At 41.8% G+C, this 108531-nt stretch overlaps 3 protein-coding genes and 2 long non-coding RNA genes across 15 annotated transcripts; 4 read left to right on the forward strand and 1 right to left on the reverse strand.

Annotated features, from left to right (window-relative positions):
• The first annotated feature begins 27302 nt into the window (after nucleotides 1-27302).
• On the forward strand, nucleotides 27303-33410 carry LOC128795010 (uncharacterized). The gene is made up of 6 exons (XR_008433355.1): nucleotides 27303-27388; nucleotides 29756-29895; nucleotides 30709-30753; nucleotides 30865-30952; nucleotides 31492-31645; nucleotides 32403-33410. It is a non-coding gene; the product is annotated as an uncharacterized LOC128795010 (long non-coding RNA).
• Nucleotides 33411-34127: 717 nt separating this feature from the next.
• On the forward strand, nucleotides 34128-78754 carry LOC128787124 (ubiquitin-conjugating enzyme E2 E1). Of its 7 annotated transcripts, none has more exons than XM_053941063.1 (8): nucleotides 34128-34322; nucleotides 34445-34485; nucleotides 34954-35050; nucleotides 36394-36482; nucleotides 38568-38618; nucleotides 70654-70786; nucleotides 77725-77872; nucleotides 78640-78754. In XM_053941063.1, the coding sequence occupies exons 1-8, from the start codon at nucleotides 34143-34145 to the stop codon at nucleotides 78735-78737; spliced, it is 837 nt and encodes a 278-aa protein (XP_053797038.1). In that variant the 5' UTR covers nucleotides 34128-34142; the 3' UTR covers nucleotides 78738-78754. The 7 variants fall into 7 exon arrangements, with proteins under 7 accessions (XP_053797038.1, XP_053797031.1, XP_053797045.1 ...); XM_053941056.1 differs by having other exon boundaries at nucleotides 34449-34485; nucleotides 34986-35050; nucleotides 36304-36482; XM_053941070.1 differs by having other exon boundaries at nucleotides 34449-34485; nucleotides 34986-35050.
• Nucleotides 78755-79177: 423 nt separating this feature from the next.
• NKIRAS1 (NFKB inhibitor interacting Ras like 1) lies at nucleotides 79178-96343 on the reverse strand. 5 transcript variants are annotated; one of them, XM_053941135.1, is made up of 5 exons: nucleotides 95162-95251; nucleotides 94344-94468; nucleotides 86499-86740; nucleotides 86323-86408; nucleotides 83500-83679 (listed from the first exon to the last, which is right to left on the reverse strand). In XM_053941135.1, exons 2-5 carry the CDS (start codon nucleotides 94435-94437, stop codon nucleotides 83583-83585), a joined length of 519 nt encoding a protein of 172 aa, XP_053797110.1. In that variant the 5' UTR covers nucleotides 94438-94468; nucleotides 95162-95251; the 3' UTR covers nucleotides 83500-83582. The 5 variants fall into 5 exon arrangements, 4 of the variants coding, with proteins under 4 accessions (XP_053797094.1, XP_053797085.1, XP_053797103.1 ...); XR_008430596.1 differs by lacking the exon at nucleotides 86323-86408 and adding an exon at nucleotides 84585-84943 and having other exon boundaries at nucleotides 83612-83679; XM_053941119.1 differs by lacking the exons at nucleotides 86323-86408; nucleotides 94344-94468 and adding an exon at nucleotides 96306-96343 and having other exon boundaries at nucleotides 79178-83679; nucleotides 95162-95255.
• On the forward strand, nucleotides 86885-90768 carry LOC128787175 (uncharacterized). Its single transcript, XR_008430597.1, has 3 exons — nucleotides 86885-86961; nucleotides 90357-90441; nucleotides 90524-90768. It is a non-coding gene; the product is annotated as an uncharacterized LOC128787175 (long non-coding RNA).
• A 1690-nt stretch (nucleotides 96344-98033) lies between the features above and the next one.
• Nucleotides 98034-101953, forward strand: RPL15 (ribosomal protein L15). The gene is made up of 3 exons (XM_053951992.1): nucleotides 98034-98215; nucleotides 99483-99619; nucleotides 101597-101953. Exons 1-3 carry the CDS (start codon nucleotides 98044-98046, stop codon nucleotides 101900-101902), a joined length of 615 nt encoding a protein of 204 aa, XP_053807967.1. The 5' UTR covers nucleotides 98034-98043; the 3' UTR covers nucleotides 101903-101953.
• The last annotated feature ends 6578 nt before the right edge of the window (nucleotides 101954-108531 follow it).

The following is a 108531-nucleotide window of genomic DNA, read 5'->3' on the forward strand; positions in this document are numbered from 1 at the left end:
AGCCCTGGCATGAAGCCTGGCTCCAATTGTGTCATCCTGGTCTTGTGTCACAAGCTGCTGGGGCCGCGGCGAGGTCAGGGGCTTTGTGGTGGAACAGGAAAGGTTTCTCCAAAAGGAAAGCTGAACCCAAGGAAAGGAGATCCTTCCATGTTCAGACAGATTTTGAGCTCCCTGCCTCCTTGTGTGGGACAGTTAGCAATTTCCTCCCCTCTCAGCTGCTGCTGACACATGGCTGGATGGCTTCCAGCACCCTCTGTGCACATTGTTCTGTGAGTGCTTGTCTTAGCACTAAGTGCAGAGCCAGCCACACCTTGCAATTAATAAATATGTGTCAACACTTGGTGCAAGCCCGATTATTATCATTACCCCAGAATTAGAGGGATGGCACAGCCACTGAGCCACCAGAGGATCTGATCCTGCCAGGTGCTCAGCACTCTTCCTTTCCTCTGGCAGCAAGCAGAAGTGGAGGCCAGGAGGGAATTACAGGATTCAGCTATCCAAGGAGTGATTTTTTATTTAGTCTCAAATTCTAAAAGAAATTATTCCTGTCGAGAGAGAGGAGAAAGGCAAAATTAATAGCCAGGGGCCATCCTCTCAGCAGCTATAAAATAATGCCACTCAACGGCAATGGATCACTGCTGATCTACATCAGCTCAGAATCTGATGCCTCTATACATGAAATGGAGATTATGAAAGGAAATTAATTACAGTGAAAGCTAATCTAAAAGGTGAATATGTATGCAGGGATTCCCATACTGGTTACAGTGAAGCTGTGTGGGGCTTGAATTGAATTTCTAATCCATCTTGACCTCAGAGAACTCCCCATTTTATTCTTGGAGCAGTGCCCCCACATGGAGCCAGGGTCACAATGATGTACCTGGAGGGAGGATTTGAATCCTCAGGCCTGATTATGATTTGCACTAATGCCTCTTCTCACTGGTAGTGCTGTGACATTTGCCTAACACCCTGAGCACTGCTAGCATGAAAAAGCAACCATGGAGGATGCTCTTGAAAGGAGGATATTTTCCTGAAAATGCAGATGGGACATGTTTTTAAGATATATGCGCTCTAAAGATGTCTCTTCAGGTTTAGTCCTCAGCTCTTCTTGGTTTCAAGAGTTCAGCATTGCTCCTGCACCAATACTTCACAGAATTTGTGGAAGTGCCAAACTGGTCTTCGGGTACCTTCCTAACTTGAGAAATCCTGCCACCCCAGCATGCAGGGGATCAGGCTGTCCATCAGGATTTGACTGCATCTGAAGGAACAGTGGTTCTCATCCAAGCTGCTGTGTCAGAGGGGTTGCGGGTTGGGCTATAAGCTTTGAAATGAGATCGTTTACAGAGACCAGTAGCCTGGAGTACGGTCAGGTGTAGTGACGCTTCCACAAGTACCCAGGGAAAGGTGCTCACGGCCATTTACTCTTTCCCAGATGTGTTGGTCTGAGCATTCTCACATCACTTAAAGCAAGAGAAGGGCTGGAGTGGGCACTGGATTTAAATGGGGAGCAATCTATGAAGTATGCAAGGATTTCTAAACTAGCTGCCTTGAAGGAGACCTGCTGCCAAAGCCCAGCACAGCCCTATGCCTGGCAACTTGAATAAAACAGAAGTGTCAGCTCCTCCAAGAACTGCCATTACTCAAGCCGTGGTTACCCCAGCTCCCTCTGCCCCTTCTAATGTATCCTGCAGACACTGCTATGGTAGCAAGGCCCTTTGCAACCTGATAAACCAAAGCAGGTGAACTGTGCCCTGTACTGAAGGGTTGCAGTGAAGCATCTTCAGGTGCAGCAGGCAACGCTGAAGGGTCATGCTGTGGTTAGATAGAAGGACTCTTTGTTGCCTCATGAAATGCTGCAATCCTTATAAAACAGTTTCTGCACCGCAGTCCTGCCTGAGGAACAGAGGGAAACAGCAGACCTCTCTGCCAGATGTGGAGCTAATTCTTTGCTTCTGTTCATATCTCCAGCTCATTCAAGGTTTCTTTGAGAAAGTAAATCCAGGAGTTGACTCACCAGGGATAACTATTACTGTGAACTGTTACTATCACCTCTCTTGATTATTGTGGAAATCAGCTCCTGCATTAGATTTTGTTAAATTACCTCTTCATTTTCCAAGGTCACACACATAACTTAGTACCAGTGTACCCTTCTACGTAACAATACCAAGAAATGGCTTTTCCTAGATGAACTCACAGTGAAAATTGTTATCATGGTGCAGGACTATTTTAAATCATGGACCCATGGTTTCCCAGCCTGATATGACTGTTAGAAAAGGCTCCTGAGACCCGTCAGCCAATCCAGAGGCAGTGAAGTGTTGAATAATATAAAATAATATAAAAGTTTGATTTCTTATATGATCAAAGCCAAGATCCTCTGTGAAAGGCATAGAGGACTAGCTCGTATTTTTATAACACCTGTTTGTGTTTCAGCAAAGCAACCCAAGTATGAACCATGTGTGTATGGTTGTGTCAGACCTCCTGAGCAAGGTAGCAGATAAGTGGCTTCCTGGAGAGGCTGGGTGCTGCCGTGCATGTCTGTGCCCTTGTGCTCAGCTGCCATCTACTCAGGAGAGCAGAGTCCTCACTGAGTCTTGGGGTTGGCACTGCCACAGTTCATAGCATAGCACTATTTAGCTCTTATCATCTACATTTTCATTCCCACAGGCTGCCCATAAACTGCCGAAAAAGCAATCTTGTTTTCCTACTAAAATTTCTCCCCGTCTCTTCTTATGACACTTCACCAAAACCCACAGCCCAGACTTGTTTATATTTGAGAGGCTGCAGCAGCAATACTGCCTCTTGTTGCTTATAGCACCATCTATTCTTCTTTTAAACTTCTCCAGCCAAAAGGCACCTTTTTTCCTCTTTTTAGTTTTGTTTTCTGTTCATAGAGTACCTGGCTGAGTTATATTCTGTAGTGGAGTGGGTTTAGTGTGCAAGCTCTGTGGTAATGAGAATAGCACTATTATTTTTAAGAAGGAGCTTCTTTTCCATTCTGTGGTAAGGCAGCAAGAGCAGCCACAGCTGTGAGTTCCTTTGAGTCCCTACACTAAGTTGCTTGTGGCTGATGTTGATTTGTTATTTGTGTCCTTTAACGGGAAGAAGGATTTTCCCAAAACTGTGTTGGCACAGCTGAAATTCTCCATGGTGCCTTCCTGCTTCTGGATCACCTGCTCTTCAGCAAGAAATCAGGTTCCTTCTGAAGACAGAAGCAGGAGGGGCTGCCTTGCAGGGAATGCAGAAAGCAGGTCTGCTGCAGATACTGCTCTTTTTTGATTGTTACCGCGTCACCCAGCGCAGATACAGTGTTTCTGCTTTGGAAGTGGGATACCTGCATCCATCTCAGTGCTACTTTTTGAGACTTTCCCTGACCCTTTGCCTTGGTGTCTGGATTTAGGGAGCCTGTTCTGGACTGGGTCTCAGAGCCACTGGCTTTTTGACCTTGTTTGTGCATTTTGACTACAGGAGCTCATTAAATGAGCTGATTAATGCCTAGATCCTCAGAGGTATTTAGAGACCTAAATCAGGTTAAGCCTATTTGATCTCAGTGGGGTTAGGTACCCCTGTGTTTTTAAGGAGCTGGGTGTAGTGCTCTGGCTTTGGAGAAGGAGAAAGAGGGGGCAAGGAGCAAGAGGTATTTTTCTGCAAAATATGCATAAAAGAACTGAATACTGGAAATGAAGGAGCTAAACCCCTTAGTTACAGGTCTTAAGGCTATAGAACTAGGGAACAATAAATAGTGACAAGAAAATTATCATTTTCTTCCAGTTTCTCAAAATATACTGGGGCAAGCCACACACTTTCCAACACTGACATGCCTTTTTCATCTTAATTGCACTTTTCCCTTTACTGTTAGTCTGCCAATGACCATTATCCCCTTCAGGCAATGAGTGTGCTCTCCTTTCTGTCCACAAAGCATTTGGAAGATCCTGGGCAATAAGAAAGTGCCTTTCAGAACCAGCCAGGTAGTGCAAGGACTTGCACTTCTCTGAAGCCCCACATAATAGGAAGCACACAGTATCTTGACTCTTTGATATTTTTTATTGGCCTGATGTGCTGGTGCACTGGTCTCAGCTCCTTTTCCTGATGACTGCTGGCCTCCAGCTTCAGTTGTGATAGGCCCTGATGAATATCTGAATGTCAGGAGGGTTACTGTGGCTGTGCCTGAGCATGAATCCTGCCACAGGGTTCATTTTTTCATGTGGGAACCAGGCTACTTCCCAGGCACAACCACATGTTGAGAAAGCACTTTTGCTGTCAGGAGGGAGCTGAACCACAACTGGTGGTGGATTGTGCCAGTGACCCTGTCACTGCAGCTCAGAGGGCTGGGGGTGCTGGCTGCTGAGGAGTTGCCCTCTCATACCTGTGCAACCACTCTGTCAAAGCTCAGTGGTTAAGAGGGTGAGTATTATTTACCCCTGGCAGACATAAACATGTGTCAGTGCTTATCTTTTCTGAAAACAAATTAACAGAAACGTCTGTTGCTGGAGTCTTTGAGTGTGCATGGACACAAAGTCTGCAGGAAGAAACAACAGCTCCCCAACAGCTCCCAGCTTTATGCAAACACATTTCCTTCTTTTGCCAGGCCATGTCCAACAAGAAATGGCCTCTCACCATTCAGTGGGAGAAGGAAAGGCAGTGCCCATGGAGCCCATTGAAGTGGAGCTGAAGGAAGGGATGATTAAGACATGAGAGAAGAAGCTCTGCTGGCAAGGTATTCCCGGCAAGGGCTCCAGTGGGACATCTGCTCATGAACCCTGCAGCAGCAGCAACCGCCTTTGCTGGACCTCCAGAGACACTGGGAGAATTTCCTCTTCAGCTATTTTCAGGCAGCATCTGCGTCTCTCACCAGCCATGGATGCCACAAGGCATGGTGCCAAAAAATCAGCAGCTTGGCAGCATCTCTACATGGACTCAAGACATATATTTTGGATTAGCTGTACCATCTGCCTCTCACAGGTGTTCTTCTGGGAGGATGGGGGAGGATGGGGGAGGAGGAGGGCACCTGAGGGCACCAGGATCCAACAAAAAGTGTTTTATAGGGCAATACACATTGTAGCAGCTGGTGCTGATGGAGAAGGAATAAGAAGGAAGAACAGATACTAATTCTTACCTTGGAAAAATTACTAGTTAACTTTGTAGCCCAGTTTCACGGAATCTGGGCAAATCTGAGTCCTTACCCCTTGATCTGCTGCAGGGGGGTAGGGGAGGTTTGAGATAAGAATCCCCAGGGTTATGTACTGAGGGATGAAAGAAATTTTCTGGATAAATTTGGAGAGTAACAATATGACATGTGCTTTGATTTTGGGTAAGTGGAAGTTTGAACTAAACATTCACAGGCCAAAGGTTTGGGATTTTTGTCAGCTATGACAAAATAACTGCTATCTCTCAGCAGATACCACAAAGGTCTCATCCTTCTTTACTCATTTATGGTTAATCATTAATATTTTCCTGGAAGTGAAACTCTACTGGTTCTCACAGAACTACAAAGCCACATTTCTAAACAAAGATCTTATTTGAGAGAAGATGAAACCCTGACAGCAGTGAATGGTTTGCTTTCTGCTGCACTACAGAAACACCGTTTCCTGTCCCTCCCATGAAAGGAATTTGTGGCAGCCGTCCCTGCACAGGCTGCACACCTACAGAAACCGTGGGCTGCCCACGCCAGCAGAACCAGCACCTGCTGCCTGCCTCACCTCTGGGGACAGATTCAGGTCAGCAGGAGCTGCACTTCTCATGCCTGTGAGGTTTCATGTACCACCCATCAAAGGAGGGTGACTAACCTGCCTTAAAACTTTTTTTTTAATCTGTTGCAAAGAATTGATTCCCACAGATGCAGAGAAAGAGAGGCAGGAGGGCATTTCTGCTGTTTGGAGACAACCTGTATTAGGACCAACACTAGATAGATCTAGTCCACATTTTGCCTGGTAGATATTCCTGCTGCTGTCCTTGCTGTGAGTTGGACAAGTCACAAAAGAACTGGAGAAGGCCATCACCACTCATTTCTCTGCCCTCTGAACTGTTGGTGCAACATCTCCTTTAAAACCTGCAGAAGGTTCAGGGATGCTGCTTCCCACAGTGTCACCTCCATTGCCTTCAGAACTGTTCATGGGAACGGACCAACTTTGCAGGAGCTTCTTTTCAAGACATAAAGCTGCACAAGTCATGAAAGAATTGCACAGAGGGAAAGAAAAATAACCCCACTCTCAGCTCCTCATTTGCAAGCCATTTTTGCACAAGAAGGCAGCAAAGAGATGGTGTGAGGAAAGATTGTTGTTTCATGTGTTTCCAGATAAACACCGATAACATATTGCATTGCGGCTGACCTTGCAATACCATATTGCTGCTTCTATTTTCTTTAAAAGTACAAAAAGCTGTGTTGCCTAATGCAAACAATACTGGCAATGGAGAAATAAGCCCACAGCACATCACCTTCATCATCAGACACATGGTTTCCTAATCCCCTGGACTGAACCACTGGGGTTTCTTTTCCTTCATCTGTGGAGCTACATGTAGTATTTTGCAACAGTCCTTCTACCACACGTGTCCTCGGGAGGTGTTCCATGTGCACATTTTTGGTGTCTTCTTACCACTACACTTCAGGCCTAATTTCATGTTAGGTCTGCTCTCCCAGTGGCACTGCAAACAAATGATCCAAATCCTGATCCAGGCAATTTTAATTGGATACTCATGTTGAATAAATATAAGTAATAAGGAAAAAAAAAGCAAGCTTTGCTCTATCCAGCTAAACCAGGAAAACCTTGACTGAGCTCAGGGAAGCTCATGATATACTCTTGGTACATCAGCTATCTATACTTGTTGGGTTCCAACAAGTTCTGATTTTATTCAGAATACTAAATAGCATTAGTGTGTGTTTTCTAGTGGGGATTTTCTATTTTTATCACTATTTTTTTTTGTTCTCGAGCACAGAGTAAAAATACACCAGGTGCTAATGGCTGTACAAACAGGGGAAATTCAGATTCAGAACTGCAATGACTTGTAGATAGGACAGAACAAAAGATACCATCAGTTGTCTTATGAGTACTGCTTATATGTCTTATAATGTATATACAGTTTAATAAAGCATTAATGTCTTCAGGCACCTTATTATTTTTTATGCTAATTTTTGGTGTCATTTATTTTTGGGGTGAATGCGAGAGAGAGAGCAATCACATTAGCCCTCGTGAAAAGTGCCAGCAAGTACTTAATAGACATCTGTGTCAAGCAGTACAGAGGCAGAAAAACCCATCCAAACATGTACTGAGAGGAGCTGCAGAAAGGTTCTTATCATTGGGAAGAAAGAGCTACCTGAATGCTCTCAAGGTCCTGCCTGCTTCAGATGCTGGAAGGGGTCCTGGTGTGATGCAGGACAGTCTGTCCCAGTTTTGCAGCTTGGGCCTGTGCTGGCAACTCCAAGCATCTCAAGACCACACAAACCACAGTCCTGGCTGGCTCCCCAGAAGTTTGTAACTATACCTTGTGTCCTCAGGTATTATATGGTGAGCCATGCCTGATCTTCAGGAGCACCTGTGAGTTCAATTGCTACAAAGAAGTTTTATGAATATAGTTTATATATGAGATTTGCCCTGTATTAGGTTTGCATATATATCAGACAATAAATTGCATAGCTGTTGTGTTGGTCATCAGCAGATGTCACCCCAAGGTTCCAGGGTCATCACATGATATACAGACTGGTTGGGCTGATTTCAATCACAGGGGAAAAAAAAAAAGAAAAAAAAAAGAAAAAAAATATGTTGCAAGGCTCAATTAATAATGAATTGGAGGGCCAAAATATAAAAATCACCAACCAGGAGATGTTGTGGGAAAAAGGTCAGGCAAACTGAATGTGTTATAGCTATGTAGTTATTTTTACCAGCTGATATGTTTGACACAGTGCTTTGTGCCATTTTGTTTAAATTTATCATTATTCAATTTCCACAGAGATAGCCTACAGTGGACTGGGAAACACACTACTAAGAGTTCAAAAAGCAATAATAACTGTATAACATGGTATTGAGGGGCTTCCCTCAGGTTTTTGTAAGCATCAGCATTAGGATCAAGGGCATTCAACATCCCTAAATTAATGCCCTGGAAATGAATATAAAATAACTGCAAATAAAATTTGCAGATAACATAAAGACAATTATTAGTACAGACCACTCATGACAAACTGACCAAGAGCTTAGCAATCCTGGATCTTTCTGACAGAATGTGGGTTTATCCAGTGAAATGTAAAGCAATTAATTTAGCAGTATGGAATCAAGCCAAAGTCATAGACTTCATCTTGTAGAAGAATGGATCTGAAAATGATTATAGCAGAAAAGCAATTCAGCATGGACTCCAAAGGCAATTGTGTGATAAAACATGAGCAGTCTTATTCTAAGACTTCTAAACTGATGATTACTGTGTAGGACTAAGGAAGTGATTTTCTGGGTAGAACACTGGGGCAAATTATATTGGAATACAACATCTGGTTTTGGTGTCCTCGGGTTTAAAGGGTATTTGAAACAAATCCGAAAGGAGAGAAATATTTGCAGCAAGAGATGCAAGGGCTTAGTGTTTTAGCTTGTTGTAAAACATATTGAAGGCACTGAACTATAGCGCGAAATACCTTTGTTGTAGGCAGAAAATAGAAGTGCTCCCCAGCCTAGTGGAGAAGATTGTAGTAAGGACTAATGGCTGGAAACTAATGCCAGGCAAGTTCAAATCAAATAAGTAAGGGTTTTGTTTGTTTGTTTGTATGTTTTTGTAGCAAAGGTGATCAACCATTGGAGCACATGACCAAAGGAACAAGTCATTCTCTGTCTCATGGCATCTCCAAATCAGGCTGTGCCTTTGCCAAATGCAAATTATTAGCTTCATTACAGACATAACTGCAAGGAATTTAATGGTCTGTGATGCACAGGAGGCTATGCCAAATATCTAATGATCCCTTTTCACCTTAAGTTCTGTGCATCAGTAAATTAAAGGAATGGATTCTGGCACTACAGGATATTGCCAACTGGGAAAGGATGAACTGGTGCTTTTGGCATCTGGCAAGGAGTGGAGGATGCTTCTAAAATCCAAAAGATTGATTCTTTAGTTATAACTTTACTCTTTAGTAATAATATTAGAAGGCAAGAAATTAATTTATTTTTGGGGGGAGAGAATTTAATTGTTAAATTCTTTCTTACCAACAGGCTTGAAAAACAGATTTTCTTTATTTTCTTAACCCAAAATTTATGCTTTCAATTTTTGCTTAAACAGATGTCTTAATTTGCTTAGCAAATGAAACAAATATTCTGGGGATTCCCATTATTATCTGTGACCAATAGTTAATACTAAGCCCAGTTCAAAGACTACTGAAATTAAAGGGAGTTTCCATGGACGTTTTGAATAGAAGTTTTATCAGATTCACTGACATTCAGTCAGTCGTTATGCAGTTGTCTGATATCCACATCTGTTCAATAGAACAGACTTCAGCTACTTTGGCATAGATCTGGATGCACATCAGGGATGCCTATCTATATTGGTTCAAACTCTGCATTCTGTAGGGTTGTTTTTTTTTTTTAATTAATTAACCATCCAGTAAGTTATATTTAGCCAAGATTTGGATTATTCTCTAGATACAGTATCTTTTCCACCACTAGGAAACTGTCAACTTCCACCAGTTTCACCTTACCAGTACCAAATAATTTTGGTTTTCAACTTTCTTATTTCTCCCAAAAGCAAGAGACAATATTCTAGAACATCTGAATGGAATTCATCCCAATTGTTTTTGTTTAGCTCCTATAATAAAAATGCCCTTTTCTAATATGATTTTTGTCTGTCTTATCTGCCTCTGTTTCACTGAACCTCTTGAAAACTTGCCCTTTAGGACTACCTGAAAAAAATGTGTTTAAGCAAAGTAAAGATCTTAGATGTAGACCATTAGAGCCAACTCTACTTCTGCTGATTTCACTGGAACTGTAAGTCACATTTTCTCACTATTAATATCAGTAAGATTTTTTTTTGTGTAAGTGGCATTAACACCGAATACTGTACACTAAATGAATTAGAAAACATACAATAAGGCCCCTATTCATCTACTGGCATTTCCTATCAATCCTCTGTTTTTATAATAATGTTCTTTCCCACGGCTGATGTGAAAAAAAATAGATGTACATACTGTTCCATGTACATTACTCCAGTATATTGCCTCTGCTAGCCAGCACAGTAAGCAGCATAAGTAATAATAATAGCAATAGTAATAATAATTTATATATATATATATATATATATATATATATATATATATATATATATACTCCAAAGTCAGAAGAATATGTGCCAGTAGTAAGATGAAGAAGGAATTTACCTAACAGGAGGTTAACTGGGTGAAAAGAGAATAAGATGGATAAGATGGGTGGATCCAGGATACTTGCAGATTGTATATTATTATATGTGTCTATATAAAAATATTTTATTTATTTAGATGGTTTACAAAATTACACATACCTTTATATACATTTCATACATATGGAAACTTTTCCCAATCAGTAAACCTGACATTACTTATTTTCTTCTGTGATTAAGAACACCCAGCAATATTGCTATGTTCAGATCTACTATTCTGTGTAGACCAACTATGCTACTATTCTCTCTAAAAAAAAAAAAAAAAAAAATCTATAAAAATGCTTCACTGATGTACTAACACATACTGGGAATATTTTCCCAGCTGGGAATGGTAAACTGTCAGTGGACAGTAGATACCTTGGGGGGAGGGGAAGATGCAGTAGAAAAGAAGGAGAATCCTCTAAGTGGGAAGCTCACTGTGAAACAGAAAAGTTGTGATGAGTTCTTCCCTAGCCTGCCGCTGAGTTCTTCCCTAGCCTGCCGCTGATACCTCGAGGCCATGCAGATAATGTCTCTTTAGTGTCTCTGGTCCTTCTCCAGTAGTCCTTCACCACACAGACGTGTTGAGAGTCTCTTAGATGTGATTGTAATGAGGAACCACATCGAGAGCGAGCTGAGTTAGATACAAGAGACAGCAGGATAATATCTGCTTTTATTAGGGGACAGATACTGCCTTGAAAAGCCAGGACATGGATCCCTGCTGTTAGGATATGAACAGAAGGATTATTAAATGAATGGGTGTCATAACAGAAATAATAACACTGACCTCTAGTTTTCATCAGTCTTAATGTTGTTCCCTCATTATAACAAACTATTTACCCTTTGGCCTCATTTTATGCACGTGGGAATCAGATTATTGCCTCATAAAACAAAGGAGCAGTGAGATTATCACTTAAGTAATGGTCCCAAGCATGCTGTTAGCACAGTGTCACGGACTGTTGCTATATGGCAGGGCAGCAAAACCCCTTTCATTAGGGCACAGTCCCAGTAACACGAGCAGTGGAGCAAGTAGGAATGTCATGGGGTGACTGAGCACAGCTTCCCGTTCACCCTCAGAGCAGTCAATCCCCAGAATTTTATCCCTGCAACTTGCTAAACCTCGGAAAGCCCATAGCTATTTAAAAGTGATAGCTGCTGTGTCGGTGCCAAATTGCTTTATCAGTTCTAGATAGCCGATTTTTCACACACACAAACACACCCCACCCCACCCCCTTGGTATTTGCTGATAAAATGTTTGCACACTGTTACATGGGGAAATACAGAGCTCTTGGGGGGAAAAAAGGAAAGAAAAGAGGCCTTGATAATTTAAGAGCTGGCATTTCAGAACGAGAATGTCAAGTAGTTTAGATCTTGTTGATGTTGAACCCTGGGGCTCTTCCTCCCTCCTTTTAATTCATGTTTAAAGCCGGCAGAGTGATCCTATGTTAAGGGCGTGTAGTCAGATACCTCTGCTGGGGATTCTTCTGACCACCTTCAAGCACACAGCGGTGACTGAAGTCCATGGAGACAAGGATCTGTGGATATAATACTGGCATTGTCTACACTTTCATTTCTGCCATACGCTGGCCCCTCTCCTCCTCTGCATTCATTGTCACTACTACATTTATCTGGGGAGAGAGGCTATCGTAGGCTGAATATTTATTAATCATTCTTACCTGTTTCTCCTTTTATTCTTTGCTCTTGTTCTTTTCTGCACATGGAGACAGAAAGGCAGCAGCATTTCATTGCAGAAGTACTTTCACAGCGCTTTTTTTATCCACAGATCTCCAAGTGCTCTACGAAGGTAAGTGCTAATGCAACAATTGTCATTCCTGGTTTTGTCAAACCAGAGGAGTGATGCTAAGAGAGAAACCAAAGGGCACACAGCGGGCCAGTGATAGAACATGGGAGAGACCTTAGGGTTTCCTCAGTTTTATGCTATGTGCTTCTTAAGCCAAGAAGCCTGGTGGAAAGGCCTCTCTTGTCCATAACCGGAGAACTTTTGACCAGCAGAAGATAGCCTTGTTTTAATGGACAAGCCAGCACAGCACAAATATTGTCTTCACTGTAGCTAAAGGGTTACTTTCTTCTCAGCACTCTGCAAAACTCTTCCCAATCACTGCTTTCTGTAGAAATTGCTAGGCTGATAGGGTAAGCAGGCTGCAAAGAGTGCACAGGGATTAGGAAATGAATATATGCATCAGGAGATTTAGAAGAGGTCACTAAACCCCTGACTATTAGCAACTACCTCTAAAGAGCCCTGCCTTCCAAAGCTCAGGGACGACCACCCTGGGTAGGCAGAGCTTTCCCCAATTACACAGACACAACAGCAAAATTTTGATTTGCCTGAAAGTAGTGGTGTCTGTATAATATCATACTGCTCATTTCTTGATTTTCATTTCAGCTTTGTTTATCTTCTGAGAACAGTTATAAAAATAAAGTCCAGATTTTTTTTTTTTAAGTGCTGATGAGGATGAGAGTCTGGATGTCTCAGGGATTAGGTAATGGGAGAGACAGCCTTTGGCTTGAAGTTGCCCATTCAGCTTTGGTCAGGTCAGCCTTGTGTTAGCATTTATATTGTCTGCTATCCCAAGTACTGAGAAGTTGGTGGTCCTCTTCTGATGTGCAGCTCAAAAGGAACATTTCACTTTGAATGCAAAGAGCATTCATCAGCAACAAGAGCATTTATCAGCAACAAGGTTGAGGACTATATGAGCATTGAAAATTAAGCAGACCTGAAACTTCTGGGCTGTGCCAGGATTTCATTTCACAGGAAGAAGCTGTGGATAATGCTGCACATCTCTTGCAGGTAATAGATTTAGGGGAAAGTCTTCAGTGCAATCAATCTAACATTTTCTCAAAGGTGGTATCGTCACTTTAAAAGAGGCTGAACATGAGTATTGCTTTTCTTCAGTAGATTCAAGATTTAACCAATCCCTTTTTGGCTCATACCAGCATATGAACTTCATGTAATTTTGTATATTATTATCTCCACTGAAAATATTCTGTAGTTTCTTTTTCCCTCCTGGCATAAGTACAATATCTATAACACAGCACTTGCAGCCACTGCCAGTGCCTTGGACAGTTGTGAGGGGAAATGTGAATTAGAGTGGATTCGAAAAAAAAAAATCCTCTCCTTAATGGTACCTTTGTAACTGATTAGATTTGGTAATGGACTTGCAAATGAAGTTTAAACATTAATCTAAGAGCTCAATTAGGTAGGGTATTATGGTGCAGCAGAGATTTTCTCCATTCCCCAAGCAAGTGAAAAAAACCTTAGAAATTAAGACAAAATCAGCTTCTCTTCTTTCTTGTCTTTTGAGAGGTTTAACAGAGGTTGTTACTGAATTAATGAAATATTATTGATTCATATATCCTTTGTACTAAATGAAATGAAAAGGGATATCACTTATAGTTCCTGAGCAGCTTCATACTGCAAATGGCAGCACCACTGCAGCTCCACAGGCCTGAAAATACCCGAACAATATTGACCTCTCTGGAGGTCACATCAGCGAACCATCTGCCTTCTCTGAATAAACTCTTCAGATTTAACTTTGCTCTGGGAGTCATGAAGTACACCTTTCAGTATGACCAAGTTACTGGACCCCATAATGTTTGCTCACAAAGGTGCAAACTCAAAAGTTGTTCTTCGCTGCGTATTTAAATGGGAATTAAGCATATCATTAAAGTTAAGGGTGTGTTTAAGTACTGCTCTAAATAGAACTTCTTTTCTGAATCCAGAATAGCGGCAAAGAGTAATTCCATCCACTGCAGGCTTTGTGGGGTGGAATGGCATAACCTACATTATGTGGGAGGTCAGATGGGATGGTTGGCTGTAGTCATCCAGCATGGATCTCCAGCCTGTGAATAGGAGACATCATTGAACAAATACCAACTTTCCAACTGGACTACATCCAGCACAAGCAAACAGTGTTTAGAATTATACAAAGGAAATAAAGACAGGCTGGGGTAATTAAACACAGGGGAGATTTTTTTTCCATTCACAAGCCCTAGCCATCAGTGTTTTGAATAACTTGTTCTATTAAAAAGCTATCTTGCTACAATATATTTGAACAATCCTTTATTCTGCTCATTCTATTAAGGTTGCTCTAAAATTATTCCACTGAGTATTGCCAGCAGCTTTGAGAACTTTAAAACACAACATTAAGTAGAAAAGAATAAAGACTTGGCTAAAATAACACATAGCAACTTTCTTTAAAGGCACTGTCAAGGCATTTTATACACCTTTGTTTTCACTCTGCTTTGTTTATAATATTCCTCTGAGAAGCCGGAAAATTCTTGGCTCTTCCTACTGGCATTTGATCCCTTACACTGTGAAAATCAACATTGTCTTTGGTGGCAGTGGGAGTGAGCTCTTTCCTCTTAAGAGTCTCAGCTCGCACAGTCTGCTGCTGGACTGGATCAGCAGTAAAGGTGTCCCAATAGTAGCTCCTTTGCAGCTGCATGATGAAAGGAGCATCTGAATTGGCAGCTCATATAAACCAAGTGGCTGTGAGACCTTAAAATATAAACTCCTGCAAAGTAACACCTACTATCTGCATGCAGGCATAAAAATGTCTTCTTTGTACACAAACCCAGGAGACATTGAGTTGGTTAAAGAACAAGGCTGTCCACTGCAGGTTCCACCAAGATCCATCTCCAGTGGGAGACTCGCTCCTCATGTGCCTAGTGATGCCTGGCAGCAAAAGACATTCCACAGCTGCTGCAAGTGGGATGACCCGAGTGGGAGGACCGTTCTGCCAGCTGGGACCCTTTGGCAGCAGACTGACAGCACTGGCAGTGACACAGGTGTACAAGCCTCACAGCATCAGCTGTCCTCTGTAGTGGAGTGAACACTGAACAACTCAGTGGAGCCATCCAAACCATCTCCATCAGATGTGGGCTAACAGGCTTAGCTGCACCACTGAGTTAGAAGTCTTTGCTGGGTGGTGCTTTGAAGCAGGGAATTGCTTGCCTCTTCCCCCATCTTCTTGCACTCTAGTGCTTTTTGCAGCTCCTCCATCTCACTGTCATTTGGCAGCCTGAAGAACAGCAGGAACTTGGACCAAAGTGACTATGTACTGATTCAGTTCTCTCTGAGGTAGCACCAACACTCTGCCAGCTTTAATTACATGAAAAATACTAGTTTAGTAATGTGGGGGCTTTTTATAAGCCCTAAGGACTGGTTCTCTTCTCATTTATACTGGTGTCAATCAGGAGGATGTCAACAAGAGCTAGTGAGACCGTGTTCAAAGTGCAATCTTAATTCCTTTCCAAATCTCCTAACAGAGTGTAGATGTCACTACAGAAGTTGCCTTACAGCAGTGAAACAAAAGCATGCTGAAGTAGTACCTAGGACTAGCTATTAAAAAAACCTGCTTTGATTAGTTAAATGACCATCATCTTCTCTCCCACCATCCTCTTTCCTGTTTCTCCACTGCCTCCTCACCCAGACCTGGAACCATTCAAAGTGACAGTTGCTGGTGACAGAGCCCTGCAAGAAACTCCATTCCAACCCAGGAATGCACCAGGGAACAAAATGGAATTTCTTAAATTCAGAAAAAAAAACCAGGGCAATTAAGATTTCACAGCATGGAGAAGGGGTCAGAGGTATTTCCATCCCATTTCACAGATCTCCTGAAAGCAAGGCTCTCTACCAGCATTACATCACCCATCTTTAAGAAGAACAGCAACAGCTGTTCAATAGCACTGTGTAACACTTCCTAACAGCTTATGACAAAATGGGAAGTGGAAATTGAACCTTTCTTTTTCAAAGATCATTGCTACTATTTTACCCACCAATTGTCTCTAATGAATTGTGTGATTCAGCCCCAAGAGAACTTGCTTGAAAAACTGTTCTCCCCAAGAGAGCTACTGTGAAAGCCCTTTTTGATAGTTTTTTCTGGATTTGACAATTTCCTTGACATTAAATCCCCTCCCTCCCCCTCTCATGAACCTGTGCAAGAGTGTTGCTCACTCTCTGCTTTCCTTCCCTTCCATCTTTCCATGAGAAGGATTAAAAGCCTCTGTGCAAAGATATCAATGAAAGTTTTGTACCTTGAACACAGTTCAAGTAAGATGACTATGTGAGGGAAGCCTGAAGTACTTTTTCAATCGTTGCCTATCAATTGTGTTTTGAAATGCTGATTGAGTCTGACCTGTAAGAGATAACAGATATCTAATAGAAACGAAGCCCTGTTTCATTAAGGCTCTCGGTTTTCAAAGTACATCAGTCCTTGTCTTGAGGTGATGCAAATTTCCACTTTGATACATTTACAGTGTTTTGGTCACACCAAGGTCTTGTCCCTTATGTTTTCTTTGAATTAGCCTTGTGTAATCTCTTTCCCTCAGAAACAGAGCTCAGATTCTTGCCTTCAATACAAGGCCCAGCAAATAGCCTCCCATGAGATGGGAGATTTTGCCCATCCCCTTGGCCCGCTGTACAAGGCAGGCAGCATGACTGATGAGTCAGATACTTCAATCAAGTGAGGCATTACAGAGCAGCAGAAGCATGGTACCCTGCTAGCAGGGTCAAACATGTCTGAGCACCTTTCTGTTTATGGGATGCTTGTGAGACAATGTGGTTGAGATTTATTTTAATATATTTTATTCAGGACACACGTACGGAGTTGAAGTTTTGTCTCCATACTGTATCTGTACCTGTACCTGTACTGTTTCTGCATGTGTGCATTTTTATGTGTGTATATGTATTTATTGTAGGTATGTTGCTTTGGTTGGTTGCTCTTCAGATTCAGGATACAAAAATTCAACAGTTTCATAATTCACTACTCACATTCCCAGACCTTTTCAGCCTCCTAAACCATAAGCACTCTCTACGTTTCGTAAGATCAGATGACAAGGACCACTGACTCATAATGGTGCCTCATAACACTGAGTATTGAAGTTGGACATCATATTAGAGTGCAAAATTGCAGACAATAATCATGGCTCAAAGCATATCTCTGACATAAGCATAAATATTGCTCATTAAATATTATGGGAGAGGAATATAAAAATCTTATTTGGTCTCTCGTTGAAGCAGTAAACAGCACAGTCAAAGCACTTGCTACGAACTGCTCTGTAAATCTTTATATAACATATGGCATCCAGGAATGAAGAATTAGTCTTCCTGTTCATCTACATTTTAAGGAAAGATATAAGTTCCTGGGAAACCAAATCTAAACCTTTCCAGAGGTGCTCAGCCATGGGAACCTCAGCATCCTGTTTGAAACCTCAGTGATTCTCCCTGTGACTGGAAAGCACAGCTGCTTCCATTAGCCAACACAGTGATATAAAACATGACACCTCCATCCTTTCTAAAGCAGATCCTGTGCTAAAGTCAGTGAGAACTCAGTATCTATATCAGCAGTCAAAATAAGGTCTCTGTATGCAGTTTTCAAGTCAGATGCCAGCGGGAATTTTCTTCCCTGGGATATGTCCCTGGATTTACAAAACATTAAAAAGTTTTAAAAATCATGTTAGCACTTGTGTTAGTTACATCAGTACAAAACCTCTATATAGGCCAAGTCAAAGGCTTAGGATTAAAAACATTCATTTTGGATAGTGTTAGTTCACTGGAAGCAAAAGAATACATTCAAAACCCTAGTCCAGGCAAGATAAACCACGCCGTAGCACTCACTGAACTGATGAATCTGAAGCCTTGCAGGCAAAGCCAGGCTTCAGACCAGCAATCATCTCCATGAAAGCAGGCAGGCAGTCATGTGCTGCTCTGCCTGCACTCTGAGCCAGCCAGATGTGAAGCAGCCAAGAAGTCCTAGGGAAGCATGTGTGTTGGATCCAGTGTGTCATATGTGGTCTTGATTAGTTTTCCATGTCTAGTCTTGGAAGACATCCTTGTCCATATGTGGATTAATTATGTGTCACATGCTCCTCTTGCAATCAAGAAGCAATATCAGCATTTTCCTGCAGCTACAGAAACACCTTCACATTGAAAATCTTATAGGTCGGCATCTTTTCCTAGAGCAGAAGGGGGAAAAGGAAAGAAGAAATAAGCTTACTAAAAAGGTTTCTTAGATTTAATTTTCTTACTGGGAGCTATGGTCTTACAGGTAAATAATTAAACCACAAGTATCACACAGGTAGCTGACATAGGGCTCCTAAATTTATACTGACCACATAAAAATTACCAGGTAGTGAGGGATGCAAAATATTTACTATAGCTTCAGTAGTCAGCACTTTTAAAAATCAGGCGACTTGACATAGGCAGCTAAACAGGCACATTGGAAATGGTTTGCCTTAATTAGTTCCCCAAAGTTACATAGATTATTAGAAAAATAACTAAAGTAGCATTTTTATTCAGGAGGCAAAATTTAATGCAGCGTTAAACTATTAAGCGTAATTTGCATGAATCGTGGTGTGCACACACAACTCCCTCTGTTTGAACTTTACAGCCTTTCTATATAATATGCTAGTAATAATTTTCCTCTTGTAATACTCGTTACATTTCTCTTGCTTTGGGGGATATTAAGTGAACTCTTTTGTAGGTAAAATGACAATGGCAAATGAATGGTAAGATTGTGTAGCTGAGTGGATAAAATACTTTAAAATATGGCAGTATGATAAAGACACCTCTGCAAAGGTTGCAAATCATTTTTCATTTTAAGGTCACTGTGTTCATGATTCTACTAACATTTTTAGATGGGTTTAAGAATGAGGTTCATTCTGTTTAAATGTATCACAGGGCTGTATCTGTAGAAAGCTTTCTGTGCCTGCCGAGAACCTACTCCTTTTCCACAGCAAGGGATGATGCAACCCTCTATCTGTGAGAGCTCATCAGGAAATTATTTAATTTGGCACTACATATTTTGATCTCTGTAGATCCTTTCTCCTCTAGGTCAAAAGGTAAGCTCTTTTTTACTACTCATAGGCTCAGCTTGCTCTAATAATGAGGGTCATGAGCTTATAGATAGGGAGGGGGATATTTTACCTTAGAAAGCTATCTCATGGCAGATTGCTGGATATCAACTTTGGGAATTTTCATGGATTTTATACAGAAGAATTATGCAGACACTTGGGGAGGGGGGGACATAACATAAAAGAAATCTCTCTGCAATTTATCACTACAGTATTAGGAGATTAACTTTCTACAGGGCTGTCTGCACCAGGAAAACAACTGCCCACTTTAGAGATGAGCTCCTTTGCAGCAGTGCACCAGTAGGCTGTGCATGAGGGCAGGTAGGGTTTGGTCCTACCACCATGAAAACCTGCTCTTCACTTCTGCTGTGAAACCAACAGGTTTTCCTTGTGGCGTAGATCCATAACAATTGGTGTTAGGTTTGTCTGGACAAATGCATTCTGAAAGCTGCAATTTTCTCTGCATTTTTGGGGTGAAATGTCTTCAGGAAGGTGTTTTGACAGGTTAGGAATTTTTCCCAGATTCTGCCTTCAGTTGATTTCTCAGAGAAGAGAGTAAAAATAGCAAAAGCAAAAGAAGTAAACTGTGGTGCACCCAAGTTTGAGAGGAATTTTACAGAAAAACAACCTAGCTTTGAGAAGCTTGATGATAACTCAGGCTGATCCTGGGGTCAGGCCAAAAGGTGTGTTAGGAAGTTTGTGCATGAACCCAAATTCTGCCCCTATTATTCCAGGTAACAGCACAGACTTGAGCACCCCTTTCTTGAATTCATAGTCCAGAGGAGAGCTTGATGAGTCTTGTGATTTTATGTTGAGACTGGTAGCTCATGCTTTTCTGTCTCACTTCTGGAAACAAAGACTTTTCCACTGGCATGGGTTTTGCTCTCCTCACAGGTCTTGTAGCACATACACAACTAAATTCAGTGCTAGTATAAGTGGGCACAACCCTTGATGGCTCAGCTGAACTGAGGAGCCCACACCAGCTGTGAACCTGTCCCAGTCTACCTGAGGAGAGGTGTTATTGACTGCTAGGAGCACCTTACTCATCACTGCAAGCACCATAAATATATATTAAGATCCACCCTCTCCATCACTTCCTGGCAGCTGCATTGCCTCTGAACCCCCCGTTGAATTTAGTTTGATTCTCCATCCTAACCTGAACCCCCCCCAAAAAAAACCCATTATTCCTTTTTTTTTTTTTTTCCTGTTTGTTTTTGTGGGGGATGGGGGAGGAGGTGTGGAGAAAGGCCCTATGGACATCTCAGCCGCAGTGATTTTGCAGCGTTGCTAAATTAATTCACCGATTAAAGCCGGCGCGCTGCGAGCTCCCCCTCCTGTCGCCGAGACGGTGCCGTCCCGCCCGGCTCCGCTCGGGGCGGCTCCAGCTCGGCGCCCGTGGTACCTACGGCAGAGCAGAAGGATGCTGAACGGGGGCTAATTTTGAAGGAAAACTCCTTGGAGCAGCCAAGTGAGGTCTGGCACTGAAAAAAAACTGGCATGTTGGAAAGCAAAGCAGCTTTATGCTGTACACTAGAGCCTTCATGGGCTAGGGTGATAAAATTGTCTGGCACAGCATAACACTAGCCTTTGCCAGGACATCACTTATTTTATACTGCTGCATCTTTAAGAAGGAAATAAATGCTGAAATTACAAGAAAATCCCTTGTTCCTTTGCAATCTCTGTATCTTCCTTTGTCATGGTTTAACTCAAAGGGCTTGGGATATAAGAAAGAGAAAACAGAATTTTTCAGAGACTGTAAGCCTGCCCCTGAGTCACAGAGGAAGAGTGAATGCAGATTAGTGTTGAGAGAGGGCACCACATGCATTGTAGTCAGAAACATTTCATGCAGGCTCTCCCCATCTATGCATTCTAGATGCAGTGTGTCTGTACAGCAGGAAGAAGAGCAGAACTTTGCATGAGGCATGAGGGCTGGGAGAGCCAGATCCAGAAGTGCATCTGCTGTGGATGCTGCTGAAGCTCATCTTCACAGAGTGTGGTGAGAGCATTTTAAGAAGGAATTAAGTTTTCCAAGAGAAAGCTGCGCTGAGAAATCATCACCAGTCAGTGTTGCCAGACAACAGGCAATCGCTGCGGATCTACCCTTGGGTCTGATGTGGTTTAGAGCCTAACTACACAGTGAAGCTGAATAGAACAAGTCCAAGAGCTTCCTCTCACTTTTTCAGAGGTAGGGTATATTCTGAAGAAACTGTGAACAAGATACTTGAGGGGTATAGCTGTTGTCTTGTTTACAAACCAGAGCCAACAATCATTGGGGGGTGGGGAGGAGTAAGGGAGAAATTGAATTCAGGCCCCTCTTGAATATGAGCTGAGAGCTGTAGGCAAATAGGGAACAAGAGGAGCACCATTTGAGGTGAAAATGAACCCCAGGCACAGGACAATTTCACCTGTGTCCCTTTGCAACTTCCTGGCACGCCCTGGAAATGAATGGAAGATGGTTTCAGCCATTGTCTAGGGTGGGGAGGACACAGGGGTGTAAACACACAGGGAAGCAGGCTGGGGAGAGAGGCTCACCCCTGGAACTGAAGTGATTCATTAAAAATCTGCATAGAGTACAACGAGTCAAGCAGCTATTCATTTAACACTGGAGGTGGGAGTAAAGAATGCAGTACTTCATTTGTGGGCTTGCATGAAAGCCTAAGCAAAGGTTTGAGACAGTAATGTGTGTTTGCACAGTTTGCAACCCAGCCAGGGAAATCTGGCACAGCTCAAGTACCACTGGCTAGAGGTTTTCCAAAAAATCCAACTTCTGGCCTTCCCACTCCCATCTCTAAAATCCATCAAGACAATTCATAGGGCCCTATAAACTGTGGAGCACAGTTATACCTTGGGACAAAACACATCTGTACTTGTGGGCAGAGACTGTGCTTGTATTGTGGGCTGCAGCTGTGAGCTGAGAGGTGCATCTATGAAGCAGGGCAGAAGGAGACCACCATACAGGCAGAGAAGAATGGAGCTTTACACCTTATATAAAGGCTTTAGCCCTTCCCAAACGAGGGGACCAGGTGGATTTAGAACAGCCATAACCTCCATTGGGCAGTTGGGGCGAGTGAAGATGCTTGTGAATACCCCATAAGTGTTTTCCCCTCCTCCTTCCCAATATTTTCATGCATGCTGGAAATACATCCCATATGCCAGGAGCCAGGAGGGATGGACAGATTAAATTCTCATCCCCGTGAGCTGCTTCAAAGCACCTTTAAACCACAAGGCTAATGAGAAATATTCTTAGTGAGAGACAGACCCTTCCTCTTAGTCAGAACTTTACATGAGGCAAGTTTGCTGGTTTCAGTTGGACACTAATGTTACTTATTTTGGTTTCTAAAAGTAAATCAGAGTTTTAATCTTAGAAACAGGCCATGAGGAAACCTTCCAGCCATCAAAGTGAGGCTTGACTCAAAAAGGAAGAAAGAAGGCGGTTGTTCATAGGCAGCTTCAGAAATCAAAGAAGCCAGAACCTCTACTTCCCCAGCCACCACCTTGCCAGCACTGCCTTGGCACCAGGCTCCTCTTCTGAAAATGTGAGTGGGTGGAGTTGTATTTGCAGGCTGGAGGGAGTTCCTGAGCTGACACGCTGCCAGATTTGGGCCTCGTTAACTGCTGCTTTGGCTGTCAGGTGCTGAGATTATAACAGGAATATTTTTAACAACGAGAGGTCGGTGGGGGGGGGAGGAGGCAAAATTAAAAAGAGGGTATTAGATTAAACAGCAACCCTGAAACAATCTGTAAGTCACAGTTAAGAGAGAGAGATCTGGAAGATTTGCCAAGTTCAAAGGTCTTCATTATTCATGTTCCAATAGCTGTCTTGATGGATTGTCTCTAGTCTGTATCCCTTTATTCCTTCCATCTCTCCCAAAGACAAATGCTTAAGACAAATCTCTAGATGGAGGGATAGGCTCTGTAATAGATTATTTCTTATTACTTAGAAATTGGTTAATAATTTACTAATTCAATTTCACTGCTCCATCCCCCACTTCAATTAATCTTTAGAATATAGAGTAAATGCTGTTCTTTGTTCTTCCAGTACTAATGAAGAAAGAAACTAATGAGGAGACCTGGCCTTGATACCTTCCTAAAGATGATTTAGCTGCATAGTAGTCACATTCTTTTTATCTGCTTTTATTTACTTCTACTTCTTAAACACAAAATCCATCCATAAACCTGAAAGATATACAAGCTGGTTATGAACCCAATTTCAAGCATGCTACACAAGCCTTAGTCTAGGAAAATTCTATTTCTTGTCAGAGTGTTACAAAAATCATGCACACCTATACTCTTCCATCCTGTAGATAAATATTTTATACAGATACTTTATACATACTCAAATAAAACAAGATATAACAACTTTTGTACAGCAACTCAAACTCCTGTCTAGCACTCTGGGAAGGTGCTTTAAGATTTAGCAGATGTAGAGAGTAATTTGTATCTAACAAATTTTATCTGTGGCTCTGTGGCCATAATGCATTTCCAAGAGATTATTTTTAATCTCATCTGTCAGGAATTACACCAGCATTGTCAATTCAGCCCCCTGATATCCTTCGCAGTCCTGTTTCCTTTAAATCTTTTACCTTTGCTTTCTTCCTTTTCTTCTATTGTTTTTTTTTTTTCTTACCCAATCCCTCCCATCAGCACTCAGAAATGTTTCCAGCCCTGCCCATAACAGCGTACCCAGGATATGCAACAGTCTGTGATTGATGGCTGCTTGTCTGCCAATGCACAGGTGTGAATTAGGAAACCAGTTCAGACTCCAGCCAAAAGACTTTTGTTCTTGCAGCATGTTGTGTCATCAGTGGCAGGGGTTTGGACATAAACATTTAGGTCACCAAATGACACATTCTAGTGTCCAGACACTTTTTGCCAAGTGGCAATTCACAACTTGGGGAGGACAAAAAAAACCAAACCAAACCAAACCAAAACAAACAAACAAAAACCAACAAACAAACAAACAAACAAAACCAAAATCTGTCAGAAAAACTCCAAACAGCAACATATATAACCTTACTTCATGTAGCTGCCACTGACACAGAAAGCAAACAGCCTTTTTGCCCACATCTCCAAGTTTGCTTAAGCCTGTTCAATTACAGAACAAATGTAGTATATTAAGCTATTTAATAGACAAATGAAAATACTGTCCATCCAATAAAGGGGAGAAAAGCTGCAGCTGAGGGTGGGAGAAATCCTATCAGTAGGACAGGGCTCCTCACAGCAGGCTCTTGGCATCCTTTTCCCCATGAACAACAGCACTCAGACCTGTCTGAGTTTGCTTCTGAGGGCTGTGTAAGCAAGCAGTGGCTAGAAGGCCACATCCAGGTCTGCTACAGGCCAGCAGCACTCATTAGTCTTTTGCCTTCCTACAGGGGTGGGAAATTCCCTGTGCATCTTATTTTCTACTTTGCCTCTGAGCATAAGAGAGGGAAGGGCTTGCTGCATGAAATTTGTTTAACAGATTCCTAATTCTACTAAGCAAACACATCTACACACCACAGAGCAGACCTACAAATATATTAGAATTGTGAATTGTCCCAGATCTTTGGCAGTAGGGGAGTAAGATTTTCCAAGTAACTGAGTAAATTGATGCCTCCAAAAGCACTGTAAACTGATCTATTGGGCTTGACTCTGAGCTCCTTTTATTCCAGTGTACATCTGGAGTAAGCCTGCTGAACTCAATAGAGTTATGCCAAGGCAAAGTTAGAAACTCTCTCTTCACTTTTGTTCCTTTACTGCGCTGCCTAATCCCATAGCTGTAACGAAACTGAAAATCTCTATATACAAACTCCATTGGCCAGCATATCTTACTGTGAAACCACAGTATATCCCAACCTTATAAAAAATCATTCAAGTGTGACACTGTCCCCTCTCTTGCTTTTTTGATAAGCACAGAGGAAGAGCTGCCAAAAGCACAGAAACTGGAAGACAGGAAAATAATATTTCACAGCAGTGGAAAAAACAAAACTTAATGGATATTAAGGCAGGTAAATTAGAGAGACCCACAATACCTGTGTAACACATCCAAAACACACGGCTACAGCACAGATGTTAAGGCTGTAACTAAAGGATTCCCCCAATGGCAACCTTCGAGTTGCAGAAAGCAGCAGCATTTACACTAATGAGTTGCTTCTAAAAATCTGCTCCTATCCAATGGCTTGATTTGAAACAGATTAAACTAATGAAAAGAATCTTGTTGACTTCATCAGTCAGTACATGAGGCTTGATGAACTTAAATAAAATCCAAACTGGTGAAATAGTGTCATTTTAAATAAAACCACCAACCAGTTTCTCAGGTTGCAGATGACTGTGCTGCATTGTTTGTCCTGTGTGACACTGTATATTTAGTAGGGTGAATGTTGTCTTTCTGTGGTATGGACAAAAAAAAAAAAAATGGGCATCTTCTGAGATTAGCAGATGTTTAAAGCAAAAATAATGGCAGAATTTAGAAGTGGCATTGGAAAGGTGTTAGTCCTGTCTATGCTATTTGGAAAATCTCCAAGTTCTTTGCCAACAAATTCCTAGAAAAAATGGTAATATGCCATTTCCTTATTAGCTGTTTTTTAAAAATCATGTTAATATGCCTTTCATATCAGCCTATGCTGTAAAGACCGCCTGTAGTTTCAATACATAAATTCTGAGATATGAAATGCAAATTTCATTTTTGAGGACACGACAATTTATGTGGAAACCTTCAAAGAGCAACTCTCCTTATGACTATACCTAGCAGAGGAAGTACTCTTGACATCTGTTGTTCAGTGTCTTTTATATGTTTTTTTTCAACCTCAGTTTTGGAAACAAACCCTTTTAGGGTGTGGTACAATTGCCACCCAAAGTGCCACAGAGCTGTGCAGTTTCACTGACACCTCAAACATTGTATTCTCTATAGGAGGCATGTTCTGCTTTGTTCTAAGCTTACACATCACTGGAGCCTTACCAGACATGTCTCTGGGCTAGGAGACATCTTACTCCAATATATTTATTTCCATAAAAATATCTATTGACTTGGGGTATGGTTAAAAAAAATAAAGGAGTTAAATCCCTTGAAATAGGACTTAAAATTCTGCAATTAGATTATTATGGCCTGTTCATATTGCGGTAAAGCCTAGAGCCCAATTATGGTGTAGGAATGAAAAGTTCATGTCCAGAGGGCTCCTATTTGTATCAAATCAACTGATGCAAGAGGTGGTGGTTCTCAAACTGCAGGCCTCTGTGGACCTGAGAGTCTGTAGAGCATTTGCTGTGTTACTGATCAACCCAGAGAAAGCTGCTTCCATGGACCTTTGCAAGGCCCTTCAAGGTAGCAGCCTGGAAGCCTGGAAGAAAAAGGAAATGTGGAGAAGGACCTCGTGTAGTGGCATTTACTAGGGAAGGAATGGAGGAAAGGAACTAATTGACCATTTTGTATGCTTGGAGACGATGGGAGAAAAAAATCTGGCTGACTGGATATACGGCCAAAATTCGGGGAATCACTTGCAGAGAGTTAAGTAAAGAGAAAAGGAAGAAAAAATTGAAAAGATGAGAAACAATCAGAGAATCATGGTCATACAAATATGAAGACAGTGCTTCAGGTTATTGGGAGAGGTAAAGAAAAGAAAAAGTCAGAGGGGTAGAAAAGCTACAATAAATTCTTTGAGAAGGAGTTGCAAACACAGCATTAAAGGAAGCTCATCCTGCTCCAGTTCTAATTCAACAGAAATGCTGAATGAAGAGATTGGCAAAGAAACTTCATTACACCATGAATAAGGTTTTCCAAAGCGTGTCTGTGCAACCAAAGAGGTTGTTATATTATATAATGTTATATAATGATACAGTACCTTGTGTGAACACTCTAGAAGTGAACCTATTCCCAATTTGGACTTAATATTACTCTGGAAAGGCTATTAATTGAACCAGAGACAGCATTTTTATGGTAGGACAGGAGTTCACAGTTAGGGTTATGCTTGTTTAACTGTATCTGTATGGTTGCATCGATGTGAAGAGAAACGCGTCTGTATGGATAAAGTCTGAAATATCTAGCTGCCCTTCAGGCCATAAATGATGACATGACATCATAGACACAATGTTCTTTGGCTTAGCAAGAAGCCACATTTCAAATACACCTTTTATTGTGGTATGGGAACAGAAAAAAACAGCACAAGGTTATTTAACAACAACATAAAAGGTATTTTACAGTTACTCAAAAATTTTTAGGTTTCCTAAGCTTATACTTCTATGTCAGTAATTGCTGAATATGCTATGTGGAACTTTCATGAACATGAATAAGAGAAGGGATAATGAAAAAGTGTTATGTGTGAAGTTTTAGTCCATGCTGTGAACACTTCTATAACCTTTGGCATAATCTATGAGTTACCATGGTCTATATCAGGAAGAAAAAAAGTAGACAATAACTTCTAAGAAATTTTGAAACAAAGGACTCTCTAAAGCTGGAGTTTTTAACAACTTACACTTTTTGTTTCAATTATTTACATGGGAAAAGAATATACAAGAATACTTACATACAAGAATACTTAATCACTAAATAAAGATTAAAAACTATATGATTCAGGTGTTAAATATAAATACTGGTTAACAATCAGATGCATGTTCTATTCTTTGCTTTCGTGTACTGGTCAGACAAAAAGAGAAGAAAAGAATTGCAATACACTGGTTTCTCAAGAATGCAGCATCAGGGATCTGTAAAAGTCTGAGTGATTCTATTGCTTCCTTTTGAAGGCTCTGATAATAAGAAGGCCTAGGGAGAAAAATTGCAGTTGAAGACCATTGAAGTCTTGAACTGTAGTCAAGCCACAGAGTGAAATTACTGAGCCCTGAACACCTCTCCTGATCCTTCTCTGTTGAGAAGAACCTTTGTTAGATGAGGAGCCAGAGGTTGAAAGACTCAATTGAAATCCCCACTAAATACATTTTCTAAGAAGTTAGGACATGTAGATTTTTTTTTTTCTCACATGGATTTAGAAATCCACAGAATTGTAGCAGATGGGAAATCTCTCGTTTTTAATAGAAAGAATAAACTAGAATATTACCAATTCAGTGCATGAGCAAGCAAAGCAGAATTTCTTGTACTAACCCATCTGAGCCAGAGAGACATTTACTGTGACACTGAGAAATATTTGAAGGTGCAGGAAGAAAGGACTATAGGTCTTTTTTACTTAAAATAGAAATATTATTTATAAAGCAAGAAACCCTTTTATCTCAAATACTAGGAAAATTACTTTGTCCACTTATTACTGAGTCCTTAAATAGCCTATTCAGTACAACTGACTGACATTCTATAAGTCTTACTGCAGATCTGCATCTCCACAATGAGTGATTTTCCAGGGTATGTATTCCATGATTATTCTAACATTCTGGTGACCATATGATAAATACTGTCCTTTTCCATCTGATTTTATCAAAGTGATAAAATCAAAGGCAGAAGTATAAACTGTGAGCCTACACTATTAATAAGCCATCTACAGTCGTTCTCCTATCTGACTATTTTGTTTCAAGACAGAAGCACTCTGAGGTTAAGCTTACACCAGAAAAAGATCTCTTGGATAGCTGTACAGTCAATACAGTTGTACAGACAAAATGCAGCATCAGGAGGTGCACTCTGTGCTGGCAAACCAGTCTTTTAGACTGGCTTTTACTGGCTATACCTGCTGTTATCCCAGAATAGGCAAGTTATAACCTAAGCATACGTCAGCTGCGGATTTGCTCCAGCAGTGGACATTGCCATTGACCATTTAGTGGTGACAAACAAAAAGCAAACACAAGTTTAAATGACAAGTTTTACTTTCCTGCATGCTAGCAAGAGAAGAGAAGCAAAAGCAGTGTATTTGATGCAGTTTGACCCTGATCACTTCCAGGAGTCCATTTGCCTGGGTCATGTTGGCCCACATCTTTCATCTCTTCCAGAGCACTTGACAACAGGAATGCCTGGGATCTTTCCTGTGGCACTACTGTTTGATGATAGTCCATTTACCGCTTAGTCTAGTATAATCCCTCCACTATTCTGAGTTTCTTCAGAACCTGAGTACTGCTGCCAAGGAAAAGGGGTATGTAGAAATGGAAAGCTGATGATGATCAATAAAGTAACAGTTCCTGTAAACTGAAAAATAGGCTGAAACAGGAGAGAAAACATCTGAACTAGGGGAGCATGCACTGCCAGAACAGAAAAGTCAAAGAGTCTAGAATAAAGCAATCCAGAGAACCCAGATGGGGCTTTGAGCAACCTGGTCTAGTGGAAGGTGTCTCTGCCCATATCAAGGGAGCTGAAACTAGGTGATCTTTAAGGTGCCTTCTAACTATACATTTTATGATTCCATGAAGAAAAGCAGAGCCAGATACTCCAAAGCCCAAAGGAAGCACAGAGACCACTGGAAGCACAGAGAGGCAGCATTCTGCAGAAAAGGAGATCAATTCATCAAGCACAAAAAAGGAAGTGACAAAAAAGTCTAATGAGTGGCTATGAGTGAAGTCTGAATGTGCACCTCTATTTATACTTTTAGTCTAATTCTAGATAAATATAATTCTCTTTTTTGTACAGGATGGAAAGTGAAGATCAGAAATATGGAGTCAATGCCAGAAACACAGACAAGGGAAGCACCACATATCTCAGTCTTGATTGCTAAGTAATAGCTATAGATTGGGCATACTGAGAAAGCAGTGAATCATTGTATCTTCAAGGTAAAGCAATTCTAAGACTCAATCTTATCACCTGGAAGTGAGGCAGAATCCCCTGGAAATATATCTTGTGAAACTTCTTATGAGGCTGTGAAATTGAATTGATCTAAGCATCTCCAGTTTTTCAATTACCAAAACGAACCAGATCATATACCAGGAGATTCACAAAAGGAGCACAGTAGAGGCAGAAGATATGTGTAGTTATAGGCAGCTATACTTCTCTGCTTAAGGTTTTGGAATTAATTGCCAGCCAGTCTCTATATCTATAGGGATTCAGCCAGGACTTTAACACAGCAAAAACATGTTAACAGATCCCAGGTATTTCTGTTCACACTGAGAATCTCCCAGACAGGCCTTCAGGTCCCAGGACTAACCTCAAACAGAACCAAAACCAAGTAGTAAATAGCAAGAGTCTGACAATGAGACCTAAACTTTTCCGTCACAACTAAGTCCTCTTTTGTACTGGAATAAAAGGAGAGGAAACAAGTCTTTTTCTGCTTGTGGACCCTTTCATTCTTCTGTAAGGAACTGCAAAAATATAATTCTAAGGACTAAGAGCTGTATTGTGTAAGAAAATTACAGCAAGGGAAGTTGGACAGCTTTATTAAGTTATGGCAAGATAGTTGTGAACAGGAAACCAGTGGGTAAATTCACTATCTTATGTCACATACATAAGCCATTTGTATTTTCTCTGTTATGTTTTGTCTCATTTCAATGAAGTTCCTTCCTCTTTTGGAGGAAGCTTTATTCAAATAGTTGTATCATAAGTCCTGAGCTTATTGTAACTTTTCTTTGCCACCTCACTTTGTATCACAGGGTCACAGAGGAAGGACAAAGTGTGTCATCACAGGACTGTGTGAGGTATCAGCATGTTTCTCACTTTGCCACTGTCACTTGCAAGCATGACATTACCACCAAGCTGATATTAGGAGAGCCAAAGAAATGATAATTTCTTTCTGCTCCCCACAAAAGGTCTGACGCAGAACTCACTGGAATTGCTGGAAATATAAGGCGCTTTGGCTCAGACCCAAACAGACCAGCCAGAAATAATGCTGAAAAGGTATTTGGAACTGAGATGGTACAAAAGGACTAATCTGAGTCACCTTCCCTTAGCAGAAGACTCAGAGTGATTTGAACTGGCTACCTTCTGTTGTGAATTAAGCTCAAAGGCCCAAAAGCAACTCGATTCCAGTCATCTATCTTTTCAGCCTCCTCCAAACTCAATCCAGAGGGAAAAGTGACTAATCCTATTCAGTTGCTGCACTGAACTAGTGCCATCGATTAAAAAAGCTTGGGGCATAGGGAAAATGAATAATCTGGGTCAGTTTTCCTCTGCAAATCCTTTGCACAACTTAGCCAAGAAAATAAAAACCAAAACAAAACAAAACTAAGGAAACAGGAAGAGGAAGCACTGATAAGAAGGAAAGCTCACCCAATAAAGTGCACACACTTTACAGGAAAGAAATAGAAGCAGATCAGTGACATTTTGTCAAAATTCCCAAGGTGGAATGAGATTTATTGGAGGAGGTAGTTCTTCCATTTGGTGGGGAAAAAAAATCATGTCCTACACTCTCTTCCCTTTTTTCCGTGTCTGTGCAGAGCTGAGAGGCTAAGCATGGAAGAAGGGCAAGCTGCAAAAACATTTCTGGGCATAGAAGTCGGCTTCTTGGCTCCCTCTCTCTCCAGTGCTCTGAGTATGGCATGGCTAACACAGGAGAACAGCCCATTGCTGATCCTAGCCATGACCTAGGAGGTGAGTCATAAAATGGGAGTTGCCACTGTAACAGCTGCTCAAGCGCTGACATTAGTAGGTGCTTTCAGCAAAAGCATTTTTTGTGTAGGCTTCAAAGTAAATAACCGCTGCTGCTGGTTATCATATTATTACTTTGAACAGGGTTACCAAGGATTGTGTGCTAAAGAAAAGGTTAAGCTACAGATAACCCCCCACCAAGATTTTTAACATAATATAGCAAAAGTGCCTGTGTGATTTTGTAGCAATATTTACATTTTCCTTGTCCCTTATTATACAAATGGATGGCTTTCATTATTAATATCAGTTGTCTCACTTGACTTCGCTGAAGGTTGCCTGTGACAACAGGAAAGGGCTGGAGTTTTTTGGAGGGGTTTTTGTTTGCTTTTTGTTTCTTGTTGTGGGTTGGGTTTGGTTTTTTTTTGGTTTTTTTTTTTTTTTTTTTTTTTTTTTTTTTTTTTTTTTTTTTTTGTGAAAACGAAGATATTCTGTTTTAAAAGAGCCATGCCATATAAGCAGTGGAATTTGTTAAGCCTGTTCACTTTGCTCTGTGTCCTCACATATTTTGCATTTGTCACCTGACACAACACCATACTGCCAGCCCCATCCTCCACAGCCCCCTGGATCTGTTAGGAAAATGCTGGCAGAGGAGCTCATCGCAGTTTTCTGACCCCGTTTGTTCAATGAGGAGAATGAAGTAGTCAGATTGTCCACCTTTATCTAAATGCCAGTTTTTATGACATTTGTTATATGTCTTCAGGGCCATGGTCAATGGTGGAGATGCCACAGCTCTACAGTTCCTAGAAGGTAGGATGACCACAGCTTCCCAGGCGTCATTCCCATAGGTCAAACTGGACAGGCTGTCTCTGCTAGCAAACTGGTTTTGGAAGAAAGTTCACTGAAGCTTAATACAAGGTACTACAGGTAATAAAGATTGAAGAGCATGGTTAGCAGAAAAAAAAGCCCTAAAATTAAAACCCACACACAAAGACCATTTAAGCGTGACACTGCAGTGAAATTCCTTCTGTTGTCAGTGTGACACTCACAGTGTCACTGGGGTGTACATATCTAGCACACTCCATGGCTCAAACAGGAGACTAGGCAGCAAGTTTGAGGAGTGTAGGTAGATTAGGGATTGGCCCAGGGCAAACGAGGTGCTGCTGAGATGTGTGCAGAAGAAAATGGGTGTGAGAGGAGAGAGAGGGTAAGGAGTGAAAAACAGCAGATGCAGAAGTCCAAGGAAGCAGAGGAGAGAGTGACAGAGGAAAAGACTGTCCCTGCAAGAATATTCTCTCTAGGGGTACCTCTGGATCAAAAATTACAGGATATAAATGGTGAAAGGTGAGTGCCATGAGCAGATCCTTGTGTTGAGTCACGAAGTGTGAAGCTGCTGTCCCATGGAGGAAGGGCTCAGCATGCCCAGGCCGCCTGGCTGACAGCTGATCCCAAAAGAAGCCACGGGCACCCGCTACCCGATCCCAGCCTGAAGGGTTTCATCCCCACTCAAGCCTCCGCCCTAGCAAAGGGGCAGGCTCTTCCCGGGGGGAAGCTTCTCACCACCGGTGCCACGGGCGGGCAGGCCGCCGGGTCCCAGGGGAGCAGCAGCTGGGCACGGCCGCTCGCCGCGGGGAATGGGGCGCCGGACCCGCGCCCGCCGCTGGGGCCATGTTGGCAGCCCGGGAACGGGCAGCGCCTGGCAGCGTCAGACGGGAAGCCCGGGCTTCAGGAGGAGCCAGTTTCGGCTGCCCCCGCTCCCCCCCGCGGTCGCTGCGACGCGGAGATGCCCAGTCTTGGGATGTCCCCCCGCCCCCGTCCCCCGCCGCTTCTGCGGCTTCGGTTTTGTAATTGACCCCTCGGGACTCCCCAGGTGTCATGTTGTAACAGCGCCCTGTGGAGCCAGCAGTCCTGTGTGCCTGCGGATCACCTCGAGGTCCTCCCGTGGGAGAAAGGATGACATACAAACTCCGATCCATTATCGTGTGCGTGGTGGAGACGGTCCAGTGTATTTTCGGCCACTGAAGACACCAAGTAACTCGATAGGCGATCCCTCGATAGGCTGTGGAAACTGGCGGCAGCGAGCCAAATGTGCCCCGGGTGAGGTCGGTGGGAATGCTGGTCCCCATTGTCCCTTCACGAGTGGGTCCGGCACCTCCAGGAAGAGCCGCAGCTGCCCACCGGGGCTGCTGCCCGCGCCTGGGCCGGGGGCAGTGGGTCGCTGCAGCCAAATCACTTTTCTCCGTTGGGTGGACAGAGAGCGAGAGATGGACAGCAGAGGTTTTGGAGAAATTAGTAAATCCCCTCGCAATTACAACACGCTAGCGAATACAACACGCCTTTTTCCGCAGACGGGCTCCCCATCAGGGGACTGGGAAAAAAAAAAAATCCCTAATACTTTTACCTTTGGAAAATTGAAAGGTCTGTGTGTGTATCTGTGTGCGTCTGTGTGTTAGTGCTGTCGCTGCCAAGCCCAGAATTTTGTTTTCTCTCCCAGCATGCGTTGATGACATCACGAAGTGCCCCTTCTTTGTGTGTCAGTGATGTCACCAAATGCAGTGTGGGGGACAATGGAATCCTGAACTCCGGGCGAAGGCGAGTGGGAAGCGGCTGCTCCTGCTGCTGGTTCAGGGCTGAGCCGGGGGAGGGAAGGGAGGACACAGCTGCTGCTTTAGGGCTGAAACAGGTGAGAGATGGGAAAGCTGCCGGGGATTCCTTTTGCCTGGATTGGTGGGGGCGAGTGGGCTTTGGGCTAGGCTCTTTTTTTTTTCTTTCTTTCTTTTTTCCCCTTATTTCTTTCAAACTGAGACAGGTGAGAAGTTGCTGCTGCCGCCGGAGGGACAAAGCAGGTGAGGCAGGGGAGAAGCTTTGGGGTTGAAACAGTTGTGAGAATAGGAGGAAAGCAAGCAGCCCCCGCGTCGAGCCTAATACCCCCTCTGAGCCTTAAAAAAAACAGCCCCGGGAACTGCCCCTCTCCCAGCCACCTGCTTCCACCGCGCTCCCGCGGGGCTCTCGCACGGAAGCAGCAGCGGAGCCGGGGGAGGTCGCCTGTCTCTCTGCCCCCCGGCACCCTGCAGGTTACTTTTCAGAGGGTCTCCATTAAAAACTCACGTCCCCCTCCGTGTGCCCCTTTCTTCCCTCCCCGGGGGAAAAGGAAAGGGAGGGGGCCGTGGCGGCCGGGATCCCCCTCCATCCCCGGAGCTGGGGCTCCGCCGCCCGCCCCCCGCTCCGCACCGGGTGGCGCCCCGGCTCCACCGCCCCCCAGCCCCGCTCGGCGGTGGGGGAGGCAGCCAGGGAAGCCATTGCCTGTTTAATAGTTGCTGTTGCAGCACTTCCGCTTCTCTCCCAGCGAGAGAGACACGAGTGGCCAGGCCCAGCCGCACCGAGGAGGAGCAGCCAGACACAAAGGGAGAGGTAGGGGGACGGGGCACCCCCCGCCGCCCTCCCCGGGGCAGGGGCGAGGGGCAGGGCCGGCTGCAGCCCGGCGATGGGGCGGCAGCCGGCGGGGCAGGGGGGTCGCGCCCGGGGCTGTCAGGTACCGCTGTCCCCCGGCCCTGCGGGCCCGCGGCCGGGGCAGCTCGGCCGGGCCCCCTCCGGCTCTCGGCCGGCGGGGGCAGGGGAGCTCCCCGGGGAGGGTGGCGGCTGTGTGTCGCCCCCCCCGCCCCCCACCCCCTCGGGGCCCGCGGCTGCATCCCGAGCCCTTCCCCCGAACTCTCCCGGGGTGTCATGCCACCCCCCCCCATCCCTCCCGACGGCTTCTCGCCCCTCTTGGGTGCGGACCTGCCCTCGGTAGCCCGCCGTGCTCGCCTTCCTCCCCCGTGCCCCCGGGGTGCCCGCATAGACCCGGGCTGCCTCCCCCTGGCGCTCGCTGCCCCCCTCCCTGACACGGGCCTCCCCGAGCCCTCCACTCTCGCCCCTTGTAGGCCCTGGCCCTCCTTCCCCCCACGTCCCCCCCGGCGCAGACCCTCTGCTCCCTTCCCCCTCCGCTGGCATATGCCCATCGGTGCAGTGGGCCTCGGTGGGTGCCACCAGTGCACCCCACTCCCTGCTTAGCCCTTCCCTTTGGTTTGCTCTCTTCCTGCCCACCTTCCCTCACGGCTTCCAACACCCGATCCCACAGGCAGGGGTTTCCCCACCACAGGTCACACATCTGCCAGGGTCTTCCCTGTGTTGTCAGTGATGCCCCACTTCCATTTTAGAACTGGCGACGGGCACCCCCCTGGCCCATCCCTTCCTGCCTCCCCCACGTGCCTCCCGGGAACCCAAGGGACCGGAGCTGTTCCATTTTTATCTCCTACACCCCTAGGCTCGATAGTGGTGGGTGGTGATGGCTCCTCTTGTGTGTGCAGTTTGGGGGAGATTAGAAAGAATTGCTCTGAGCTTCCCTGATCCTCGCAGTTGTCCCCGTTTCAGTCTCCTCTCATTCCACACTTACCTTCTGAGAGGAAGCTTTTAAAGTCCCTTTCCCCCTGCTCCTCAGTGTTACTAATGCAGGGGAAGCTACTGCTCCTCCTGCTATGGTTGTAGGGCCTAGAGAGGAGAGGGAGACACGAGGATCCTTTAAAAGGAGCATGACCCGAACACAGAGCAAGATTGTTAGCAGCCTTTCTCTGTGTGTGTTTGTGTTCACTGTTTGTTCCCCACGCCCCATGGTGTCTCCTCTCCAGGTTGGGGTGTGTGGTGGGGGGGTCGCTATGTCGGATGACGATTCGAGGGCCAGCACCAGCTCCTCCTCATCTTCATCCTCCAACCAACAGACAGAGAAAGAGACAAGCACGCCTAAGAAGAAGGAAAGCAAAGTCAGCATGAGTAAAAACTCTAAACTGCTATCTACCAGTGCCAAGAGGTAAGGCTGCAGTCAGTTTTCTCACTGATTTGTTTAATCTTCTCTTCTTCCTCATTTTATTTTGCACTGTTCCCCACTCCTCCCATTCCTCATCTCTAGCCCTTGTGCTCAGCCTTTCTACGTGAAGCTGCTATTGTTTCACTTTTTTCAGTGTTGCTGCAGTGAGTGTCTGCCCAACTTCACTGCTTTCTAGTCCCTCTTCCTGCTTTTTCCAAATATTTTCCTGGCTTTTCTTCTTCTGGGCTGTTATTCGGACCCTCAATTACTTCTGCTCTCTTTTCCTTTCTCCTTACTAGCATTTGTTATGGGAATGGTGTAGGATTGACATTTAGACCTTATTTTTTTCTCTGCTACTGGAAACTGTATGGTCCCAAGTAAGGCATTGCATTTCAACATCTGTTTCACTCTCTTGTGGGTTGGAGTCTAGAGTGTCTTTTTTTCTTTTTAGAACTGATTTGGAGATTAATTAATGTTTGTGAAGTTTTGAGTTTGCTTGCTTTGGAGGAGTGCACTGCTGTGCAAGGGGTGTAATATAGCCCCAGATCTTTACCAACAAATACATTACTGTTATTTTTGTCTGTTCATCACCTATATTGAATTTTCTGTGTATGGTTGGATGCTGACTGGAATAAATAATCCACAGCAGGCCCACTTGTGGACATTCTGCTCTAAAATAGTCTTTGCTCAAAGCACAGAGTCGGTTTGGGCTTTTTTTGAGAATAAAGTAATTTTTATTCCAGAATAATGTATAGGGAGAGATACCTGCATAGAATAGGAATTCCAGAACAGCTATGTCAGTCAGTTTTGTTCACTTGGACAGACTTTTTGAGCTACTAATTAAAAAAAAAAAGTTACCCTTTCTTATTTGTTCTGTGTGTCACCTGAATTCAGCACCATCCTGCTTCAGGGAGCTAAGCTGACAAATGGAGGTTTTCAAGCGAACTTGCAGTACTTCAGTAAGAGTAATAAACCATCTCACTGAACAGCTTTGCCAAGCAGCAGAGAGGTTGTATCAGTAGGTGTCTAAAGTGACTGGGGTTTTATGCAAATGATCTGTCGTAGCAACTAAGTTCTCTGTGGCTTTGTAGAATTTAGGCAGTTTGGTTATTCCAGATCTTCACTCAGCAGGTTTCCATGGCAAACTGACATAGATAGTGGCAAGCAGTATTTACGTGTTGTGCCCTTCACTCTTTTAAGGAGAAGATTTTAAACTGCCTCCTGTGGAAAGGCTGCGGTTCTTGTGTGTGACAAGTGGCAGGAGATGCTGGCTGAGTTTAAAGGAGAAGGGAGGCAGGCTGAGTGCTGGGTGGGGAAATCTGGAAGGGAAGCCTGAGTGACAGTAATGGGACTCTAGGGAAGAGGATGATAGCTGGTTGGGCATTTTGTGGCAAAAGCAGCGTAAGCCCAGAATAGTCTGGGCTGAGAGGACAGGGTGTTGGCTGAGCACAGTGGAGAGAGGGAGCGTCTGGAGTCCTAGGGAGGGGACCTGGGGGTGTTATGTGGCTCTTGAGGGTGAAGAGAAGGGAGAATTGAAGGTGGTAGGAAGTGCAGGAGTCTCGGAAATAGATATTCACCTTCCTTAAAGTGTCCTTGAGGATGGCGCAGTTATTGACTCCCTCAGGGCTGTGGATTTTTTTTCTCAGGATGGTGATGAGAAGCTGGGGGAGAGAAGAGGGAACCAATTTGGCAATGACTGTTTCTCTCAATCCCGTAAGACAAAATTCCTTTTCAGACTGCAGTTTCTTCTTGGTGCATCACATTTGCAGAGTTTTACCCTCATTTACAGGCTGTTTGGCAAAGAGGACAGTCTTTTCCACTATGTGATTGGCATCTTTGTGGGAGCACAGAGCAGTGCACCTGTCTGGGTTCAGTGCACGATGCCTGTCTGCTTTTCTGCCTGTCTCTTTAACAGGGCAAGGTGCCTGTCCTGCTTAGGGGGTTTGGACTGGTGGGAGGCCACAGCTGAGAGTGCCTCTCTTATGTACTGTGGCAAGCTCACAGTGACAGTATGTCTGCAAGGATAATGTGTTAACTGCTATCCCACACAGTGTCTTACCTTTGTTCCTTCTTGCTTTATTGCCACAGGATTCAGAAGGAATTGGCTGACATCACCTTAGATCCACCTCCCAACTGCAGGTTGGTGTCGATTCCTTACCTGAGGAGGGTGGGGGAAGGTGAGGGGCTGAAGAGGCTCTGGATGGAGCAGAGGAACAGCTGTTTTGGTGGTCAACAGTACTTTTGTGAATGCTTGCCTGACTTTAAATGGTTTCCAGGTGGGGATACCTCCAGAGATTGTATGTATTTTGACCAGTTTTCTGCTTGTTTTGGGGGTTGTTTTGTTTTTTTAACAATTGCATTTCAATATGTTATACTGTTTTGTGTGTGTATGTTTCAGAAACTGGTCTATAAAGAAGAGTGTGAAAACTTTCTCCTTGTTTGTTTTTGGTTTTGGTTTATAAATCTAATGCCTGACTGCACTAATCTTATATAAATAAGAGTCCTGCCAAGGAAGCAAAGAATGCTCTGAGGTTTTTAGCTCAGAGTTCTGTTGTGAACAGCAGCTGACAGTGGAAGTGCAAATTTGTCACTCAGTGGGTGCCCCACTGGAACATATATCTTACCTGATGAAACAGAAAGTAGGGATATTCTGTTGCCCTTTATAAAGCAGCTTGTTTTTAAGTATGTTTTAGAAACTTATATATTTTTTTTAAACATCTGGCAGGTTGATTTGTTTCATTGCATGATGTTGCTGAACATCTTTGCATTTGGAGAGGAGGCAGTAGTAGTGTAACATCTTTGGTTATACTTGCCTCATCCAAGAGGAAAGAGGCTTTCAGTCTGGTCTGTGTTTGCTATAGTTTCCAGTGCATAACTCTGTTCCCATCTTCTTGCTGTAGCTTAGGTTTGATGTCTTTTGATGTTGGTAATAGCACAAATCAGAGAAAATTATAAATAACTGTTTAAATTGGTCTTTTTTATATTGAGTTTCCACCCACAAATGTACATGAACCTTTTTATTGAAGATTTTTGCCACTGTTATTCTGTGGGGAGGCATTAGCACAAGAGTTAGCCTGACAGGTCCAGAGCCACCCTTTCAGTACCAGTCCCTAGGATCATAATTAATTGAAGGAGAGATTGAATGTGATGTGTGACATCTAATCTGATACTAAGAAGATTTTTGTGCTGTTGGGATGATAACCAATAAGTTTTGAAATCTTTACTTGTGACAATATTGTTTAGGGACAGTAATGACTTGCCTGAACATTACATTTCCAGTTCTTGAGCTGGAGATGTTCCGTGTGCATCCCAGCTCTGTGTCAGGACAAAGTCCACATGCTTTTCCCTCCTCTTCCCACTTTAACCTGATTTTCATGAGAAAGAAACACAGAAGCACATCTCAGGCACTATTGCTTGCTCTCTAGAAAACTGAGTGTGTTGGCTTTAGTTTGAAACTAGGCAGAAACACTAATTTCCTGGATGGTCAAGGTGCTGGGATTTCAGACTGAACTTTGCAAGTCTATCCAAAAGCTGTGGTAGTATATGAGTACGTTAGATTGCGTGTTTCTTCTGAAGATTTGTGTAAATGATATTAGAACCCTGATTTGTCCTTGTTTCAATTGGATTCATTCACAGGTAAAGATGAACTAACAGACTGCTTCTCAAAATACAGTATAGTTTTGGTTTTTCTTTTTTAATTACATAGACCATTGAAGATAATGTGCTTCAAGGCTCACATAGTAAGTTTGTGTTATTTCAACCTTTACAAATATTTCTAATGGTAAAAATTAGTTTGTAGTACAAATAGTGATGATTAATCTTCATCCATAGTGGAGTTATAAGTATTCTGCATTCCTTTTGACTTTCAGATGAGTGACAGTGAAGGCTGTCAACTCTTGCAAGTAATGCATGAAACTGGTGTAGTTGATATTGCCTTTTAATATGTTGATAGGTAGGAAAACGTGAGTGGAGGGGTTTGTTGTGTGTGTATGTGTGACCAAAGGAGTTTTGGTATTGCTCATCTTGGGGTGAAGTCATCCTACTTCTGTAGACACAATGCTGAGAGCCAAGAAGAGCATCTCTGCTTATGGCTAACAAGGCTCCAGTTGTGCAGTCAAGCACTGGGAGTTTGCCCCTGTAGTGGCTGGTTTGTAAAAAGGCAGGCAGGTGCCGATTGCCACAACAGTGAGATGAGTTTCAACTATTGCAGTTGTGGGGAAAGTTCAACTCTTGTGGAAAAAAAAAAACAAAAAAACAAAAAACCAAAAACCCAGAAATAGTCAATTTATGACTGTGAGGAGATTAAGCAAATGAGAGACTCTGGTTGCTGCATGATATTTAAGGTTGCCAGAATTTGTTCTTGGGAAGCCTGCTAACAGTGTCACTGCTTTCCTTTATATTTTTCCTTTCATATGAATATTACTGCATGCTGTGAAGGAGGTATTAAATATATAGTTTGAGAACTTAGTTTCAATTTCCTGCCTTTATGACTTTGCTTATTCTAACCTTTCCACTGACCTCCTGCCCCTCATATCTCTGTTGCCTTTGTGCCTCTACAGACTTTCTTCAGGTGTCACTGGAGGAGAGGCCAGTCCTCTCCTTTTAGGCATCTTGCTCATTCCTGCAAGTTTAATCTTAGAACTTATATATGCAGAGCATTATGCATGATGCAACATACTACCTGTTGTACTGTCAATTTTAGGGGTTGCCAAAGCCTCATTTGCCAAGTCACATTTGAAAATATTTGTCCAAAATTGTATCCTGTGTTATGTTGGAAACATCATAATCTTTTTTCTTTTTCTGGACATCTGTTCTTACATCCCCCACCACCATATTTGTATTTTCCCCTGTTCTATGTCTGGTGTTTGATTTAAGTTCATGGTTGGCTGTGTTTTAATTTTTGGCCTCACTGCAAAATACTTCTTTCAGTCTTATTGCAGTAATGGGAATTAAAGATATTTAACACATCCCAGAGCAGCTCTGCATATTGAAAGATAAAGGTTCAGGTTGTAAATGATTTTTAGTAAGAACTGTTTTACCATATCTTACATGAGGTATTTTTCTTCTTATAAAATATGACATACAAATGACAACCATTTGACATTTCAAACAAAATAGCTTAAAAATAAATGTTTCATTTTTATTTTTGTATCTTTTAGTGTCTGTATTTTCATGTATGTAACCCACAGATCATCTGTTTAAAAAACAAAAACCAAAAAACCCAAACCCCAAGCACACTCAACACCCTGTGATTGAGCAGCTGTGTGGTTTTTACACATATGTGGGTAATATGAGGGAAAGCTTATTCCAAAACTTCCTCTTTCCTCAGCACTTTCCTTGCTTCTGGTTTTTCCATAGTTTGCCTTTGTCCCCCAGAAGTTTACCTGGGCTTGTGTGTCATTGGCTGGTTCATTTCTCATACTCCCTGTGCACTTGTGTCTCCTTCCTCAGGCTGTGATTTTGATTTTCACAGGCTAGTGTAGTTAGTTGTGCAGCGGTGCAGAATATGTGCATGGAGACAGTCTCTGTTTGACCTGCTTTCAAAATGTAGATTTTTGGACTTGAAAACATTTTCTAAAAAGATGCATTTAATACATGTCGCAAATTTGTGGGTTCCTGCTGGGAGCAATGCTGTCCTCATAAGTGTCCTACTGTAATGTATGTTTGGCAACTACATCAGAATGGATTTTAGTCCTCTTCATTATTTTCAGTAGGCCAGTGCTCTGGAGGTCTTTAATTTCTGCAAGGTGATTTGACTCCCAATATTAATACTGAGTTATGAAAGTTAAATATGACTTTCAAGTTCAAAAGGTGGTTAGTGGTTAATATGAATTGGTGAATGACTCTTTGGACCTAAAGTGTTTAAAATCTTTTGAGAGTGTATCTGATGATCTCCTACTTGGTTTTATAACAGAGAGTTTAACTCCTGTTCTAGAGCTCAAAGAAGGTAACTAGAAACTTCTTACTTTTGGTCTTTAGTATGTGCTGGTGACAGAGGAGGTGTCATGCCTTTGCTTTGACATGCAAAGTCTGCACATGTCAAATATGCCTCCATCTTGCTATGTAGGCAGTCCTGACTTTTGTTTGCTGGTAACACTTACGAGTGTTGTGCAAAAGCTTTCCTTCTGTCTCTGTGATGAAATGTCCAAAGCTTCAAGAGAAATTAATTCAAACTTTAAGTACTCTTTATTCGCTTTGTGTAATTTATTCAACCTCTGCATCTAAGCATCTCCTGATGGTAGATCTGCTTATTGATGTGAGGTTATGGAACAAGTGGTTTTCCCCATTTTTTGGGGTGGGGAGTTACAGCACACAAAAAACAAATGACATGTCTAAGGTCATGCAGAAAGTCTCTGGCAAAGTGGAGAAATGAATGTAAATCTCTTTTGTTTCAAGCTAACTTGCAACTGAGTTGTTCTGCTGGAGCTGTGTGCATCAGTTGCATTATGAGCAGGGCTTTGAATTTATGCTTTATTGGGTGTCTGGTATTGACTGTATGTAAGCATGGTAATTTAATGTTATTTTTCCCATCTGTATAGAGGGACCAAAATGGATATTAACTAGAATTAATGTTTTTTAATCTATCTTAGCCAAACTGAAACAAGTTTGTCTCCACATGGCTCATTTAAGTCCATATAGGCAAGACCAGCTGTTATTTAAACAAAAATAATTTTCAAACCTTTGTTGAAGGAGGCATTTCCCTGCAGGGCTTTCCATTGCTTCAGAATAAAATGCTATCACAAATTCATTATTTAAATAATAATAAAATACAGTTGTGCTTTTTGGCACCTTCAGCCCAGTTTTTGTAAATTTGCAGAATAAGGACCAGATCTCCTTGAGAATCTCGTGAAAGTTAACTGTCAGCACTTAATAAATATATGTCTCAGTAAAGATGGTGGGGAGAAGTGCTCTCCGTTATAACATATGGAATATTAATAGTTTTCAAAACTTTGCAGTGTGGAATTAATATTTCTTGGCTTGAGAGAAGTCTGCATAAAACGTGTGGCTCAAAGGCAGTTTTGAACTCAACAGTTTCATATTATAATTAATATATTTTGTCTACATACCATGCAGGTCTGGCATTTGTCTTGCTTACTTTTGTTTTTTATGGTGCTTGTAATTTTTTGCAAATGTATTTTTTCAATACTTTCAACTCCAATAATGCTTTAAGTGCTTTTGCTTTTAAATCTAGCATATTATTTAAGGATGGATTGTCACTGTTAAACTCTAATATCAGTGTTGTTTTTGTTATTTTCATGTGTGAAATAGTACTTCCTGAGCACTCTCGTATTCTATAGCATACACTTTCCTGTTTTCTAAGTAACAAGCTTGATTTCATTGACTTTTTTCCTTAGTATGCCCAGTCAAATTATTAGGTCAAGAATGACACAAATGCCAGCTTTTGCTTCCTTGTAGAAATAAAAAAATATTATCACCTTTAAGGAAGGTGAAATTATCAGCTTAGAAAAGTGGTTTTAGAAGTCTTTTTTTTTCTTTTTTCACCTCGTATTGTGTTGAAAATGTGAGTGTTTTCTGTGAGAAGTTTCCAGATGTAGGATAGGAAGGACCTACATAATTAGCGCTGTGTGTAGTTGAAAAATATCTTTTGTCATATAAACTACCAGTGGTTCACCGTTCCCTCCTTGCTTTGTTTGGCACATGATCCCTGGAGAAATAACTCTTCCTTTTGAAATGGTGTATTAACTAATTTAGAGATCCTCTGCAGCTGTGTATGGTCTAGCTTGCAAACCATAAAAATAATACATTTCTACACTGGCTGAATTTAAGTATGTGGAGGTAGCAGCTCCTTCAGGCAAAGTCCTCTGCCCGATGTACTCAGACAAAGGCTGCACAGGAGCAGTTTCTTTGCTGAGGATTGATTAGTTAATATTACAGGAATTAACTTTTCTGAAGCCACTTCTGTTTTTATTTTAACTGTCAGAAATGTTTTGATGGCCAGGCTGTTCAGACACTGTGGCAGGAGCTGGCTGATGCTGTGGTAGATTTTGCTTTGCACGTCCTGGCTCGGTAATTCCCAAATGAACTGCATTCTGTGCTCTTGCATGCCAAACATGGAAACGATGAATCTTGAGAGCGGCTGTGAAATTGTATCATGGCTAAGAACAAAGAGGACTGAAATCCCTTCTGTGCACATTCCCTTGTATTCCACATAATTTTATTATTTGACTTTCAGTTTTGCTGCCCTTGGAGGGCACTGTGCAACTGTGTTTATGATGCTGCATGTATGTTTTATCTGACAAATTCTTATATTTCCTCTTGGTTACATATTCTTGTTTGGCTTTTCAGTTGTATTCCAGTGCTACTGGTCTAGATTTTTAGACTGGATATGTGTATAGCACCAGTTTATATGTCTGGTTTTGTTTTAAGAAACATACACTATATGTGTATGATATTTCATAGAGGTAAATGGGAAACAATATATGTGCGCTGTTTATACTGCAGGGCTTGAATCTATCTTGCCTTTTTATATGAGGACAAAATTACCCATGGATAACTGGCTTGTCTAGGGGATCAAGGAGGATGGGTTTGTGTTTGAAGATTTCAACAAGAGCAGGTTGCCAGAGCCTTGTGGTTTCTGAAAAAATGGGTTGGTTTTGAGAGCCGGTGTTATTGTGTCTGGCAGATGTTTGCTTTGGTCCTGCTGTTGGAGGGGGTTGTGTTGGGATGGAAACAGAGTTCACTGTGCCGGTACATGAGAGAATTAAGGTTATCAGTGAGTTTGTGCGTAGTGAAACTTCTGCAGCCTCTGCCTGTGCACTTCTGTAATTGTATATGATAAACCAGCCTTCCATGCAGACCTTTTCAGAAGCATTTATTGTACTAAAAAATAGGATACCATTTTATGTGAATGGGTTAAGATTGCACACCTGTGCAGACACACACCATTCTCAAAGTTAAGGGCTATGCTTTTTCCACAAAACAAAGTGCTTCAAACTAAGTTAAATGATGCAATTTAGTCATTACAAGTAAAATCTTGCCAATCTGTACATTTATTTGAATGAAATAAATTTATACTTATTTTTCCCTCTGAGGCTTAACAGTGGAGGTTTAAGTGCTCACTTCATTATATTACAAAACTGAGGAGAGAACATGTATTGTCAAGTACTATAAATAAGCTACAACTGTCAAAATAAGCACTGTGCGCTCAAGAATTCAGAGGGGTTTTCTTATTTCTCTTGCTAATTTGCAAATTTCTGCAACATGCAATTAAAATTCCAAGGCATTTGGGGAAAGTGTAATGGTTGCAACCATGCATTTAATACATATTTTCTGTGTGTAAGGGGCTAATTGACATTACAAGGAGATGTTGCAGAGCTGTATGCTTAACTTCAATATCCAATTTTCAGTGCTCTTTATTAACCTGGACTCTGGGGGAAGGAAGCTGGGGGAGAAAAGGAGAGTGGGGCATGCAGATTGTAGCTCAGGGCAGATGTGGTGTTTGAACCTCCTCACTCCCTCCAGTCTCTTCCATAGTTTCACAAATGGAAATATGGGTCAGGTAAGATGAAATTGAGCTGTTTTGAGAACTGGGTCCAGGCCAAGTTTTGGCAGTTCATCTGTTTAAGAGAAAATACAAAGTAATTGGATTAAAGAGGCTGTAGGATTAATGATATAGTGTCCTGTTAGATTTCTTTGCTTCTGTGTTTCTGTGAATCAGTGTGGAATTTAGGTCTCAATTCCTTCAGGAGCTTCAACTTTTAGAGTCAAAAGTGGACCTAATCAGATAAGCATGTTAGTAGATGTGTTTTGTATGTACACTTTGTATCAGTGTAAATGACTGTTTAAAAAGATTGCTCATCTCTCCCTCTGGAGCTGCTGGACTTGCTGGAAACACAGAGAATTTTGATCTGGTACTGAGAACTGTAAAGGCAAAATGGGGAGGAGCTTTCTGGAGCAGGTGGCCTGCTAATATTTAATGTTTTTTCTGCTGTGGGTATCTGAGCAATATTTTAGTCAGCATGCTAATCCCAGTGTTTTGCTGGGAGAAATCAGGAGAGGGGTCTTCGTGTGTTTTCTTTTGATGCCTAGGATCATACAGCAGTTGCACACAGGAGTGAAAAGGGCCCCAGACATTAAATTTAATTCTGAAATCAAAAGTGTCTTTTCACAATTGGTGAATTGATAAAAAAAAAAACTACTTCTGATACAGTCTAAGAACTTTGTCAGATTTGTTTAAGGCAGTGATTGTTCTACAAGGAAAGCTGCCAGGGTAATTGTCTCAAAGGTTTTAGATGCAGCTTGAATATCTTCACTAATGTTTTAAGGTGCTAATTTAGGTTATGACTGTTACAGATTTCATATGTTTGCAGTTCTCAAATGGGCAACTTCTAGAAAGTTTCAGTGTTATATTTATATTATTTATATTTAATTCACTGTTATTTTATATTCTGAACAAGTGTAGCAGCTCTGAGAAGTGGCCTATAAATGGTGGAGAAAGTGCAATTTATTTCATTAAAGCAGTGTTTAGCTGCTGCAGAAGGTTTTGAAAGATGGCTAAAATGGACGCAGTTGTAATAGTACCGGTATAAGGTAATTAGATCAATACTGTAGTATACCACAAAAGGTCATTTTATCAGAAGTTTCTGGTCAGTCAGATTGTTGTAATACTGTATTTGCACAGTGTTTTCTATATGTCTTTGTAACATTTTTAAAGGAAGTAAATTAGGTGATGCATACAAGCCTTTGTAGTTAGTGTCCTCCTTGTCTTCCTTATAAGTTATTTATCAACGAGAATTGTCTTGCTTTCTTTCTGATGGGATAATTCTTAATTTGAGATTCCCATTGTATTTTGTAGTGCTTTGAGTTCTGGTAAAAGTATTTATGCCTCCTTATACTTGGGTGACTGTGGGAGAGAGAAAAGACTGAAGGCTTTAAATAGCTATGCTAAGTCTCAAAATATCATGAATCTCACTGAGTTCTCCATTGCATTAAAGTCGTGGCAATGCTTTCCTTCCTACTTTAAATTTAATTACAGCAGCACCCTTGTAACCTAGGAAATCAGGCAGAAAGATGTACAGTAGTGACAAGAGTGACCTAGGAGAGCTAAGTTTTGAATGTAACTAGTGCCAGGCTTTCAGCTGCCCTGCTGCTTGTCTTTCAGCTGCATCCCAGGGTTGAAATCTCTAGTGAAATCTTAATGTTTTCTTTTGAATAGCATCCTTCCAATTTTTCCATCCCCTCACTCCTCTTGTGAGGTTAATCAGATTGCAAGCATTGGTAAGACTGGGAGATGAATGAGTTGCAGATGAGGAACAGAAAAGGACATAAAACCATTCATGGCAACAAGATTGTACAAGGCATTAATGGAGACTATAAGGGACAGCAGAGAGAGGTGGCCCATCAGGGTGACTGAGGTGATTTTGCACTGGTTGCTGGAATAGTTGCAGCAAAGGTGGAAGTAGAGACAAGACTGATACTTTTTCTGGTCCAGCAGTTTAGCTCCACTTTCTGCTCCTTGCACTGTAAGGAACAGAAGACACAGGGTGTCTTCCTCTTGGTGGATGGGGAGGACCATGCATTGGCCACCCTCTTCTTGGGCATGAGTATTTTTGAAACAGTAAAGCATACAAGCTGCAACAATAGTTTTGCTATGGTTATTGTTTGGCACCCCCACTTGGGAGATAAAATATTAATTTAGTAATAAAGTGAATGCACTTATATGACCTTATCACGGGAACAACATACTATACTTTGAAGAATATATGTAATAGGTGCCCCAGTGTATCTTTGCAGACCTCCTTGAACTGCTACTTGAGTCACTTGTGACTCTTCAGCCATGTCCTCCTACAAGCACATCAGTGAGGTGTGAGGAGTGGGGGGAAAAAACTGGGGGAGTGGTAGCAAGCAGAGGGAGTGAAAGGCAGGCAGAGAAATGGAGGAAGAGGGCAGAAAATGGAGAGAGGGAGAGAGAAACAAACGACTCAGTCAATCCCAATCAAATAGACTAGTATTAAAGACAGGAAGTTGCAAATTAATTTTGTTGAAGGCCCTGTGAATCTGAATCTCCCAAAGGAGCACACCTGGTTTTTTTAGCAACTGGAAGAGAAGTGTGGCAAAAGCTGTTATTCAGTAAATTCCATAATACAGGAAACACATATTCACAGAAACTGTTAAAAGGTCATTTTAGAACAGTTAAAGTCCTTCTACCCAGTAGGTAGTGAGGTTCTGGAAACGCTTCTGCAGGAGGTTGTGAAGGTAGATAGTATCAGCATGTTCAAATGTGGGTTGAACAAATTAATGAGCAACAAGTCCATAAACAGCAAAGAGAAAAGTCAGGCATGTACCCTTTAACACCCCTAATCCAGTGGCTGTGGATTCTGAGGGAGTACATAGGGAGTGGACTACAGTGTCACCTATTCTGAGGAGTAGGCTCTTACCACTGCCAGGAGTAGGGTGCCGAGTTAAATGATCCCAAATGGTCTTTTATGTTCTATGTGGAATACTCAAAAAATTACCTCCTTCCCCCACCCCATTGTCCCTCATTCCAGTCCACTAACTTCAGGCTCTTTTCTATTTCCTTGTTCCAATTGACATGGTTTTTAGCCACAGAAAATGTTCAACTTCTGCCCTTCTTGCCTTTCTTCTTTTTATGTTTTGCCATTTAAAGCAAGCTCTTTTTTCCTGTCACTTAGCCACTTCTTCTTGCTTTTGTGAAGGATTAACCTTCATGCGTTTGTGTTGCTGAATTTAGACTGTAAACTTTTCAGAGTAAAGCACTTCCTTAATTTTTGTTGGTGTTGGCAACGTGGTATGTAAATTTCCATTTATGTTTAAATGTTCTTTATTAATGAAGTAGGTTTAGTCTTTGGGCTTGTAGGTATCACCCTATCCTCTCTTCCCCAAAAAAGTTCTGCTTATATTGCAGAATTGCCTTTTTTTCCCTTATCTGATAGAGGTAAATAAGTGAGTTGTTTTATTCAACAGCTATTGTATTATCTTGAATATGTGATTTGATTATTTTCTGCTTTTATGCACACTAAGGTTATCACAGCTATTACTTCGTGATACTACTACTTTGTAATAGGATAGTGTATTTTGAGATATATTAGTGTTGGGGGCTTTTTTCTTCCTGGATAGTGGCGGAGAAATAATGAAGCTGTCCAACAGCTAATCTCCTTTTTTGGTGTCTTTGTGCTCCTACTTCACCTTCCACCTCGATATCTAGGAGGACTATAACTATTTGTTAGGGAAATACGAGTTAAAATGCATAGCTATTACATGTGTTGAGACATTCCAGTTTCAAGTACTTACTATTCAGTGACTTAATGACTATAAATACTATGTTATGTACAAAGTTCTGTAATGCATTAGCTATGACTTATACATTGTTTTTCCCACAGAAAATGCAAATTTTCTAACCCCATAGACTGTGCAGTCTCTAGTTTCTGCATTGCATTTCAAGGATTTTGCCTTGTATTTCATAGAAGAGTCTTACTTATGAGGAAATGTCAAGTCCAGACAAATAATTTAGCATTGGGATTGTTCAGGTGCACATTTCACTGCATGCTGAGTAGCACAGAACTAGCCATTTAGGACGTGTTTATTAACTAGTGCTGGATTTTGTCAGGAAAGACTGAAAAGTAGGGATTGGGTAGTAGATGCTTGTGTGGTAACACTTTGCAGTGGGGATACAAAAAGGTGGCAGGGTCCAGCTGTAAGTCGTAGCAGCAGAGTGAAGGTTTGTGGGTAAGTGGAGATGTGCCGTGACCTCTTTTGTGGCTGGCTGAACAGCTGTGTGAGATTTGTTAGTGATTCACTGCTTGATTTAGAGAGGTAAGGTTGGAGTGCTGATTTAGATTTGGATCTGGAAAGGAGAGCTATCTCTTGCCTACTGAAGTCTGTTCTGTTTGCAACAGTCTTCAATGATTCAGAGCAAATGAGAAAAAAAAAGATGGAGCTAGAGTTGATGGCTGAACTATGACATACTAGGAAAGAACGAAAATACAGGGTGAGATTAGATGTAACTTTTAAAATCAGAAAACCAGAGAAGAAAAGTATATTACCAGATCCCTTTCCTGTAGTAAATCTTACCGTCTCTTGCAGAGACTCCGAGCAATCTCTATCCTTCTCTTCTAGGTTTTCCTTTCCTTCATCACAATCCAGTGTGTTACAAGTCACCAGTGTGGTGTAAGTTGTGGAAGACAGAGGCAGAGTGCCTGTTCTGGCCCCTGGAGTTGGGCCTCTTTCTGCAAGCCATCTCAGCCTTGTAAAGAACGATGCTAGTGTTTCCTGCCTCGTTATCCTTCTGAGCTGAGCATGTTCTGGTGCCTTCTCTTTCCTGATGGCTCACTGATCCTTCAGCACTAAGCCATTGCATCTGTCAAAGTCTGACGCCCATGCCTACAGAGAACTGAAGAGGCAAGGTTGTCCTGTTGACAGAAAGAAAATGTATATTAGGAATTAAAAAATAAGCAGACATAACCATTCCTGTTTTATTAATTTACTTGCAAGTGAAGTAGCAGTGATCAGCTAAACTACTGAATGTGTATATAGTTTGGTTGTTTTTTTAAAGATTGCTAAAGTATCTGGGTCATGAATCAGAGTAGCTTGATGGAAGGGAAAGTGTTTTCAAAGCAGTTAAATGGGCAAATGGGATAATCCTGAGTGCAAGTTAACATAGATATTGAAATTTGTTATCTTTCTTTATGTATTATTCCTTGGTCATTGGAGAAGTATTTTATTAGCTTGAAAGGTTTCTAGTCAAGAGGATACATCTAAACTTCACTTCGGAGCTATGAGGACATTTGACTGTGCAGTAGGTGAGCCTGCAACATAGACAACTATATGCCAGGCAAATGAAAGATTCTTTGCTCAGTATTTTTACTAACCCTCCTCTCATGTACACATTAAATGTTACACCTGGAAAGTCATTTTGTTGCTGTTTTAGCAAATTATTTATTTTCAGAGGGAGAATCTAAATTTTTTTTAGGTATTAAAGTAATAGAAATATAATGTTTGCTTAGATTGGCTTTCCTGAAAGATAATGTGTCATATCCTAATGACACACAAGGTCCAGTGTTAAATTTCAGTACTTGCTGGAGATAGTGAATGAACTGTGTCCAGAAATAAGTGTGTTTGCATGTCCCTGCTTATGTTACTAGAATTCAAGGTCACTAAAACAGTTCTGTAAAGTTTAATGTACAATTTGTATTATTTACCCATTTTTTTCTTTAAAGTGCAAGACCGTTTACTGAACTGTGTGAGCACTTCACTGTTTTATATATAGGCAATGATTTTCTCAGCTGGTTATGCAAAGAGGCTAAGCATTTTTTGTCCTTATTTATTTATTAATTATGCTGAGACAACTGGATGGGAGAAAGCATTCTTGCTTTTGGCATTTGAAGGAAAGATCGCTATTTTTGTTTAGTGTGCTAAACAGGGTTGTTTTCTAGTAAGAGTTATATAATATGATTAAGAAGTTATCCTCTCTTCCAGAGGGTTATAAGAGTGATCTCTGGGCAGTACAGAGAAACTCAAACTTTTGACCTTTCTGTCTCTTTGGACCCATTACTTGTTGGACATAATGGTCCTATTAAAATTGCTTAATTGTTCCAAAGAGATCATTTGTGCTTACTCCGTTATTGCTATTTGATGCTGCCTCTCTACACACTGCCAAAACTCCATGGTATATTACATTTTTATTGTTATGTAAAGCAGCTGTAAAACAAACTGTGGTTGTGTAAATGTATTTGAAATCTTTGCTATTGGCTACTTTATTTTTTCCCTTTATGTCTCTAACTCTAACATTTATAGTTTTGCCACCACAGAGAGCTAATGAAAAGCAAACATATAGATTATTAAAAAAAAAAAAGGTGATGCTATGCACAGATTTACATTGCTTCCTTACTCATTTATTATTCTGTTTCTCAGTATAAGAAAAGATAGGAAGCACATGCGGTGCTAGGGTGTTTTTGGTGGGAGGATTGGGGATTTTGTCTTTTCTTTGGATTGCTTTTAGTGTTAAAGTCCTCTGATTTTAGGAGACTTCAGGAGCTGTAGACCTAGTGGGCATACAGCAGACAAAGGAAGAAGATAAATTTATGTGCAGTTAGACATTGATCTGGATGAGGGAAGGTCTGTTTAACTCCTTTTCTTTAGTACTTGCATGCCTGTGGGCAGTCAGGCCCATGTGCATCCTTAGCACACTCACAGGGTTATGAAAGGTGATTTCTCTTATGTGTTCAGGTTTCTCTTTACAAGTAGTACTGAAGAAAACAAGGGGTTAAATTATCCTATATTTTTGATTCTTTCTGTATGTGTTTAAGTATGTAGTAGAACACTATGTCTCATAAAATTATGACATGGATACATTTAAGGGTCTGGCTTTGCACAAAAACTGTTTCCACTAAGAGTATTCACTGGGATGGTGAGTCTGTTAATCATTCTTTGCCCTAGTGGGAAAAGTGTGTGAAACAGCACAACAGCCACTGGGCAACCTCTCTCACCATTTCTCATCCATGCTGGCCACAGCTGCTGAGACATTTTTAATAGGTAGACTTTTTTCTTAGTTTAAGCTGTTTTTCCGCTTTAATTGGAGCTTGCACAGCTTAGATCTTGCTTTCTAGTCTTTTCAGAAATACACCTGAACTCAGTCGACACTGAACCAGAGCTGCCTTCCCTCTATAACCTGGCCTGGGGAGACATATCTACTTGGTGGGGGTCTGTTCTACGTGGATTAAAGGAACAGAAACTATAAAGATTAGAAGATGCTCAGGAGGGGAACATGTACTTGGATTTTGCCAGCAGTTAAAAGTAAATCCCTTACAGTAAGGAAGACTCTAAATGCTGCCTCTCAATATGTGTTTTGCAGTAGTTGAATTGTTCAAGAAGACTGAACCACTACCAGACTTCAACTTTGAAATTATGAAGTAGATTTTAGCTTGATTTTTATTTTGCCTGCCATTTCATTTTGCAAATTATGAGGTAATTCATAGTAATTTGCACATTTTAAAACGGTTTGATGCTATCTGGGACAACAGCTCTAGGGAACATTGTTGAATCAGATCTGCTTTTTGTCAGCAGTGTATTTAAAGCATGTATGTGTGTGCGAACACATATTTTCCGTTCACTTACCACAGTGCAGTGGAAGTTTTGAGAAAGTAAAGAGGTTTGGTTTTTTCTTTACTTTTTCCCTCCTAAATGTGCAGAAGTAGCTATGTGGAAAAGAATCACTATAAGATCAAGTTTCCTTTTCTTCAGCATTTAATTTGACTTGTAGAAGTTGACAGAGTATGTGTTCTCATAAAAACTGCAAACATTGCATCACCCAGGAGAAGAAGCACACATAGGAAAGTCTCTTAGGGGTGTGCAAAACAGACTCCAAGGGTAACACTGACTTGCCAGTTAATACCAGTGGTATAAAGAAGGGTAAAGTCAAACTGTTTTTCATGACTGAGAGGGGATCAGTGCTGCCATAATGTATATTCTTGTTCTTATTTTGTAGCAAAAATGATAATACAATTCTAGATTCGCTGTAATGGCATACCCTATGGGAGTGTGTGTGATCACGTCACTGAACAGTGTGAGTACAGCTATGGGGATGTAGAGGTTTTGTGTACTCCAATTTTATACATTAAATACTTGTCTGTATGATCAAAGCTAGATATAACAGGACTATTATCACACAAGTTTGTTAAAAGATGTATGACATTTTTAGAAAACTCAATCTGAATGTTGTTGCACCCAATCAGGGCACCTCATTTTGTGTATCACCCACTTGGGTTTCCTTTTTGTATCTGATCCTATCATCAAGTAACAACTAATTGTGCTCTTCTACCCTTGGCTAATCATAGCAGACTAGTGGCTTTCTTTTAGTATTTGCAGTGTTTTAACTTGGAACAATGAACTTCCTATCTGTATGGGAACACTTTATTTATTATCTGTTTCATTGTTGAAAATACACTTTTTAAAAAAAATCTGACCCGAATGATACATATTGTCAACAAGCGTTTCTCTGCTCCAGAAATTTGTTCTCAAGTCCTCAAAGCTGGGCAGTATAGGTGAGGCTTTTTCATGTGTATCAAATGTATGCTAATAAATCTAGTGTAAAGAACAAGGATCCCATCATCCTGAAGAAGGAAGCATCAAAGCGTGTATTTTTCCTTAATTGCCATGTTGTTTCCATTAAAATAAATGAGGAAAGTTGGAATTTGGTATAGTAAGACGCAGTGCAGGCTGGTAGTGGATCTAAGGGCAGGCAACCTTTGTATTTAGGGATCAATCCTATAGCTGAAGTAACATAAAAGCTCTGTCATTTCTCTGAATTGTCCTTTCCTGTCCTACAATAACTAAATGCAAGGTTTCCATTGAAATTTTAACACCAACGTCATCAGTCTGCAATCTGGTATGTTCCCTCTGAAATCTACTTCCACTTGCTTTTACAAATTCCTTGCCTCTACATGGACATACCTATTTAATGAAGTGTTTTGGTTGAAGTCATGCTTTTGTTTGATGCAGCTTACACCCAGATAATGGTAGTTACACGCAAATACAGGTGTACACCTTTCCTGCAAGTGCCCAGAAATGTCATTGCAAAATGGTGGCATCGAACCCTTGTTAAGCTGCTCGTCCATGACCATGATGATGGCATCTGAGAACTTGTTTATGCTCACAGAGGAAGCTGCAACTGTTGACTAATTGCTTCTACAATGAGATTTAAAATAGCATGCTGAGTATGTGTGATACCAGAGGTTTGGGTGACATTACATATAAAGTTCTGCTCTTTTGCTTTTTTAATTGTCCTTCTCCCTCACTAGCATCGTCAGCCATACACACTGTATTTCATTTGGTTAGTCTGTGTTTTGTTGGGGTGGTTTGTTTGGTTTGTTTTTTTCCCAAATATAGACATACCAGCATTGAGTAGGGGAGCATTTTTAAAACTTTTGGTATTTGGTTTCTCATTTTCTGTCATAAACCTTAGGCCTAAAGTTCATAGGTTTGAATTTCTTTATTCCTTGCTCATCTTTCTCTGATTCTTCTAGCAGGTAGGTAAGTTTACTCTGGAAGAACAGACATTTACTCTGTCTGGAAGACCACAATCAGGATGAAATACTTCAGTCATTTAACTGCTAACTTCATGCTGCACTGAATTCTAGTATAAGAAAAAATAAATTAGAAACATCTGTTTTCTTTTTCTCATAATAGAAGAACCAAGAGAGATGTTCTATTCAAATCAAAGATGGCAAATAGAAGAGCAATAAAAGGAAGGTATTATATGTGTATTTCACACATATAATTAGTCTCTGGAATGTACTGTCATAGGAGATTATTGAGGCCAAGAACATAACAGAATTTGAAATAGATTTGGGCAGGCATGTGGCAATCATCAATGTTCAAAGTCAGTGTTATTAATTATGGTGATTTGCGAGCAATATTAAACTCATGCTCCTAGGTTTAAGCAAGATACCTTGAGATATTGTACCAGAAGAGCATGGTGGAGGGGTTTTTGGAGCTGGAGGGGAGTTGGGGGGGAGTTGTTTGTTTCTTCCAATTAAACTTGCCTATAGACTAAAATCTGCTTTAATTCTGAGCATTACATTAAAATCTTTGTTCATTCCCAGCTTGCACAAAGAGTGTTTTTCCCTCCTTCCACATACACATGTGCACACCTATCTTGTATCTCTTTGGGACCAGAAATCCTCCTCCCATACTGACTTTGTCCCTTTTCATATCAGGTCCTACTTTTCCACATCCCTTTCCATATCAGGTCATCCCAGAAATTGATTTTATGCATCATGTCTGATCAGGTTGCAAGGGAATGCCTACGGAAATGACCTACAAAGTGAGCAATAGAATCCAAAGACTTATAAATGATTAATACCTACACAGAGCAGATGCCAGAGTGTTGATTAAACTTGAGTGTGCTGTAATGAGTGAAATCACTATATTTCTGTAAAGGAAGTGATGATGGTAGCAAGCTCTTTACCATGGCTTGCCTTTTTAATAAGTGGCACTTCAGGTTACAGAATTAATTCCACAGAGTGTAAAAATATCAGGAGTGAAGGAGGAAATATGTTAAAAGGCTAGACTATTGTAGTTGACATTTATACCTGCAAATCTCATTAGGACTTTAAACTACACAGTTACTACATACTACATGTTGGGGCTAGGGAGGAGAAATATCTTGACAGGCTAAAGACTAAAAAAAAAAACCTCAAAAAAAACAAACCAAAACCAAAAAACAACACACCAAACCCACATAATAGAAAAACCCAACACAAACCCACATCTGTAGATTCAGAGAGAAAAGAAAAAGGTTGTTGAGCAAAAACTAATAGAAACAAAAATTAGAAATACCTAGGTTTTAGTCAAAATATTCCTGGCCTCCAAATTCTCATATTGGAAGTGTAGGAAAGGTAACTTGAATAAATCATGTGGCTTTAAACAAATGAACCTTAAAATTTCTCCTTTAGAGGAGTTCAGTTCTCTGTAAAGCTCTGTGCATTCCTTATAAGGTTCTGCTCTTCTGTAATTATCTATAAACTATTGTCAGTTTAATGACAGAAGCAAAGCTTGTTTCTTGTTTTGAAGATGCTCGGCAGCAGCATTGATTGATAACAAACTTTTAGACTTTACTCTTCCATAAAAAATACAGTATTTTGTCTTTTCATGGGATGCAGATGAAACAAGGATGCTTTCAAAAGTGTTCTTTGCTGACAGTAGGAATTAGGAATGCCATAATTACTGACTGGGCTAACTGTGATGAAGCAACCTCCCAATCTAAGTGCTCTGCAGTGGTCTGCCTTTTGGAGTTGCTGCTGGTATTGTTTGAGGGGTTTTGCTGGATTCCCAAGAGATTTCTGTGCCCTGCATTGCATATGAATTATTTCTGTTGAACTTGATGGAATTTTGTCATTGACTTCAACTAGTCCAGACTGATAGAGAAGTACTTGCTTTTAGAAGTATACAAATGTATGTTTACAGGATAGACCTTTAACAATGAGTGGTTTGCCACAAACTTTGAAGTAGGGAGAGAAACTTACTCTTTACTGGCCTTGTGCTCACTAGGGGCATTATCACCTATGGTGATAAGTTTTCCCATTTTAAAAGAAGGATCGTGTGAATAAGAAAAAGGCTTAATTCAAATACATACAAAGTAATGGCTCATCTATCAGCTTCTGTGGAATGCTGTCCACTTTATCTAAAAGAGTGTATTGGAGAAGTAAACAGATTTTGGAGAGGAGAGATGGAACTTATTTTAAAAAGGAGCTGGAGGACTTCTCACGTGAAGACACAGGGATTGTTTCCTTAAAAAAAAACCCTGAAAAACCAAACCAGCAAATGTAGTATTTACAGAATCACAGAATATGCTGGTTTGGAGGGGACCTACAAGGATCATCAAGTCCAACTCCTGGCCCTCCAAAGCCCCATCCTCAGGGATTGACACCATGTGTCCAACAGTATTGTCCAAACACTTCTTGAACTCTATCAGGCTTGGTGCTGTGACCCCTGCACTGGGGAGCCTGAGACTTTTCCTTAGTTTTTTAACTTCGAGAAAAAATAGAGAGGAAAGTTTTTTTCCTCTTCTAAGACAAGAACAAAGGCATATGGAATGAGATTAAAAGATACTGAAATTTAATTTGTTCACTTTTTACAGAACAAAATGGGGTACAGGGGTTCCATGCTGTATTTACATTAATGAAAGCAGGAATTAAGCAAGCCTCAAAAAGTCTTAGGCTTCTATGGAGGGCAAATTCAGACAGAATTACTGCAGCTGATTCATAATACTGATTTTAGAAGGAAAACATGGATGCCTGGTGTTGAGGCTCAAGCAGTTACCACTGAGGGTGTTGTTACGATAGAGGAAAACAGAAAACTGGGCAGAAACCTTCTGATGCCCATCTCTGACCCATCTGACACTGGAAGCCAGTGAGATACGAAGTGTTAAACTAGGTGGACTTCAGATCCAGCCTGGTAGATCTATATTTCATTTGATAAGCTAGTAGATAAAATTTGCACTTGACCTGTGATCAAAATCTTTGGAGTAATACTATCTCTAGTATACTAATGTGTGAACTGAACTTTATTTTAACATTGTTCTATAGGAGAAAAATACGTTTAGAAAAAAAATCTTTGTAAGTTATATTGTAAAAAGGTTTGTGCTGTGTGAAACACACTCATATATATGTGTGTGTGTGTGTGTGTATTTATACAAAAAAATCACTATTAAGAGTGATTCCTAAAAGTATTTTCTGTTACATTTTTGTCAGATTAGTATGTCTCTTAGAGAATTGAGTCTTAAAGCACAAAACAAGGACTCACTTTGGTGTTTCTCTTCAGTACTTAAGGTTGACTTTACCTCATCAGATTTCAAGTTTGTAGTATCATTAACTCATGGCTTGAAAGTTGCATGTGTTTTGTGTATATTTATGTAGAGTGAATTAAAAAAACATATTAATATTGGTTAGTTTGCTAATCTGTTAATGATACTGTCATTGGGATGATTTTTTGTGAGTGATGTGTTCTACTCTTCTAACGCTTACAAACTCAGCAGAAGAGTGTTAGTTTCAGCTATTTTACTTTAATTGGAAAAAAGTTGGCTCATCATAACCTGTAACTATCTTTGATTAAAAAACAAATATATGTTTCTTTAATGATAGGTTAAGTCACTTTTAATGATGGGAATGTCAGCTGCCTTTGGAAATTGTCTATTCTTACTAAATTGTTCAGAAGGCTGTTTGTGTGTACTCTAAGAGTTTTATTTACTGGCCTTTCTGAACTGAGGTCTTGACATAGAAACTTAAATAAAGAAATACTTGCTTATTATTTTATCTTGAAAGCTCAGGTGGGTTGTCTAGACCGGATGAGAAATTTTACAACATAGTGTAAATAGTGTAAATATATTTACATTGTAAAAATATTGCTGTTTGAAAATCTTTATTTCACTACAAGAAATACTTAAAATGCCTTTTAGTAAGAAAAATCAAAATGAATGAATCTGGAGTGACTGGAAACAAATCACTTTTCTTTGTGCTTAGAGAGATTTTTCCCTATATTCATATCTGAAAACCCTGTGATTTGTAGCTAGTGAGAGATTTATTTCTCTTATGTTGTTATGTATGGAAAATTGCATCAAGCATGGGTATTAAGGCTGGCAGTTCTTCCAGGTGTTTTGCCATACCACTGTGTGCTATTTTGCTGTTTTCATATTTGTGGGTAATTAGAAGCAACGTTTTCAATTTGTGTTCAGAAACTTAATAGTCTAATATTAGGTGCAAACTACTCATCTATGTCAGTTCTGCAGTTTCCTCAGCATTTATGGAAATGGTTAGAGCATAAAAAAAGCAAGGCTCAGCTCTCAAAACATACGCCTAATCCTGTCACTCTTGCTTCAAAGTATAACTTGTAGCAATGCTGAGGTTAAAAGGTTAGAAAATGTGTGCTGTTCTCTGTCTCTAAGACACGTATTCCTGTGAGGTGTGCTCTCCTCCTTCTGCCTCTACAATAGAAAACCACTCGCTAGAACTACTACCAATTCAAGTGTTACCACCGTCCAGTGAAGAAATGTGTATTTTAGACCCTTTTTTGTACATTTCTTAGATTGCACCAGAAGGTTGTGAGGATAGTGTCTTTCTTTTTTAATGACTAGAAAAGCCTCCATGGCAACATACATGAGGTATTATTTAACGTGAGTGACTTCAGGTAATTAAAGTGTAAGTTTAGCATGATTTTTTTTTCTTCATGGCACCGAAAAGTTTAAATTTATTTTAAACTAAGGATATCAGTGATCAGCTGAAGAAGCAAATTCCTAAGACATGTGGGACCAGGAGTGATGTTGAGGAAGATGCCTGAATTTCTTGTGCTCCCTAGCAATTCCCTGTTCCCTGCCTGCCATTGTTCTTTGTCAGCAGAACTTAACTGCCGCACATGGGAATTGTCTTTCAGCTTATTAAATTGTTGCTAGGTCATCTCTCTTTGGTGGAAATCAGGGAGGAGAAGACACCAAGTGTTGGCTTGTGTGAATGTAAGATGTTTTTCATAAAAGGTGTGACATAATGCCCTTATTTGAAACTATTATTGCTTGTCACTTCATTACTTCATTGTCATTGATGTTTCCTTACATTTGGGACATTTGGACATTTCCAAATAAAAGGGTCACGAAGTAAAGGTATTGGGAAGTTTGAAATTCATCTATGAGTTTTTCTGCATTGCACGGGGAAGTTGCTTAACATCAATTGCCAAGTAGGGTTCTGAGGAAAAAAAGATAATTTGTGAAGACTGTATGTGTTCTTCAAGTTAAGGCATGCAAGTTGGCCACAAAACTGTATACATTATTTAAGAGCATTGCTTAGTCCTCTTGTGGCTCCTAATGAGGATTAAATTTCATGTTCCTAATACTTTGAAAACAAAAAAATAAACAAAAGTTTGGAAAGTCACTGCAAGCACCTGCTTAGGCTATCCTTTATGCATATGAATCTGCTGTAGAAAAATCAAAGTTCTATTTTTCTTATTAAATTTCTTGATAGATTTTTGTGGTGGTTTTGAAGGTTTTTCCCTCTAACCAGCTTAGAAATATTTGTATCTACTATAGTAAATGTTGTCTAGCTATTGTGACTGGCTCGTGTTATTAATGGGAACAAGTTGCAGTGGTATATAAACAATTTTTAGTGGCTGCTATGTAGTTGGCTGGCAGCCGTGCTGTATTACAGTGTAGGTAATCTTGTTTTACTTAAAGCAAACTTTTATCTTAGATTTCTGTTTCTAGTCTGTGCATGCCAGCGTTTCAAAACTCAAAGGCAGTGTTTTCAAATTACTTTACTTTTCTGCCAGGTAATTTTGATAATTTAGAACTATGAAAATCAGGAAATATTTTCTCTCTGGGTAGTACAGCATAATTTAGAATATTTTGTTGTTGTTTTGAGAAGAGTAACCAAATTTTGAGCTGTTACCGGCTGGTTTGTGTAGTTTTGCTGTTAGCACCCACAGTGAAATAGGTTCATTCAAATGCAGTGATCTTCATTTATTTAGTGAGTGGCAAGGAAAGGAAGTTTAATGTAGGTAAAGGAGAAGGGGAAGACATCGAGATTAGACTCTTTTTTTCTTTCTTTCTATCTTTCATGTATCTTTAAGATATGTCCTTCAAGACATACTGTATTTTGTTCAGCAACATAATGTTATCAGTATCAGCACTGGCATGCTGATGAGAAGCAATATAAAGATGTGAAGCCAAGATAATGGAATGTTTCTTTGGTTAAGTGATGTTGACTCTACCTATCATACATCTAATGGGAAAGGGACTCTCTTTGTTGATTGGCTGATGGATTATTCTAGTTTGTAACATATTTTTAAGGGCGAGTTGGTTGGTAGGTAGGTAGATGATGGGACAGGTAAATCAGTTTAGAAGCCTGTGGTACAGGAGCAGTTTTTTCCCCCTTGGGTTATGTTCTCTTGAAAATTTAGAAGTTGCATATAAACTAGTAATCTTAAAATACTATTTCATCTTTTCCTAGTACAGACTTTAAGCAGAATTCCTCCATTCAGTGCAAGAGAGATGGTAGTGTGTCTCTAGTCTGGAAATGTATTGACTCTTCTCTTTCAAATACCCCTTTTCCTCCCCATGGAAGTAAGAAAGTTAGCTCAAGGAGGTAGTTGGGTAAAGCCTCAAGAACCTTGTCCTCATTAGTGTGAGGAAGCTCGACAGTCTTGTTTGCTTTCAATTTTCAGCATAGCAGAGGTATCTTGGCAATTTTTACATAGCATTTTTAACTTTCTGGGTCTGTTTTTTTCAAGTTGGTTTGTAGCTGCTGGTGCCCTTTCAATTTAATTTATTTAGGGTATGTATTTCTTGATCTACAGAATTATAATGAAATCAATAGGATAAATGGATGATAAAGTCCAAAATAAACAGTCCACTATGTTACCTCGGTGCTGGATAGGTAGGCTTATGAAATAGGTGGGATTCTCTGTTGGTTTTTTTTTTTTTTTTTGGTTTTTTTTTGGTTTTTTTTTTGGTTTTTTTTTGACAGGGCAAGCAACTTGTGAAGAGACAGAAGTGTCCAGATCATGTGGGTTCAAATTTATTACTTTTACAATTGATGTACTACAGGGTTCCTAAATATTTATGATGTACTGGGGAGTTTTATCTGCTTAGTGGGATCACCTTCCATATTCTCACACTGGTGAGAGCAGGACAGGAGATGGGCATGATAGACAGAAACACAGATGTAGGTTCCAGCTTGATTCTGGAATGGCAGGTAATTGTGGTAGATTTCTATTTTCCTTAATGGATAAAGCACAGTATTTAGGAAAGAGCCCTGTTATCATTCAGTGTAGCACCTCTAGAGCTTATGGAGGGGGAGGGGATATTATTGAACTGTTTAGTTAAGGGGTAGTTTCCTTTCATGTATGAAGAACCTACCATATCCCAGTAAGTTCCAGGAGGAAGTAGATTTGCTTTCTTTTCAGGAATACACCACATTTGAGATTAGTGAAACAAGAACTTTCATATTTATCGGTAGTATTGATTGTCTTTTATTTGTCTTTAATTATAGGTCTGTCAATTTGATTCTAGGCAACCAGTTTAGGGTATGCTTGCTTTATGCAACCATTAAAGTTACAGAAATAAATAGGTTCACTAGTTAAATTTCTACATCAATTTCCAAAAGCCTGTTGGAATATGAAGAGGCCCCCTAAAAATGGTGTAGTTGCAGAAATAGTGCATTTGTGAAACTGCCTGGTTTTGCTTACCAACTGTAAATTACACATCTGTGCTATAAATACATAAATAATTTGGACGTGAGGTCTGATGATGTGTAATAATTTCTGTCTCCATGTTGGTAGTTGATAGTCAGCAGACAAATGGCAGGAAGGAAACTGATATAAAAATAACATAAGGTTATGTTGGCAGACCTCAGACTCTACCATCACATCTTCTTGTCATTTTAAATGAGAAATTGCTTATTGTTAGGTGGGTCAGATTCTGTGCTACTCTTTCCCAATTTGTTTTATTGTTTCTTGTACAGAGCGTTATTTAATGGGACGTGTAAGGTCACATAATAAGATGGGACATTTTAATTTATTTAATTTTTGTTTGCAGCCTCAAACTAAATATATGAGGAGAAAAGAAAAATATTTGCATACAATGAAAATAATTTCATTCATTAGTTAGTCTAGCATTTTCTGTATTTCTGTACTGTACATACTAAAGTCTCAGACTTACAGAAACAGCCTTTCTGCAGTCATGTATGACACTGAAAATCTTCCTACATGTATGTAGCAGGACAAACTTCCGGTACTTTGCAGTAGAGAGGGCTACAAAGAAGCCACTGGAAAGAAAAACGGAAACCCTTGAGAACTGAGCAGGCTGGATTTATTTTCAATTTTGGAACCAATGCTAAATGGATTAATTTCTCTTGAACCTTTTTATAAGGACTTGCTCCTAAATTGGAGTGATTATTGTTAAACTAAATAGAGCTGCAGTACACTCCTGAGAATATCATAAGTCTCCTCCTGACCTCCCTGAGGTCAAAACTGAGATTTTATTTTGAATCTTTGAAGCCTGGTTTAAAAATCAGACTCTGCAATGGAATTGTGTAAGACGGTTGGCCTTTTCACCAGGTAGCTTAGTAGTAACTTCACAGTTATATTTTATAGAGACTGAAATATTTCATGTGAAAGTCCTAAATTTGCAAGCACCGCATAGCATTTCTGTTCCTATTGTAATAGAAAAAAAAAAAAAGAGACCTTGGCTGTGGTAACTCTTGGTTGTTGTGTGATCTTATTGCCAAGTATTCTTTATATAAATTGGAAAACATAGTCTTTTTTTTTCATTCCCACAAAGAAATCCCCCTGATCAGTTTTACTTAAAGTCCCATAAATCCCTGCATTACACCTTATCAGCTCCATTATCAGAGCTATTTAGTTACTTAGTTCCTTTTTTAACCTAGTAAGAAAGTAATTCACTGCACCATTTATCCTCCAGTTTAAGCTTTGTGCAATTGTTCAAACCTTCTCAATTTTACATTAGGCTGATACTTAAGGGAAAAGCCTTCCCAGATGTTAAAACAGAAATTTTGTGCATGAAAATGCAGAGAAAAATGATATTATCTCTAACTCTGTTGGAAATGTGGTGGGATTTGTAAGGCACTTATGCTTGTGCAATAATATTGTGACTGCATTTTAAATTGAAGACAGAAAACACAACTTTCAATGACTTACAATAAAAATAATAATATTTATAGCTTTGTACTTCAGAATCGTATCCCTGAACATGAACTAAAAGGAGAATTAAGTTCTATTTTCAAAATTTTATGTTTGGGTTGCTGTTAGAGTATTAAGTTCCATCTTTGCTCACTTACCTCTCTACCTCCTTTGCTCCCTTCTTATGTTTTAAGTAAAGCTGGCTGCAACTTTTTCTCTTGCTGTCTTTTCCCTCTATCTCTCATTGAGCCTGCAGGAATGTCACCTGATATCAATCCATCATTTTTATGTTAACACAGAGGAGCAGTTTGGGTGTGTGTAATGACAGTGGGCAAAAATTACCGCTGATTCACGTAGGCACGTGGTAATTCAGTATGTTACCTTTAATTTGCCACCGTTGCCCAGGAGTGGTTTTCTTGTGTTGTGATTATGTTTTTTTCCTTTATTTTCCTTTAATTTCCATTCTTTGACTTAAAAATGAGAGGCATCTCACTTTTAAACTACTTTGCCAAAAAAATGGCAATTAAATGGATGGCCCCGGGTGTCCTTTTAATTGCTTCTGTTTTGTCTATTTGGATTTCTTCCTAATAACTGTGTAATGTTTTAATGCTTATTTTATAATTGAAAAACCTTTGTAAATTGTGTACACAGGTCTTTGGATTGTATTGTAGCAGGCTTAGCATAGTGGGATCCTGCCTGTGAATGAAGTGATAGCTGAAGCATTTGCAGAAGGTGACAATGTATTTCTAAAATTACAACTGTGCATTAATATGAAGGTTTTGAAATAATGTTTGGGACAAAGGATTAGCTGCATTTTGTTTTGTGGGTTTTCACTCTGTCGTTCAACAGTCCCATTTTAAGACAGCTTGCTTAAGGATCTGTAGAGCAAAATTTCTCTAAATGGGGGATTTGGTGTGTGTTTTCAGTGGCTAAGATGGACAAGCTGTCCTGCTTCTTTGTAAAGGTGGCACCTGCCTCCCTCAGTGATCCAGTATTTCTGGGATGCTTTGCCAATCTCTCCACCAGATTCAGCTTAACAACATAAGTGAGCGAGTTCAGGGGTGGACCCACACGTTGGGCTATGAGAAAAGAAAGTGTAATTTACCCTGAGGTCAGGAGTGGGGTGAGTTCGTCAGAAAAATGGAAGTGCAGCAGAACTTCATGTGAGAATGATACACTACCTACCTGCTTGGCAGCCAAAACTTCTAATGTGTTTTGAGCTTACATCTTTGGAGAAGAAAATAGGGGAAAAAAAAAAAAAAAAGGGGGTGGGGAAAGAAAAGGGACCTTCTAACAGTCAGCTGTTTCCTAAAGCTGCCTAGTAAGTCCATAACTAAGATGCACTTCCATGTTCAGCGATTAACTGTTTCTTACTAGAAAAGAAAGCAACAGCAAAAAAAAAATTATGTTGCTGTCAGTTTGTAATGGTGAAGTTTTACTTTGGAGATCATTAGATTCTCTGCCACCTTGAAATTCCCATGTGGTGTTAGTATGTTGTTTGCTTTCTGATTTGAGCTATGTCTCTTGGAAAAGGTCATTTCTGCAGTGTTTTTAGAATTTATGTTTATTTTCCCCAAGTGTGCAACTTCAAAACAGCTTAGCTACTAGCATCAGACTCTTCATGTTTAGGGCAAAATAGCCTCAAAAATAGCACCTAGGGATATGGAGTAGCTGGTGTATGAGTTCATGGGTTTGTTACTTGCAGTTTTAACTGAAATATATTGTAGGTTTTCATTAGGTGTTATTTCGTTCATCATACCATGGAATCACCCTTCTTCTCATCACGCTGAGAAGATAGCACAGATAGCAGTCTGTGGCACTTCTAAACTACTCTGCTAAATTAGTTAGCTTTTAAAAGGAATATGTGCTGCTTTGGTATATCAGGGTATTGACCTAATGTCTGTAGCATCAACTATTTTGATTTATCACTGCAGTGATCTGCTATTGTGTCTTCTGTATCTCAAAGAAGAGAAATTAAACTATTTGCTAGTCTGAATTTTCACAAAAGGGAGCACTTACATTATCATTTGGTCAATGCCTAGAAAGGACCAGGTAGTTTCTAAATGAATAGCATGTTTACATAAACTATGGACTCTTACTGAGTCATTCTCCTGGAAAGTACCATCACTGTATTCCCAGGGATTTTCATGCACTAGCTATATGTGGTGAACACCAAAAAGTCCTGCCTTCCCTTGTGGCATAGGCATATTTTGAGTGATTTGCCTGGGATGCCAGGGCAGAGGAAGAAGCAGAGTTTGTGTGTGCAAAATATCAGGGTGGTATCATGTATTGCAGACCTGTGGTGGAGGTTATATCTGGCAGGCTTAATAAAAAAAGCCACAGGCTGGGTGTTCTTGTAGATTGTCTGTCATTTCAGCTTTTTCCATTTGTGAAAGGGTGTGGTGGGAGGGGGGTGTGTGTGTGTCTTCTCCATGAGACAGAGTTTTGTGTTTACAGTTGCTCAGTACTGCAAGGCATCTGCAGCTAATTTGCCTAGGCATCGTTCTTCTCCCCAGCCTCTGCTCCAGGCATTTCTAATTTACCTGTTGGATTTTTAAGTTGGGAAAGAATATGGCTCCTGCCAGCAAAGAGAGGTAGAGCAAGATTAGGTTTTTCCAAAGCAGCACAACGCTGCTTAGGACTTGGCCTGTGCAGGACTTTGAGCTTGGTCTCACGTGTGCCGACACTTTCTCTCTGCCTTATGTTTACCAAGAGGTAATGCCTTGCATTTTCCTGCTTCTAGACGTGGAAAATTAGATACTTCTTGAACAATACCTTGGCTCTGGGAGATTTCCCAAGGAGTGTTTCTGTCATAACATCAGTCTGGGGGATAAGCTAGCATCATTGGGAACAATCAGGATCAGTTGTTACAGTGAGTGCAGTGCATCTTCACTAAATATATCACTCTTTTTCCAAGAGAGATCTCAGCTGCATTGCAGTGTAACACATGCTGCTTGATAGGATAATAATGGGTTGGGATCTTTTCAGTTTTCTTTCGGAGTCATTTTTCACTCTGAATTGCTGGTCTTTTATTCATTTCTTCCTTTGGAAGGGAAGAGGCTGTAGGCTGCTGAGTTAATACAGAAAGTTATTGCTCACATACTCTCTTCTTGGAGTAGAAACAATTTCTATTTAATTGGTTAAAATTGTCTTTCTAGCGGTCATATGTTGGACAGCTTTGAAGTGTTGTATTAGTAGATCTAGACACTTAATTTGAGCAGTGGTGACACATATCAGGCAAGGTGACAGCTGTGCCAGTGAGTCTTGTGTCCATGCATCAGTGAATTTCTTTTTTAAGCAGATAATGGCAAGGGTTTTAAACAAACAATGTAGTCTTTAGCCTTTGACAGTTTCCATATCTCCACCAAAAGTTAATGCCACTGTTCTTACACTGTGGTCAAGTATTGTCACTTTTCTATTATGCACTAGGTCTTTGTGAGCTGTTTGATACTACTAATCCTAAGTTGAATCTAAGCAGTATCGTACTTGAAGCTGACTTGCATCATCCTCATTCAGTCTTTCTTTTATAAGAAATCAATGTTAATGTGTAAAAGTTGGACATGCACAGCTATTTTACTCTGTTAATTGAATTATGAAAAGCTTAAAAGGAAAGCTTAGCACGTCATTGTTAAAGCCTACTGATGTCTTACAAAGATGTTGCACTCTTAATATGGCAGTATATTACTGTGTGCAGTGATAGCTCTAATTGGAAACCTAATAGGATACAAGAGATTTCTAAGACTATTACTAATGATAATATATTTTTTAAGTCTGTGGGAGTTTTTTATTGACAGTTTCTTGGGCTGAAGCTGGAAATAAAATGCAAAATGTTGAAATATTTCTCACTGGCTCAGAGGGCTGTATTCAGTGCTAATCGCACATCACATTTCTTGAGTGCTGAAGTGCTCTCTGTTGGCAGTTCTGGTGATATAAATTCCAACAGTAAATCGGTGCTAACGAAGTTCAAGTACCTGTTCCCGTTCAGTAGCTCCACCTTTAGGGGAGGGAGGGAGGGGAGGATGATTGCCAGCACAACTTGCAGTAATGACAGTGTGTCAGTAGGTTGCTAATAGGTACGTAAAGAGGTGATTCCTTGGAGCGGTGGCTAAGGGTGCCCCAGAGAGTCCTTTTCAGTAAGTTTGCACAGTTAAGCTGGTGTCTTTCCAGAGCCAGAGCTTCCCTCAAAATACAACACTTTTCCAGTCTAAAGCACAAGTGGTAGCTGGAGAGTACTGAGTGCCCAAATATATGGACCTGCATAGGACAGGGACAAGTCATTAAGGTGGAGTGGGATACCAGGAGTGTTTAGGATGGAATGGCTTTTACTTTAATTTAATACTGATCTTGAGCTGTGCAGGGTTTTGTGTTCTGGAGAGAAAAATCTTTCCCTTGTGGCTGGTGCATCATTTGCAGAGAATCTGTCTACTGCTTTCTTAGATGCTTTCCTTTCCCTAGAAGCATGCTTTTTATCCTAACTTTACCATTGTTGAATTATCTAGCACCAACATATTGTGAAATTTTATTAGGTTAATCTGGAAAAAAATGGTAGCTTTGATAACAGAATTAATTCCCTTTCTCTCTCCTGATTCCCCCTGCTGTCAAGAACATGTTCACCAGTACTGAGAAGAGCAGGGGAAAAAAATGTCTCTGATCACTGTTTACAATTTATGTTCTTACAATTGTATTTCTGTTTGTAACATTGTTATTAACACTTAGTGATTACTCTGGTTCCCTGCATGTTAATCAAATGCACATTGTCATATGTATATTGAATTTATTGTATTGCCTTCCCTCTCAAGTGATACTACTCTGTGATTATTATAATATGAAAAGAGCCTGGTTTTTGCCTTCTGTCTTAGAGGAGCCTTGTTAAAAGAAGCAGGAAAGAATAGAAAGGCTAGTTTTCATTGTATTAGGAATGTTAAGATCCATCCACTTCAGAACAAGGGGAGAAGAGATTTCTGAAACATTTCTGAATCATGGTACATCCATTATTGAAAAAGCTGTGTCAGCACCTCCCATTATGCAAATATTTTTCCAGATCTGGCATCTTACAAACAAAATACTACCATAGCAGTACAGAAGGGAAGAGCCGGCAAAGGAGTCCTGCACCATTAATGGCTTTATAGGTTGAGCTGTGCTTAGGAATACTCAGTGACATATGGCACACTACTGAGTACAAGTGTCTGAGGATATCAGTAGAACTAATTTTACCAAGCAGACATTTGATCTCTGCAACACCTTTAGTTTGTACTGCTTGTAGTGAGCTGCTAGCAGGTTAGGCAGAATCTCAAATAAGGAGAGCTAATTTGAGAAAGTGCTGTTTTAATTTGGCACAATGATTTTAATTCCCCCTAAAAAACACAGTTCCACAATGCAAGCAATATCAACAGGGTAAGATCATGTGGCCTCATCTTAGAAATCAGTGCAGTAGAATGATAAAAGTGTAGAAAATTTTGACATTTAAGAGCATCATCATTAATTTGGCTTCCTTCAATTATACTATGAGCTTTTGTTAAACAATAATGCAGGATATATTTTAATTTTAAAGAACACACAAGATGAATAAAATAAATTAATAAAATCCTTAATTTGTTTTGTATGGTCTTTAATGTGGTACAGTTTTATTAAGACTGAGATGGAAGAGCCATTTCTGAAATATAGTAGGAAATTGTTCTTTGAAACTTAGCTCTTACATTGTATTGATAGTGTAGTATGTTTAGAAGTAGTTCTGGGCAATGCTGCTCTTGTAACTGTCAAGGGAGAGAAAATGGAAACCATACCCCACCTCTAGTTTCTCAACTTTGCTAAACAATCTGGAGCACTGCTAAGTTCAGGTAAGATGTCTGAGTGTTTGAAAGCATTCAGTCTTCTTTTAATCCCTGTCTCTACTTCAGGTGATGTATGAATAGTAACACTGAAATATTTCTTCCATATCATACTTGACAAATGTAAGAAGTCATATTTATTTCAGCTGTGGTAGTATTTCTAAATGATTTTGTTTTTTATCTCTTAGTGCTGGCCCCAAAGGTGATAACATCTATGAATGGAGATCAACCATTCTAGGACCTCCAGGTTCAGTCTATGAGGGAGGTGTTTTCTTCCTTGACATCACATTTACCCCAGAATATCCCTTCAAGCCTCCAAAGGTAAGAGACCTGTAGCTAACATCTTAAGTCATGAGTGCTAAACATGGATAGCATGCAGTGTTAATGGAGCACAGCCCATTTGAAGTCCACTCTTCTAAAGAAAAAACTTAAGCTCATTTTAGACATTACAGGACTTTCTATTAGCTAATGTTAACAGCTTTTCCAGTCCTCTTGATAATTATCCTAGAGCTTGTTTTCTTTCTTCCTGCTTCTGTTTATAAGAAGTCTTAAGCATTTAGTGCAAGCATTGGGACAGGACTGAGAAACTGAAAAGTAAATAAACTTGAGAAGATGAGAAATGCTACAAATACTTATTTCTCAAGGAACTCGGGTACTGTAAGCATAAGTTACATGTGTTTTGGCCACGAAAGTAGTATTTAATTTTCTAGTTTTGTTGGACACTTGTGTTGTTCACCTATTTGTACAGTAATAAACTTTCTGTAGATGTGTTATATTTGTGAAGCTCTTACATTCCAGTGTTGTTGTGTTCCAGTGCTCTAAGGCAAATACCAGTGCAAGTGAACATTATCCAGTGGTTCCAATATGTGGCCACAGGAAAAGTGTTGGGTTACAAGAGGAGCTTGTGTATACACTTGGTGTTTGTCTTGTATCTGAAAGCATTTATGTGCATGTTTAACTTTCTACTTAAAAGTTGTTTGATTGTTGAGATAAATGCCAGTGACTGCGCCATCATTCAGACTTTGGTCTAGTCTGTAGCAGAAAGGACTTCTTCAGGCCACCAGTCCATCTCAACAGAGCAATGCTAATTGCTTACACAAGACAAACTAATACAAGCTTGCCAAATTAAGGAAACTGTTTGCCTGTTCTTGCTCACATAACTTCAGGGCTTCTGGTAGTACCAACAGGTCCTTAAATTCTACCTCTAAGATAGGGCTCTGATTCACAAACAGCATGATCTACCTTGGGACATCTCTAGTGCTTTTCTGCTGACATCTGTCCATCTCTTTTTGGAGATTCTCTGGCAACACAGATGGTTCTTATGTCAGAATTTACTTCACTTTAGAGTAGTTTGTTTGTTTTTTTGTTTTGTGGGTTTTTTTTTTAATTTGCTGAATATTTTGTTGTCCAACCAACTGTATGCAATTTATTATGTTGTGAGCCCAGTAAGCATTTAAAGAGGGATCTTTTGCTTTTCCATGTGTGCTTTGTTACACCTTTGCTTTCTATGCTACAGGTCAGAAGCATTTATCAGCCCAGGCTTGTTCAGACTCATCATAGAATCCTGGAATGGTTTGGGTTGGAAGGGGCCTTAAAGATCATCTAGTTCCAACCTCCTTACTGTGGGAAGATATACCTTCCACTAGACTACGTTGCTGAAAGCTCTATCTAACATGGCCTTGAACATTTCCAGGGATTGAGCATTCACAACTCTTCTGAGCAACCTGTTCCACTGCCTCACCATTCTCACAATAAGGGATTTCCTTCTAATACCTAATCTAAATTAACTCCTTTTCATTTTAAGGCCATGACTCCTTGTCCATTCCCTTGTAAAAAGTCCCTCTCTAGCTCTCCTGTGGGCCCCTTTAGGTATTGGAAGGCTGCTCTAAAGTCTCCCTAGAACCTTCTCTTCTCCAGGCTGAACAAGCCCAACTCTCTCAATCTCTCTTCATAGGAGAGGTGCTCCAGCCTTTTGATTATCTTGATGGCCCTCTTCTGACCTCACTCTAACAGGTCCATGTCTTTCTCATGTTGGGGGCCCCAGAGCTGGATTCTGTGCTTCAGGTGGGGTCTCACAAGTTCTTGTGATTGCCAGACACAGGTGCAAGGACCTTGCACATGGGCTCATTGAACTTCATGAGTTCACAGGCCCACCTCTCTCTATTCCTCCTAGGCTGCCTGTCCTTGATTCCACTTTCTGTACAGTTCCTTTGTACAGTTTGAGTTTGTCCAGGAGCTCCTTGTTCATCCATGCAAGCCTGTTCCCCTTCTCTGACAGATGGATCCCATCAGTGCCCAGCAGACCAGGTTTCCCAAAGCAAGTCCCATGGTCTAAGTAGCCAAACCCCTGTCTGTGGCACCAGTCCCATAACCATTTGTTGGTTTGCTAGGTTTGACTAGCCCTTTTGAACCCTTTCCCTTTGACCAGGAGGATTGATGAAAAAACTGCCCATGCTCCAGAGTTGCTCCCAGAACTGCCTATTTGGCTTTAGCGTTTTTTCTGATACAGTGGGTGTTTCCAGTCTCAGAGCAGCAAAGTGGTTCTGTGGGGACACCTCAGTCTTTGAGGGGAAATCTCTTCCTGCAGATCCTTGCCATGGCAAGCTTCCATTCTTCTGCATTATTGGCCCCTTCCCTTCCATATGTGCTGGTGGGAGTTTCTGGCTTTTTGGCCATAGGATGTGGGTCCAGTGCAGTTTAGAACCAGCTGTCTAACTCCTTCTCAGCAGCCCTGATGCCACACATGTTCTCACTGCCTCCTACAGCTCAGCCAGCTGCTGTAGGAGGTTTTCCATCTGGGCAACACCTTTTGCAGGCAGGCCTGCTGGCTGTCCTGCCCAGGAGAAATACACTGCCTGCAGTCTGAGATCCACTCTGCAGCCTCTCCCTTCAGCAGCTCCATCTGGGTAGAAGTATCTGCCACGGGCAGGGTAGATGGTGCAAATGCCCCAGCCAGAGTTGCAGCCTTTCCTCTTAGATGTGTTCCCACCATGCTGCTTCGAGGCTCAAGTAGGATGCCTTGCAAGACCAGCCTGTAACTGCCAGAGCTACTGAGACAGCCCTGCATGCAGAAACAAATAAACAGTTATGTCATTCCAGCTCAGCCCTGCTTTCTCCTCGTTGCTTCTGAGATCGCTTTGCCTGTATCTTTGCATCTAAACCCTCACCCAGATGAAAAGAAGGGTGGGATTAAAGCACCAAACAGATAGACACCACTTACTGAGGCCTTAAACGATGAGTTTAGTGGCGATTCACTGTATTGGAGCAGTTTCATTTAAACGGAGTCTTTTATCTAGCAAAGTCCAAGTCGGTTTACAAACCACATGTAGGCATGGAAGTAAAATCCAGGTGACTTCAGTCTCATTGAGATGATATATAGGAGAAAGCATGGTGGTGCTATAATAGAACACACTTTTTCTACTTGGACACTTCAGGTTGAAATGAAGAACCACCCTTTGAGAACCAAAGCTGCTCCTGTATTAAAATCTAGTGTTAATCAGTGGTAATGTGGAAAATATGATTATAATATCGCTCCTGCTTTATTCCTGCTGTTTTGTTGATTTCAGACTGTCCAACTACTTGAAGTAGAGAGTAAATACTGTCTGTGGATCATGTTTAAGTGGTAGGCTAATGTAATTACAGTAGCCTTCCTGTAAGTGCCTTTTAGGGCAAGAAATAAAGAAACAGCTAGTTGAAACAAAATCCAGCATATATCACTTTGATGATAAGCACTCACAGAACAGTAGAGTCATTTTTAAATAGAGTAGAATGTAATTTTAAAAGCCTTGATTTCTGAAAAGATGAAGCTCTGTAAGGAAAAAGGACTAGCAATCCTTGAATAAGCCCAGTAAGACCAGTGGAAGAAAACCTCTGTGAGTCTTTGGTAACTCCTGTGAGGACAGTTCCTGCCGTGGTGGGCTTCCCAATGTGAAGTGCCTGTAGCTGAACACATTTCATAACCTGAAACTGAAATTTCATTAAAGGATTTACTTTCTTAAATAAAATTAGGTGAAAATGGTCATCCTGGCAAGCTTCCAAGCCCTAAGAAATATGTGTGAGAGAAGGTGTTGAGGCATAAACACTGACAAATGCTGTGTGATTGATGAGCATCTTAGAGATGTGTGATGAAGGATATATAGGTGTAGCCTTTGAGGACTGGGTCTAGCTCCAGCTGAGGGCTTGATTCAGTATGTTGAAGCAGATGTTTTTGGAGAGGATGTTCCTGTAGGAGAGCCAAAAGATTGTGCTAGAAGTGATATTTAGCTTCCTGTGAGGGTAATAAGAGGGACTGTGCTTGGAGAAATGAAAGATCTTAAAATTTGACTTGGAAATGCATTGCATGGTACAAGGAACTTCAGTGGGAGAAATCTGATACAGGGACAGATACTCTCTTTCATGTCCTAAATATGTATAGTGGAGTTCTTTTGCATTTAATTGAGCATTCTATACAACACCTTGAAAATGTTAGTGTTAATCTGTTCTACTTTTTATGTTTTCTCATTTTGTGTTGTATTCTGGTTTTGTCTGTGTTTCAGAGAGCAAATGAGTCAGGAACGTGCTGGGTGTGCCTGGATTTAGGAGAATCCAGTAAACAAGTATAATTAGAATTTAAGAGTTCAGTATTTGTACCATTACAATGCACATTTTCCCAAGAGTCACATTATAGTTGGGTTAGATTTCATTTACTGAGGTGAAAACAGTAACTTGTGTTGACCTGGTGTGTGTGCTTTGATCATTTGTATTAATAACCTCTAACCACTTCCTTCCACCCACTCCTATTCTGCTGCTTGTGTAAATTAACCTCTGCTATCACTTCAGGGTAAGGTTGAGATTAGATTCTTTTATGTCTTTTCAAAAGCTGTGCTTTACTCCATGTAGTTACTGCATTAATGTAATCTCAGGTGGGACATTTCCAAAGGATTGTTCAGTTGCACTATATTTTTCTGCTATTCCACATGCTGTTCTCTTCACTACCTTCCAAGTAACTCAGTTTTTGATTTTGGTCTGAATGTACTAGGTTGATGTGAGATTTTTTTCCTCTTTAGGGTGTAATAGCATTTACTTTAAATATTTTTGTTTGTTTTCAAGTGGGCTTCCAGTTGCTCCCTCTTCCAGCTCCATTTGGTTTCCCTGCGCTGCTGGCTTTTGTACCATCAGTTAAAATCATAAATGGCAAACAGCTGGACTGTTAAGTGTCTGATACCATCCTAGTTCTGAGTTGCTGCTAAAGTGAAAACAAATTTAGATTTTTTTCCAGAGTGCTTGGTAGAGTTCCTCTAACTGGAGAAAACTGCTCTTAGTGCCATGGATATATCCCTTAAGGATTGTATCTTAAGGTGTGTTAAGGAACCAGGCTGTTCTGCAAGTATTTGGGAGTCTTCTTTCATTTTCACTTTCCCTTCCTTCATGAAAAATAATTTAAAAATAAATCTTACTCTTAAAGGCAAACAGCATTCATGCTTCGTTATCAGTTATTAGTCAACTGGACTGAGAAACTGTCTATAGAGTATTTAGCTTTTGTGCTGAGAATCAGGATTAACTACTTTCTGTCTTTACAAATTAGAACTGTTGACCTATGTTAATTTGGTCCTTATTGTATCAACTTGGAAATACTCCATGCTTTCCCTTCTGGAAGTGTTTATACTGTCAAAATGGTTACCTTGCTTACAGTTAGAAACCTTCTTGGAAGGAGACCAAAGGTGCAGGTCAAACACAGAAATACTGAGCAGGGCTGGGCTGAGGGAGAGCCTGGAACCCGAGGCAGAGCCATTGCCAGCAACTGCAAATGCCACGAATGTGTTTTGCCCTGAACAGTGTGGGTTGGGGCAGGTACAGCAGAGGAAGATCCGCCCTCTGCTCAGGCTGCTGCACGTGGACTTCCACATGACTGCAGGGAGTAATTGCTGCCTTTCCTCTGAAGATTAGATGATCTGGGAAGCAAAGGTCATTTATGCTTCTTGTCTGCTGTACCTCTAAGGCTCCCTAGGTAGAAAGCATCAGGAGTTCTTGGTTTTGGAGTGGCAGCTTTTTGCAGAAGGTGTGGGAGGGTAACACATCTTTGCTCTCTTGCAGTCATTTTGCTATTTCCCCCATAATGTGCAGGAATTTGGAGTTTCCTTTGTTTGCTTCCTGTTTTAATCCAAAATCCAAGCAGCTCACAAGAAATAAAGCGTAAAATCTCCCTAAGCATGCAGTGTGGGTGTCTCCTGTGTGACAAGTAACCGCTTTTGGAAGTCCAAAAATAGCCTGTGTGCTCTGTGCATTGGGAGCATTCCTGGAAACACTGCATGGACTCAGTACATGGGGACATGCCAGTCACCAGAGTTTCGTAGCTGTCACCCCACCCCCGTGCCTGCTCCCCAAGCCTGTAAGAGCGAGGGTCACAGGCTATTTTTTGCATCAGAAAGGCAGTAGAAAAGATGAGGATTGACTGGCAAGTTTTATGTGTGGGCTGGTCCCATCTCAAGAGAAAGCACTGATGTTTTCTTATCATACCACACACTTACCAAGTGTGTTTTGCAAATATTTCTGTGACCTATAAACAGACAATAAAATTTCTAGGTGTGGATAGCTGACAAATTTTGAGGATTTAGGACATGAACCCACCAGCCTTTATTCATGCTCATAATCCTAATCCATGCAAATTGCACCAAATTAGTTGTTGCTGTTCACTCAATGAGTCGGGGTAAGGCCTCTGTGTGGGTCCCATGGTGTTCTGAGCACGGCTCCTGGTGCTTGTGTTTCCCTTTTGGATAACTTCTGTGGCAAGCTGCCTAGCTCAGTCACATCATGAAAATAAGTAAATTTAACTTCCCCCATTGCTGAGCCTCTTAGAAGTGATGGAAGCTGTGATTCCAAGTGTCTTGCCCTGTCTGGAGGATTTTATAAATTGTTGTGAGTCTAGAAGGAGAAAAATGCTGGTGTTAAGGCCTTGGGCCCTTTTGTCACTGGGAACAAAAAGACAAAAATTAATTAAAAAAAAAAAAAAAGTGGGAAATAGAAATTAAACCCACCACGACCTGGGTTTTGCGTTGACCGTGGAAGTTGGCTCCTGAGGCTGTTGCTCATTTTTGTTCTAAATCCGGCTGTTTCTTGTTTCCGCCGCGAGAGGGCGGCGGCGGCCCGGGGAGCCCGGCGTGGGCCAGCCCGGGACCCGGCGCGCCCGGGCGCTGCTTCGCTCCCTCGCTTGGTACTGCTGCCCTGTCCCTCCCCACAGCCTGCGGCACCCCGGCACACCCGCTCACACCCTTCTCTTGCAGGTAACGTTCCGGACAAGGATCTACCACTGTAACATTAACAGCCAAGGCGTCATTTGCCTGGACATTTTAAAAGACAACTGGAGTCCAGCGTTAACCATTTCTAAAGTTCTCCTCTCCATCTGCTCCCTCCTCACAGACTGTAACCCCGGTAAGTCCACCTGCCGCCTTAAATTCCTCCCAGCAATTAAATAACGTGGCCCTCTTCATTCCATTGGTATGGCCAGCTCAGCTCAAGCCTCCAGTGGAGTACATTTCCCTCTCCAGGGCAGTCAGAGGTGGTCGAGGGAGATACATCTTCCCAGCCTGAAAACAGGGGGGTTGACCTTTTACTTTCCATCATCCGTTTAAAAGAAGTGGCCAACTATGCCACAAGTGGTCATCACTACTGCTCTAACCCACCCTCTGTCCACACAAGTTCAGAGGAATATGTTTTCGTTTCCAAAATAATTTTGCAGGTTGCATTTTTATATGTCTAAAGAGGAGAGAAAGGCCAGATCTCACAGTGTACTAAACTTGTTGTACTAAACCCCTTCTTGAGATTTTATCTTTCCTAGAAGGCAGTTTTACATTGTTACAAGCACACTTAGCATGAGTATCTCAGGCACCCTTGGAAGGAATAAAATAAACCTGAAATGCATGAATTGGTGAAAACCCTCAGTAATGCAAAATATGATTGATTGTTGTGTCTTAAACTTCTTAAAACTTTATTGGCATTTCACACTATTAAATTATAGATTAGTACATCACCATAAATACACAAAATCAGAGAAGATACAGATCATTAATTCAGTATGTTTAGAATGTTACAGTGTACCTTAGCCATGTGTTTGCTTTGTATGAAATTCAGATTTCAGCTTTATTTAAAAGCTTTTATTGGGTAACTTGTCTGAAATAAGTGGTGTGTTTCCTTTTCAGCTGACCCCCTGGTTGGAAGCATTGCCACTCAGTATATGACTAACAGAGCAGAGCATGACAGAATGGCCAGACAATGGACCAAAAGATATGCTACATAAATTGGATTTTCGTCAAACTCTTACATTATTTGTCTGTGATGGAAAGAGCTGCTTATGATTTTGAAGGGGTGGGGGGTGGGAGGGAGCTGGTAAAGAGTAGGGTATTTCTATAACAGATTTTATTCAGTCTTTTATTTCCTAAGATTTTGTTGTTGTAACTTAAGGTATCTTGCTACAGTAGACAGCTAGGATTTGGAATAGCATACTTTAAGACTGTAATTAGTTCAGCAATATTAGCTCACATATAGTACCGAGAAGAATGTAAACTTCTTAGACTTCTTTGGTTTTCAGTTTGCTTGCAATATGTAAAAGATTAAAACAGCTTAATTTTGTACAGGTACATAGGTTGACATTTATGTAAAAGTCCTTTCAAGACTCTACACACTGTTTTTGCTTTTTGTTTGTTTGGGTTTGAGGGATTTATTTTGTTCTGGGTTGAGTTGTGTTTTTTTTTTCTTTTTTTTTTCCTTTTTTTTTTTTTTTTTTTTTTTTTTGTAAAAAGATGTTGGGATTGTTTTTCCCGATGGAGGGCACATTGGTATTTAACAAATCCTTTTTAAAGACTGTCATCTCATGATCTGTGATATGGAGAGGTGGATATATGGCCTCATATATTAAATGAGAAGTAGTTAATGTATTATTTTATAAGCCAATCTATCTTTGTGAAAAGAATAAAGGGTTTAATCAGGACTTATGGTAACCTGTAGTGAAATACCTTAAGCTGTTAACTGTAAGGTGTGGAATAGGAGTCACTCAGTGGATTGGTTGTATGTTGTGGGCTACTTAAGTCTGCATTTGTTACTGTGCTAATAAAAAGATGTTTAAAAAAAAATGAAGAAGAAAATATTTCTACTTAGTCCCTTCCTTTGTCATTTTCCCAGAATATTGTCTCTGTGTGCTTTGAAGGATTTGTGCTGTGGTTAAGGACAAGGGAGATCTGCACTGACTGCTGCTACTTTAGGAAGACAGTTCTAGACAAACATACAATGAATGACAGCATTAAGACCTTCAGAACTATTCACTAAGTGTTGTGCAGGGACCTGGCCATGAGGGGGTAACTTGCCACAGCATCCATGATGGTTACTTTTTAACTTAAGTTTTCACAGCCTTGCCTCTGCAGGACTGGCATGTTGTTTTAAAGTACAACCAGAAAAGTGTAAGCCATCTGGAAGGGAAGGAGGCAGTAAGTAAAAGGAAGAAAAGAATGTCTTGATGCTTTTCTGGTGGAGTGGTCTATTCACACTTGGAAGAGAAGGAATCGTGTCATGGTAAGGTAGCAGACAACACTGTAAAGGAGTATCTATACATCCTTTAACTACCTATAAAGATTATCTCCTAGAGACATAGTGTTTGCATTCAGGTGTGTAGCAACAGGGCAGTTAATTGTGGATATGGCATTTCTGACCACTCCCTTAAGGTAAAGGCTGGAAGCACAGATTCATTTTTCATGGCGAGTGCTTCACCTTGCAACATTCTTGTGAGTGCTGGGTGGTCATCTGCGCTCTCAGACTTGGCTTGGTACTTTAAAATAAATTCTGGATGTATTTTATTTACATACTTCTCTTCCTATCTAGATACAGAGCAAATCTAAATTGGTTCAAAGTAATCTGTTAATTAGAGGTGTCCTTTCCTTCAGTGGGTGGGTAGTAGCACTGTACCCTCATCGGCTGAACTGCCGTCATGTGACACAGTGCATGTTTGGTGTATGAGCTCCCTCAGCTGTTTACCTGTTTGGTGCATAGCTACATCACACTAGGAGCATCTCTGGTAATCTTTCCTTCTCCTCTACTGAGTAAAGAGGTAAATGGCTTAATCTCAGTAGTTTTTTTGCCAGCTTCTTCCTTTATGCCACCAGGACATGTCAAATTAACTGTTGTAACTGGTGAGGGCGACTGATTTGTACAGTGTTTATTCAGCAGGGTAGAGGCTTTAGAGGAAAAGAAAGATTAATTTACTAATTTGTTTTTCTTCTTTATAATAATTTTTCTCCATTATCTTGTAAAGGGACTCTGGTTTTGCAGAAGGTAAGTGATCCCAGTGACCTAGAACAGGGTTTGAGTCAGTGGAACAGGAAGAACAAAGTAAATATTCTGCCCATTCACTACTACATTATACTCTGTACTTTGCTTATTTGCCCTGGGTAAAACTCTACTACAGCAAGTTTCATTTTTACTCAGTACCAGCCACCGTGTGCATATCATTTGCAGAGGAGACACTAGATTTTGCATCACTTCTCAGTAAACACTATAATATTTAGAAAAACATCAGAATAAGTTTATGAAAGAAAACAGTGGGTGGTGATTTTTTAATCTGAATGCCTCAAATTATCTAAACTGCAAATTTAGCCAAATCAAAGAAAATGTGTTTGCCTTTATGTAGCCTATTTGGAAAAATGGCCTTAGTTATTTAGAAGATACTGTTTCTTTTGCCTGTCTTAAAACACTGTCAAGTCCTGGGAGTCCAGTGGAGCGCAAAGCTACACTTGCACTGCACAGCTCTGGCAGCCTACAGGTGACATCAGTCTTGGCAGAAGAATTGGCACCAAGTCTGCAGCATGCAGAGCTGGACAGGAACCAGTCATCCCCATTCTTCCCATCTCCAGGCATTTTAAGTTCATTTTGACTTGTCAACCTGCACTCCCTTGACTCAAGGGTAAGCTTTAGTGCTGTGCTGTTAGTAGACATCTTCACTTATTTTGATTGATCCAAGGCTGATGCAAGTCCCTTCCAGAAGGGTTCTGCAGAGCTGAAGAAGAGGAACATAACCCATTCCTTGGTAAGAGGTTGCAGTGAGGAGGTGAACCACTGCTGCTCAGAAGTGAAGCAACGTGCAGGCAGGGAGAGTCTTCTGGGTAGGGAGAAGCCTGGAGTACACGTGTATTCAGTAGGAAATGAGTGAGGAGGGAGTGTCATCCTGCAGCATCGCTGGGGACAATGACTCTTACTGGCCAGGTGCAGGGAAGTCGTGCTATTGTGCTTACTCAGCTGCAGTGTGGAAACAATTGTATGTTCCTAGCAGGGCATTACAAGAGCTTGCTCATTCATAATTGCTCTCTTATCTTACTCCTTGGCCACAGCAATTCAAACTGTATTGAGCAAAGCACATAAACAGTTTCGTCTACCTGCATTATAATGGTAGGGATTCCTGTTTAATTTTTAGTGAAGTGTACTGCTGCTCTGACATTAATAATGTTGACAGACTTTAGTAATGCTGACAGGCTTTATTCATCAGTATTCAAGAAGAGCAATACTATGAGCTTAATTGTGATCACTAAGCACAGTCTTTAGCAGTTATGCTATGACAGTGCAAATATTGCTTGTGGTTTTGCTGATTCACAGTGAAATTCTCAGTATTTGTTAAAAAGAGGATTAATTTAGTGGAAAATGCAGAAACCGGGTACTTCACTCCCTCTCCCTGCTCTTGCCTTCAAATATAAAGAAAAGCTAGTATCAATTAGTACAGGAGGTTGTTAGATGCCAAATCTGGCCCCTGTCTCTGGGAAAATTGCTCATTCTGTCACTCTATATATCCCCTTTTGTCCAGTTTACTGCCAGGCTGGCCTGGGACAGCAGATTCCTGCAGCACACAGGTTTGCCAGCGTTGAGTCAAACACAGCACATGCAGCTGTGCTCCTGCAGCCAGACCATGTGCAGCATGTTAAGACCAGGGCCATTTGTACAGGTGTTTCTGGGTGTTTGCCCAGGGATGTCTCCAAAAAAACAGCCTCCTACCCTCCTTAGCCCCCACCTGCAGAGTCATACAGCACTTTGTACCAGCTGCTACCTGGCCTAGGGAGGGTGGATTGCTGCAGCTTGCCTGAGCAGCCAGGTAAGTGTGCCCTAAGCAGAGCCCAGCAATACCTCCTGCATACAAAATCGATCCATATAATTCTCAGTAAAATTACCACTTGTGGGAATGTGACTGATTTGTAGTGGACGTGCTGGAACAATCCCACAGCTATCTTATCCTTAGGTTGTTGTTCAATCAATGAGTGCTTTGAGAGCTGTTCTGGTTTCTACAAATGAATTCCTGACCTGAAAGCACTGCTTACTAGACTTTGTTGACAAGGTTCATGTTGGGGTATTTCCCAGAAGATGTGGGGGGTGTTTTTTTAATGATTTTGTTGGGTTTTTTTATTCTTCCAGACACTAGCGAAACATAGGTGGCTAAATCTGGTAATTGTTCCTCCTGCTCTATATCCTTCTCCTACAGCAAGACACTGATCTCACCCTCTTGCAGCATCAAAAAGCCCTGTGGCCCTGTTTAAGGTCAAGGTAAAAGAGCTGTTGCCATTTCAAATATATCACCTTTCCAAATTGAATGCTTTATTGCAGCTAATACTTTTTGTGACTACAGGCTATAGATCTGCAGGGGGATTATATACTGGTAAGCTTGTTGGTTTGTCCCTCAACATGGCTGTATCCAGGCAAAGTAAAAGCCCCTGCTAGAGAGGTATCCATCTATCCCTTCCTCCTCCATAACCCTGGCTATAGAATAACTGCTCTTATAAAGTGCTTTTGAGGCTTTTACCACCAGCAGCTTTTGCAAGCCAAGTCTATGAGAAAGAAGGATACCTCTTAGCTATAAGCTTGCTGATTTTATTGCTGAATGATATTATTGCTTTAAGTGAAACTGCAAGGAGCAAATGGCACAAAAAGGACTTAGACTGTGACCTGGCAGCAGGAGACAATGCTAAGCTAGTCTAGTTTTCACAGTTATTCCCTTTGCTCTTCCTTCCAGGTAAGGGAAATGTTGATTTGTTCTGGGACTGGGACAGTTTGCTAGCTAAGAAGGTAAAGGGTTCAAGCAGTGTTTTCCGATCTGTCACAGTCACTTCCCACAGTCTCACTTTCTCGGCCCTTGCCCATTGCTGTGCTGCTTCTGTTTCCACTTGCCTTTGGTCCAGGAGGTCAGTTTTGTTTCCCAAGACAATAACTGCAACCTACAAACCAAACAAGAGGGTGAGCTTTATACCAAAACTATCCACCAGTCACCATCCTTTTATCAGTGGGCAAGGAGCAACACAGTTCAGTCTTATTCTGTAACTTAGCACTGGCACAGGGTAAGTTGCATGTAGATTGGAATATCAGGGTCTGGGATTTGAATTAGCCTCATCTACTTAAGGGTTGGAAGCTTGTTTTAATCATAGGATATGGAGGATTTCCCCTTCTCACCACTCCACTCCCCGCCCTCAGTGATTGCTTGAAGGGAAACAATAGCCAAGAGATCCAAAGTTAAACAGCCCTGTTCTCCACTTACTTGGCAATTGAGCTGCCCTAGACAAATGATAAGAGCATGGCATCTGAGTAGGTCACAGCAGCAGATGCTCAAAAGATGAAAAAATGCACAGCAGCAGAGAAAGCCTGGATCCCACACTGGTGGATTTCGCCCTGTTTGTTTCTTTCCCAAGCCCCATCCCGCAATATAAAGGCAACCGTGGCAGCAGTCCGGGCCGGCTGGGCTATGGGGCCCCTCTCCCAGCTCAGTCCTGCTGGCTGCCCAGCCCCAGGCACCAAGAGCCACCTGAAGGGCTGAAGGGGACAGTCTGCTGAGAGGGGCAGATAAGCACCAGCAGCGTCCTCTGGGGAGCAGTTTCAAGAGCAGCACAGCTGTATCAACTCAGATCTGCAGTTGTAAGGATCCATCTTGTGACTTGTGTCACTATCACCCAGGCAGTCCAGCGTGGCTGAGCTCAGTAGGTACACGAAGGCTTCCCTAGAGCTTCAGCTCTAGGAAGTGCCAAAGGCAGTGCTGGCTACGTGAAACTACTGCTCCTCCTTGTTTTAAGTTAACTGTTCTCTAAAAATGTTTTACCAGCACCAGCTCTTAGCGGAAAACCATACCTACATTTTTAGTTCAAGGTCCTTAGTCAAACTCTGTTTTCATCTCTACACTAGTGGTTTGACAAAGATCAAGTGATAAAGTCCTCTCTTGATGATGATTTGTGGGGTTTGGTGTGGCCACACCTGCTTGCTCTTTCCTGTTCATCAGGCTAACTCCAGAATGCCTTCTGCTTCTTTCCAGCTAGAGATGTTTGTCCTGTTCCTATGAGGTCTGAGACTTCCTTTCTTTTCTACAGCAGTCCAGGGTGTTTGGAAAAATGCTGCTTAGAAGTTTTTTCCCCCTCTGTGGGTGCTTTGAAAGAAGCTATAATCTTCATGTGTATTTATCGCATGCTCCAGCTGAATTTTAGCTATGGCAAAGCTCTGTCAGTATAACAGAACAAAACCTTTATTTATTATAAAATTTGGACAGGCTTTAAGGTGTGTGCTGGAGAACCCCCACAGCCAGCAGAGGCAAGGAACCAGCCATCAGTGCTTTCTGTCATCTGCCACGCAACAGGGGACTGTGCCACTCAACGAGTTCTGCCAGCTCAGAAGTACCATGTGTGTACATACATCCCCAATTCAGTAAAGAATTTATTCTAGTAGAGTCTAGACTTTAAGTCACAGAATCATTAATCTGCTGATTAACAGTTTACCTTAAGGTAGGACTCCTGATCTCACCTTGTACACCTTAAAGCCTATTTTTGATGGAAATCATAGGAATGAAAACTATTCATCTTACTGTGGCCACCACTTTTTTAACCGTGTTATCCTTAGTCAGAATCACAATTTTGAGCTTTCCAAAAGGATAAGCAAATTGGCTGTTTTCTAAAATACCCGCATGCAATGAGAGAGAAGAGTTCTGACAGGTAACACAGATGAGCAGGACGCAGATCCTGTTGGGGCTGTGACTCCCTCTCTGCATTGCAACATGCTGTATAGTACCAAATCAGGGCCATCACAAAACACAGTGCCTGGGAAAAATTTCCTGCTTGTCCACCTTTCCTTGCCCTGCAGGGGAGTTATACTTGACTCTCGTATTCCTGATATACGTGACAGTCTGCAGCTCACACCAGCCCTACCACCTAACATACCTCTCCTGTGACTGCACATTCGTTTGCCGTCAAATTTGAGCCTGCCTTCCTCTACCACCCTGAGTGCTGTCAGTACAAAACAAGTTACATTTTTGCAAAGTCTCTCCCTACCATTATCCAATTAATTCTTCATGCTTTTTTTTTTTTTCTTTTAAACAGCATAAACCACACATTTGGAAAGCTGTAGGCTAAAGACATTTAACAGTGAAAACTACTCCAGAATATAGATACTGTAGGAAAAGCCGTAATGCTAATGCCACATGCAAGTTGTATTTGTTTAGCTAAGCTGGAATTCTGTCAGTTGAAAACACTAGCTGCTTTCTAAGGGAAAATAGAGCAGTCATTTCACACAATTGAATTGATTTAATATGGTTGTTAAGATACATTAAAGCTGCTTTGCCAATTGACTAATGTCTGGGAGACCCATTGTCAATTACACTAGTTTGTAAGCCATCAAGTACATGAATACAAAACAAAGATAATGCCCTTCGTTATGTTATTCTATGCACTTGACTTCCCCTGTACAATATCTAAAAAAACTTGAGCTGCACTGCTGTAGACCATATGTTTTATTAGTCATAAGTGTCCTGGCTGGTGCATTTAGCTGACTGAATTTTAGCTGTAGTAGAGGAAATAAGGAGGAAAAAAAGCATTCTTTTGCATGACCTGCATGGCATGTGAATTGAGCTTCCCTGGCATGTGAAGGCCTCCTTTTTGCTGGGTTGCCCAAGGCTGTGGGTACATTCATTTTCCTTTGTAAAGACGTTTATAGAAACAAAAGTTAGGCTTTGCGACCTTAACTTTCTATCACTGATACAGCATTCAGCCAAGCATGCATTTACCTCCTTTTTGTCCCTGAAGACATCGATCTCCTTTTTGAGCAGTTCGACTCTTTGGAATGCTTCGAGGCTGGTCACGGCGTACACCAGGACGAAGCCATCAGCCACGGAGAAATAGTGTTTGGGCAATTCCACACCCTCCTGCAGACCCCTGGTGTCATAAAGCCGCAACTGTTCCTTCACGCCTCGGTCTGTCTCCACCGATGCCAAATATACATCTTCCATTGTGGCACCCTCTTCTAAGCCTGTTTGAAAACAAGCAGGAATGTCCCACTGCTCTAAGTTCAGCCTCACTATAAGAATTCTTTGTAGTGCAGCAGAATTTTGCCCCACAGTAACTTTCAGTTTGTGTTTTACAGAGTGACTTGACCAGGCCTTGACCTTGCCTGGCATCTCCATGGAGGGCTGCATTCTTAGATGACTGCACTAGCTATTTCCAATAGTGACGCTGTAAATACATTAATATGTAAGCACATGATTATGCCTGTAAAAATAATCTATGCAACATGCACATTCAGAACAGGATAAGATATATATGCTCTCCTCCCAAGTTTTCCAAACTCCAACCACCCAGTTGTACCAGTTCTGTGCCAAACATGCTGCAAAACGAGCCTGCCCAAACATACCCTTTTGGAACAAGAGCCAGGGAACACCAGATAGTCAAGTACTATCTTAAGCCTACTTCTTTGCCTCATAATGAGCTGGATCATACTGCAGAAGCAGAAGCCAAATTCTGGGAATGAATGTGTATTAGTGGTATAACTAACCAATACGTGAAATTAAGCCAGAAAGGGATGGGGATGTTTGCAGGCAAACAAAGTTGCATACTATATTTACTCAAATACACAGTGAGCTTTTTCCATCCCCTAGGGATTTAAAATTACTCAGATTTCCTAATAGGAACAAGTTCATTTACTGCAAGGCAAGAGCAAGGTTTCATAAATGTATCACCTGTTCCACCCTGACTATCATTATAATGGCCTTCTTTCCCTCCTCCTCTCCACACAGTAAATGTGAGGTAATTCAAGGCAGCTTGCTTTGAACTAATTAAAATTATTTTGTCCTAAGCCAGACCAAACACATCAATCACCTTAGCTTTGTGTTCCTCCTGGATGCAGGTGCATAAGGGTACAGGTCGAAACAATCTATGTATAGTGTAGCTGGGCCACATTCAGAGTTGGTTTTAAGTATTCATATAAGCTCTCTGCAGCCCACGTTTTTGCCTCCACTGCACTCCTATATACAATTGTTTGCTGCTGCAGGACTACAATAATGAGTCCTGCTTTATTCTCTTTGTCTGCCAAAAAGGGACCATTTTAGTGTATTGTTTAAGAAAACACAAGGGATTATCTGGCCTATAAAAATAAGGATTTTGCTATATTCAATGACACTATTCAAAACACTTCACATTGACAAAGAAGCTAAAGCATTCCACCCACGCTGATGGTTTCCCGTGATGTATGCAGCATTCCTGTGCAGGAAAGTGGCACAAGCTGTTCTTTTTGCCCCTCTCTGTGCAGTCTTCATAGATCAAACTCTTATTAGGTTTCCAAAGATTTAATTTATCTTGCCTCCAAATATAGCCACGCTAATGTGTAGAAGGAAAACTAAGAACAGAAGGACAAAGCAAAGGTTAATGAAAAGAGGAAGCACAAATGCATCCTGTGTGATTGTAGAATGTGTTAAAGGGTCACTTTTAAGGACTGAGGTAGTAACAAAGCCCTTTCTGGATATAGCACTGTTGTTTAGACACAGCACTATATTCTTGCTCTGCCTTGCTGCATTGTACAGACAGGTCAAGGAAATATCTAGCATCAGTAAACATGGCTTTGGCAAGAAGGAAGGAGCCGTAAGTACCTAAGTTTTCTTTTTAAAAAGCAACAAATAATATTGTACAGTTTTTCATCCTCTAAATGCTACACTGTAATCCAACAGCCTCTAATATATCCTTGTTATCCTGTGACAATCTCTTTCTAATGGCATTAAAAGCAGCAGTGAAAAGTATGTCTTTTAACATCCTATTTAAAAATGAAGAGGAAAATTTAAGACCCAGGACTTTACTCAGCAGAATAGAGCAACAAATTTTGATGTGAAATAGGGGGGGCACTTAGGAGGGAGTTGAAATTTATGTACAAGTATCAGATTCCAGAGATGAAATTTCACCTACATGCACTGGGGGGAGGGAGTATATGCAAGTAGTTTCCTAAGTAAACATAGATAATTTTTAGAAATACCTGTGTCACCTTATTCTAGGCCCTGCTCCAGACCATGTACCAGCCACATTTTGCTGACAATGACGCTTACACTTCTTCTTAGTAGCATCCCATTCAAACACTTCCTAGGTCTGCAATCAAAATGGGTCAGGCAAGTTGTTGTAAGAGAAGCAACACTCTAGTCAGTGTCCTAGAAAGGTGCTGGCACCATCCCATCCTCCCTGCCACAAAGATCCTGATTCTCTTTCCCTTCACTGGCATCCTCAGGCCTCTTTCTTCCACCTCTACCTGGGTGGGCAAGGGCAGCTTGTGCTGGGAAGTTACTATCCTGCAGACTGCTGCCAGCTTGACTGGTTTTTCCATGGAGCAGAGCACTACAATGAGCCAGCTTTCAGGTTCAGAAGTTGGAGGGGTGAAGGGGAACTAAGAACACAGTGCACAATGTCACGCTTCCTTTGAAAACTAAAGATATAAAAAATTTGGAGAGGGAAAGGAGGAATAGACAGAAGTGATGCCACTCTATAGCACCTACTTAGCTGGTGTAAATCTTAGGAGAGGCAGAAAGGTATTTGTTTTTTACCGACTGCTGCCACAGAGGAACTGCAACGGGAAGCCTCAGTCATAAATTGGGTGTTGTTCCAACCCTTTGTGGCTTCTCAATGAGGAAAAGAAAAGGCTCAATATACTAGTGAATACTGTGCACTCAGGGTAGGCTCAGCAGATAGACTGCAAATACCTAAGTAAATCAAAATTTCAAGAAGGATGGAATTTCAAAAGTTCCCAGCTGGATCTTGAACATTAATGCAGTACAAATTTAGTGTCTTCCTGGGTACTTTTGAAGATCTCTTGTGTAATCTCTTTTTCTCGTTTTCCAGGGGAATTCAGCAAAGAGCTCCTAAAACCTGCTATTCCTTATGTTTATAAGCTGCAGAATAACAGGCTTTTCTTATTTAGATCTCAAAAGACTGTGTATCAGAGGATCCCTGACTTGGGAAAGTGCTGGACAAACCTCAAGAGGAGCTGATCTGTTTAGATTTAGCTGCTAGGGAAGTACTAGTCCCACCAACAAATAGCCAGGTTGTGACCCTCAGTTACACACATTCAGTTCCCTTTTCATCTATTTCTAAAATGCAAAGCTGACTGCAACTCTATCACCAGGAAGTTTTAATTTAAGAAATGAAGATGTAAAAAGGTGTCTCTGCCCATGGCAAGAGGCTTGGAAGGAGATGATCTTTAAGGTCCCTTCCAACACAAACCATTCTATGATTCTATGAATGCATAATTAGGTTAATTGGCCTCCACATCCAAAGTGTGTAAGCAAAAACCCCAAATCCCTCCAGCTGGAACAAGTGAGGCAATTTCTCTCATTATGGCTTCTATGACAGTAATATATGGTGTTTTCATTCCTAGCTAGTAAGAGGATCTGAAGTAGCTGCTTATGAATAACGTGACCATACCAGCTATTTACACAGCCAGGAGGCAGAGATATGTTTTCTACAAGGGAGAGTTCTCATCTCCTTCTTTTGAGCTGATAAGCTTTAGTATAGGCTGAGAGGCCAGAAATATTTTAAAGGCAGAAGAAAAACTCCTTTCTGCACCATCACTGAACAGGAACACTGTTTAAGAAAAGTATCCATCTTCTTTTCAGACATGTCCTGTGCCAAAGCTAAGCCAGAAAGTCTCCTGCTAGCCTGGTCAAGAGAGGTCAGGCCAAGCAGCACCAGGTACCACAGGTACTTAGTGGGACAATCTCCTGCTGCCAGTCAAGGGCCCTTTTCATTACTCAGGAAATAAAATTGGCTCCTCTTTCTTCAGAACAGCAAGGTGGAGGATTTGGATAAACACAACACTTAAGTCACAAAACGAGAGATCATCCCAGGTATCAGGCAATCACCGAATCATAGATAGTTAAGGCTGAAAAAGATTTCCAAGATCATCGAGTCAAACTGCTCAATCAGCACTGCCAAGCCCACCACTCAACCACATCCCCAAGTGCCATATCTACGTGGTTTTTGAACACTTCCAGAATGGTGCTTCCACCACTTCCCTGGGCAGCCTGCTGCAATGCCTGAACACCCTTTCCCTAGTTATTCCTAATATCCAATCTAAACATTCCCTGGCACAACTTGAGGCCATTTCCTCTTTTCTTGTTGTTTGTTACTTGGGAGAAGAGACCGACCCCCATCTGGCTACACTCTCCTGTCAGGTATCTGCAGAGAGCAGTAAGGTCCCCCTTTGGAGCTTCCTTTTCTCTGGGCTGAACACCCCTAGCTCCCTCAGCTGCTCCTCATCACAGCAGTGCACCACACCCTTCCCTTCACCAGCTTTATTGCCATTCTCTGGACCCACTCCAGCCCCACAATGTCTTTCTTGTAGAGAGGAGCCCAAAACTGAACAGAGGATTCAAGGTGCTGCCTCATCAGTGGTGAGCACAGGGGGATGATCACTGCCCTGGCCCTGCTGGTCACACCATTTCTGATACAGGCCAGGCTGCCATCAGCCTTCTTGGCCACCTGGGCACACTGCTGTACCTGTATATGTACCACATACACATGTGCAATCCTTAGCAACTATTTGCCCTGGCCTATGGTGATACAGTCCCTACATGACTCAATGCTAAATCTGCACCCATTTCAAACATTTCCTTTTGGTTTTTTTTTCTAATTCCTTGTATTAGTTTGGCAAGAGTGTCTGCCTTGCAATAGCTACATTATTTTACGTGGCTCTGAGAACATGTCCCATCTATTTGTCCTCTCCTTTCCCATCTTGGGACACAAGGCAAACTCCGTTGCAGTTTAAAGCCTAGCACAAAATCCAATACCAGACATCATTTCTCACACGCTACACAGACACAGATAGTCCCTTTTTGGGGTATTCCTCCTTCCTGAGTACTTTTTCCTCTTTGACATCAAGCAATCTTAGTGCCTTTGCAAGAGTGTTAGCTGCTGACCATGTAAGTAACAGTGGCACTTAGGGACTTTATCCATGACAAGCCAGGGAGACCTGAAGGTGCATATTTTTCTAGGAAAAGAAACAGTGCAACTGGGTTTACAGCACCATCACCAAGCACACAGCCAGGAGCATGAGCCAAGGGCTTTACATAGCAGCATGAAATCTCCAAGACTCTAATCACTTCCCTGACACCAGCTGTGCCACCACTCCTTTTTACAGGAAACAGGAGGCACGTGAGCATTGACAGACTCATGGCTGATTTACAGCCAGGAGGAGACCCTCGTGACAGTGGCTGCAACACCTTGGAGAATGGCAGCAGACCTTGCGCTCTGAGCCTCCAACCAAGTTCTAGTGTGCCTCTTGTCACTGAGATGAGGATGTGCCTGCCATCGGAATGGAAAGACTCCCTTTGTTGGCTTGGCCATCTTCCCCACCTTGGAGTGGCCGCAGAGCTGCTCCTGACGTCAGTCAGGAAGCACAGGTTTTGAAACAGCTTGTGTCCATGTTGCCATGCCTGGTGAGCTGCCTTGCTGGATGGCTCTGAACAGACAGGCTTTCAGCAAACACAGTACTCCTTTCTTGCTTCCGGCCAAAAAGGCCAGCAGCCAAGATGTACATGTCTGCTTTCTGGAGCTCACAAGCTTTAGGAAACGAGGATCAGGAGCCTGTAATCATGTTTCAGGTGTGGAAGGACCACCCCTGCAGTGGTAGCACCATTGTGCAGTTTAAAGCAGCTCAGCTAAGGAGCAGTCAAAGACTAACAATTCCTCAAACTCTGTCCTTGTGTAGTGAGACCCTCACAATGTCATCCTGCCTCTGCAATTCAGCAGTTAAATCAATACAGAGTGGAACAGTAGCTGAAGGTCTTCTGGGAACCATTTCTAGCAGCCCATACTCCAGGCAACCCCTGCCACAACTGCCTATGTGCTGAGGAAGAGGCAGGGAGGATGGTGACCACTCAGCAGGACTGCCAAAAGCACCAGCTTATTGGTCCATGCCCTCAATGCCCGATGGCCTGTGTAAGGGATATCAAAATTGCTGGGCCGTGGCCACTCTTCTCTTGGGGGTGCAGCAACTCCGTAATGACCCTCTCCATATCTTCATCTTGTCTCTGCTATTTGCCCTATTTCTCTGAAAGTCTCAGGAGTATGATTTGACCAAAATCACAGAAAACAGAAAACTACCTTCTTCCTTCTCCCCTTGCTCTTCCCATCTGCTATCAGCTGTTCCTTCCCTTACCAGTAACTCCAAAATATAAGAGCAGAGCAGAGCTGCAGGCAAGGAAAAATGATCTTTTTAAGTGCAGGGGGGGCGGGGGGTGGGGGGGAGGTCTATGTTGCTCAATGGCCAAGCTGCAGCAGGACATTTGGGAGTGACAGAGGGACACCCACGGCTAAACCCCAGGCACGAGGCCTCGCTCTGGTTATGTCAGCCAGTGTCCATGACGTTGTATAATCATGTACATGGCTGGCTCCATAAATAGCTCCTCTGATCAGCAACACCCAAATATCCTTCCTGCCGGGGTTGCTAATAGGAGGCAGGAATTAATGCAAGGCAATACGATTTAAGTAACGTGGCCTTGCTCATGCTGCTCGGGTGTCTCTGACAGTCACCCAGCCCAGCACAGAGGAGGGGCAGGTCGGTAGAAAAGAGAAAAACCTTCAGCCTGCAAAGCTTTGCAACCTTCACGTTGAAAGCTACACAGGGCTACGTGCCTTGCGCTCAGTAGGATGCTGGAAACAGATGTTGCTGCAACATTAGAGGAAATCCTCCTTTTAAACACGGGTATTAGCACACAGTTCTGCATCACGCTTTGCCAGCAAATTCCTCCCATCCACACATTTTAAAGGTGCAATGCTGCAAAGCACCATGCTAGAAATCCTTCTGTTTATCCAACAACTTATCCCAATGTCTAATTTTCCGGCTCAAGAAAAAAAAATGCCAAGTGACTAAACATCTTCTGTCAAAGCCCTGGTGCCACCCCTTGTTTCCAGGTGAGGCAGGAACAATTTGTCAGCCTGATGATCATTATCCTTCCTTTCAAAGCCAAATGTGGAAACAGAGGGAAACGTGCAGGCTCTGCCTTTGTTCCCTTTCTTTTGTGCACAGCAAATATCAGGCACCCCCTGTTCCTCTGTCAAGTCTGTTTTCCTCGTGGGGATTTCTTAAAGAGTGGAGACACTTGGCCTTCGAAATTCAGCATAGAACGTGGAACCTAAAGCTGAGCAGTTTTTCTTTCCAGAGCTTTGATTAAATGTTAGCCAAAACCAAGCAAAATAAAGCTTTAAGAAGATGAAACAAAAGTCTAAACATTGTCTACACTCATCATGTGACAGCTATTTATTTTTCAGGCGTCTATGGCATCTTTCAGGGAACGAGATATTTCTTTTGTAAATATGCAGCAGGCACATCACCCACTTTCAGTGTTTGTTTCTTTTTAAACATTCTTGTGTTTCATTACTGGGAACATCATGGAACGGGTTCTTCTCCAAGACTCTTTTAAAAATCTGTAAGCAAGGGACTATGAATTTTAAGAACAGCCCAGAGATGCCACAAAATCATAGTAATTTCCTCCTTCACCTCAGCGCAGTTCGCAATCCTCCATTACTGGTGTTTTGGGGCCCACACTGAACAAGATGCTAGAAAAGGAAACAACCTCCCCCCAAAAGTAAAAATGTCTCACCGACAGTATGCTTTCCATAGAGAAGCTGCTCCAAAATTGCAGTCTTGCCCACTGAGGCCATTCCACAAACCACCACCTTGTAGCCCTTTCCCATGCTTCCCGAGGGCCGGTTCCACGGCGGAGCCCTGTGCAGACACGGGAGGCTGTGAGCCCGGCACGGCGCGGGGATGGGCTCGGGCAGGAGCCGAGCCCACGAAAGGCGCAAGGCAAAGCGCGAAGCAGCGGGGGCACAGCTCCCTCCCAGCACTTGCCAGTGACTGATATTTTTAGGACTAGAGTTTCCTCCCACACCATTTTTTCAGGTTTTAGGCTGCTGCCAGTGGTGCTGGTGCTTGCCTGCAGCCTCGACACTTGTCCTGTCAGGTTTGGGGAGACTGGGAGCGCTGGAGCGTGCACACCCCCAGGGCAGGGGCTGTGTTTGTTGGCGTGTGTGTGCACGGCGCTATCGGGCTTCCTGGGTTTGCAGTGGGCTTGATGGTATCTCATGGTACCAGGATGGCTTCTGGAAATGCAAGAAAATGGTGGTTCCTTCCCTTTTATTCTGCTCACAAGAAAGTTCTAGCTTTTATGGACCAGGAGCTACAAAACAGGAGCGTTAAAGGCAGAAGCACAGGAAAGCAAATGCAGAAAGCAGGTTTTTTTGGTCTGCTTTAAAAAAGTTTGATGGATGGGGGTTGGTTCTAGCAGGAGGCATCCAGCAGCTAGGGGCACTTCCAGTGAGAACTTCCATGGGCATGCCAGTGAGCCATGGCAGGGAAGCAGGCCCTGACTCAGTTTGCTGTTTGGAGCCATTTCCCACAAAGAGAGCTGAAGAGTACCTTTTCTGGACCAGGAGGGGCTGGTGTTGTCCTGCTTCAATCCCAGTTTAACCAGGTAATGCTTCACAAGCCAGGGTGCTCTGAAAAGCATACGCTGAAAAACAGAAAAGGTCATCCTGCAGCCGCAGGTAGGGAGGCAGAAAGGACTTGCAGGCTGGGAAAGCCTAACTCATAGATTCATAGAATGGCTTGTCTTGGAAGGCAGCTTAAAGATCCTCTCCTTCCAGCCCCCTGCCAGCGGTAGGGATGCCACCAATGAGACCACGTCGCTCAACGTCCCATCCAAACTGTGCCGTGCCATATGCAGGAGGGAGGGGAGCAGGGATAGGAGCAGATCAGTGGGTAAAGCCAGGGCCTGCAGAACCAGGGACTCCATGGTGCCCTCTCCCTACCCTCCACTGAAAATGTTTTAGGATTGGTTTTAGGGTTTGTGGTTTTTTTTTTTTTTCCCCTTAGCGTTTATTATTTAGAATAGAATAGAATCATTAGGTTGGAAGAGACCTTTTAGATCATCCAGTCCAAACATCGACCCAGAACTACCACTGTAACCACTAAACCACTAAACCACCATCATCCAGCACCAGATCCAGATGCCTCTAAAACCCCTCCAGGGATGGTGACTCCACAACCTCCCTGGGCAACCTATTCCAATGCCTGACTGTCCTAACAGTGAAAAATTTTCTTCTAATATCTAATCTGAGTCTCCCTTCTCTCAGCTGAAGGCCGTTTCCCCTGGTTCTCTCACTGCAGTCACAGTAGAGACCGGCCCCCAGCTCACTACATTCTCCTTTCAGGGAGTTGTAGACAGGGATGAGGCTCTCCCCGAGCCTCCTCTTCTCGAAATTAAACAAACCCAGCTCCCTCAGCCGTTCCTCATAATCTTACGATTTTTAAAATAATTATTATTTTAGAGATATTTTTTAAGGCTTTTTTTCAGGGTTTTAAGCAAAGTCCCACCCCAATCCCTGACCTGGGGTTCTTACGGGGGTTGGGGAGAGGGGGTGTCTCGGGGGATGCCGCATCTCGCCAAGCCCCTGCCCCAGTGTGCAGCCCCCGGGCCGGCCGTGCCCCAACGCCCTGGCCCCAGAGCGCGCCCCCGGCCCCGAGCGCGCCCCCGGGGCTCCCCCCCGCCGCGAGCGCGCACCTGGACAGAGGGTCCCGGCCGGCCCCGCGAACGCGCGCGGGCCCCGCCCCCGCCGCCCATTGGCGGGCGCGGGGGGCCGGGCCGGGCGGGGCGGGACGCGCGGTCCGCACCCCGCAGGACTACATTACCCATGAGGCACCGCTGACGCCGGCGGAAGTATGTGGTAGCCCGAGGGTTTGTGGGAAGTAGGGCCTTTCCTTTCCGTCTCTGGGCGCCATCAGGTGAGGGCCGGTCCGCGCGCGGCCTTTCCCTCAATCCGCGCCCATCCCGGGATCCGGGCGCCCATCCGCCCGTCCCGCCGCCGCGCCCGCCCGCCTCCGGGCGCGATGGGGCTGCTCCTGCGGCGCGGAGCCTCTGGGAGGCCCGTGGAGGAGGGCCCGCGGGCTGCGCCTCGGTGGGGCGGGGAGGGGAGCGGGGCACCCGGGTGCTCCTGGAGCGCCAGAGCGGGTGCGGGTCGGTGACAGACGGCGCGCATCAGGACATCACTGGTTTGCTTCGGGTTTGCGGTTTGACCGTGGGGTTTTTTTGTGCAATTAGGCCGTGAAAAGGTGGGGTGGCTGGGGATGGGAATGGATGAGCTCTAGCTGGGCAGGTTCAAACGATGGGTATCCAAAATCACACACGAACTGTTTGTGGCGTGTCTTTCCATGTAAATAAAGTGAGCTGCGTGTATCTGATGGTGAGTTGGGTGGGGGCTTGATGGAATTCAGGTACACGTGCTGATTGCTGCAGAGGCCTCAGAGGTTTTTAGGAAAACAGAGTAAACATGGTGACAAAATAAAGTAATATGTGATTTTTGAAACTCCTTCAGCTAGTCAGACATATTCGTTTAAGACATACTCGTATTCATACTATTAAGACATACTCAGCTCAAAAGAGGGAGTTTGTAATAATCATTGTTTTCTCACTGACAAAATTTGACCTGTAGGAACTTTGTCTTGAGCCTTTCCTCTGCTGAAGTCAATACAAACCATCCCCGGTGGTGCTCAGCACAAGAGATTTTTAAAAACAACTGTAAGAAAGCCCACAAGGCATCTGTGGAGCAAAACACAAATGTCAGCAACAGTAGGACACTGAGCTATGACACTTCTTTTTTAGTATGACACGGTCAGCACGCCTCCTTTTACTTAAAGTCCAGTTCCAGCGGATATGGGGGAAGGCCTTGTCTCTCCTGAGATGTGGGAGACACCATGTGAATAGCTCCAAGGAAGCAAAAGTCCCAATCCAGTTCATTTCTTAAGCAACTGTTAAACTTCCACTTACTAATAAAACTGTTAAGCTTTCATTTAGAAGTAAAACCTTTATAGTGAATTTCTTAGTTAACAATGAAGTTAGTTAAAATAAAGTTAGTTAACAATAAAGGCCATACTCCTCACAGCCCTGTAGTTCTTGATAGATTTGTATGTAAAACTTGATTCAGGTGTTAATTGTTGGGTTCGGTAGTATCACACATAGTGCATCTGAAAATTTCTCAGTTGAGGAGTTTAACACTTCAGAGTAAATAAAAAAGGAAGAAAATTGCTGGGAATGGTGACTGCAGGGTGTCATGCTGAAGGCTGCCAGGTGTTATCCATGTTCCCGGGTGTGTCAATGGTATGAAGAAGCGTGAGAGCTCCCTGTCTTTCACTGCTGTTCCATGTGTGATCTGGTGCAGTGCCCCTGTTGGAAGAGGTTCCAACTGGGAGTTGTTTTTGGTGCAGTGTTTTCACCCAGCTCTCTATCCAGCAGGTAGACAGACATGGGTGCCTACAAGTACATCCAGGAGCTCTGGAGGAAGAAGCAGTCGGACGTGATGCGGTTCCTGCTGCGCGTGCGCTGCTGGCAGTACCGCCAGCTGTCAGCCTTGCACCGCGCCCCGCGGCCCACGCGGCCGGACAAAGCCCGCAGGCTGGGATACAAGGCCAAGCAAGGTAATGGCACGGACAGGTGAGGTCTGTGTGCCTCACGATGGGGTGACATCGGCTTCCTCTGGTGACAGCAGAGTAACAAAGTCTGAAACTGGAGTATCCCCCAATAAACGGAAGTGTCCTGCATGAAGTGAGTAGAGTATCGTAAATGTCCTCAGTTGGTAGCAGTGCCCACAGCCTAAAACCTTAACTTCACTTAGTTTCACATCTGTGCCTTCTGTTGCCATTCTGGCAGGTGAAGATCAAGTGGGCTTTGGCCTCAATTTTTGTTCCTGTGCTATGTTAGTGCCACACAGTTGAGAAGGGTTTTTAGTATTCTAGGTTTGGGGGATGTCCTTTCTCTGCCTAAGTTTTGTCATATGTTACTTTGACTTTTTTCAGGTGACTGAGCTGTGACCTTCTAGCACCTTGAAAAAAGCTTCAAGAGAACTGGATAGATATTTGCACAAGAGCATGTAGTGACAGGACAAGGGGAATGGTTCCGAACTGAAAGAGCAGGTTTAGATTAAATACTGGGAAGAAACTGTGAGGGTGGTGAGGCACTGGAACATATTGCCCAGAGGAGTTGTGAATACCCCATCCCTGGCAGTGTCCAAGCCCAGGTTGGATGGAGCTCTGAGCCAACTAGTCTGGTGGAAGGTATCCCTGTCCATGGCAGGGGGGTTGGAACTGCGTGATCTTTAAGGTTCCTTCCAACCCAAGCCATATTATGACTGTATTACAGCTGCATGCTCTTGAGCTAGATGATGGAATTTGTACTGTCATTGAAAAACAGTTACTGGTCAGGGAAAGAAATGGGAAAAGTACCTATCCATGTGTAACTTGTGGAAATCCATTTATTTATTCACAAAGAAAATAAGAAGCTAAGATGTGACACTTCTGTTACTGTTTATCTAGTTTTGTCATTTCTCAGTGACCAGATTTCAGCAGGGTTTGTGGATGGCTTGTGCTTTTTGAGTGCTGCCATCTGAATTGTGCAGTTTGGTTAGTGGTTTTGCTGATCGTAGTTGGTTTGAGACTGGATAGTGGAAAGGTGCCATAAGCTTTGGTTTGGAACCAAAACCAGTTGCATCAGGATACCATTTTCCTTACTCAGTTGTAATGACAATAACAAAAACACCTTGCACTATCCACCTCAAATTGTACATTTTGGTAAAAATTGGTAAAATGACTTTGTGTTGCAGCATTTTATGTAAATTTTGGGGGATTGGAAATGCAGTACAATTGCTGCCTAGAATTGTTCTGGTTCCTGAGTCACTGTTTGTTTTAGGTTATGTTATTTACCGTGTCCGCGTTCGCCGTGGTGGCCGCAAACGCCCAGTCCCCAAAGGTGCAACCTATGGTAAACCTGTGCATCATGGTGTTAACCAGCTCAAGTTTGCCCGGAGTCTTCAGTCTGTAGCAGAGGTGAGTATTTTGGTTATTGCTCACAAATTTGGGTTGGAAAGTTTAGTCTGTAAAAGCTGAAAATACTCAAAGACAAAAAATACAACACCAAACCAGCTGTTTTGTTAATAAGTTGTTAGTAAGATTCTGAATAATGGTGGCAGGAAAGCAGCAGAATGTTTTTAAAAGCTCTATTGAGACAATAAAAAAACTATTCAGACTTGTAAAATGGGGTCTATGGGAACCACTTGAGTGGTTTAGTGAAGTTCATACTTCTCAAGTATGCCACAATATTTGTTACGAAAAACACATAACTAGTCCAAGCCACAGTAAAATAGCTAGGCATGAGAAACAAGAACTTGCATGTGCTAAGGTCTAACATGTCAATAAATCCCACTGCTGTGTTCCCTGCGGTGTGGTGTGGATCACCAGCTGCTAGTGATGGTCCTTTCACAAAGTACACGTGAGTTCCTGTCTTAAAGCCTGTAGCACCTGTTTGTGTAGTAGTGCTGCACAGCACGCTTAGCTGTATTGCAGGAGCTGAAGGCAATGTGCCAGAGACCTGCTTTGGAAAAAACTGGTACCTCACAAGCACACAGCTTGGTGGTTAACTTATTTTTAGGTGAGATCTTGTTACTGAAATACTCAAAATGTAAACTTCAATTTGATGAGATCTTGTAAGCTTCATTGCTATCACAGTTAGTCTGGAAGGGATAGACTTCTCACATTTACCAAAAAAAAAACCCTTTCTCAGTGGGTTAGAGTTAATACCAGGCTGCATTCTCAAACTAGACATTGTGGAGCAAGGGTGAGTGTCATTGCCTTTCCATCTTGAAGCAGAAGACTTTTCTGTTCTCAGGACTTTGAAAATATTCCTGAGTGACTTCTGCAAGTTGAATATGGTGGGATTTTTTTTTTCAGGGAAAAGATATAAATGGGACATGTTTATTTAAAAGAAACACAGGTAATGAGTTTGAATTAAAAATGCTATTCTGTTTTTAGTGCTCATGGCATTCTCTTCATATGTGTTATTCCCAGATACCTGATGGCTAATCACATGCTCACTTAGGACAGCTATGGAAGAGGTTATTTGCCCTCAGTTTTAGCTTCAAATTTTCTGAATCTGACACAGTCTTTCCAGAAGACTTACATTTTTCAGATTACAGAAATGCAAAGCCTCAGTTGGAGCTCCCATCCTCGAATAGAAGCTGGTTGATGGTGATTGGTGTTCTAATATTTCATACAGGTGTTGCTCTCACACTACAATAAAAGGACTTGAAAAAATGTTATTCCATGTGCGGAAAATAGTCAAGCTGTTTAGGACAGCCTGTAACAATAGGTTAAGATCACATTGGGCAAGAAGATGAACAGGGTCCATTGGTTCATGCTTCCCCATGATGATGATAAAGTCCTACAATTAAACACACATAGTGTGTTTTAAATAAGGAGCATTCTTGACGTAAGAAGCAGATTGAGTTGTATAATTGCTATTTTCTGCTTTGTTTTGTTTTCTGAACTAAGATTGTGTCTTCCTAACCACAAGTGAGGATAGGAAAAGCACACACTAATACACCAGCAGTGGTACAAAGATTTGTTGCATCAGCTATTCCTTTACTCCCACCAGTACAGGCTTACACTCTGCAGAAATCTATTTCTTGCCTGTAGCTTTGGATGTGGAAATTAATCAGTCTTTCATAACTTCCCATAAAAGATTGTTCCATGACCCCAAGTGCAGCTCATGCTCCTCATCTTCATGTTGAAGTTATTTTTAACATTGTGTTTTTACTGACTGGGTGCTTCTGTGTACACAGAGTTCTTTCTTCTGTCAACCAAGCGCCTTTCCTTGCACCTTTGCAGCTGGAAGGGGATGAGTTTTTCTAGGAAAAGAGGTTGTCCTAGGGAAAATGGAAATTTTATGTTTGAGTTAATAATCTTCCTGCATAAAGAGTGTCCTCCATCCATGGTTTTACAGCCTGTTGCATTTATTTTTTCCTCTAGGAACGTGCTGGCCGTCACTGTGGGGCTCTGAGAGTCTTGAACTCGTATTGGGTGGGCGAAGATTCCACTTACAAGTTCTTTGAAGTGATCCTGATCGATCCCTTCCATAAGACCATCAGGCGGAACCCCGATACCCAATGGATCACCAAGCCTGTCCACAAGCACAGAGAGATGCGTGGGCTGACGTCAGCCGGGCGCAAGAGCCGCGGGCTTGGCAAGGGCCACAAATTCCACCACACCATCGGTGGCTCGCGCCGTGCAGCTTGGAGAAGGCGCAACACCCTGCAGCTGCACCGCTACCGCTAATTCTTGTACACGTGGCCATCTAATAAAGATCATGCAGGTTGTTCAATTTAACAGTGCTTCTGCTGCTTCTTGGTTTATGTGGATAAGTGTAGAATTCTCCAGGAGTTCAGGTGTTCCCATATCTTGACAGATATGGGAATGTAATTGGATACTTGTGGAGATCGTAGGCCCCAAGTTTTGTGATGGGTTTCACTTTGGATAACACGGAAGGACGTGTGCAATGTGTATTGAAAGGCCAGGGGCTGGTCCATGTTCTTTTTTCTTTTGGTCTGAGTTTATTTAGTCACTATTTGTAGGCTGGGGTCTCTGTTTGTCCTGTGCTTGGACTGAAGGCCAGCTTTGATCTTGTGCAATGAGATGTAAACTGAAAGTACTCATTTATTTTTTATGGGTAATTAAATACTAATGGCTATTTTATTTTTCAAGTTCTGTTTTTTTGTACTTCTTCAGTGTCAAACCAGCTCTTGGGCCTCTCAAACATTGTCTAAATCAGCTAAGCACAGAATGGAAAGGTAAAGCTTGCTCTGTTCATTGCAGTGCACAGTATTAAAAATGTGGGCACATTGCAAAGAACTATAAGGTTTTAGGCTGAGCAATAAAATACTGGCTGTAGAGTAGTAGGTATTTCATTTGTCAAGATTGAGGGGAGACAGTTTCTTAAACCTTTGTTTGGATACCAGAACAGAAAACCTGTGTCTGTTAAAATCTGCATTCTGATTTACTCTGCATGGTTAGGTGGTAGAAATAAACACATTTGAATAACAGTTATAGATAAATGTATTTAGACTACTTTTTGTGAAATCACAGTGTGATCTTTTCAGCATGAAGTCAGTTTGCACATAAAGGCTGGAAGATTAAACACAGTTCCTGGTAAATAAGGTGGATGGCTGTCGTACCTTACACAGATTTGGTATCGTATCCATTAGGTAGTGATAGAAGAAGAAGTTGATACAAGGCCCACGAAGTAGCTGTGTCTTCCTGGGACTTCATCTTGGGATGTGGAATGTTTTTGGTTTTTTTTCCTGAGACTTAAAACATGTCAAGATTTTCCCTTCAACTGAGAAATTGACTTAATTCCCCAGTTTAAGTCCTTACAGGAGGGTAGTAGTCTAAAGAAGAGACATTTTGGCAGTGTGTTCTCAAAGCCAGGAATTACAACTCAAGGTGACAATTCTTTGATGACATGTTTTGTTTGGTTCAAACAAGAAAAATGCAAAATAATCTGTTAAGAAGTATTAAAGCTATCTGTTCTAAACATGGGAGCTTTTTTTAGCCTCTCCTTTAAAGTATCACTGATGTTGAAAGATAGTCCTGTGATGTTGTAGGACAGGAAGTGGAAGTTCCTCAGAGCAAATTTCATGACTGAGGTCTCCCCTGAGCATGGAGAGGGTTATTGTAGAGAGGGGCTGATCTGTCTGGTTTGTAGATTTAACGGCTTCAGGTAGTGCCAGTGTGGCCAGTGTGTTCATTCCTTTGGAATTATTTTAGATAATAGAGTAGGAATCAGGCTCTATTTTTAGAGCCCAGCTTTTTAATTCATTAGCTGTACAGAGCATGTTTGAGCAACACAGCCTAGAGAAAGATGTCTCTGCCCATGGCAGGGGATTTGGAATTAGATGATCTTCAAGGTTCCTTCAGCCCAAATCTATGATTTTTTTTTTTTTTTTTTTTAGGCAACAACTTCAAGACTGATGATACCGTACTGGGGGTTGTTAAGCTGTTTGGGACCCTTGGCACTGATGGGGGAGGGTGACAGCAGTTGATGGGGCAGTCAGCACTAATGCTGTGTCATTTGCCAGCACTCAAACCTTGCAGCACGTGGCAGGTGTCTACAGTGAGATCTACCTTAGGTTGGCCCTTGTGGTCCTGTAATTCTTTGAACTTTAAAAGAAAATACTGTGCCCTCTGAAGTTTATTGAAAACTGCTGATGACAATGTATCCAAAAGGGCGTGGTATCTAGCAAACCAGTGAAATAATTTGAAACAGATGGTGGTGCCTTCTGAGGATGCTCTGGGTATGTACAGCTCATTCCAAGTCTTTGAGAAGTCAGACTGCCTTCATGTCTTTCCACGCTGGAAGTGTCTCATGCTCTTAGATGAGATTTTGGGTTTGAAGGGACATCACTGTGCAGAATTTATGTGAAGCAGAAAGACATATTTCATTAAAATCTTTATTTTAAAAAGGCAAAACATGGAGGAAGAACTTTTTCGTTTGCGTTTGTGGGCTTGGGAAGTCGGGTAGAGAGAGGTTATGTGATCTCTGCCTTTCCTACTTGATTCTTGAACCTGCTGTGCAAGTTCAAGAAATTGCAAGTAGTTTGTGTTCCTTAAGATTGTGGTAGAAACCAGTCATCTGAGACAGTCCTAGTGAGAGGCTGTAACATGAGTTCAACCCTCCCCAGACACCAAGGGTCTGCCTGAAACAGGGACACTAAGCTGTAGCTGAAGGAGGGCAGGGGGAGGGAAGAGGAAGCTTCAGGAATTTCACTAGGCAAATCTATTAAGACATAGAGGAATCTAGTAATCTGTTTCAGAGCCATCTACTTGGCTCTGTTTGCAGGACTGATCATTTCTCAGTCTGAGCAGGCATGTTTTGGATGTAATTAAAAGAGCTGTCTGGTTTCTAGGCAAGACAAAATGAATACCACAGTTAAACTGCAGAGAAGTGGGGCTGTACAGTACCAGGCTGATTCAGCCTGGTTTTAGGTGCTGTTGAAAATAGTTGACTGTAAGCTTTTATTGGGCTGGATTTCACTTTTGTGTCAGCTGCCTAGATTAGCTAATCACTCAGCTTTTGGTACAAGGTGAGTCCCTGGCAAGGGCACTATTTCTGTCCCAAAGGGTGGGATGTGTAAAAACAGATTGTGTGATTTAGGCTGTTCTTTAAATAAGCAAGTAGGAAACTCCCTTCCACATAGCTAATAGAAGTGCTCATTACTTGGCAACACTAGCTAGGTTGAAAAGTAGGGACTCACTAATCAACAGCGAGTATAATTGTTTCCTTGCTTTGTCTCCGAAGCATTGGGAATCGCTGCGAGGCAGCTGTGTGCTGCTAGGAGAGGCACACTGGCATGATGCCTGCGAAAGGCACAGATGCTGGTAGAGGAGGCAGTTGGCTCCTTCCTTGCAGCAGAAGGTCATGGAATTTCACTGGTGATTTTTGTGGGGGCCTTAGAATGAAGTAATTAGTGATGGAGGAGAGTTATAGCTTGACTTTCTCACTTATCTCTGTCCTTGTAATGCAGCAGTTGTTCCCTAGCCTTGACCCAGTAGAGAAAAGTGACTGCCTGTGAAGAGTTCTGTACAGCTAATGAATTAAAAAATTAGGCTCTAAAAATAGAGCCTGATTCCTACTCTATTATCTACTCACTCTTCAAGCTGGGAAAAAACACCATATTTTTGTACATCCCTTTTCTTTTCCAGCAGACACAAGTCTAGTTTGTAGAGTATCAAGCCAAAATAGTGATGGAAACATTGCTGCAGCCACAAAAAAAAAAAAAAAAATCCAATTTGGATTTGAATTGGATGCTGTTTTCTGCGGCTTTGAGCAACCACCAACTTTTTGATCCAACCCTTTTAAAGTAATTGTTTGAAATGTAAAGCTGTATGAAAGGATGGAGAGCCTGTAGGTTGTTCTCTTTATGTGTCAAGTTTCTGAATCAGCATCAATTTAATAATTACACACAGAGCGTTTAGGTTGCAGAGCTTTGCTCCCTACAGTTAGGAAGTGTCTGAGCTACACTGCTTACACAACCTTTAATTCAGTGGCTATCCTGCTCTTACCTAATGGGCCAGAAGAGGCCTCTTGCAAAGCCAGGACTGGAACCCAGTTCTTCTGGACCCCTTGTCACTGCCTGAAATTTAAGAGAGCATGCTTTTCTTTGGTATCAAATGATGTTCAATGATATAATTAAAGGCTCTTATTGTAATGAAGATGACACTCAATCTTGTTAAATCCTGTCATCTCTCCATCATTCAGGGAAATGGAGAGCAGGGGTATCCTGGAGATCAGAGAGCAGATGAATGATTAAATTAAGCCTGCCTCTGATAAGACCAGTGCTGGCTGACACTGCTCTCTCAAAAGGCAGGTACCCCTCTTCCAAGCCTTCTCAGGTCTCCCCGCACTTCTAGTGCCAGGCTTTGGGAAAACCTCACTAGTTAGATTGTTGGACCCTAGCTGACTCCATAGGGGTTTTGCAGTCTGTATCTCCTTGCACAAGAGCAGCTGAGGTGGCTGTCCATCTGCAGGTTGAAGAGTTCTCTTGGAAATACAGGAATGGAGAGGCACATGAAAGTGAGGATTGAAAAAAAAAACCCAAAAACTGAGGAGAAGTAAAAAAAAAAAAAAAAAAAAAAAAAAAAAAAAAAAAAAAAAAAAAGAGAACAAGTAAGCTGGCTTTCAGTGAGGCTTGTTAGTACCCTGGTGCTGCTCAGGGTCAGGAACACCTAGTAGACAAGGCTACAGCTAGGTCCCTCAGGGCTCATCAGCCAGGTCTGTGTGGGGCAGTGCCCACAGTATAAACCTGGCTGAACAAACCTACAGCTCCTCAGAATAGCTCCACCGTGTCTTTGGTATCAATCTGCTTTCCTGAAACACCAGGCAGCAGCAGGCAAGCAGGAGGAGAGTTCTCATTTGGTGCTGTGAAATAAATGCCCTGTGTCCAGTGCTCAAGCACTCAATGTCCCAGGCCTTGTCACCAGGCTGTGTGTCAATAGAGCAGCAGACAGAAACCAAGACCCTGTTAACTCTGCACTGTGTTCATGAGTGTAACGAAAATGAGTCGTCATCCCCTGAGAGCTCATCCACCAAGCAGAGGAAGTAGCTCATTAGTCTAGTGTTCACTCATTCATTTATTCATATAGTTTTCTTGCAGCATTGTTTTTCTGTGACTAACAAGCAATTATTTGAACCCTTTCCTTGTGTGAGAATCGCAGCCCTTCAACTCATCTGCTGTTACAATCCACCTGCCTCTCTCACAGGTTTCATGATTACTCAGATAAGTTTAGATAGCAAGTTACACAACCTTTATAAATTATGTGTTTTGAGCTTTGTGTTTTCAGTTCTTTCAGAGCCATATATAAAAACAATGTTTTATAAGTTGCTTTGTTTGCAACTATTTGGAGAGCGGTTTTGCCAAGGCACAGTTTAAAAAAGTCATAGTGAACCTTTTAAGCAAAACAGAAAGTTTTGTATTATTTTCACTTTGCAAGTTACTGCTATGGCTGTTGGTGGAGAACATCGGCTTAAGATCTTTTTTACAGAAAAAGGCACAAAATAAGATTCAGCTACACAGGAAAGTCAGCGTGCAAGTAAAAGGACTTCTCTTGAGGTTTGTTTTTTTTTTAAATAGAATTATAGAAAACACTTGATTCAATTGGTTCTGTTGAATCTGTAGAATCTAATCCCCAATCTTAATCTAAGTAGTTTTATTTCTGATAGATGCCTGGTAGTCTTTTCTTAAGAGGCAGAGACTAAAAACCCATATGAGCTAATAGTAAGACACTAAGTTTTTAATTTTAGACCAATGAGTTGTGCTGGGAAGGTGATTGCTGTCCATTGTAAACAGCAATTTTAAAGCAATAGTTATACCATATCAGTGGGAAAAACAAAATAAGCTGATTACTGTTACTGTTAGTTACACTAAAAACCCAACTCTTAAATTTGTGATTTATGTTGCCGAGAAGGAAAACAGAAATGAAAACACCATGAAAAACTGAATCACTGTTCTGACTCCTGGGGCTAAATTAAAATCTCCAGTATAGTTATTACTTTCATTGGCTAGTTTAATAAAAAATATGAGAATCATAAAACTATGTAAAGCATATGGCATACATTAGTTCTATTTTCTCCAGTGATGGCCCCATCTGAACTTCAAAATGCTTCTCTAGCAAACAATCTCACCTTCTAGTAGGTGCTATTCTGACAACATTCTGAAATTTTAACCTGTTTTAAGAAAAAAAAAAAAAAAGAGAGACGTTTTGAGCATGAATAATTCTGTTAGCCAAATTATGACTGTTGAAATGAACCACAGATATGAAACTTGATGGTTTTTGCAGATTCTGCAAATTGTCCTAAAATCACATTAATTGCATTACAGCTTGAGCATTGAACTGTATGGTACTTTCATAGGAAGTCTGTAATAGCAGTAAAGGCTGAAGCAATTTTGTCCTATGCAGGGAGTCAGACAGAGAACCAGGGAAGTAACTGCCTTCCATCTTCCCCCACTTTGGCCCACACTGAAGTGGTAACCCTGGACCAGCTCTTTCAGCACCCACCAGCCAACCCAAGCTGACCCATCTTGTTTCTCCTGCGTTTATTTACAGCTCTGTGCAACAGGCTGCTGCTTGCTGCTGACTCGGTTCTTTTTGTTGTTGTTAGTCAATAGGAGTGAGATTGCCAAAGTTGTAGTTGTTTGGTTTGTAAAAGATGAGCTGCTCAGCTTCTTGTGCCAATGCTGTTGTCACAAGAGCTGATTCTGGCTGTCAGGCATGGTGGGGAGGAGCAGAGATGGGAGAGCAGTGGGTCTGAGCTGGCCAGCTCTGAGGCGGGAGACCTCCTGATTCCAAGATAGACACAGTACAATGTGTCCTGCTGGGATCTGTGACCCAGCACTGAATTAAGACTTGGC

The sequence above is a fragment of the Vidua chalybeata genome, chromosome 1, assembly GCF_026979565.1.
Source record: "Vidua chalybeata isolate OUT-0048 chromosome 1, bVidCha1 merged haplotype, whole genome shotgun sequence".
Taxonomy (NCBI): domain Eukaryota; kingdom Metazoa; phylum Chordata; class Aves; order Passeriformes; family Viduidae; genus Vidua; species Vidua chalybeata.

What these genes read in the sequence shown, in the direction of transcription:
- LOC128787124 (XM_053941056.1), top strand. Translation starts at nt 34,143, where the DNA reads ATGACATCACGAAGTGCCCCTTCTTTGTGTGTCAGTGATGTCACCAAA. An exon ending in GATCCACCTCCCAACTGCAG is followed by an intron (nt 38,619 to 70,653) that starts GTTGGTGTCGAT and finishes TTTATCTCTTAG; the next exon opens with TGCTGGCCCCAAAGGTGATA. An exon ending in CCTCACAGACTGTAACCCCG is followed by an intron (nt 77,873 to 78,639) that starts GTAAGTCCACCT and finishes TTTCCTTTTCAG; the next exon opens with CTGACCCCCTGGTTGGAAGC.
- RPL15 (XM_053951992.1), top strand. Translation starts at nt 98,044, where the DNA reads ATGGGTGCCTACAAGTACATCCAGGAGCTCTGGAGGAAGAAGCAGTCG. An exon ending in GGGATACAAGGCCAAGCAAG is followed by an intron (nt 98,216 to 99,482) that starts GTAATGGCACGG and finishes TGTTTGTTTTAG; the next exon opens with GTTATGTTATTTACCGTGTC. An exon ending in GTCTTCAGTCTGTAGCAGAG is followed by an intron (nt 99,620 to 101,596) that starts GTGAGTATTTTG and finishes TTTTTCCTCTAG; the next exon opens with GAACGTGCTGGCCGTCACTG.
- NKIRAS1 (XM_053941110.1), bottom strand. Translation starts at nt 94,437, where the DNA reads ATGGGAAAGGGCTACAAGGTGGTGGTTTGTGGAATGGCCTCAGTGGGC. An exon ending in CTATGGAAAGCATACTGTCG is followed by an intron (nt 86,741 to 94,343) that starts GTGAGACATTTT and finishes GTTTTCAAACAG; the next exon opens with GCTTAGAAGAGGGTGCCACA. An exon ending in TCTTCAGGGACAAAAAGGAG is followed by an intron (nt 83,680 to 86,498) that starts GTAAATGCATGC and finishes TTTGGTTTGTAG; the next exon opens with GTTGCAGTTATTGTCTTGGG.